The sequence below is a fragment of the Lithobates pipiens genome, unplaced genomic scaffold, assembly GCF_037356315.1.
Source record: "Lithobates pipiens isolate NorthernLeopardFrog02 unplaced genomic scaffold, aLitPip1_a1.2 Scaffold_23, whole genome shotgun sequence".
Taxonomy (NCBI): Eukaryota; Metazoa; Chordata; class Amphibia; order Anura; family Ranidae; genus Lithobates; species Lithobates pipiens.
Window position 1 is genome coordinate 26,118,751 of NW_027507785.1, and position 121,896 is coordinate 26,240,646.

A 121,896-nucleotide genomic window follows, 5' to 3' on the forward strand; every position below is an offset into this window, starting at 1 on the left:
AAGTAGCGTAAGAAACTAGAAAACTAGAAAACTTTTGCCTGAATGTTTTCTTGTATTTTATCAAGCCCCTAAGGGGATTTTGGACTCTCTCCCTATGGGATTTGGTTTGGGAGTGTGTTACTCATTTGCTTATATTTTGTCTCAGCAGCTGAAGTCCTCCATTCGGATCTCACAGAGAATGTTGCTGATCTTTTAAGGTTTTTGACAATCTCATTTATGTGTTTTCTCCCCAATTCGAGATCCTAAAAGTTTGGAAGGATCTAAAACTAAAGCCAGGTGACATGTGGATTGTTAAGAGACATTTATATATTAGACTTGTGCACAACGGAAAATTTCGTTTAGTTTCGGTTCGTTGTCATTCGTAAAATGCATCATTTCGTTCTGTTATTAGTTATGTTACCTTAATACGTTTTCGGATAATTTGTTATTATTCGTAGAGTGTCTAATTCATTCGTTTGTATTCGTTGAAATTCGATATTTATGTATGTATAGACATTCGTGATAATGATTCGTAGTTTGGAAAGTTGTTTGTTTATTGAATATTTTAACACACACAATGACAACGTCTCTTCTCCTCGGCTCAAATACAATACAACACCCTTCTAACTCAGTTCTCAGGAATGCACTTTGCCAGTAATCCATCCTCCGTCACAAAATTAATCAGCTGATTGGACTATAAGATTTACTTTGAGCTGACCTTTTGTTTCATTAGATCTTTAAAGAATTACCGAATCATGTCGAATTCATTCGAATTCATTCGTTATATTTCTTTCGTATTCGTTGTTATTCGTTATTTTTTTATTCGGACATTCGGATGCATCCGAATGTCCGAAAGATGCAAAATTCGCCCAATTTCCATTCGTTACGAAACAAATTTCACAAGCCTATTATATATATGGAAATGTTTGGAGACTCAATACAGCATCTATTTCATGTACAGTTTTGCAAATCTTGAAGGAAAAGTCACCTGGATCCACACCAAACACTGCAAAAATGGCTAAATTAAAGAAATCTCTGTGTTTGATTTTGTTTCCCTCTTGAGATCACAGTCTAGGGTACTTTTTTATTCAATTACTTTAATTGTAAGGGATATATATATATTTGAAAAGTAGTTTAGCCATGTTGAAGTCTTATTTGTCTTTTGTACCTCTTCCATTCTATGTAGAATTGTCTGTATTTACATATGCTGATAAGTCAGCATATCAACAATTAAACTAGAAGGTTATTCTGGCCACAGGAGTGTACAGCCAGTACTCTGTAAATATGTCTTATCAATCATTTGTTTTTCACAATGAGAAGTCATTTTGTAATGAAAAAAGCTGCTCAGCTATTATTTTCTCCAAAATTGAGTTTTTGCCTCTTTGAACAGGACTACCTCCACCTAAGCATGTGGAGGTTCCAGGTTAAAGGTGATAGCAGGTATGGTTAGTGATCAAAATATTGATCAAAATAGAGGAGACTGGAAATTTGTAAGTTCTGTATATAATTGTATTCTATTTCATATGTATTGCACACTACCCTCACTATGCACACGGCACTAATAATGTTTTCAGTACGTTTTGCATTCTTTCGAGTCCTTATTAGAATTAGCCTGCCCATGTAATACCCTTTGTTACCATAAACGTACAATTGTAATATTGATGTGATACCTACGCAATCATGTGTATAAAAACCTTCAACTGCGTCATAATAAAGGAGAACAGTTATTTGGAAAGATGCTGATCGTATCTTTTGTGTCTGTTCCCTACTGCAGTAGTTATTATTAATTTGGAACCACTAATCAATATGAGGATAGGAGTTGCCTATCTACAAAATATCTATTTCAGGTGGCGAGCTTTGCCGAGGAGGGGTTTCCAGGTGACCCTGAGTATCCTAAACGAGGAGCTTGAGATGATCCAGGAATTTCTGATAATCAGCTGGCTGAGGTATACCTTTTGCTTACATTTGGGTTATCAGACTTCCTTGATCGGTAAGGCATTTTCTGGACAAAGGGTACCTATTTTACTCCCCTTAATCAAACTGTATTGATTGGTGGTTATATGTTATGTTGTCTACTGTTCACCGGTGTGTTATAGATAATAAAGGGAAGAATAGTGCTGTTCACAGGTATATGTAGTACATCTGCTAGATAAAGTAGTTTAGAGGCAAGAGGGTATAGGCACATGTAGGGAAGACTGGCCAGTCATTATGGGCATTAAATTAAGTAAGAGAATGAAGGGTAAGATACCCTCAAAAATGCCCAGCGCAAGAGGAGCGCTATATATATTTGGAACCACTAATCAATATGAGGATAGGAGTTGCCTATCTACAAAATATCTATTTCAAGGTATTAGATAGTTGTACTCACACTGTCTCTTGAATCCTGCTGCCTTGGTTAAGACTGCTGTTCAGGCCTCCTGCTGTACAGGTCTTCTCAAGCTAGACAGGGTGTCTCCTGGATGAGACTGAAGGGTGGTGAAGGTCCCTCTATTCTGCTTCCTCTACTTCCTTCCTCAGCTTCAGTCTGGGGGTAGAGCTCCCAAGCCCTGGGGTCCCCTCCCAGGCCCCATGATCCTCAACACTCCATCTTCCACCTGACAACAACAACCCTCCTGCTGGCCAGGCTCTTCAATATGTATGGGCCTGTCTTACCACCCTGCTAGGCCTTCTGCCTGGGGATTGGTCAGATTCCAATAAATATTCAGATCCTTGCCTGTGTACCTCCGCCCACTAGCTTCTAGAAGATTCTATGGACCCCCCAGAGCCACGGGGAGGCCATAGAGGCCTGGTCTGCAGAGCCTTCCAGCCTGACCTTAAGCTGAACCCAAGCAATTTCCCAGGCTCATACAGGCTAAATTTACCTAACTAAACTATGCACTAGAGGGTTCTACACTTAGTTAAAGCATTTGTAAAGGCAAAAAGTAAAAAAACAAAAAACCTTTCACACTAACCTCTCTCCTGAGACACAGAGAGCATGGCTTGGTCCCGCCCCCTGCTCCCGCCTCACTGGCTCTCATTGACAGCAGTGGGAGCCATTGCATCTCAGCTAATGAGCAGCAAGAGACCCGGGAAAGCCTTGGCTCTCATGCACATCGCTGGATTGGGTTGAGGTAAATATTTGGGGGGGGGGGGCCTGATGGGGGAGCTGCACATTAAAGGTTTTTTAAAACCTTCAGCCTTTACAATCACATTAGGTTGGTATCCACTCAATGGTGAAGAGATCTTTTTTGAGAGATTTTAAACCCATTCTTCCACAGTTTAGCACAGTGAGGTCATGGCCAGCACAGTACAGAGGGCAGAGTCTGTTAAATCATACTGGGATTTAAAGCAGAGTTCCACTCAAAAGTGGAACCTCCGCTTAATTGCTTCTTCCCCTCTCCAGTGCCACATTTGGCACCTTTCAGGGGAGAGAGGGGAACGGGGACCTGTTTTTGACAGGTCCTCATCCCCACTTCCGGGAGATAGAATTACGGCGCCATTCCTCGGAAGTTTGGCCCCACTCCTCCCTCCGCTGGGCCAATTAGAAAGCGCAGCTTGCTTCACGCATGCGCAGTAGGGAACGGCTTCGCAGCCGGTTTCTCTTAGTGGAGATGGTGGTGGCAGCACCAGATAGCCCATGGGCTCCCTGGACAGGTAAGTGTCCATATATTAAAAGTCAGCAGCTATGTCATTTGTAGCTGCTGACTTTTCCTTTTTTTTCCCCGGGCTGGAACTCCTCTTTAAGGATGGACTATGATACAATTGTTGATACATAGAATACCTAAAGGTAAGCAGATCATTTATCTGTCCAGCAGTTGCACTGTTATGGTATGTCACTTCCAAATCCCCAGTGGGTACAGACAATAATTTAACAGGACCCTTCAAGCTGCTGACTTTAAAAAAAAAAATCCCTAGAGGGTACCAATTAAATGTTCCTTAACCATCAGAATATGGACTGGTGCCACCCCTAGCACTGGGACTGTTCCCTCTGTGTCTATAAACAGACATGTTGCAACCATGTGGCAAATAGGCAAAAGGTGCCTCAGGGACTCACACACCCAGGCAGCTGGTGCTGATGAGGGTCATATGACTGACCCAAAACCGGAGTTCCACACGGTGCTTTGCAAAGCAGGAGCAGGATGAGGTTTAATTTATGCTGACTGACAGTAAATAGAGCACAGAATGTGCATGCGACACCCCACCCAACAATTGACACAGGTACATTGTTTCTCAGCATTAACTCTTTCCGTGGTAAAACTGGTGGTAGCGGGACATTTTTTAGGCATCCAATAGTGTAAGGTAGCTCTGGGTGTTCAGCCAATTAGGCCACCTCAACAGAATAAATAATCCATGGCAGGGCAAGTGCTGAGGCCATGGCCATAATTGCCATGACTCTGGACCTTGAAAGTTCTCCACAGATAACCTTTATCAGTGCACAGTGGGGTTGGTTTACTAAAACTGGAGAGTGCAAAATCTGGTGCAACTCTGCAGAGAAACCAATCAGCTTCCAGGATTTTTTTTTGCCAAAGCTTTGGCTACTATGCACAGCTGCACCAATTTTGTCCTCTCTGGTTTTAGCAAATCAACCCCAGGGTCTAGATAGCGCTACAAGTGAAACCCGGTGCCTAAAAGTCACATTCCAGGCTAGCCATGAATGTCCAACCCAGTGTGATCTGGTATGACACTCCAAAGTCAGGCTGAGAAGAGGCCAATCCAGATAGCTCCTATGTAGAGATGGAGACCAGCTCAAGCAGTGATGTAGTGAGGAATCTTGATTGAAGTCAATGGAAGAAGAAATCCAAGAACAACATTGAGAAGAAAAGACAAGAAAATAGGTTAGACTTTTCTCAACAGAGATAAAAAAAGGCATTCATATACTTAGGACACTAGCAGAAAATGGAGCAAGCAGGGTAGAAGAGGGGGTTATCCTGGGCCGGGCCTCAGATTTTTTTTGTTGCTGGTTTCCACATCCTCCTGCGGATGGCAGTATAACAATGACTGTGTCTAAATTCCCGTGTCCCTTTACAAACAAACAAGAAAGGATATTTTTATATTATCTAAAAAAAAATCACAAAAAATGTAGGCAAAGCCATATTAGCAGTCAAGTTGCCTTGTTAGTATTGACACTCATTAATAAAAAATGTAATCTGCCTAGGGGCCAGTTGACAATTTATTAGCCTTTATGCTGCCCAAGAACAGAAGTAGAAATGATATCCTTATACATAACAGTTCCCCCATTTCTTTCAGTGGATACAATTATGTTTCTCTCCATCTACCACCCTGCAGTCCCGGATGCACACAGCTCAATATTCCCTGCATCTTCAGTTCCAGTAATTATGTTTCAACAGAATTCATCTCACAGTCTGCTTGGTCTGAACACCGCCAGGCACTGCTAATTACTGCATGTTGGAAGTCTGATTAAAGACTTTAGTCTAGGTGAGTCTCCCCTGGTACAAGCCATCAGCTGATCGCCAACCTTACACTGTAAAAAAGATATTATCTAGGAGCAGGGAGATGTGAGAGAGCCGTGGCTGCATTATCCAAGGATCTCCTGTGTAATTCTACAACTAGGCAGCTGACCTACGCTATGGTAGAATGTACTAAAGGAGAAAAAGGATAATACAAAATGTGAAATCTTCCAACAGCAAAACAAGAATGGCATTGGAACTCTGAATGTAGCTGTACCCTAATGCCGCGTACACACGAGCGGAATGTCCGACGGAAAAAGTCAGAAGGAATCTTTTCATCATATATTCCGATCATGTGTATGCCTCATCAGACTTTTTTTCAAAAATTCTGATGGACCGAGAAATAGAACATGTTTTAAATATTTCTGACGGAACCAATTTCTATCGGGAATACCGCTCGTCTGTATGCTGGTCTGATGGACCAAAAATGACGCATGCTCTGAAGCAAGTACAAGACGGGAGCTATTGGCTACTGACTATTGAACTTCCTTTTTTCTAGTCCCGTTTTACGTGTTGTACGTCTCTGCGTTCTTGACGATCGTACTTTGGTGTGATCGTGTGTACGCAAGACAGTTTCAGCGGAACTCTGTCAGAACTCAGTCGGAAAAACCTTCAGAGTTAATTCCGACGGGAAAACCAGTCGTGTGTACGCGGCATTACTCAGGGACTGTCAACCTTGAAGTGGTAGAGATCTGCCTGAAAACCAGTGAAGAAACCAAAAGGTCCCAAGGGTGCACCTCACTTTTTTTAATGAGATGACCTAGCAAGGCTGCATTAAAATAAAAGCAAGGATTAAAGAGTTCATTGGTTGGTTGTAATGCAGAAAGTAACAGAGGGCAGAGGTCAGTAGTATATAATGCAGAATGCAGAGGTCAGTAGTAACACAGAGTACAGAGGTCGGTAGTGTGTAACAGAGGTCTGTAGTGAGCAAGGGAGAGTACAGGGATCAGTGGTATGTAACACAGAGGTTAGTAGTATGTAACGCAGAGTGAGGGAGTCAGTAGTATGTAATGCAAAGTTCAGAAAATAGCTATAAATCCTAATGCATACCTCCCAACCATCCCAGATTTGCTGAGACTGTCCCAAGATTTGATGTAAATCCCGAAGTCCTGGTGAATCATGCCTGAGTCCTGGAGCGAAGCCCTGTGCCAGAGCAAGTTCTGGCACTTGGCTCCAGGGACTTGCCCAGCGAGGATGCACTAGCACAGGGATCAGAGGGATGTGCCCGTAGCTTGTGCGGGGTGTCTAGGGTCTATTAGCCGCCTCCTTGGCTCTGTTTGACAGCCAGCATGTCTCGCGGCCGGCTGCCTATCACTGTGCAGAGCCGCGGAACTCGCCTCCTCCTCCCCGACTCTGATGTCATTGTCTTCCTGTGTACAGACAGGAGGAGGAGGTGGTGGGAGGAATCTACAGTGAGCTGCACACACTGATCTGAGGTCTGTGAACATTTACATTATTCTTTACAAATTAAAGGGGACACAGTGACTGGGAAAGGGGGGTGTTATTGGTGGGGATTAAGCAACTACACTTGGAATGATTTGTGGAGTGGGAGGATATGTCCTAGGGGGCATTAAAGAAGGGGAGGACTTGTGTTAGAAGGGGGTTGGATATAAAATCCGTACTTACTCCTACCCAACCAGAACATATCACATATCCTCTCCCCCCAATCAATCAATGCAGGTAGAGGGGGTAATAATGGCACCTGGGACCCCAGGCACCCCGCTAGAGATACCGGGCTATTGCCTCAGGTGCCCGTGCCTCCCTGCCAGGGAAGTTAGTAGAGCTAAGTGCCAGTATTTAATCCGGCACTGACCCCAGGAACCAGGGCTGGTTCACACCTGTGTGTTCTTGTGTGATTCACATGTGGTACATGTGCAGTGCAATTTCAGCCCATTCATATGAAACAAGCTCAAATTGCACTAGACTGTACCAAAAGTAGTGCATGCACTACTTTAAAAGATGCACACCAACTGGATCACATGGTATTACTGTAGCATGCGATCCAGAGCAGACAAATGCACTGCGTTTGTGACCTATGTTTGGGTTAAGTTAATAAGTTTTTGAGCTGGAGGGATGTGGAGAGAAGGAATTGGGTAGGAGACGGTTTATACTAGAATGGGGGGGTTGTGCTGGGACACAGGATTTGGGGGATGGAGGAGGATTTATTCTGTCCATTACACTCCCATCCCCTGCATTTGGTACATTGCACTCCCATCCCCTGCATTCTGTGCATTACACCCCTGCCCCTGCATCCTGTACATTACACTCCTGGCCCCTGAATTCTGTGCATTACACCCCTGTCCACAGCATTTTGTGCATTGCAATCATGTCCCCTGCATTCTATGTATTACACTCCCATCCCCTGTATTCTGTGCATTGCACTCCTGTCCACTGCATTTTGTGCATTACACTCCCGTACCCTGCATTATGTACATTACACTCTCGTCCCCTGCATCCTGTGCATTACACCCCAGTCCCTGGCATTCTTTGAATTACACCCCTGTCCCCTGCATTCTGTGTATTGCACTCCTGCCCAATGCATTCTGTGCATTACACTCCTGTCCCCTGCATTCTGTTCATTATACTGCTGTCCCCTGCACTCTGTGTATTGCACTCCTGTCCCCTGCATTCTGTGCATTACACCCCTGCCCCCTGCATTCTATGTATTACACTCCCGTCCCCTGCATCCTGTGCATTGCACTCCTGTCCACTGTATTATGTGCATTGCACTCCTGTACCCTGCACTCTGTGTATTGCACTCCTGCCCCCTGCATTCTGTGCTTTACACCCTTAAATTCTGTGCATTACACCCCTGCCCCCTGCATTCTATGTATTACACTCCCGTCCCCTGCATCTTGTGCATTGCACTCCTGTCCACTGTATTATGTGCATTGCACTCCTGTCCCCTGCATTCTGTGCATTACACTTCTGTCCCCTACATTCTGTGCATTATACTGCTGTCTCTTGCATTCTGTGCATGACACGCTTGTCCCATGCATTTTATGCATTACATCCCTGTTCCCTGCATTCTATGTATTACACTCCCATCCACTGCATTCTGTGTATTGCACTCCTGTCTCCTGCATTCTGTGTATTACACTCCTGCCCCCTGCATTCTGTGTATTGCACTCCTGTCCCCTGCATTCTGTGCATTACACCCCTGAATTCTGTGCATTACACCCATGCCCCCTGCATTCTGTGCATTATACCCCTGCCCCCTGCATTCTATGTATTACATTCCCATCCCCTGCATCCTGTGCATTGCACTCCTGCCCACTGCTGCATTGTGTGAATTACACTCCTGTCACCTGCATTCTGTGCATTATACTCCTGTCTCCTGCATTTTGTGTATTGCATGCCTGCCCCCTGCATTCTATGTATTACACTCCCATCCCCTGCATCCTGTGCAATGCACTCCTTTTCCATTGTATTATGTGAATTACACTCCTGTCCCCTGCACTCTGTGTATTGCACTCATGTCCCCTGCATTCTGTGCATTACACCCTTGAATTCTGTGCATTACACCCCTGCCCCCTGCATTCTATGTATTACACTCCCGTCCCCTGCATCCTGTGCATTGCACTCCTGTCCACTGTATTATGTGCATTGCACACCTGTTCCCTGCACTCTGTGTATTGCACTCCTGTCCCCTGCATTCTGTGCATTATACTGCTGTCTCTTGCATTCTGTGCATGACACACGCTTGTCACATGCATTCTGTGCATTACATCCCTGTTCCCTGCATTCTATGTATTACACTCCCATCCACTGCATTCTGTGTATTGCACTCCTGTCCGCTGCATTCTGTTTATTACACTCCTGCCCCCTGCATTCTGTGTATTGCAGTCATGTCCCCTGCATTCTGTGCATTACACCCCTGAATTCTGTGTATTACACTCCCGTCCCCTGCATCCTGTGCATTGCACTCCTGTCCACTGCATTGTGTGCATTACTGTCCTGTCACCTGCACTCTGTGCATTATACTCTTGTCTCCTGCATTCTGTGCATTGCATGCCTGCCCCCTGCATTCTATGTATTACACTCCCATCCCCTGCATCCTGTGCATTGAACTCCTGTCCACTGCATTCTGTGCATTGCACTCCTGCCCCCTGCATCCTGTGCATTGCACTCCTGCCCCCTGCATCCTGTGCATTGCACTCCTGCCCCCTGCATTCTTTGCATTACACTCCTGTCCACTGCATTATGTGTATTACACTACTGCCTCCAGCATTCTGTGCATTACACTTCTGTCCCCTACATTCTGTGAATTACGCTGCTGTGCCTTGCATTCTGTGCATTACACCCCGTCCCCTGCATTCTATGCATTACACTTAGGGTTGCCACCTTTTCTTCAAGTCAAACCCGAACACTTTAGCGGCGCACAGCAATCTTTTTTTATAGTATGAACTATACATATATTTTGCTACTAAATAACATTTCTAATCATAAGAAGTTAATAACAAGAGTTCTCTTTTACATCAGAGTCCACAGAGTTCCTCTTTACATCTGAATTCGCAGAGTTCCCTTTCACTGAAAGCGGGGGGGGGGGGCTCTGCAGACTCTGATGTAAGGGAGAACTCTGGGGACTCTGACATAAGGGATGCGCTGGGAACCCTGATCTAAGGGGGAACACTGAGAACTCTGATGTACCGAGAGGACTCTGATGTAAGGGGAAAGACTGTGGCCTCTGGTGTAAAGGGGAACTCTGATATAAGTGGTGCTCTGAAAACCCTGATTTGCCTTAGTGTACTTACTCAGAGGCAAGAGAGTAAAGGGGGGAGACTTCGATCACAGATGAATGGTTGGTGAGATGGATGGTGAGCTCACTCACCTCTTGACAGTCAGCACCTCTCATCCAGTTGGATCTGAGGCTGCTGGACTTCAAATTTCTGGCCCAAATTTCCCTTTTCTGAGGCACAGTGCCAGGGATTGGAGTGTGGGCAGACACAGAGGGGTAGGGGTGGGGGGGGGGGGGGAAGAGGTGCAGACCGAGCCCTCTCTCCTCTCCTGTCTGTGTTTGGGGGGGGGGGGGTTGTTAATGTTGGCTTTGGGGAGTGTGAAAGAGAGTAACAGACACTCTCAGCTTAGACAACTGCAGCCAGCAACCCTGCTGGGAAGCCATAGGCCAGTCTAAATAATGTGTCCGGGTTGCAGACAGTCTGAAACCTGGACACATGATTCCAAACCCGAACTGTCCGGGTGAATCCTGGACAGGTGGCAACCCTAATTACACTCCTGTCCCCTGCATTCTGTGCATTACACTCCTGTCCACTGCATTCTGTGCATTACACTCCTGTCCACAGCATTCTGTGCATTAAGTACTCCTAAACCCAGCACTGACTATAGTCCTCTGTGCAGTGGGATATTTAGGCTTTGTGCTGCCCTAGGCCTGACTAAACTTGTGCACCCCCTAAATTAATTATGAACCACCCCTTCCTGTCAAGGCCACACCCTTTCTTGTTTAACACCCACCCTGTCATCTGTAAACCACACCCCTTCCTCTTTAGGCGCCACCTTTTCCTCTCAGAGCTTCACCTCTTCATCTGCATTGTAAACGTTGTAAATGTATTAGTCCAATGGGAGATTTTGTTTCAAACTCATTTTGAAGTATTGCGAAAATTTAAGTTTGTAGCCAATGGGTTTATATTTGGAGCCCTGTATCTTTAAATTTCCACCGTAAAATCATACCTTATTGTCGGATATCATAGAGGGGGTGTGTGTATGACACATCTGCATTGTAAACATTTTGGTCCAATGGGAGATTTTGTTTTTGAGCCATTTAGAAGTATTGGAAAATGTCACTGTGTAACCAATGGGTTCATATTTGGGGCTCAGTATCTTTAACCGCTTGCCGACTCACGCCGATATACGTCAGCAGAAGGGCTCATACAGGCAGATTAACGTACCTGTATGTTGCCCTTTAAGAAGGTTATCAGGCGGTGCGCGCGTGTGCCAGCCGCAACCTCCGTGAGTGTGATCACGGGTCCCGTGGACTCGGTGTCTGCGGGGATACCCACGATCGTCTCACGGGGAGGAAGAAAATGGAGATGCTAATGTAAACAAGCATTTCCCCGTTCTGCCTAGTGACAGAACACTGATCACAGCATCCCCTCCCCCCCACAGTTAGAACATGTGACAACTCTGTGTAATTATTATTTTATATATTACATTATGTTATATTTATTTTTTCTGTGTTGAATATTCAACCAAAAAAACTTAGTCTTAGTCTGATAGCAAGACCACTGATTTGCAACTGTCTGATTGGCTTCTGACTCCAGTTGTCAGCTCCCCTCCCTCCACACATCCGGTGTTCTCCTGTAGCAGAACTCCTCCTCCTCCATGTACATCATGCATCCCTCCTGGGGGTTCAGCAGCTCTGACCCCCACCTCTATAACCACTTTACGACGCGCGCACATCGATGTACGTCCATTTTTTGAAGAGGGATATCTCGGTAACGGCAGGAGCTTTTTTTTATTGCATTTAAGTCCAAATATGAGATCTGAAGACTTTTTCGTCCGATCTCATATTTAAGAGGACCTGTCATGCTTTTTTCTATTACAAGGGATGTTTACATAAAACAACGTAATAGGAATAAAAGTGATCTACTTAAAAAAAAAAAAAAAAAACTGTGTAAAAATAAATAAAATCAAGTAAAATAAATAAGAATTTTTATTTATTTTTTTAAAAACACCCCGTCCTGTCGAGCTCGCGCGCAGAAGCGAATGCATATGTGAGTAGCGCCCACATATGAAAACAGTGATCAAACCACACATGTGAGGTATCGCCGCGATCGTTAGAGCGAGAGCAATAATTATAGCCCTAGACCTCCTCTGTAGGGTCAAAGTTTGATGCCATTCCACGAGCGGGTGCAATTTTGAATCGTGACATGACGGGTATCAATTTACTTGGCGTAACTTCATCTTTCACAATATAAAAAAAATTGGGCTAATTTTACTGTTGTCTTATTTTTTTATTAAAAAACGTGAATTTTTTCCCAAAAAAGTGCGCTTGTAAGACCGCTGCGCAAATACAGTGGGAAAAAAAGTATTGCAATGACCACCATTTTATTCTCTAGGGTGCTAGAAAAAAAATATATATTATGTTTGGGGGTTCTAAGTAATTTTCTAGCAAAAAAAAACTGTTTTAAACATGTAAACACCGAGTCTGAAAAAGAGGCTCGGTCCTTAAGTGGATAATCTGTCTGCAGGCGGCGCTGCCTGGAGGAGACAGAGAGGGTGTTAAAGACTGCAGAGAGTGGCAGATAACACCACAGTACAGTAAGAATATGGAGGGGGAGATATGATCGTTATGGTGGATTTGGTTATGAATCTCCATACACAGAATCAGATCCATCATCCAATAAGAGGAGACTCCATTACATTAACTCCTCCCCCTCCCAGGTGAGACACCTCTCCTCCCTCTACACATGAATGGCCAGCGGGGGAGGGCTGTGTTTAGGGTGGGCGGGGACACGGAAGGGGCGGTGTGAAGACAGTTATCGTCTGTGAGCGGTGTTTAAGGATGGGCGGGCCACAGTGCCCGCCCCCCTCCCCTCACGCTGAGCAGGTCCCATGGCGGAGGATTTCGTAAGAGTGGGGGCGGAGACTGATGGTGGTAAACAGAGCCTGGTTTCCCATCAGGTCCGCTCCATATGGTCACGTGACTTTTTTTCTCATATCTTATACATAGACTGAGAATAACGGTCGCTCTTTTAGAGTCTAAAAATAGCATGCCCATATATGGGAGGTGCCTGGCTGAGTGGCGGAGTGAACAAGCTGTGACGTCACAGTGTAGCTCCCTTCTACTGTATGTAGCACTGACCCCCAAAGGAGCTGCTGGTTTTATTTGGGATTACCGTTACCTCACTTGGTTGCTTCTCTGCGTTCCCTGAGTCTTGAGGTTCCTGTGGTAGATGGCCCAAAGAATGTGGAAACTGACACAAAATCTTCTTTTTTGGGTTATTTATTTAGAATAAAACAGAGTCTCTCAATAAAGGGTAGAGGGTTTAGGAGTGAGTTCAGGTACTTAGATTGCAAAATGGAAGCCTTTCGACCACTTGGGCCTGTCCCTGAAGTTGCGTTGCCTCAGGCCAGCCAGCCCCGAGACTCAGGATGCATGATTCCGCATGGGGGCTGGGTCAGGAGGACCACCCGAACCAAACAGATAGAAAAGACACAATCTTCCCCTTACGTAGCGTCGGTACCTTGAATACCACCACCCAGAATGCACAGCAGGAAAACACTTCCACTAGGCTGGTTCAGAGAGAATATTGGCATTCAATAAACCCAGCTAGACTGCGTTTCTACTCTTTCCAGCAGTGACAGCGACACCTGTGGTCAAGCAGAACCCAATGCAACCCAGCTAGGCTGGTACGGAAACCATAAATTTAGAGAATTAGTACCAAAGCCCAACAGTTGTTTTAGGAAAATTAACAAACCATAGCACCTGCTCATCAGGAGCCAGCCCTACATACTCCCCCCTCCCATTTAGACAATGTCCTCATCATCTGGGAAGGAGAAAAAACAAAAGACTTTCAGTCCTGAGAATTGGGTACCCAAACTCGAAATTGGGAAGAGGGATGGAAAGGAAAAGGAAAAAATGTGAACATACAATACGTTGAATAGTTGACATAGAACAAGTCACATAATACACAAACCCCAATACCTGGCTATCTACACCACCTACTCTCCGGCAGCTTGATAGGCGATCTTGGTGATTCCTGAAAAGAAAATACACAAAAACAACAAAACACATACTATGTGTATAATTATAGGAGGAACCCGGCTTTCTCCTTCGTCGCTGCCGCCGTCCGAGGCTCTTCTTCCGACTTTGGGGGTGTTGTCCCGTTCTTCTTGCCGGGCCTCTGCTTTCTTCCAGCTCTTTTACTAGCGTTGGCCTCGTCTTGTTGCTGTCGCCGCCGCCTTCTGCTTCTTCTGCTGCTTCTTCTTCTGCTTGCTTCTTCTTCTTCTCTTCTTCCGATGTTGACATGACGCTCTCTCTGGCCGTAATGGCAGGGACGCGTGGTGCGGCGACTTATATAGGAACAAGGAGCGGGGTCACCGGGTGATGTCACATGGTGACCCTGCCCCTTATGATGTCACAGTCCCGGAGGATGCTGGGCTATGTATATATATATATATATATATATATATCTCAATTTATTTATTTATTTATTTTTATTGCATCCATTTTTCATATTTATTCTTTACTTTCGTCCATTTTTATTTCTTATTCTTTAATTTCATTTTTTTTAAAAAATTTTATCTTTATTTCCTTTTTCTTTTTTTACCCCTTATTTATTTATTTGTTTAGTTTTATATATATATATATATATATATATATATATATATATATACACACACACACACATATATAGTATTATTAGTATTACTTTTTTTTTTTCATATTTCACATTTATTCTTCACCATCCCTTCACTGCACTTTTTATTTCACTTCAGGCCCGTTACACACTCGGAGTGACTGACTGATGATGCTTAAATACTTTCCACACAATCCGGGGAGGGGGGGGGGGGGTGGAGCGAAAACGCATTGGGGGCGTGGCCTGGCTGACGTTGCCACTCTTATCACTATGCCATGGAGTCCACCAGCTCAGCGAGAGATCTCTCTGGTGATCTCCGCTGAGCTGGTGGATGATGGGTCCCTCTCTGCTCACTGAGCGGGGAGGGGCTTGTCGACCACCGCTGCTTGCAATAGAGAGATCAGACAAAAACGGACAGCATGTCCATTTTCATCAGATATCACCCGATCCGATCTGCCAGGGACGTATATGAATGTCGGGCCATCCATCTGATTTTAGCGGTTCGGATCGGGTCGAATGTCAGCGGACATGTCACCGAATGAATGGTCCGACAGTGTGAAAGGGGCCTTAGACTTCATGGCTGTGCGGCACTAAGGAGTCCTTCCTCTTTTACCCTATAAAATGATACTGCTTAGGTAGTCCCATAGGGCAGTGGTTCTCAACCCTGTCCTTGAGTACCCCCCAACAGGCCATGTTTTGGGAATTTCTCTTGGATAAAATAGCTGTCCAAAATACCAAGCCATTGACTCTGATTTAAAGCACCTGTGGGGCAACAAACAGTGCATCCACAGCCCCCCCCCCCCCGATCGGTTGGTCGGTTGGACGGTTCCCAGCATGGTACTTACCCCAACTATGACGCGGACGGCAGCTTCCCCAAGCTTCTCTTACTCTGCATCAAGGCATTTCCTTCTCCTAGGCCAATCTGAAGCACTTCTCCTTTCAGCCACGATTCGCTTCCTGATTGGCCAGGAGGAGAATCAGTGTGACAATTGTGAATATCCGTTCGCTATTGTCACACAACTGGACGGGCTCGGGGGCGCAGTGCTTTGAATCACGTGCTTCAAAAAAAAAAAAAAACCCCGAATGGAAACCATGCATCTGACTCCCAGCATATAGATTTAGGGGGCCAGATGCATGGATGGGGGGGGCATCCTGCATTACGGGCTGCCACTGCCTAAAAGTATTAAACTCATGACACTGGCTGAACATTTAGAAAGGGTTCCTATATTGTACAACAAAGTCCCAGCCACCTATCAGGCTGACCTCCTCTATGGAGACCTTTTCCTGATAACAATTAGCATTTTTGGGGAAACACATAAATCATAAATGACATAAAGCCCTAAACTGATAAGTATTGTAGAAGTGACGGGCTGTTTGTGATGTACCGTATATACTCGAGTATAGGCCGACCCGAATATAAGCCGAGGCCCCCAATTTACCCCCAAAAAAACTGGCAAACTTATTGACTCGTGTATAAGCCGAGGGTGAGACATGCCTGTCCATCCCTGTGTGTGTGTCCGTCCATCCCTGTGTGTCCGTCCATCCCTGTGTGTCCGTCCATCCCTGTGTGTCCGTCCATCCCTGTGTGTGTGTGTGTCCATCCATCCATCCATCCCTGTGTGTGTGTGTCTCCATCCATCCATCCATCCATCCCTGTGTGTGTGTGTCTCCATCCATCCATCCATCCATCCCTGTGTGTGTGTGTGTCTCCATCCATCCATCCATCCATCCCTGTGTGTGTCTCCATCCATCCATCCATCCGTGTGTGTGTGTCTCCATCCGTGTGTGTGTGTGTGTGTGTGTGTGTGTGTGTGTGTGTGTGTGTGTGTGTGTCCAGCCTACCTGTGTCCCGAGCCTTTGTCCGAGCCTCCGTCCCGTGTCGTGCCTTGCCTTGCCTTCGTCCCGTCCCGTCCCGTGCCGTGCCGTGCCTTGCCTTGCCTCCGTCCCGTGCCCTCTTCGTCGGCGGCCATTGTAAAATTCAAAAGCCGCGCCTCCTCCTTCGCCTGTGATAGGCGGAACACTGAATTTCCCAGCAGCCTGTGTTCCGCCTATCACGGACGTCGTATCATCCTCGTCCGTAGTACGAGGATGAGCGGATGCCCGTGATAGGCGGAACACAGGCTGCTGGGAAATTCAGTGTTCCGCCTATCACAGGCGAAGGCGGAGCCGGAGGCGCGGCTTTTGAATCAGAATGGCCGCTGTCTGTCTGCTCGACACGCTGATCGAGCGGGCAGACAGCGATGACTCGAGTATAAGCCGAGGGGGGCACTTTCAGCCTCAAAAAAGAGGCTGAAAATCTCGGCTTATACTCGAGTATATACGGTAGCTGAATGGTGATCCTCCTGTGTTCTATAGATGAATGAATTCTTTATTTTACTCTTTTCCACAGTATGGTCACCTATGCGGCTGCTTCTTCGCCTGTAGAGATATGCACGAAGACCCCGATGAGGGCGAGGAAGAGGAAGAACAGCTGAATGAGGAAATAGAAGACCAGAGCAGGGAAAAGGAAACAAAGGAAGTAGAGGTGGAAATGGAAGAAGGGAAAGAGGGAAACTGGAAAAAAGAGGTTCTTCATGCCGTGTGCCTTAATGAATATAAATGTAGCGACGCGGTTTCACAAAGATAGGGATGAAGAGGACAAGAAAGCCTGTGGAGGAGAAGAAAGCGAAGAAGTAGAAAACAAAGAGAACGGAGAACAGGCAGAGAAAAAATATAACGCGGGAATACGAGCCGCCTGGGCGCCCGCAAAACACACGGAAAAGACTGAAGAACAAGAGGAAGACGACAACGAAGAGGACGCAGAAATCAGATGTCGATGTTGCTGCTGTCCTCAATGGCGTTGTGCTTCTTTAAACCCAATAACACTTGTGACTGAGCTCTTGGGTGTCCTCCTAAAACCTCTGTGGAAGTGGATGAAAAATGTAAGTACCCTTGAAAATTTTACTGCTTAGGTAGTTCCTTAGATAACTAGCAGTCTCTCACAAGTAAGCAGGTTAGGACTAGAGGAAGAACAAAGCCTTCTGGGTAGCTGGAGACCATTCTTCCTATGGGGGGTCACAAGTACAGTTAATAAGAAATTGTCCAATGTTAAATTACAGATCTTTAACCACTTGCCTACTGGGTGTTTTCACCCCCTTCCTGCCCAGGCCAATTTTCAGCGATCTCACACATTGAATGACAATTGCGCGGTCGTGCAACGCTGTACTCAAATTGGCAATGGCAGAATCTGCTACTATCGCTTATTCTAGGGGATGAATAGTAATTGGGGAATGTTTTATAGCCAACTGAAGATCGGGCTTTTTCTGGCACTTTTTGTTTACAAGTTAAAATCAGTATTTTTTTGCTAGAAAATTACTTATAACCCAAACATTATACATTTTATTTTAGCAGAGACCCTAGGGAATAAAACGGAGATTGTTGCAATTATTTTATGCCACACAGTAAATCAAACTGAACTTTTTTTTGGAACAAATACATTTTAATGAATCCAAAACAAAACACAATCGTTACCCCCATTTTTTTCTAAAAACTAAAAAAAGATGATAGTATGCTGAGTAAATTGATACCCAACATGTCACACTTTAAGATTGCGCCTGCTCGTGGAATGGCGACAAACTACAGTATTTAAAAACCTCCATAGGCGACACTTTAAATGCCTCTACAGGTTACCTGTTTAGCGTTACAGAGGAGGTCTAGCACTAGAAGTATTGCTCTCACTCTAATGTTTGTGGGGATACAACATATGTGTGGTTCAAATACCGTTTACATATGCGAGGGCAACTTACGTATGCATTCACTTCTGTGCACAAACACGGAGGGATGGGGGGGGGGGCTGTAATTGTGGCACTTTAATCTGGTTGCTCAGGTCCTCCAAGGCCATAGAGTCATTTATACTCCTAAAAGTACTAAACTCATGACACTGACTGAACATATACAGAGGGTTCCTATACTGTACACAGAATTCCCCGCCACCTATCAGGATGACCTCCTCTGTAGATATATTTTCCTGATAAAAATTAGCATCTTTGGGGAAGCACATAAATCATAAATGACATAATAAGTATTGCAGAAGTGACAGTCTGTCTGTGATGTAGCTGAAAGGTGATAGTCCTGTATTATATCGGCTAATAAATCCTTTTTATCTTCTGTTCCATAGAACTCTTGCACAATCAACTGCACCGCCAGCTTTGGAGGTAAAGAAGACAAAGATTCAGACGACAGTGAGGAAATGGAGAGAGAGAGAGGCGGCTAAGAGAATATAGGGAGAGAGAAGAGAAGAGAAGCAAGAACGGGAGCAGAGGGAGAGAGAAGAGCGGGAGAGAAAACAGAAGGCTAAAGAAGAGCGGATGAGAGAGAGGGAACAAGAGGAGAGGAAGAGAGAAAAAAAGGGAAGAGAAGAGGAGAAAGCACGGGAAGAGAGAGTGAGAGCAAAGAGGGTGAGAGAAGTGATGGCGAAAGTGAGGGCGAAAGAGGAGCGGGCGATAGAAAGAGAAAAAAGGCAAAGAGAGATAGTAAAAAGGGGAAGGGAAGAGGAAAAAGTCAGGGAGGAGAGAGTAAGAGCAAAGAGGGCGAGAAAGAGAGCAGTGGGGTTTAGAGGGTGTAAGAGAGGGGGGATAAAGGTTTGAGAGAGAGGGGGGTAGACGGTGTGAGAGAGGGAGGAGGGTAAAGGTTCTGAGAGAGGGGGGTAGATGGTGTGATAGAGAGTGGGGGGGTAGAGGGTGTGAGAGAGAGAAGGTGTGAGAGAGGGATAAATGGTCTGAGGGGGGGGGTAGAGGGTGTGATAGAGAGTAGGGGGGGGGGGTAGAGGGTGTGATAGAGAGGGGGGTAGAGGGTGTGTGAGAGAGAGAGGGGGTAGAGGGTGTGTGAGAGAGAGAGGGAGGGTAGAGGGTGTGATAGAGAGAGAGGGGGGGGTCGAGGGTGGGAGATAGAGGGAGGGTAGAGGGTGTGAGAGAGAGGGAGGGTAGAGGGTGTGATAGAGAGAGAGGGGGTAGAGGGTGTGATAGAGAGAGAGGGGGTAGAGGGTGTGAGAGAGAGGGGGTAGAGGGGGTGTGAGAGCAGAGGGTGAGAGAGAGGAGTGAGAGAGAAAGAGGGCTGTGAAATGGATTCATGAAAGACAGAAGTTGTCAAACAAACCTGGTAAGTAAAACCTTGGACAGAGGGGTGGCTGTGGACGTGGTATACTTGGATTTTGCAAAAGCTGTTTAGCGTTACAGAGGAGGTCTAGCACTGGAAGTATTGCTCTCACTCTAATGTTTGTGGTGATACCACATATGTGTGGTTCAAATACCGTTTACATATGCGTGGGCAACTTACGTATGCATTCACTTCTGTGCGCAAACACGGAGGGAAGGAGGGCGCTGTAATTCTGGCACTTTAATCCGTTCCTCCAAGGCCATAGAGTAATTTGTAGTCCGAAAGTTACTAAACTCATGACACTGACTGAACATATAGAGAGGGTTCCTATACTGTACACAGAATTCCCCGTCACCTATCAGGGTGATCTCCTCTATGGATACATTATCCTGATAAAGACTAGCATTTTGGGGGAAGCACATGTGGAATAGTCTCCCTCCAGAGGTGGTTCTGGCCAGCTCAGTAGATTGCTTCAAAAAGGCCTGGATTCTTTCCTAAATGTACATAATATAACTGGGTACTGACATTTATAGGTAAAGTTGATCCAGGGAATATCCGATTGACTCTCAGGGGATCAGGGAGGATTATTTTCACCCACGCTGTAGCAAATTGGCTCATGCTTTGCTGTTTTTTTTTTTCGCCTTCCTCTGGATCAACTGTGGGTGAAGATATGAGATTGCATGATTTATTTATTTATTTTTATTTATAGATTGAACTAGATGGACTTGTGTCCTTTTTCAACCTATGCCCAAAGTGCCCTTCCTGATGCGCTTGCAAATCCTGATTGGTAGACCACAGATTCTGCGGCGCCAGTACTTCCCCCATTCACTGGCAACCCAAAATTCAGGTGGAAACAGTAGATTTAATGCCCCCCCCCCCTGTTTTTTAGCTGTTTGTCACGGAAGATCTGTCCGGATCTATTGTGGACCAATGCAATTTATATGCTAATCAATTCATTGCTGAAAACCCAAATTTGACCCTTGCCAGACAATTTGGCTGGAAACCTATAACGGTTCCCGAATTTAAGACCTTTCTGGGCCTAGCCCGCAACATGGGCGTTACTAAAGAGAATGAGTTGCGGTCATATTGGTCCACACACCCAATTTTACATATGCCTGTGTTCTCCGCTGCGATTGCCAGGGCTAGATGCAAGCGAATATTGCGGTTCATGCACTTCAATGACAGTGAACTCTGTCATCCTTGGGGTGACTCTGGATTTGATCGGCTTCACAAAATTTGGCCCTTCGTAATCCACTTCAACCAAAAATTTGCAGCTTTGTACAGTAGATCCCTGAATGAGATGTCTGCGTTGATGAGTCCCTGATTACGTTTTTTGGCCGCCTTGTTTTCAAACAGTTTCTCCCCAGCAAGCGTGTCAGATATGGGTTCAGGATGTATAAGCTCTGTGATAAAGCAACAGGCTATACGTATAGTTTCCTAGTTTATGAGGGAAAAGATAGCAGTGTGGAACCCCCCAACTGACCAGACTACATAGGGAGCAGCAGCAAGATTGTTTGGGACTTGGTGTCACCCTTGTTCGGAAAGGGGTACCATGTATATGTGGACAATTTTTATACAAACGTGCAACTTTTTAGACACCTTTTTCAATTTGCAATTGCCACATGTGGCACTGTGCGATCTAATCGCTCAGGCCTTCCCCATTGGCTTGTAAATGTCCCACTTAAACAGGGGGCGAGAGCTTGCTGAGGTGCAATGAATTGCTTGCAGTGAGGTGGAAGGACAAACAAAATGTTTTCATTCTGTCTTCCATTCACGTAGATATGGCAGTCCAAATTCCAAAGGTGACTGGTGTTGTTGAGAAGCCCCTCTGTGTCCATAACTACAACCATAAAATGGAAGGGGTGGACTTCAATGACCAGATGATGGGGCCGTACTTAGTTGCCCGTCAGGCCAGACGTTTATACAAAAAAAGCATCTATATACCTTTTCCAATGGGCTCTGTTCAACGCCTATGTACTATACAAAGCGTCAGGAAGAAGTGGATCCTTCCTAAAATTCCAGGAAGAGATCATCACAGCCCTTTTGTATCCAGAAGGTGCTGTGGCCCAATTTCCCAACCAAGATGCAGTGAGCCGCCTGCAAGAGAGGCATTTTCCAGATGTCTTCCCTGGTACCCCTAACCAAATAACACCACAAAAAAGATGCTGTGCCCGTAGCTAGCATGGATACAGGCATGCCACCCACTATTTTTGTCCCTCCTGTCCGGGCGAACTTAGTCTCTGCATCGGGGACCGTTTTCATCACTACCACACACTATTGGAGTATTAGTGTAGGGTACAGCACGGCACAGTCTAGGACACACATTCACACATGGTCTCGTAAGATCTTAGATGGCAATCACATTTTGAGAGACACTAACCTGGAATGTTTATAATTACAAAGTGTAAAAAACACACTAAAAAATAAATAAAAATATTTGTTCTTTTATTGTTCTTACGGTTTACTGTATTTTATGCTATACTGTAATGTTTTATTGGTACTGTGTTTTATTGTTAACCACTGTTTGCTTTGCAGGTATTCCATTCTACTGTTTTACTGTACTGTTACTGTGTTTTATATTTAACCATTGTCTGCTTTGCAGGTACACCTTTCAGCTGCAGCACTGATTTTTTTATTTTGACAGCAACAGGGTTTGCACTCACAATACTTAATCAGTGACTTCAGCGCTGTAGGAGGTGACTTCACCACCACAGTTGAAAAAAAAAAGAGCATATATGGCGAAGCATAGGGGCTGGGGTGGACAGATGGCGGATCAGCCCTATGCTGTGCCATATATTTTTTACACAGATTGCAATGAAACATAACAAAAAAACTAAACTCATGTACTCACGGAGGCTATTCTATGAATTGGGGGGCAAACCTGGCAGACCCTTAGCCCGTGCACTACGTGAGACCATGGCATGCTCTTACATCCCCTCCCTGACGTCCCCTTCTGGTCAAAAAATCTTTAAATCACAGGAGATCTCCAAATGTTTTCGTAACTATTATGAGAAACTTTATAATCTAGTCCCTGGGGTACAGGGTCTACTTTACCGACCTGTACCTCACTAATAGATGATTACCTGATCTCCTCAGGCGTCCCCACGTTGACACTTCAGGAGAGGGAAGAAATGGAAGGCCATATTATGGAACAAGAGGTGTTCAAAGCCATCCAAGGTATGGAGACATGAAAGACGCTGGGGCCCGGTGTTTTCTCATTGCTTTATTACCAAACATACGCTTTGCACTTAGTGCCTCGGTTTATACAGGCTTATAATGCTCTCCTGGACGAGATTCCACTTCCTAGAGACTCCTTATTTGCTCACATAGCTCTGATTACAAAAGAGGGTAGGGATGCGACAGACTGCGCAAACCAAAGCCCTATTTCTTTATTAAACACAGACCTCAAGATATTTACCAAAATACTGGCTAACCACCTGATCTCATTCGTCCCCAAATTAGTCCACTACGACCAAGTCGGCTTCGTCCCGACTAGGGAAGCCAGGAATGATACGATTAGGGCCTTGAATCTTATCCACTTGGCCCGGTCAAGGAAAACTCCAATGTTGCTGATTTCAGCTGATGCAGAGAAAGCCTTTGACCAGGCCAACTGGCTCTTTATGAAACGCACGTTGAAACCTCTTGGTCTAGGTCCCCACATGTGTCAATGGATAGAGGCAATCTACTCCCACCCCTCAGCAGCAGTCCGGGCCAATGAAGCAATTTCCGCCCCCTTTTCACTGAGTAACGGGACGATACAGGGGTGCCTGCTGTCTCCTTTGATTTTCATATTGGTCCTTGAACCCTTGTTAGCTCACATTAGAGATGATCAAAATATAAAGGGCATCTGCACTGGCAACATACAGTAGTAAGAAGAGCCAGCAACACTGTAATCCTTGAAGTGTCGTTTATTGGTACAGTAGAGTGACAATAAAACAAAACACTGGCAACATACAGCATACAGTGGCGGCATACTCCGATGATTTATTCTTTGTGACAAGCCCTGTTACCTCTATCCCCAACTTATTGCAGTCGCTCAAGACGTACTCCACCCTTTCCAATTTATTAAATTTATGTGCACAAATCGGAAACTTTGGACATAAATCTTCCTAAGGAAACTCTTAAAGCCATTCAACAGAATTTTCCCTTCTCCTGGGCTCGCCACAAAATAAAATATCTGTGTGTTTACCTTAACCCCTCATTAACAGCAATCCAAGAAAATTTTGCCCCTTGGCTTACCTCCCTATGCTTAGAGCTCCAACGCTGGCATAAGAATACTTTCTCCTGGTTCAGAAGGAACAGTATTTTAAAGATGGCAGTTATGCCAAAACTTCTTTATATCCTCCTAACCCTGCCAATAACGGTCCCAGGACACTTCCTTCACTCGGTCCGGGGGGAATTTTTGAATTTTCTCTTGGGATACAAAGCAAAAAGACTGTCGCACCGTATCCTGTCCTTACCAAAAGACCAGGGAGGCATCGGGTTCCCAGACCCGTTTAAATACTACCAGGTGGTCCACTTAACTAGAGCCCTAGACTGGGCCAAACATGCCTCAGAGAAGGAATGGGTAGGGGCGGAACAGGCAGTATCCTCTCTTCCGCTCTTAACATTACTGTGGCAGATTTCTACCCTGCCAGCTCCCTTGAAAACCCACCCTTTGATTGGGATAACTTTGACGGTAGTATTGCAGACGGGCTGTGTCACCATGGACACTCACTCTCCTATGTCCCCAGGAATTCCCTTCTAGTCTGTCAGGGAGGAGATTTAGGGAATTTTTATTGATCAATAAATTCAGGTTCCGAGAGTTCCAGCATGAGGGTCGATGGTACACTATTGAGGAAATTCAAGCAATGCTATCGACCCCCCTGGATAGTTGGAGAGCGACACAGATTAGACACTTTCTCACTTCCTCGCATTGTATGACTTCCCCTAGCCAACCCACGTCTGCTTTTGAGAGGCTCTACTTGGACCCTACTCCCCTCCGTCATTTACTGTCCTTAATGTATGGGTTTTTGGTTGAAACTCAAGTAGGCTTTATACCTCCCTATTTACAGAAATGGGAAAATTATCTGAGCCGGGCCTTTTCAAAGGAACAGAGAGAACGAATCTTGTACTTTTCACACTGCTCCTCAGTTGCGAGCAGGTTTCAAGAGGTTGGGTTTAAGATACTGACTCGGTGGTATAGTGTACCGACGCTCCTCCACAAGATCTACCCCGCAGTCCCCTCCACCTGCTGGAGATTTCAGCAGCCTGATGGGTCACTATTACATGTATTTTGGACGTGCGAGCGTGTTCGCCCCTTCTGGGTAGCTATTCGTCGTATGGGTACTAGACTGACAGGCATTTCACTTGCAGACGACCCAGCGCAATGCCTGCTCCACCTTACCCCAATGTCGAGACGTCAATATAAGAATTCCCTTCTGATCCACCTCCTTAATGCCACTAAAATTTGTATCTCCCAAATATGGAAATGCCCATTGGTCAGTGGATGGAGCTATGGTGAACGAAATTAACCTGATGGAACAATTGACAGCCGCACTGCATCGAAAAGAGGAAAAATTCAACAAAACCTGGCTTTACTGGCACGATTTCCGATCCACTCAAGAGTATGACACCTTTGTGACTCCCTCGGTAGAGCTACAGTAACTGGATATGCTCCTCTAATGGCCTTCACACCCCTCCATTTTATATAAATATATATATATTTTCCTCTCCTCCTTCTCCTACCCTCTCCCCTTAAGCCTCTACTTTCCTTCGCTTCTGTTCTCCTTTAAATCTGCCTTGGTCCTCTTCATGTCCCCACTTTCTTCTCAGCTTTCCGATTTCCATTCTGTTCCATCTCCATTAGTATTTGTTTGTGTGCACCTGACTAGAGGCAAGAATATTGTGATAGTTTGCTGTACCTTAGGCTTGATTTAGGCGTTCTGTCTGTTTTTTTGGTTTCCTTTGTTTTTGTCACCATCAGTTTTGTTATATCTATACTGATTGCTGTTGACCTGTTGTTAATGTTTGTATCAACCTATCCTCTATGTACAAAATTGTGGTGTTGGGTTTGTTTTTCCCTCTCCGATGCATTCAATTAAACTTTTAAGTTAAAAAAACATTTTTTAAAAGTTTTATTGAGCTAATTTTTTTTGTTTTATTGATACTTTGTTTTATTGTTAACCGTTGTTTGCTTAGCAGGTACGCCACTCAGCTGCAACACTGTTTTGTTTATTTTGACAGCAACAGGTTTTGCTCTCACTATACATAAATGAATGAATGACTGAATGAATGAATGAATGAAATACTTGTATAGCGCATAATGCGAACTGAATCGCCTCTAGGTGCTGTGGCGAGCTTTGATAATCTGCTAAAAGAGGAAGGTCTTGAGTTTTTTCCTAAAAGCCAGGTGATTTTCTTCCAGGCGGATGTTGATTGGTAGAGCATTCCATAGCCGAGGCCCTTGGACAGCAAATCTCCGATCCCCCTTGGATTTATACCGGGCTTTGGGTACGAGGAGGAGGTTTTTGTTGGCTGATCGAAGACTGCGGTTTGGTGTGTAATGATTTATTTTCTCCATTAGGTATTGCGGAGCTTCTCTATGCACGCATTTGTGGGTGAGGCAAAGGGTCTTGAACGTGATCAGATTTTTTACGGTTAGCCAATGTAGGCTCCTCAGCGAAGGAGAGATGGATTCCCAGGGTTTTTTTCCTGTTATCAGCCTTGCCGCCGTGTTTTGGATCAGTTGTAATCGCGCAAGTTGATATTGTGGTAATCCTATGTAAAGCGAATTTGCGTAGTCCAGTCGTGAATTAATGATTGTTCCAACTACCACTGCTTTGTCATTCTTTGGGATAAAAGGGATGAGTCTGCGAAGCATGTGCAGCAGATGGTGAGATCCACTGACTACAGATCCTATTTGCGCATCCATTGACATTTGTGCGTCTAAAATAACCCCGAGACTCTTCGCTTTGGTCTTTGGGGAGATAGTCTGCCCAAAGACGGTTGGTGGAGACCAGGAGGTTTTGGTTGCGGGCTTATGATTTGGGTGTAAGATAAGAAGCTCTGTCTTTGATTCGTTCAGCTGGAGGGAGTTAGTGCTCATCCAGTCCTCTATTGGTTTGAGGCAGTTTTCAAGTTGTTCTTGGTGATCTTTTTTTCCATTGATCCGGAAATAAAGTTGCGTGTCGTCAGCGTAAGAGTGGAAGCAGAGATCTGAGCATCTGATGATTTGAAGGAGTGGGCGAATGTAAATGTTGAAGAGAACGGGTGATAAAGGAGAGCCTTGAGGGACTCCGCAGGTGACTGCCCGAGTTTCGGAGAGGAATTTTCCTAGTTTCACTGTCTGTGACCGATTTCCTAGGAAGGACGCGAACCATTGGAGATCTATGTCTTGGACTCCGGCTACTTCTGTGAGTCGGACAAGTAGAGTATTGTGATCTACTGTATCAAACGCTGCACTTAGGTCTAGCAGTATGAGGAGACACGCCTCTCCGTCATCTGCTGCTTCGAGGGCGTCATCCCAAATCTTGAGGAGAGCTGTTTCTGTTCCATGATCTGGGCGGAAACCTGATTGCAGCGGGTCCAGGAGTTTGTGAGTATCCAGGTGAAGTTGTAGCTGATGTACTATAGCTTTCTCCATGATCTTAGAAATGGTGTTGAGGCTTGTAATTGGCCTACGGTTGTTTGGATCCTGAGGGTCCAGGTTTGGTTTCTTGAGTAGAGGTTTGACGATGCCTTGTTTGAGGATGCTGGGAACAATCCCTTCGTGGAATGATCGGTTTATGAGGTGGGTTATGGTTGGAGCCATGATGTCGGAGCATTCTTTCAGTAGTTTTGTGGGGATGATGTCAATAGGTTAGGTACTGTCACGCAGTTTATTAATGATGTCTACGGTAATTGGGGATAGTGAAAATTTAGGCGGTTGCGGTATGTTGGTGCAGACATCCTCTTTATGTATTTTCTGGCTGAGGTTGGATGTTTTCTTCTGACAAATTGTTTCCCTGATGGTTTTGACTTTATCGATGAAAAAATCCGATAGTTTGTCACAGTAACCCTGGGATTCGCTTTCTGGGGGTTCTAGGCACACCGGAGTCATTGATTGATTAACCAGTTTAAACAGTTCCCGTGGTTGGTTTGCGGCCGTTGAGATTGTATATAAGAAGTGGTCCTTTTTGGCTTTGAAGATTGCTTTCCGATAATTCTCTGTGAGACTTTTGTAGTTAAAGTGGTTTTCCTCAGTGGGATTTCTTCTCCATGTTCTTTCCGCTCTTCTGCGTTCTTGCTTTAGTACGGCGAGGGAGCTATTAAACCATCCAGAGTTTTTCTTCCTGATGAGAGCCCTGCATTTTGGTGCTACCGAGTCTGCTGATTGCAGCAATGCCCTGTTCAGGGAGTTGAGTGTTTCCTCCGTAGAGTGGTTTAAGGTTATAGTAGTTATCTTGTTGGACAGAGTGGATTTGAAGGATTCGGAGTACAGTTTTTTATGCAATCTGGTCCAGTGCGTTGTTGTTACAGGTTTGCGTTTTTCGTTGGTGATGTTGGTAGCTATTTTGAATTTGATGGCGTGGTGATCCGTCCATGGCAGAGTTATGTTGTCGAGTATGTTGACGTCAATGTTCTGTTTGAAAATGAGGTCCAGGGTGTGTCCTGACCCATGGGTGGGAGTCTTTATCAGTTGCTGGAGACCCAGTTCTTCTAGTTGATTGATGCAGGCAGTCGCGGTGGGGTCTTTAGGCTCGTTTGCCCAAAGGTTGAAATCTCAGAGTGCCAGGAAATTTTTGTATTTTAGGGTGTGCATTGCAAAGGATTCCGAGAGGGGTGAAAGAAGATTGGACTTTGGTCCCGGTGGTCTGTAGCACAGTAGAATATGAGTGGTGTCATGGGGTGTTGGTTGAAGATGTAGCGTCAGGGTTTCCATAAAAGGCACTGGGTTTTGAGATGATGGTTTAGTGAGATCCAGGCGACCTTTAAAGATCACTGCTAGGCCTCCTCCTTTTTTCCCTATCCAGTGTTCGGTTAGGATCCTGTAGTTTTCCGGCACCAATCCAGTGAGGATGGTGTTGCAGTTAGAGGTTAACCAGCTTTCGGTGATGAAGAGGCAGTCTACATTGTTCTTGATGATGAAGTCGTGTACTTCCAGTCTATGTTTGACTGCAGACCTGGGGTTAATCAATGGCACAATCTAATTGTAGTGGTCGAGTAGATGTCTTCCTGTGGTTGGGAGCTGCTTGTCGTCCGGTTTTTAATAGTTGTTCTCTTTGAAGTATTTTTTGTATGGAAGATGGCAATGTGGTGTTGATGTTCCTTAGTCTGTGCAGAACCTCAGCTGAGTATTTGAAGTAGCACATGGTTTGTGGATGCTGTTGATGGTACTATGGGCCTAAGATGATGATCCTGATCAGGGTATTGATCCTGAGGAGGGGCTAGGTATCAGACTTGCCGCCGTGCTTGAGGCTATTAGCGCGCAAGTTGATCAGGGGATGCCTATATGGATGCGGAAGGAGTTGTTGTATTCGGTTGCTGGCTGTTCCAGCTACCTTTACTTAAGGGGAAGGTCTCCGCTCAGAAAAGAAGTCTGGCTGTGATCTGGAATAGTCGTCCTAGGATAGCGTGAAAAATGGAATGGAGGCCGGAGGTAGGGGTATGCTAACCTACGGTTGTTCCTGATTGTTCCAGAGGAAGGCGAAAACCCCCCTGACAGTAACAGCCAAACGCACCAGTGGGGTAAAAATTCCTTCCTGACCCCCGAAGGTGGTCAGACGGAGTCCCTGGAACAATCACTGGGGGAGGGGGGAGTGGAGGTGCGAGCTTACCTGGCTGCGGTGGTCCCCGTTAAACACTCTGGTTCCGGTGAATCTGGCTTGCTGTCAGCCTGACGTTTCCGGAGAGCTGTCTGGTTGCCCCTTGCAGTGGGATCTTTAAAATGGAGGGGAGGATGGAGGTAGGATAGAGGTTAGAGACTCCTGTCTTAACTCCTGTTTTCAACTCCTGGTTATTAACTCTCCACTTTAGTTCACAAAATCCACATGCAAGCCACCATCATGGAGCAAGCTCCTAGAGGAGTTTGTATAACTACCTTTATACACCTGTGAACAATTAACCCCTCCCCTAAATTGGCAGGAAGAAAGAGAAAAAAAAATGCTGTTTAAAAAGTGTCAGAAAAAAGGTCTTTTAAAAACTGCTAGTAAATGTATCAAATAAAGGAGGGGAGAAAAATAAATAAAACACCCCCAAAAACAACACTTGCAAGCAGAAGCAGTCAAGCAGAAGCAGTCAAAGCACATCTCCTGGTTATTAACTCTCCACTTTAGTTCAAAAAATCCACTTGTGTTCACAAAATCCACATGCAAGCCACCATCATGGAGCAAGCTCCTGGAGGAGTTTGTATAACTACATTTTATACACCTGTGAACAATTAACCCCTCCCCTAAATTAGCAGGAAGCAAGAGGGAAAAAAAAAATGCTGTTTAAATCAGTGACTCCAGCACTGTAGGAGGTGATTATACCACCGCCGTTAAAAAAAAAAGCGCATATTTGCCGAAGCATAGGGGCAAGGGTGGACATAGGGACGGATCGCCCCTATGCTTCGGCATATATTTTTATTCACTTTTCTTGGCAGAGATTTCTTCATCCACATCAATCAATGTGAATGGAGGAATCTGTTAGGTTCTCTTTTTTCATTCAGCTTACAGGCTGCATGAAAAAAAAAGAACATTACAATATATGCCCAACAAGGACCATCAACGTATTGGTATGTTGCTGGACTTTGAATGGTTATACCGGAATGATGCCTGCAGGTTTAGGCATCATCTTGGTATCGTTTTTTTTTTCAGCCGGAGGTTGGCTTTCATGTAAAAGCAATCCTAAAGACTAATTAAGCGCTAGATTGCCTTTACAAGCAGTGGGGGGGAGAGCCCCCCACCTTCTTCCATGGTTCTGGCAGTAGACCTCCTCTGTAAATCTAAAGTGGTAACTTGTAAAGGCTTTTAGAGGCTTTTAAAAATGTATGTAGCTTGTTGCCGCTGCACAGGCGTGCACAATTTTAAAGCATGTCATGTTTTGAATGTACTCGGCATAAGATCATCTTTTATATATTAAAATTCAAAAAAGTGTTTCTTTTTTTCCAAACAAATTGCGTTTGGAAAATCTCTGCGCAAATATTGTGTGTGGGAAAAAAATGCAACACCCACCATTTTAATATGTAGGGCCTCTGCTTTAAAACAATATATAATGTTTTGGGGTTCAAAGTAATTTTCAAGCAAAAATAATAATTTTTCATGTGCTGCTGCTCATTGCTGTCAGTGTCACTGTGAGAGTCAATTTCACGTGTGTTTGTGTGCGCCTATTCTAATTTCTTGCCCACTTGAGTCCTGTCGCAATAAGAAGGGAATTTGAGACATATATTGCAGAACGTGGCACCATATTCAGTAATATTTGAGCAAAAACAAAAAGAAATGAAAAAAAGAAGAAAACAGACTTTAAAGGTGGCCACTGTAATCCCAGATAGGAAAGAGGAACGGTCCCTTTCATGACTACCGTAAGCCTATTTTTGGCATTTGGTGTTTACAAGTTAAAATCCATAGTTTTTGCTAGAAAATTACTTGGAACCCCCAAACATTATATATATTTTTTTAGCAGAGATGCTAGAGAATAAAACGGCGATTGTTGCAATATTTTATGTCACACGGTATTTGCGCAGTGGTGTTTTAAACGCAACTTTTTGGGAAAAGGTACACTTTCATAAAAAATAAAAAAAAACAGTAAAATTAGCCCAATTTGTTTGCATAATGTGAAAGATAATGTTACGCCAAGTAAACAGATACCAAACATGTCACACTTTATAATTGCACGCGCTTGTGGAATGACGACAAAGTACGGTACCTAAAAATCTCAATAGGCGATGCTTTAAAAATTTTTTACGGTTACCAGGTTAGCGTTACAGAGGAGGTCTAGTGCTATAATTATTGCTTTTGCTCTGATGATCGTGGCGATACCTCACATTTGCGATTTGAACACTGTTTACATATTCGGGTGTGACTTCCGTATGCGTTTTCTTTGCTTTTCGAGCTCGTGGGGACGGCGGGCGCTTTAAAAAAATTTTTTATTATTTATTTTATTTATTTTAAAATGAATAAATTGTTTTTTAAAAAAATTAAATAAATTTGATCACTTTTATTGCTGTCACAAGGAATGTAAACATCCCTTGTCACAGTAATAGGTGGTGACAGGTACTCTTTATGGAGGGATCGGGGGTCTAAAAGATCCCCGATCCCTCCTTTACACTTCAAAGTATTCAGATCGCCGAAAACTGCGATTCTGAATACTGTATATTTTTTTAAAACCGGCGCCATTGGCGGCCGAGTAAACGGGAAGTGACGTCATGACGTCGCTTCCGTGTTTACTATTAGGAGACTGGAACGAAGCCGATTACGGCTTTGTTCCAGTTCCTCCCCTGCAGCCGGAGGCATCGGATCGTGAATCGGTGCTCCCGATTGAACGGGAGCACCGGTAACAGTGGCGGGAGGCGGCGGGAGGGAGGGACGTCCCCTCCCGCTCCTCCGGCATAACAGCCAAGCGGCTTTTAGCCACTTCGGTTGTTATGGCTGGATAGCCAATCGCCCGCTGTAAAAAACGGTACCGGGATGATGCCTGCAGGTGCGGGCATCATCCCGGTATAACCCCCGGAAGCCGAGTACGCACATCTGTGTACGCTCGGCGGGAAGGGGTTAAGTAAAAATATATAATTTATTTAAATCACATTAAAAAAACGCATATGGGGAAAAAAAGGTAATATATATATATATATATATATATATATATATATATATATATACATGAACATATCTGAAAAAGTACACTGTCTCATACAAGAGAACAGATAAGGAAGCTGAAACAAGGAAGTCGCATGGATGGCCTAAGGGACTGGGAAGCCAGGTAGTCCTAGAAGATTCCTTCTGGCGTCAAGGCCAAGCATACAAAACTTCAAAGTCAGTGCCAGTGGATCGCTACGCGTTTTGCCTTTAGCTTCTTCAGGAGAACCTATTAGTACTAATGCTGCGTACACACGATTGGACAAACCGCCAGACTTTGCAGCAGAGGTCTGCCGGACTTTCCAAATGAGCAGACCTGCCCACACGTGACCGGACTTTTCTGGCGGACTATCTGCCAGACTATGGCGGAAGTCCGCCAGACTTTTGAAATGAATGGACTTGCCCACACATTGTTAGGACCTGGGCTTGAACCTGGGACCTCTGGTGTGTCTGGTAGTGACTCTGCTTGCTGAGCCACCTGGAATGCTGGATTCCTCCTTGGACAGCTCCTTGGACAGCTCCTTGGACAATTCCTTTAGTGATCTTGTCTTGAATCTTGTTTGCCTTGAACCTTGAACCCTTTGCTCCTCCCATGAACTTCCTGATATAAGCCATGTCTCTGCACTTCCTCCTTGCCAGAATATTGTGCCTTTACCAGCCAATATCTTGCTTCTATCTCTCCTGATGCCGACCGTATCCTCGCTACCTTTCGTTACCGACATTTGGCTTGCTCCTGGACTACGCTTCTGCTGAATCCCAGCCTGCAACTATTGGTTACCGACTTTTGGCTTATTTTTCAACTACGATTCTGCTTGATCTCTACCTGCTATATCTGCTACCAGACCCCCGGCTTGCTCACCTCCTGGTGGAGCTATCCTGAGGACCGCGACCTGGCACTAACACGCAGCCAAGCCCATCTCCACCTTTTGGGAGCTCTGGTGAATACCGGTTAGTGCTTAGACCCCGCACCTCAGGTGAACCCGTGCCATCAGCCAGGGTGACCTGTGTGAATATCTGCTCTGCTGCTATAGATACTGGTCTCTGAGCCTGACTCCAGATCGTGACACACATGGAGAAAAGTCCGTTCATTTTGAACACGGCTCCAGGTAGACGGGACTAGGAAAGGCAGTCAATGTTGCCGCCTCCGTGGCGAGCTTTACACCTCGCTAGCCCGTCACCTGGTATGGACTTAAAGGGAAACCCCTACACTGAAAAAACGGAGTGGGGGTCCCCCCCAAAGTACATTGCAGACCCTTATCCGAGCATGCAGCCCAGCCGGTCAGGAAAGGGGGTGGGGACGAGCGAGCGCACCTGAGCCATACCAGGCCTCGTGCCCTCAACATGGGGGGTGCTTTGGGGAAGGGGGGCCGTGCGGCCCCCACCCCAAAGCACCTTGTCCCCATGTTGATGAGGACAAGGGCCTCTTCCCGACAACCAATGGCCAGGGTTGTCGGGAAGAGGCCCTTGTCCTCATCAACATGGGGTCAAGGTGCTTTGGGGTAGGGGCCGCAGGGCCATTGGCTCCCGCTGCTGTCAATCAAATCCAATGACGCGGGCGCTGGGGGGCGGGGGCCGAGTCCTGCATTCTGTGTGAATGGACACAGAAGCAGAACTCAGAAGCATGCCCGCAGGGGTGTCCACCTTCGGAGAGGATTTTCCAACGTGGGCACTCGATCCCGAAAAGGCAGATCTGGGCCAATCTGTGCAAAACAAACTGCTCAGTGGAGGCAAATATGGCATGTTTGTTATTTGTAAGAAAAGAAAAAATGAGGGTTTACAACCCCTTTAAACCTTTTTTCCTCTATATTTTATTATTTTAATTACATCATTGAATTAGATATCTATATACATATATATATGTATGTATGTATATATGAACAGTTGGTAATAGACACTTACTGTCCCTGAGATACTTACTATATCCAAAATAAAAGAATAAATATTTTTGTTGCCTTAGGCCGCGTACACACGGGTGGACTGTCCGCCCAACTAGGTTCGTCAAACAGTTTGACAAACAGTCCGTTCAAAATTAGCATGAACGGACTTGACCACACACGACGAACGAACAGTCCGCTGAAAACTTGCGCGATGACGTGAACGGCACATACGACGGGACTCAAAACGACGTCCTATACACTGCAATGCAACCTTCGGCGTGTAAATCCTTTCTGAGCATGCGCGGAACTTAGTTTGACGAACAAGCCTACACCCGAGTGGACTGTCCGCTCAAACCAAGTTTCAGAGGACAGTCTTACGGAAATTCCGAAAAACTTTGTTCGTCAGACTGTCCGCTGAAACTGTCCGCTGAAGCCCACACACGAGCGGACTGTCCGCTGAAACACTGTTCAGCGGACAAAGTTGGGCGAACAGTCCGCCCGTGTGTACGCAGCCTTAATATCTACCTTAACTCACATTGCTAATTGCATTCTGTACTTGTTTGTAGCCTAAATACTGAAATTTACACTTAAAATGTAATTTTGTAACTTTTGGAAATGCCAATAAAAACTTGGATGTGCCAGTAAAGTAAATCTGGTAGGATGGCAACAATGCAAGGAGCTCATCATGAGGCTACCACACCTGCAGATCTCAAAAGCTGTTTTCAAGCCCCTGAAGAATTGCATTCCCAACAATCAGGTCTTTCTCAGTCGCAGCGGGTATGGAGATCGGGGGGAACCATGTTCTGGCCCCAAAGAACAGAGTGTAAGGAAGCAAAGTTCTCAAGGCCTTGGTTGCTTAATCCCAGGTCTTCAGGTCCTCTTCAGACGAATGAGTATATCTTTTGTTAAAGCGGAACTTTATCCATAACAGATTGATAAAAAATAATGTTCTTTAGCAAGGAATATACATTTGGCAAAATGAGTGTGTGCTGTATATTGCCTCCAGCTTTGCTCTTGCTTCTTCTTGCCAGAGGCTGCCATTTTGCTGAAGCCTAGAGCCCCTGAGCAACAGTAAATCTTTAGGCTGATCGGCCTCTAGTGGCTCTAATTTTTGGCACAAGTTTTTGGCACATATGGACAAGGGGGTCTGGCTGCAGACTGGAGCTCTATTTTTGACAGGAAACGTGTGTCCTCCACGCCAACAATTATTATTTTTTTATTGAACTTTAATGTAACAAACAGCCAAACAGCAGCTCCACTGCTGGCCGGAAACGTGGCATCCACTCCACTTTTTTTTTTAAACCGGTTCCCGACCGTCCCATGTATGTTTACTGTGGTGGGGTGGCTGCTCTGCACAGAATCACGTACCTGTACGTGATCTGCACTCCCAGGCAGGGGGTGCGCCCCCCCGGCGGCCGGCCTGGAGGTGCATTGATTCGAATCAGAACTGATCAATCTTCAGGTCCAGGCCAATGATTTTTGGCCCAGACCTGCTGATCGAATCTGACCAATCACAGACCAGCATGTGTCTGTGTTTACAATAACCAGACACAGGAAATGATGATCCATCTCTCCCGGAGCCCTTTTTCGGTTCTAGCATGAGAGAGGATCAGAGCACACAGTTCCACAAGCACTTAGCGAGGCACATTTAACCCCCTGATCTCCTCCCCATTTAACCCTTTCACTCCCTGTCACAGTGTCATTGGGTACAGTGTGCAGATAGTTTACTGATCACTGTAATAGTGTCACTGGTGATGCCAGATAGTAGTGGCATCAATCCTAGGTAGCATCAGTTTGCCAGCCACATATTCCCTAATAAATTTTAACTCCCTGATCGCTCCCCAGTTAACCCTTTCACTGCCCTGTCACAGTATCATTATTATAGCGTACAGATATTTTTTTTGTTCGCTGTATTAGTGTCACGGGTGACGCCAGATAGCGGTGGTGTCAATTCCAGATAGTGTCAGACTGCAAGCCACATATTCATTATCACGTTTAACACAGACACACTATACACCTTCATTACTAGTATAGTGTCTGAACTGATCAATATCTTTGATCGGATCAGAACTATACTAGCATACCCAATAGTATAGTGTTTCTAAAAGCGCAGTGTTAGCAGGATCCGCCCCGACACCTGCAAGCACCTGTGTTTAGCCCCTCCCCCCCAACAAGTGCAGTGTCAGTAGATCACTGTCACTTCTAATACACAGTTCACAAAACTGCAGCATTAGCAGAGTCACGCCTAATCTCTGCTAGCACTAGCAGTTACATTTTTTTTGTGGCGGTTCAAACAGTCCTTGACAACCAGGTGCTTTTTTACCTGTGAGTCACACTGGGTACCTGTAAATTTAGTGGCCAAAATGTCAAACGAAAAGTCACACCAGTGAAGAGGCCTTCAGGATTCTGAGCATGACAGATGAGAGCGATGGGGAGTCCTCACTGTCAGAATACAAACCTGTAGAGAGCAGCGGCACCCTGACAGATAGCTCTGATGATGAATTAGAGGTCCCTGCTACGGTTAGGCGTACCCGACCCCGTTACCTGTTTGCTGAGGTGGTACAATCACATGATGTCTCCCGTATGTAGCAGAGTGCCAGTACTAGTGCCACTCTACCTTCTGGTGAACTGGCGAGCATCAGCGGCCTAGTACATCCTGGTCTTAGACAAACCAGCACTGCAGTGACACCATGGCGGGTCCCATTAATGCAGTTCAAACTGGTGCAGTGTCCTGCAGCCACCAAGAATTCAAACACAGGCCTGTAGAGCCCATAGTGTCCTTCGTGATGCGCTTACAAATCCTGATTGGCTGCCCACAGATTCTGCAGCACCCATACTTCCCCCATTCATTGGCCTACCCAGAATTCAGATGGAAACAGCAGATTTGGGATGAATTTCGAGCGCAGATTACAAGCCAGGCGTTCTCATCCAACATCAGTACCTGACCTCGCAAATGCGCTTCTGGAAGAATAGTCAAACATTCCCATAGACATCAGGGGTGCCACGTGCATTGTGGGTGCACGGGCTCCATCCGCCCTAATCCCTGCCACCGCCTACCTATCCATGCACCCAGCCCCTTTCAGGTTACGGACGCATGGACTCCTATGGTAGCGTGGGAGGGGGTGTTTTTTTTTGAGCACCTGATTAGAGCCTGAGGCTCTAATAGACTTAAAAAAAGGGTGGGCTTGGGACGCAGAGAGTGCGCCCGGATCCCACCCTGTTGTGTTACCATAGCGAATTAGTTTTCCCTATTTTTACACCACAGTGCCTCCCTGCCAGTCAGTGAGACCTGTTTCCCGATTGGCCAAAGCATTGGCAGAAGAGAAACACAGGGGAGGAAGCTGGAGGATCGGACTCCTCCGCCACGGCAGCTGCCCACACTGAGACACAGGATAAGAGGACCCAACAGCCTGGTAAGTGCCGGAGGGGGGTAGTCCTGCTGGTGTGCGTGCCCCGTGCTCCACGGAATGGAGGAGGAGACGCACGGGAACCATGGAGGATGCAGGGGCCGATGCGAGCCCATCCCACAGCTCGCTGCCATCACCCAGATGGGGTAAGTGTCGGTCTGATGGCAGGCAAGCGGCATATTATGGGCACAAAGCTGCATATGGTGGGCACAGAAGCTGCATATGATGAGCACAAAAGCTGCATATGATGGGCACAGAGGCTGCATATGATGTGCACATAGGCTGCATTTAATGGGCACTGAAGCTGCATATGGTGAGCACAAAAGCTGCATATGGTGGGCACAGAAGCTGCATATGATGGGCACAGAAGCTGCATATGCTGGGAACAGAAGCTGCATATGATGGGCACAGAAGCTGCATATGCTGGGAACAGAAGCTGCATGTGATGGGCACAGAAGCTGCATATGATGGGCACAGAGGCTGCATATGATGGACACAGAGGTTGCATATGATGGACACAGAGGTTGCATATTATGGGCACAATGGCTGCATATGATGGGCACAGAGGCTGCATATGATGGTCACAGTGGCTGCAATTGATGTTTTTTTTCAAATAATTTCAGTTCGTTTGCGCCCCCCCAAAAATGTTGAGCACCAGCCGCCACTGATAGACACACTCCTAAACCTTGTGGACAGCTTTTGCAGAAGAGTTGAAACTGTTATAGCTGCAAAGGGTGGGCCAATGCAATATTGAACCCTACAGACTTAGACTGGGATGCCATTAAAGTTCATGTGCATGTAAAGGCAGGTGTCCCAATATTTTTGACAATACTCTGTATCTCGGTTTCTGAATTTTTACCACTTGTACGTGGATAATTTTTATACAAGTGTGCCACTGTTTAGACACCTTTTTGAATTTGGAATTGGTTTCTGCGGCACCGTGCAACCTAATCCCGGGGCTTCACCCAATGGCTTGTAAATACCCAACTTAGCCCTTGTACACACGGTCGGAGAATCTGTCGGAATGTGTCCTATCGGACCGTGTCGTTGGATAATCCGACTGTGTGTGGTATGCATCGGACTGATTCCGTCGGAATATCCGTCGGACCCAATTTTCCAACATGTTGGAAATATTTCCCGACCAACTGGGCCGATCGGACATACTCCGATCATGTGTAGAGAATTTTGATCGGACCAAGTGCCATGCATGCTCAGATCAAATTCCTACATCAAAGCTATTGGCTACTAGCCTGAATGTAGTCCCATCGTAACGAAATTACGTCAACACGTTCTGAAAGATCGGATTTTTCGCCAACTTTGTCCGACCGTGTGTATGCAACAGTTTCGGACAAGATCCGACGGACAAAATCCGACGGGCAAAATCCGACGGATTTGGTTGTGGAAATCTCCGACCGTGTGTACAGGGGCTTAGACTGGGGGAAGAGAGCCTACTTGGAAAGTAGTAAATTGCTTGTAGTGAAGTGGAAGGACAAATGGGATGTTTTAGTCCTGTCTTCCATTCAGGCAGATATGACAGTCCAAACTGCAATGGCAACTGTGTTGTTGAAAAGCCCCCTCTGTGTCCACGAATACAACCTTAACATGGGAGGGGTGGACTTCAATGACCAGACAATGGCACCATACTTAATTTCCCTTTTAAAAGCCCTTTTGTTTCCAGAAGGTGCTGTGGCCAGTGGCGGCTGGTGTTCTTTTATTTGGGTGGGGCAGCAAACAACCAAACCCCCCCCCCCTCTCCAGTTGTTCTCTGGTCAGTCCTTCGGCACTTACCCCATCTAGGCTGCAGGGATCGGGCATCCTTGGAGCGACGGCGGGGATCGGGCATCCATGGAATGGCGGTGGGGATCGGGTATCCATGGAGCGGCAGTGGGGACTGGGCATCCAGGCATCGGTGGGGACCAGGCGACTCTTCTTCTCCAGTCCTCGCCTCCACTGTGCGTATGGTGATGGGTATCAGTGCCGCTTCCCAATTGGCCGAGAGATGGATCAGTGTTGAAACAGCGAATATTTATTGGTTGTTGCAACACACCTGGGTGGGCTCTGGACAATTCCTCAGCGTCCCGAGCCCACCCTATTTTGAAGGCTATTGGAGCCTATTGATCTAATAAGGTACTTCAAAAGAAAACTTGGCCGCTGTAATTCATGTGCCCGGTGACCCCGAAAGTGGCGGCCATGCATAGATCGATACAATGCATCAACCTATCCATTACTCATATAGGAGGTGGCGAGGAGAGAGGGGGCGGCGCCCAGGCTGTCCTAATAGACCAGTCGCCACTGACTGTGGCCCAAATTCACAATCCAGATGCAGTGAGCCAGCTGCATGAGAGTCATTTTCCAGATGTCCTCCCTGGTATGCCCACCCAAAGAACGCCCCAAAAAAAACGTGTCTGTAGTAGACGCGGATATAGGTGTGGCACCCGCTTTTACTGTCCCTCCTATCCTGGCCAACCTGGTCTTTGCATCCAGGGCTGTTTCTGTTGCTGCCATACTCTAGTGGAGTATTAGTATAGGGTACAGCATGGCACAGTCTAGGGCACACATTCACAGGGGGTCTCGAAAGATATTAGTCAGGAAACTGGCTATATTATTTTAGAGACCCTAGCCTGTAATGTTTAGGTCGGCAGAATGGCACGGACAGGCAAATGGGCATACATGGTACGTCCCTTTAAATTTTCCGCCATGCCATCCCGTACGCGCGCCAGTCGGGACCTCCGTGAGTCCAGTCGCTGGTCCCACGGACTCAATTGCCGTGGGTATACCCGCGATCGTCTCACGGGGAGGAAGAACAGGGAGATGCTAAAGTAAACAAGCATCTCCCCGTTCTGCCTAGCAACAGTGTCACTGATCTCTGCTCCCTGTGATTGGAGCAGAGATCAGTGATGTATAAAACACAGCCATGCCCCCCACAGTTAGCAACACGCCCCAGGACACACTTAACCCCTACACTGCCACCTAGTGGTTAACCCCTTCACTGCCAGTGTCATTTACACAGAAATCAGTGCATTTGTATAACACTGATTGCTGTATAAATGACAATGGTCCCAAAAAATGTGTCAAAAATGTCCGATGTGTCCGCAATAATGTCACAGTCACAATAAAAATTGCTGATCGCCGCCATTACTAGTAAAAAAAAATCATTAAACTTTTGCGCAAACCAATCAATAATCGCTAATTGCGATTTTTTTTTTTTTTTACCAAAAATATGTAGAAGCATACGTATCGGCCTAAAATGAGAAAAAATAAATTTTTTACATATTTTTTGGGGATATTTATTAAAGCAAAAAGTAAAAAATATTGCATTTTTTTCAAAATTGTCACTCTATTTTTGTATATAGCGCAAAAAATAAAAACCGCAGAGGTGATCAAATACCACCAAAAGAAAGCTCTATTTGCGGGAAAAAGAGGACACCAAGTTTGTTTGGGAGCCACGTCGCACGACCACGCAATTGTCAGTTAAAGCGATGCAGTGCCGAATCGCAAAAAGGGACTTGGTCCTTTGGCTGCAAATTGGTTCGGGGCTTAAGTGGTTAAGTGACAACTTGTGTAAAAATAAGAGCCCTTTCACACCGAGCTGCAGGGGGCCTCGGCTGTAAACTTTACCGTTGTTTTAGCAGCACTATTCGGCCGCTAGCGGGCGGAGGTTCTAACCCTCCCGCTAGCGGCCCAAAAAGGTGTAAAATCTGCCCGCAAAACACTGCCGGAGCGGAGTCTTTTTCCAGCGGTATCGCTGTAGAGTTCACAGCTCCAGAGAAGCTTCTGGCAGGACTTTTTATGACAACCTGACCGCGCACCGCTCCAGTGTGAAAGCCCTCGGCCTTTCACACTGGAGTGAAAGGAGACGTTTTTTTCAGGTACTATATAGGCACTAAACAAAAAAATAGAAAAAATTTGCGCTTAGTAAAAAACAATAAAGAAATCAGCAGCTGAACACCATAACCAAGATACTAGGCACAAAAAAATATAAAATAAAAAAGTGCAGCGCTTAACCAATAAATATTACTGTGACCATTAAAATAAAAAAGTGCAAAAAAGAATGCCAAAAAAACAGTGAAAACGAATACACAAAAACTATTAAAGATGAATCAAAAAAATATAAATTCAAGTGTCCATATATAAATTAATAAAAAAAATATGTAAAATGTCCAGTGTATGTGTAGTAATAACTGAAACTTGATTGTTCAATCAAATTGTATTTGACCACGTGGACCCGTCACCTCTAAACACCACTATTAGATGGAGGCTTACCAGATCCCCAGTGACCCCCCTATTAGGGGAGGTCAAACTGCACGAATTCGATCCCAGGTCCCATAGATGTCCAGATACCCAGATGCCGGAGATTATCCCGATTTTTCGGATGTCTCGCAACCTTCGGATTTGCACGACTGCTCTCAGCAGGCCTCCAAACGAAGTATCACCATAAAAAAACAAAAATGCACCAAATCGTGTGATATGGTTTCAACAAAAATTTATTAGAGCCAAATGCTCAAGCGCACATAAAACGACTCCACCGAGTCACAGGAAAAATGTACAAGTGCCATTTAAAAACAAACAGAAATGCTAGCAAAAATAAACAAAAATAAAAAAAACTCCTCAACATGAGTTTGCTACCCGACGATCGTTTCGTCAAAGGTCTGACGTCATCAGGGGTTCTTTTTTGAGGGACACTATACATGTCATTAATGTTTTACAATCCTTGGAATGGAAATTACCTATTGGTTAGGGCAGACGTTGCCTCTTTGTACACGGCCATTCCCCATCAATTGGGTTATGACACAGTACAACATTTTTTAGCTCAGGATAATACCATCTCAGTTACCCAGCGTAATTTTATTTTAGAATTGCTTGACTTTGCTATGACGCATAACCATTTTTGGTGTGAGGGAGCCATTTTCTTGCAAATAAAGGGGGTGGCCATGGGAGCTAAATTTGCTCCCAGTATGGCCAACCTCTTTATGGCAAAATGGGAAGAAGATACTGTTTTGGAGAACAGGCCACCAGAGTTGGTGGGCTGGAAAAGATTCATTGATCATGGGGATCTGGTAAGCCTCCATCTAATAGTGGTGTTTAGAGGTGACGGGTCCACCTGGTCAAATACAATTTGATTGAACAATCAAGTTTCAGTTATTACTACACATACACTGGACATTTTACATATTTTTTGTATTAATTTATATATGGACACTTGAATTTATATTTTTTTGATTCATCTTTAAAGCGGTTCTTCACCCTAAAGGGGAAGTTCCGCTAATCTGATCCCTCCCCCCCTCCGGTGCCACAATCGGCACCTTTCAGGGGGGAGGGGGGGTGCAGTTACCTGGATAATCCAGGTAACTGCACCCACTTCCGGCCAGACCGCCGCAGACCCCCGCAGACGCCCCCCGTTGTGTTCTGGGAAACACACAGTTCCCAGAGACACAGCGGGGGACCATAAGAGACGCGCAGCACGACTCGCGCATGCGCAGTAGGGAACCGGGCAGTGAAGCTGTAATGCTTCACTTCCCGATTCCCTGACAGAGGATGGCGGCGGGGACAGCAGCGAGACGAGCGATCGCTCGTCATCTGCCGCCGACATCGCTGGACCCTGGGACAGGTAAGTGTCAATTTATTAAAAGTCAGCAGCTGCAATATTAGTAGCTGCTGGCTTTTAATATTTTTATTTTAGGTGCAGAACCACTTTAAACCCTTGTACACATGGTCGGAGATTCCGACAACCAAATCCGTCGGAGTTATTCCGACGGATTAATTCCGGAAGAGGTCCGAAAGTGATGTTGCATGCACACGGTCGGACTCAGTTGTCGGAATTTCCGGTTGCCAAGAACGGGGTGACGTAAGCCACGTATGGCGGCACTAGAAAAAGGAAGTTCAGCTCCACGTCCGGCACCCTTTGGGCTCCTTCTGCTGATCTCGTGTCTATCACGTGTTAGTAGAAGTTTGGTGAGAGACGATTCACGCTTTTCAGATTTGTGATTCAGTTCGCTACTGCTCTTGTCTTTGCGTATCTGATTATCAGTGCGTGTAGTCAGTAAGCATTAGTTTCTCATTGTGGACTATATCTTGGTATAGTACGCTTTGATTTGCATTGCTTATTGTCTGCTTGCTTCTGCTATTCAGGTCGTTCTTTCAGGCATTGCTGTTTATCAGTGCTTTCTGTTGTCCGTTCTGACCAGCCGACCGTTTTCAAACCATGTTTTGTCTACGTACTCGTCGTAGAATTTGTGCTGTGCAGGGGCTTTGTGTTGGGGTTGTTACTTTGACACAAGCCCGGTCCATGAACAGGGAGAGGAGGCGTTTGTGGACCAAGAATTGGTTGCGCCAGCGTGACCAGTTCTCGCACATGCCTTTGCTCCGTGAGATCCTGGAGAATAATCCTGATGATTTCAGGAATTATCTCTGGATGACGGACCCCGTTTTTCTCCGTCTGCTGGCTTTGCTGTCCTCTTATATCAGCAGGCAGGATACGTGCATGCGGCAAGCCATCACTCCGGAACAGAGGCTCATTGCCACGTTGCGCTACTTGGCAACTGGGAGAAGCCTTCAAGACCTCAAGTTCTCCACAGGCATCTCCCTCCAGGCTCTGGGGATCATTATTCCAGAGACCTGTTCTGCCATCATTCAGGTCCTGCAGAAGGACTATATGAAGGTAAGTTTTATCCTTCAACATCACATTCTATGTATTTAATGATTGCTAATGTCTTGCATTTCTTTCCTCATTCCCTAGGAAACTCTGACTCTGATAAGGGGACCTTATACTTTAGGCTTTAAATACTCATTTCCCAAAATGTTATACTGATCTTGGCCAAAAATGTTGGTGTCTAATCTGCTTGCAATGTTGATGTGCAAAATTACTAATTTTTTGTCTTGTTTCACTCCACAGTTTCCTTCAATGCCACAGGAATGGCAGACTAAGGCCTCCCACTTTGCCAGTCGTTGGGACTTTCCCAATTGTGGAGGTGCAATTGATGGGAAACACGTCCGCATCATCCCACCCCCCAACTCGGGGTCGTACTATTTTAACTACAAGGGGTTTCATAGTATTGTGATGTTGGCAGTGGTGTCTGCGACCTATGACTTCTTGTATGTGGACGTGGGGCAAAATGGCTGGATGTCGGATGGTGGAGTGTTCGCACGGACAGAATTCTACTGGCGTCTCCAGAGTGGCAGTCTGGGCTTGCCACCCCCAGAGGAGAATCAGGAAGGACTCCCGTTCCTCTTCGTCGCGAATGAGGCGTTTGCCCTGGCAAACCATCTAAAGCGGCCTTTCCCGATGAGGACCCTCACCCCGGACCAGAGGATTTTTAATTTCCGGCTGGCCAGAGCCAGAAGAGTGGTGGAGAACACTTTTGGAATACTGGCCAGCTGGTTCCGCCTTTTTTTAACGCCTATCCACATAGCGGAATATAAAATAAATCACATAGTGCTTGCCTGCTGTGTTCTGCACAATTTCTTAAAAAGACATTCAGCTAACTATGTGGTCTCAGTTGGCCAAGATGCAGACTTGCTTGAAAATGAGAACCTCACGTTCCTTGAAGCTGCTCGTCCTGGCTTGCCCCCTCAAAGCACCCGTGAGGTCCGAACCCAATACATGGAGTACTTTGTGGGTAGGGGGGCCATTGATATGCCAGACAATGTCTGAGAGGCTGTCTGTTAATAAATTTTTCTTTGAAACTACAATAATCTTTGTTTTCATTTACTGCTTGGCTTGGTTTTAGGTGTCTCCTAGGTACATTTTTGATTTTTGTTGTTGTGCCTTTTTCTACAAAAGTGCAAACCCAAGGTGACAGTCTCTTCTTCAGATAATCTTATTATGTTGTGGGGCTGCTACACACACATACCTTGTTTTTGTTAACTAATGTATGTAGTGCATTACTGACCAAAATCTTGCTAATTTTCAGCACCATGGCAGAAATATGTGGGGTCATGAAAATGGTGTGATTGGGGAAATTAACACACCACTGTGGGTGTTATTTACTAAAGGCACATCCACTATGCACTACAAGTGCACTGAAAAAGTGCACCTGAAACTGCACTTGGAGTGCAAAGTGGAGTTGCCTTTAGTAAATAACACCCATTGTCACCGAAAACAACAATTTTACTCCAAATACTGCTTTTGCGCATTGAAAAAGGAAGCCACACATAGTTGATAATTTAACTTTTTAATCAAAGCACATTCACATGTGCGTTTAGAAAAGGGTTTTACAACAAACCAACATATTGGGTGTATCAAAAACATTATTTAAGGTCATTTTTGGGTAACTTGGTGTTTTTGTGTAAACAGGCATGTATCAATGCGTAACATACAGAACACAGGAACTTACAAAGTTCAACTTTAAAAAGTGAAGACAATATCAGACATGAGTATGTACAAACTGGGCTGATATTGCCTTCATCACATGGGGTGTCACCCCTGGAAAAGACAAATTTGTAAGATGCCTAGAGGCGATTCAGTTCGCATTGTGCGCTATACAAATATTTCATTCATTCATTCATTCATTCATGCACACAGTGTGTCAACATGTGCTATCTCCCATCATGGGGGATCAATGTAGATGTTTTGGGGCTGCAACCCCTTCAACTCAGCCACTTTCCACAAAACACGTACATTGATCTCCCATGATGGGAGATAGCGCATGTTGACACACTCTGTGCATCTTCCAAATTAGGAAAATTTGAAAAATACAAAAGTTGTTGTTTCAAAACAAAAAAAGAAAACCCTAGCTAGTTTGGGGTGTTTCACACTCTCCCCAAAACATCAATGATGTTCTTCATTTTATTTTGAACATCATTGATGTTTTGCTGTATATTTTCTAAATCCCGATTGCACCCCATTATCTCCCCAATCAGGATCTGGGCACTTTCACTGGTAAAATGTGATTCTTCTTCCACATCACCTACAAAAAAAAGCAAAAAAACACACCATGTATTATAAATATGCCGACATACATTGATGAGCTTACCGGAAGCTGTGGTCTCCGACACTCACCTGTTGTGGTGACAATTTGTCCAACTTCAACGATCTCTCCTTCCTCCTGCTCCTGTGCTTCTGGTGTTGGAATTTCGCCTTCTTTGGGAGGGGTGGGGTCCCTGGTGTCCTCAGACTTCCCGTGTCTTCTCTCCCCTATGAGAATGTAAAAAAGGAATACTTAGCACACAGAGGGCAGAAATAGGAATATGAAACATTGCTTGGAAGTGTGGTACAATTGTGTTTTTTGGCCGAGTTCAAAGGTGAGAACATTATTGTGGACACTTTGTTAAGCTGGAATTCTTACCTGCAGAACGATGTTTCTTACGAACGAATGAACCCATGAACTTGAAAGTGGCCATTTTAAACTGTACAACATGAAATCAAAGCACATGGAGCAGTATGCAAGCAAGAATAATCATATGAACACACGACAACTACTTACTTTTTTGAAGAATACGCTTGATCCTTCTGTACTGATCGTGCTCCCTCAGTTTCAGGTCTGACCAGCGTTTTCTCAGTTGATCCTTGGATTGTGGTACCCCAAAATTCTTCTGAAGACTCTTCACAACTTTAGTCATGATCTTGGCCTTTCTGATATTTGGGTTTGGGTAAGGTCCATACTTCCCATCATAGTCGGTCCTCTTCAATATGTCCACCATCTCCAACATCTCTCCAAAAAACATATTTGGGGCCTTAAATCTTCTCTTCCAGGATCGGGACGTTTCAGGCTCCGGGCTTTCCTCACCCTCCTCCTCGTTAGTGGAACTCTGATTGCGCACCTGTGTTCTCTTCGCCATGTGCTCTTTCCACTGCGCCGAAAGCAAAGGGGCGGGGAATAGTCTAAAAAGAACGTCAGGGGCGGGTGGAGTTTCACGCATGCGCACTGTATATAAAACGCAACACGCGTGTGTCGTACTTACGATCTGTGAGTAGAGGAAGGAGGAACTGAAACTCTGATCTTTCAAACAAAGGTACAATTTTAACTTGGTACATCACTAGCCTATACTGCTTCTAGATTGAGGCCTATTGGCACAAGATTATAGAGAGTTTAGCCTCATATTATTAGGTTTTGTCTTGTGTTGTGTCTTGCAGACAAGATGGATCCCTTCAAGGAACCTGATTTTCTAGAAATGATCATTGATCTGCTCAGGGAGCTGCCCTGCCTGTGGCAAATGAAAAACCCCCTTTCTAAGGACCCAAGAAAGAGGAAGGCAGCGCTGGAGAAAGTGCTTGGTTTGGTTAAGATCATGCTCCCCACGGCAGACATGACCTATGTGATGGCCAAAATTGGTGCCCTGAGGTGTACTTATCTCAGGGAGCGCAAGAAGTTCCAGGATTCCCTGAGATCAGGAGATCCAGATGCCATTTATATCCCCAGGATGATGTACTACGAGAGGCTGCATTTTCAGGCAGACCAGGGGGAACCCAGGCCACCACTCTCCAGTCTTCCTTCAAGGCTTCCTTCACCCCCAGCTGAGGCTTCCGATGTCCAACCTGGGCCTTCCAGGCAACAACATGTGGAGGGGCCCAGCTTGAGACAGGTATAGTGATGATAACTAGATGTTATTATTGATTAGTAAGTTGTGAATTAACAAAGTGGTTTACATCTCATTAGACAGTAGTGACCAAAAATGATTGGTAAAAGAATGAAAAATGCTGGGCTCAGAATGATAGTCTGTTCTATTTGGTAACATTCAATTTGCAACAGTCATGAGCACAAAATGGTGTGATTGATGAGCAAAAAACTAAAACTATGTCCCATTTTCATACACAGGAAGACCTCAGCCGGGGGGAGGCTGTGGCAAGTGGCAGCCAGGATGTTGACCAACACCCTCCTCCTCCTCCTGCCGCAACTACAGAATCCCAGCCACAGCCTGGAAGGAAGCCTGGTGGGAAGTGCCTAAGGAAGACGAGAGAGTGATGGCCTGGGTTCAGTCTGGTCTGACAGAAGATGCAGCCTCTTGAAGAACCACATCCTGGGGACATATGTGGCATCTGCTTTTCCTGATCTCTAGGACTTCTGGACCAGACTGCTCTCCCTGAGATATGTACTCCTCAGGCCACCAATTTAGCATTTTCTAATTAGTTCATGTCTGCCCTGGGGGCCAAAGGCTTCGCCAAATTGACAAGTTTCTCCAGCGCTGCCTCCCTCTTTTTAGTTGTTTGACACCTAAATAACGTTTTTTTTCGTTTGAAGAAATACTTGCGTATGTGTTTTACTTCAAAAAGGACAGTTTATTTGTGAGTACGCAGGTACATTTAAAAAATACAAAGTGAAATGAATAACAAAGGGGCACCAACACTAAACAACCTACGTAGATTAAAAAAGAAAAAGAAAATACAAAAAAGATAATAATGGTGTTGTGGTAAGTTGACACACAAAACACACCCCAAAAAATGCAAAGATGAGCCAACTGTCAACAAAAAAAAATGTGTAGATGAGACGAGTTAAAATATCGTATTGCTGAAATTAGTAAAAAAGATTGAAGAAATACGTTTGGGAGAAGTGTGTGTGAATATGAGCATCAAAAGAAGTTCATTCTTGCAGCATTGTAAAGAACAAGAGAATGCGCTTCATGAAAGAATTTTTAACATTGCAGCGTGACGAATGTGCTATATCGATTACGAGCAGTAGTTTTACCTGAGCGAGCGCTTCCGTGTCGGAATTTGATTGTGAGCATGCGTGGCACCTTGTCCGTCGGAGTGGGCTACACATGATTGGAGTATGTCCGATCGAACCAATAAATATTACCGTGACCATTAAAATAAAAAAGTGCAAAAAAAGAATACCAAAAAAAACTGTGAAAACGAATACACAAAAACTATTAGCCCTTGTACACACGACGGAATGTTTCCTATCGGACCGTTTTGTCGGATATTCCGACTGTGTGTGGTCTGCATCGGACTGTTTCCGTTGGAATATCCAACGGACCAACTTTTCCAACTTGCCGGTAAAATTTTCCAACAAAATGCACTCTCGGCTTACACAACTGCAGCCAGCAACCCTGCTGGGAAGCCATAGGTCCGGAATAATGTGTCCGGGTTTCAGGCGGTCTGAAACGCGGACGCATGATTCCAAACCCGAAAGGTGGCAACCCTATTGCACCCACTTCCGGGCATAGACTCCCACGGGAGTCTATGCCTCTTCTTGTCCCGCCACGCTGTCTGCTGGGACACACACGGGTCCCAGAGACAGCACGGACCATTGCCATTGGGCTGCGCGACTCACGCATGCGCAGTAGGGAACTGGGAAGTGAAGCCGCAACGCTTCACTTCCTGATTCCCTCACCTAGAATGGCGGCAGCAGCAGCTGAGAGCCGAGCGATCGATCGGCCTTGGGTGCCGACATCGCTGGACCCTGGGACAGTTGAGTGTCCATTTATTAAAAGTCAGCAGCTGTAATATTTATAGCTGCTGGCTTTTAATATTTTCTTTTTCCAGTGGACTCCCTCTTTAAGACACTTTTTCAAATACCCGAACATCTCCCCAGACTGGCATAGAAAACACATGCCATTCCCCACAATCACATAGTGTCCTTCATGTATGCCCTACTATATTTCAACCAAGAGGTGAAAACGCACGCATACCTCCCAACTTTTGAACTTCAGAATGAGGGACACTTGAGGGAGGAAGCGATCAACAGCATGCTACGTGCACAAGTGGGTGTGACCAAACGCTTAACAGTGGGAGGGGCTTAATGGGCGTGGTTAAACAAAACCCAGGTTTCCTTGTACCTATAAAAGTGCAGGGCTCAGGAGAGCACTGGGTACAGATTGCAGGTTTCTGCGTGCCTTTTGCATAGGTAGCAGGGTTCTGGAGTGCGCTATGGACAGAGTGCAGGGTTCAGGAGAGTGCTAGATACACTGTGCAGGGGTTCTGGTGTATGTTATGCACAAGGTGTGAGATTCTGAAGTGCTTAATGTACAGAGTGCAGGGCTCTGGAGTGTGTTATGCACAAGGTGCAGGGTTCTGGAGGGCGTTATGTACAGAGTGCAGGGTTCTTGAGTGTGTTATGCACAAGGTACAGGGTTCTGGAGTTACGTACAGAGGAGTGCACACAGGATGGTTCAGGGGAGTGCTAGATACACTGTGCAGGGTTCTGGAGTATGTTATGCACAAGCTGCAGGGATCTGGAGTGCGTTATGTACAGAGTGCTGGGTTCTTGAGTGTGTTATGCACAAGGTGCAGGATTCTGGAGTTATGTACAGAGTGCAGGGTTCTGGACAGTTGCGGCCCGCCCACATGGGGCGCAGGGGTGCTGCCTCCCTAATCCATGCTCCCGGCCCCTAATCTACATGCAGGGCACAGGACGCATGAATTCCAATTATTTATTTATTTATTTTTAGAAGCACATGATTGTAACCTGAGACTCTAATTGGCTTAAAAAAAGGCATTATATTTTTTTGCATTATAAACAAAAATGAGAGACAATTTAGAAAAAAAAAATTTAATTTCTGCTACAATACGTAATACAATATGTTTTCTTTAAATCGAATTTCTTCATCAGTTTAGGCCGATATGTATTCCTCTACATATTTTTGGTACAAAAATCCCAATAAATCCCAACAAATTGATTGGTTTGCACAAAAGTCATAGTGTCTACAAAATAGGGGATAGATTTAGGGACTTTTTTTATTGTTTTTACTGGTGAATGGCGGCGATCTGCGATTTTTAGCGGGACTGTGACATTGCGTGGACAAATCTGACACTAAGTGACACATTTTGGGGACAAGGGACACCAATACAGTGATCACTGTAGGGAAGGGGTCAACACTAGGGGGCTTTCAAGGGGTTTTAACCTTGTTCCCTAGGTGTGTTCTAACTGTGTGGGGGATGGGCTCACTGGGACAACACAGAGATTGCTATTCCAGAATCACTAGGAACAGCAGATCTCCATGCATACCTCCCAACATTTTTAGATGGGAATGAGGGACACCTACTAACAAATGTATGTAGGCATAGGACACGCCCCCTGCCACACCCCCTTAAGGAGAATTAACCACAAAAATAACGTTAATTAAATCGACAAGGACTTTTTTTTACCACTACTATTCCTTTATATTGGCTTTTAAAATTTACAAATGCAGCAATTTAGAATTTAGATGAAAGGTTTAGCACTGGGAAACACTTTTTGAAAGATAAAAAGTGCATTTTATATACAACTACAGTATATGGATCAGACCAAAATGAGGAGGAATGAGGAGGAATGAGGGACAGAGGGACATTGCTCCAAATCAGGGACAGTTCCTCCAAATTTGGGATAGTTGGGAGCTATGTCCATGTTGTCCCCTGTCAGAACAGGGGGATCCGCCTTGATTACATTGCCTCTCTGTACCCTGAACGCGCGTGCGCTCCAACTATGACATGTACAGACCGCCATACAGGTATGTCGGTTTGTGCAGCCGAGCCGTCTTGCCGCAGTGTATACAGTGGGTATAAAAAGTCTACACACCCCTATTAGAATATCAGGTTTCTGTGATGTAAAAAAAACGAGACAAAGATAAATCATTTCAGAACTTTTTTCATCTTTAATGTGACCTAAAAACTGTACAACTCAGGTGAACAACAAACTGAAAGCTTTTAGGTGGAGGGAAGTAAAAATAAAAAAAATAAAATAATATGGTTGCATAAGTGTGCACACCCTTAGACCCCTTTCACACCGAGGGTGCTATAGCATTAAAAATAGCGCTTGCAATCCGCCCTCAAACAGCTGTTCCATTGTCTCCAGTGTGAAAGCCTGAGGGCTTTCACACTGGATCGGTGCGCTGGCAGGGCATCAGGAAAAGTCCTGCCAGCAGCTTCTTTGGAGCGGTGAAGGAGCGGTGTGTTTACCGCTCCTCCACCGCTCCTGCCCATTGAAATCAATGAGGCAGCGTGGCTATACCACTGACAAAACGCCTTGCGGGAGGTTTTAACCCTTTCTCGGCTGCTAGCAGGGGTTAAAAGTGCCCCGCTAGCAGCCGAACTGCGCTGCAAATCCGACTGCTAAAAATAGCGCAGTTTTACCGCCAACGCTATGTGTGAAACGGGTCTTAAACGAATACTTTGTTGAAGCACCTTTTGATTTTATTACAGCACTCCCTCTTTTTGGGTATGAGTCTATCAGCATGGCACATCTTGACTTGGCAATATTTGCCCACTCTTCTTTGCAAAAACATTCCAAATCTGTCAGACTGCGAGGGCATGTCCTGTGCACAGCCCTCTTCAGATTACCCCACAGATTTTCAATGGGATTCAGGTCTGGGCTCTGGCTGGGCCATTCCAAAACTTGAATCTTCTTCTGGTGAAGCCATTCCTGTGTTGATTTGGATGTATGTTTTGGGTCGTTGTTATGCTGAAAGATGAAGTTCCTCTTCATGTTCAGCTTCTACCCCATGGCCCAGACATATGAAGAGTACGGGAGATTGTTGTCACATGTACCTCACAGCCAGTACTTGCCAGATGTTCCTGCAGCACCTTTACAGCGGTGGTCCACCCATATAAAAGTCAGCAGCTACAAAAAGTGTAGCTGCTGACTTTTATTAATTGGGCACTCACCTGCCCACAGGTCCAGCGACGCGGAAGAACAAAGCCCTGCTCCTCTCCCTTTCCTCTCTACGGTGCCGGCATTGTCACTGTGGGCGCCTGGCTGTGACTTCACAGCCGGGCACGCACTGCGCATGCGCAAACCGCACTGTGACTGGCTGGGCAATCATCTGGGACCTGTGACGTGTCTCAGATGATTGCCGAGAGGGAGGGAGGAGAGGTGAACTTCTTTCCGGCGGGGCGGTGCCCCGGGAGAAAGTGGGAGCTGGGTGCCCCTAAAAAGAGGGTATCTGCTCCCCCCCACCAAAAAAAAATGACATGCCAAATGTGGCGCATTACTACTCTCCTTGGGGCACCCACAAGTGTCTCAGGACGCTAAAATGTTTGGGTTTGACTTGAAGAAAAGGTGGAAAGCCTTTTGTAATGTATATACACATTTGTGTATTTATATAACTGTATATGTTTTTGTCCTTTTTTCATATTTGTTGTGCTGTAATCAGCCCCCACAATATCAGATACTCATAAATGTTAGTTTATTTTTGGCCTATTGGCTTGACTTTGACAAGAGACGTTCACAAAAAATGAAAAGGCTTTGCTCTGAAAGAGACACTGGAAATGTCAATCTCTTACAGCACACCGTCGTCGTCTCAATGACGTCAGTCAGTCGATTTGGCAACCCGTCAATTTTTGTAACGGAAATGACGTTTCGTCGCCGCCATCTTGCTACACCCCGCACTCCTCCACAGTAAGGATACAGAGAGAAGGGGGAAACGGACATGTTGTTACACCCACCGGAGTTTTTCATTTTACACTTTTTTTTAACAGTAAAGTGAGTCCATATCGTGAAATACAGTGCTTAGAACTCAGTCTGGCTGGCTATATGTTGAATTTTAAAAGCAACGGCAAGCTTGATCATTTCATAAGTTTGCTAATCTGACAGAAGTTCGCTGCTTTTAAAATTCAACATCTAACCAGTCATACGGAGCTCTAAGTACTGAATTTCCTATATAAACTAATTTTACTGTTAAAAATAAGTGAGAAATGCAAAACTCCGGTGGGTGTAACAAGATGTCCGCTTTCCTTATTCTCAGAGTTTCCTTACTGCAGAGGAGTGCAGGGAGTAGCAAGATGGCGGTGACAGAATGTCACTTCCGTTAGACATTTTGACGGGTCGCCTAATCTGACGAAACATCTGGCGCGGCTTGGTCGCGTCACTTCCGTTGCTCGTTGCTGTCAGAAAACTTGTAGCGCGCCACCTGCTTGGCGGAGAGTGGTGCTTGTTGTCCGGAGTGTTGCGGACGATGTTGGGGTCGCTGAGAAATTTCCCTCCGCCCGAGGAAGGGGTGAGGCGGCAGCAGGAGATGACCGAGGCCGTGATGAGCGGAGAGAAGCTGGGGAGAGGAACGCTCTACATAGCCGAGAGGTGAGCGGGGTGGGCTGACAGCAAGGTCTGGGGGGCCCTACAGCTCCCACATGAGGGTCCCCCAATACAACATGTTCTTATCCCATACGCCTCCCACATGAGGGCCCCCCAATACACCTCCCATGGGAGGGGCCCCCCAATACGCCTCCCAAGGGAGGGCCCCCCCCCAATACGCCCCCCCCCCAATACGCCCCCCCCCCCAATACCCCAATACGCCTCCCAAGAGAGGGCCCCCCCAATACGCCTCCCAAGGGAGGGCCCCCCCCCAATACACCTCCCATGCGACCTGACTCACGGAGCTTGGCGCACGCACCTGCATTCCGCCTCTTAAAGGGCAACGTACAGGTGCGTTAGTTTACCTGTATGAGCCCTTCTGAGGTTAAAAATAAAAAAATAAAAATTGGGGGTCACTTTTATTCCTATTACAAGGAATGTAAACATCCCTTGTAACAGAAAAAAGCATGACAGGTCCTCTTATATATGAGATCTGGGGGGTCAAAAAGACCTCGGATTTCATATTTACACTAAAATGCAATAAAAAAAATGGCCCTTTTAAGAGCTGTGGGTGGAAGTGATGTTTTGTCATCGCTTCCGCCCTCCAGTGTCATGGAGGCAGGTTGGGGGTCATCTTCCCCTCACTCATCTCCATGCACAGCCACAGGAAGGATCCATTTGCCTCTGCCACTGCTGACAGCTCCGGTAAGTGGTGGAGGGTACCATATTGCGGTGGAAGACGGGGGGGGGGGGTTGGGGGGGGGCCTCTTGTGCCGCCAATAAAAGTGATCTTGCGGCGCAGCGCCCACTTTTTTTTTATCTTGTACCGGACTGCCGGCTGAACACTGGGATACCGGGGTTATGGCAACCAACTGCTTAACGCCGTAACGATATACGCCCTCAAACTAGGGACGTACATTGGCGTGCTGCGGTCCAGAAGTGGTTAAAAGTCCACAGCATTATTATTTAATTTTCTGCAGGAGCCTAGAGCTCTTTAAAGTGTGGGAGGAAACCGGAATACCTGGAGGAAACCCGCACATGAAGAACATGCAAGCTGCAGGTAGTGCAATAGCTGGGATTCGAACTGACGGTGGATTTGCTGACCACTTGGCCAACTGTGTGATAGCCAATCAGAGGCTCAGCAATCACGAACTGGGAAATCTTGGTTCCCGATCTTTAATAGGAGATTCGGAGCTCTCGGTTGAGTTCACATCTGTGTTCCGGGACCCTGATGCAGCAGCACAAAAAAAAACATGCTGCTTTGGTAAATCGCACTGGGGTGCCATTAACTCCCAGTGTCACCCCCCCCACACACTGGAAAAAAGGCAGTGCGGTTTCCTGCACCTGGACAATGCACGGTGCCCGAGCACCCCCCTCCAGGCACAGAATTGGATCAATGCAGAACTCGGTTAAGTAGTTAAAGGATATTTCAGCCACCTCTCAGGCCGATAGACTATATTGTGTACATATTCTGTACATTACAAAAATAAATTACCCTTTTTTTTTTTCACTGTTATTGCTGTCATAGGGAATGTAAACATGCCTTGTGACAGGTACTCTTTATGCACTTCAAAGTATTCAAAACATCAAGATCTGCATTTTTGAATTTTGTTATATATATATATATATATATATATATATATATATTATTTATTTATTTTTTATGACGCCTTAAGACCCCTTTCACACTGCCAGCATTTTTCAGGCGCTACAGCGCTAAAAATAGCACCTGAGACAAGCGGCTCCATTCATTCCTTTTGCACTGGCAGTGCGTCAGAAAAAAGTCCTGCCAGCAGCTTCTTTGGAGCGGTGAACTCGCTGCTCCTCCCCATTGATATCAATGGGGCAGCGCTGTGATACCACTGGCAAAACGCTGCTCCGGCTGCGCTTTGCAGGCAGGTTTAACCCTTAAAACGACGGTAAAGCGGTGCTAAAAATGGCACAGCTTCACCGCCGACGCCTGGGCCAGCTCGGTGTGAAAGTCCTCTTAGGACGCCAGTAATCCAGGAAGTGATGTCATGGCATCGCACTTCTGGGTTACTAGATTCGAGACCCAAATGAAGCATCGGCAGGAAGGCAGTGAGGGGGGGGGGGGGGGGGGGGGGGGATGGATGATTCCGGTAAAACCCCTTGAAGCAATATCCGGGTACGTTTGTGCCCGATGCTTAAACAAAACTGAATTTTGACCGCTGATAATTGTGCCCCACTGATAATCGGTCGATCCCTAACTGGAAGGTTTTTACCCTAATGCATAAAACTTTTTGACTTTAGGACCACTTGCCAACCAGGCTTTTTCTTGCACTTTTTACAAGTTTAAATCAGTATTTTTTGCAAGAAAATTCTTTATAACCCCCAAACCTTATATATATATATATATATTTTTTTTTTTGCAGAGACCCTAGGGAATAAAATGGCTATTGTTGCAATTTCTTATGCCACAAGATATTTGCACAGCAGTTTTGCAAATGCAATATTTTTGGGGGGGGGAGGGGGGAAATACTTTAAGGCTTGGCTCACACAGGGGAGGCACGACTTGCAGCGAGACTCACAGACACGACCTGCACACGATTTCAGTGGCGACTTGCAAAACGACTTCTGTATAGAAGTCAATGCAAGTCACCTGAAGTCGCCCCAAAAATAGTACAGGAACCTTTTTTTTTTAAGTCGGTGCGACTTGAGTCGCTCCTATTAGAACGGTTCCGTAGTACAGAACGGAGCGCGACTTGTCAGGCGGCTAAGTCGCCTGGACAAGTCGCCCCTGTGTGAACCGAGCCTCACAACTTCAGCTCCAGAAGGTTTACCCCCCCCCCCCTTCATGACTAGGCAATTTTTTCAATACAGCACTGCGTTACTTTGACAATTGCACTGTACCCAAATAACATTTGTTTTTTCCCCACACAAATAGAGCTTTCATTTGGTGGTATTTGATCACCTGTGCATGTTTTATTTTTTGTGCTATTGACAAAAAAAAAAAGACTGACAATTTTGAAAAAAAAAAATGGCGAACCTTGGCACCCCAGATATTTTGGAACTACGTTACCCATGATGCTCCACGACACTGCAGAGCGCATGAGCATCATGGGAAATGTAGTTCCAAAACATCTGGTTTACCAAGGTTCTCCATCACAGCCCTAGGGAGTGCTTTCTAACTGTGTGGGGGAGGTGCCTGTAACTGTGAGGAGACAGAATGTGTCTCCCCTACTAGTATAATGGCATTCTGCCTCTCTCTCATAAACAATCGGTGGGTCCCAGCGAACAACTGGTCCGCCGGACACGCTGATTGGCTCCTGTTGTGTTTAATCAGAGCGGGTCACTGGCGGTGCACGTCCCAGACCTTAAAGTGCACAGCGAATACCTGTATGTGATTTTGCACAAGGAAGCTGACATGCCTATATATATATATATATATATATATATATATAGCAGTTGCACGAGTACGCAAATGCTCCCGTTACCTGGGAGAGGCGGTGTTTCATCAGATTAGACAACCCGGCGCAACCGCAAGTTAGCGGACGAAACAACGTAAGTGACGCTCGTGTCAGCGTTTGGACATCCCCACGCCCATCTATGTACACCCTGCAGTCGGCTGCAGTAAGCCAGCAGCATATAGTTCGGGCTGGGTGCAACAAGATGGCCCCTGCTGCTTTTATGCAGCCGAGTGCAGGGTGTACAAAGATGGGTGTTGCAGGCAGCCTTTCCTTTCATGGCATTTCAGTGCCTGCCCATAAATGCCACCTATCAGTGCCAGCCACCTGTCAGTTCCATCAGTGCCAGCAACCTATCAATGCCATCAGTGCCAGCACCATCTATCATTGCTAACCATTTGTCAGTGCCCATCAGTGCCACCTAATCCTATCAGTGCTGCATATCAGTGCCACCTAATCTGTACTGTGCTCTGAAAACTTTCAAACGACATTAAAAAGAAAATTAATCGGTAATGGTGAGTACTTGGGGGGGTATCGGTACTTGTACTCGGTCTTAAAAAAGTGGTATCGGGACAACCCTAATATATTAGGTATCCATTTACTCGGCATATCATCATCTTTATACAGTATGCTAATAAATTGGGGCTTTGTTTTAAACCATTAACCACTTGCCGACATACATATATATATATATATATATATATATATATACATACATATACATACATATACATACATATACATATATATATATATATATATATATATGTATATGTATGTATATGTATGTATATATATATATATATATATATATATATATATATATATATATGTATGTCGGCAAGTGGTTAATGGTTTAAAACAAAGCCCCAATTTATTAGCATACTGTATAAAGATGATGATATGCCGAGTAAATGGATACCTAATATATTAGGGTTGTCCCGATACCACTTTTTTAAGACCGAGTACAAGTACCGATACCCCCCCAAGTACTCACCATTACCGATTAATTTTCTTTTTAATGTCGTTTGAAAGTTTTCAGAGCACAGTACAGATTAGGTGGCACTGATATGCAGCACTGATAGGATTAGGTGGCACTGATGGGCACTGACAAATGGTTAGCAATGATAGATGGTGCTGGCACTGATGGCATTGATAGGTTGCTGGCACTGATGGAACTGACAGGTGGCTGGCACTGATAGGTGGCATTTATGGGCAGGCACTGAAATGCCATGAAAGGAAAGGCTGCCTGCAACACCCATCTTTGTACACCCTGCACTCGGCTGCATAAAAGCAGCAGGGGCCATCTTGTTGCACCCAGCCCGAACTATATGCTGCTGGCTTACTGCAGCCGACTGCAGGGTGTACATAGATGGGCGTGGGGATGTCCAAACGCTGACACGAGCGTCACTTACGTTGTTTCGTCCGCTAACTTGCGGTTGCGCCGGGTTGTCTAATCTGATGAAACACCGCCTCTCCCAGGTAACGGGAGCATTTGCGTACTCGTGCAACTGCTATATATATATATATATATATATATATATATATTATATACATACATACATACGCTTTAAAAATGTATATTTTCTTCCTGCTTGGACCAGAGATGACGTTGCTCCAGTCTTCCTAAAGCCATAGTCCAGGGATATGCAATTAGTGGACCTCCAGCTGTTGCAAAACTACAAGTCCCATCATGTCTCTGCCTCTGGGTGTCATGCTTGTGGCTGTCAGAGTCTTGCTATGCCTCATGGGATTTGTAGTTCTGCAACAGCTGGAGGTCCGCTAATTGCATATCCATGCCATAGTCGATCGATGAGTGTTAACTCTTTGATCATCTAATGGGTGTAGGTGGCTGCATTGCTGGATCATTTTTCTGACCAACTGGTGGAAACGGTAAGCCCAATAGAAGGGGGGGGGGGGGGGGGGGAGTGTGTGCAATGTCCTCTCCTGCCACTTTGGAAACCGTTCCAGTGGCTAATGAACCACTCGGGCCGGTTTCCTGACAATGCCGGCCACCTGCTGCAAAAACAGCCACTGGGGTTATGGCTGAAAGTCATCCATAATCCCGGTAAACCACTTGCAGACCTGCAAGTATAAATAAATATTTGTATTTATTATTATTATTATTATTAATAATAAAATACAATAATATTTGTATTATTATTATTGCAGTCAGCTATTATTAATAAAATATAATAATAATATTTGTATTTATTATTATTATTATTATTATTATTATTATTATTATTGCAGTCAGCAAATGATTAAAAAAAGGTTCAGCTACATCTGTGTCCTGATTTTGCACTGTGGGATATCTGCGGCTGTTTTTTTCTGGCCTCTTGGCTATTCCTGTTTTCTTTCCTATGTGAAGAAGTGTACTGTGTGGTTTTTATTATTTTTTTTTTGTCCAGTTAGTTACATGTGTGATATTCATTTTGTCTTTTAGTCGCCTGTCATGGCTGAATGCTTCAGGCCTGGGCTTTTCTCTGGAATATCCCTCCATCAGTCTGCATGCCATCTCCAGGGACACCGCGGCTTACCCCGAAGAGCACCTCTATGTCATGGTCAATGCCAAACTGGGAGGTAGGTACACGTTTCCTGGGCAAATCTATTATAGCCAGTACTGCTCTGTCTCTAGATTTGTTGCATACTCTACATAAAGTTGTCCCCTCTCTCCCCCAGTTCCTGGAATATGTTGGGAAGGTTGTGTTTTGAAATGCAATGAAGCCCAGTTTGCTGCTCATTTCCCCCACTGTACCTCTTATTTATGTTCTGCAGGGGAATTATGGGAAGTTATTGGAAAAAAGGCTCTTTCAAAGTGCTGTGATGGTAACAAATCTCCCCCTCCACTGATGCAAACTTAGAGATCTAAAGGCCTGCAGCCTTCTGTGTTTTAGGCCTCAAGCACACTGGACATTTTTTACAGCAGCTGTTTTTGGCAGTAATGTTTTTTTCTACAGTCATTAAACTCTCCATCATGTTATCCTATGTGTCCATGCACACATAGGCTGTTATCAGCAGTTTTGGGCAGTAACATTTTTGAGCAATAAAGAAAACCCAAAACTAGTGGGTTCTGAGAGATGTTTTTCAGCTGTATAAATGTCGATAAACACTCAAAAACGGCACTCACCAGCTTTTTTTTTTTTTTTTTTTTTATGTTTTTGATCCATTGTAAAAAATAAAATATTCAAAAAATAAAACGCTAACACGGAAAAACACTAATAAACGCGATTGCAAGAAACATTGAAAAACTCGCTGCAAAGCTACTGACGTTTTTATTAACGTTGTTTTAACGTCCAGTGTGCATGAGATTTTAAAGTGTGACAACTACTTGGCGTTATATCTTTTATATTTTGCCCCAAAAAATTGGGTAGTGTGTGTGCGCACTAAAAATTGCCACAGCTCCTGTTTTATTGTGGGCGTTTGCTTTCAAAAAAATATATTATATTTGTGGGTTCTAAGTTTATTTTTTTTTTTATTTTTTTTGTACATGTACAGTGGAGACGGAAAGTATTCAGACCCCCTTAAATGTTTCACTCTTTGTTATATTTCAGCCATTTGCTAACACTTAAGTTTATTATTTTATTTTTTATTTATTTTTTTGTACCCTGTGCTACACACAAAGCATTTTTATCTTAATGCATACAGTGCATTAAGATAAAAACCCTCTGCCTTTACAACTCCTTTTAAATGCTTTGGAGGGCATGGGAGACATTGGGGTTTAAAAGTGCCCCTGGTGACTCTTAAGAGTACCTGTCGCCTGCTCAATGCTATTACATTGGGGGGCCTTGTTAGCCCCCTTGTAATAGCAATAAAGTTAAATGGGGGGGGGATAAAAATTGCCACTTAAATGCATGTACTTGATGCTACGTGTATATATGTATGTGTGTGTGTGTGTGTGTGTGTGTGTGTATATATATATATATATATATATATATATATATATATATATATATATATATATATATATTAGTGATTACACCAGACTTTTGAGGTATCGCCATGAACAACCGAGTTAGAGCAATATTTCTAGGGCCATCATTGAGGGTTTACTCTAAACTCATGAGCTGTAAAGGCTTTTAAAGCATTGTCTATGGAGAACTTTAGGTACCATATTTTTTATTTTTTGCCATATCATGGTCGCGTGCTATTTTAAGACTTGACATGTTTGGTATCTTTACTCAAAGCGACCCTGTGATGTACAAAGCAAGAGCGGTTGAGTATCAGTGGGTCGGAGAGGGTGGGCACCTTTTATACACACACGTTGTCAATTCTCCTGTGTAAAGGGTGTTCTAGGATCATATGCATTGAAAGAAGAGTTTGGGCGGCTTCACACTGCTGTGGTTTGGCCTCAGCGCGGGTGCAAGCCCAGTGTACCCATGGCTTTTGTGCTGGTTAAATGTGCTTTTTCATAGACTTGTATTAGATATGTCCATCTTTAGTGCATTTTATGAAAGCACACTGAAGATGCAGCATATGCAGGACTCTTGGTGCGCCTTCAGAAAACGCTCCCAGCCTAATAGAAGTCTATGGGAAAGCAAAGGTTACCTGCACGAAAAACCACAGGTACACTGGGCTTACACCTGTGATCCTGTGCTGTTTTTTGGCAAGCTTTATTTTAAACAGATTTATTTTATGTGATTTCCAGGCAAGCTCACTTGTCAGTAAACCATTTTGTGTTCATTCCAGTAGTCTTTTCCATACCATTTTGTTGCCTTTTAATTGTTGAAAAATATATGGGGGTGTGGTGTGTGTTTTTTTTTTTTTTTTTTTTTATATGTATTTGCCAGATTCTGCTTTTGAAGGAGTTCAGTTGCTAAAGCATGGTTTACTTGTCTAGTTGGTTGAGTTTTTTGGTTAATTGTTTACTTTAAAATTGTTTAGACGATAAAGAAACAGAAGCCGAGATGAAGGATGCGGACTCTGAAGAGGATTGCGAGGACAGTGATGATGAGGAGGGGCCAATCACAGAAATACGGTTCATTCCAGAGGATAAAACTGACTGTATGTATAGTTGAAAGGTGGCAGCTCTACTTTTTTTACATATGTCCATTGGGGTGTAATTACTACACATCGGGGGTATATTTACTAAAACAAATTCTGGTGCAGCTGTGCATGGTAGCAAATTGGCTTCTTACTTCAGCATGTTCCATTAAATAGGAAGTAAACCCTGATGAGTTTACTTCCTCTTTCATTCCCTGCAAAGGTAAAGCATAATGGACTACTATGCATCGCATAGTAGTCCATTATGTGTCACTTACCTGACACAGGAGCCAGCGAAGTCACCGCTGTCCCCTGTAGTTCGGCGCATCCATCTTCTCGGTGGGGTTTCGCAGCTCCGCCGCTGTCATTCGGCGAAGCCACGATGACGTCACTCCCGCGCAATTTGCACGGGAGCCAAGACGCGCGGCATCTTTGTCATCGAGGATGCCACGCTCAGTGCGCCTGCGCGCCGCTGTCTACGGCGCATGTGACACAGCCTCGCTAGACTGGTGAGTGACTGTTTTATTAAGTCAGCAGGTACACTTTTTGTAGCTGGTGACTTTTAATAAACTAAAAAAATGACTGGAACTCCACTAAAAGCTGTAAGCCAAATTGGTTTCTGTGCAGGGCTGCAACAGATTTTGCAAGCTCCAGTTTTAGCAAATCAACCCCACAGTGGCATATATGGTTTAAGATGTATTTTGAGGTTAATCCCAGTTTTTCTGTTAAAGTAGAATTCTGGCCTCCCTAAAAATGTTCTGCAGCACTTAATTATAGTGTGCATGCTTGTTTTCTCTCAGTCCCCTTGCAAAGTTCCACAAATACTTGTTGGCCCTTCCAGTAAAATCCACGTAATGCAGCTTGATGTGACAACTGTGCTGCACTGCTCCTGATTTCAGAGCAGGGTTGCCACACTCGTTTTAAGCTGTGCCTGCCTGCTAAAACAGTGGGAGGAGAGAGTGTTTCTGGGGCTCTGGCTGTCATCATTGGCTTTGCCTAGTCACAAGCCAAGGAAGTTTGTCAGACAGCACCTTGCCACACCCAGTAATGCCCACTGCTTTCTGGATTGACAGCACTGCCTAAATGCTGCCACTGTGAGCCACAGTGTCTGAGTGGGGGAGCGTGTGAGATAGACCAAGGAGGATTTGGCTCAGACAGGGGTAAAGGAAGTTTATGCTTTACTTCGAGGATTGTCTATCGCAACTAGGGCTGAAACAACTAAATCGATTATGAAATAAATCGATTACTATTTTCACAATCGATTAATTGGCCAGTAACATAATGGGGTTAAAAAAAAAAAAAAAAAAACGAGCCCTTTATATTAGAAAAATATAATCACTGCTGTAAATATTATTTTCACTGTTCTACAGTATAAAAAAATTAACCCCTTCCAGTAGTGATTATCTGCTTTTTTGTACTATTAGGGCCGGTTCACACAGGGGGCGATGCGAGGCGACACGACTTGCCTCGCCGCGACCTGACAAGTCGCCCCCGTTCTGTACAATGGAACCGTTCTGAGAGGAGCGACTCGAGTTGCTCCGACTCAGAAAAAAGGTTCCTGTACTACTTTTGGGCGACCTCAGGGCGACTTGCATTGACTTCTATACAGAAGTCATTTGCAAGTCGCCGCTGAGGTCTCGGCAGGTCGCGGCGAGGCAAGTCGGTGTCGCCTCGCATCGCCCCCTGTGTGAACCGGCCCTAAAGGGCTAATTTTAGTCTTTTTAACCCCACTATGTTACTACACGTTTTAGGCCTGGTTCACATCTATGTTTGATGCTTTTTGTAGAAACGCACTACAGTTCATTTACATGGTTTCCTATGGGATACGTACATATCTGTGCTTTTTTCAGCCGCTGCGTATTTGGAAAGGGTCAAGGACTTTTAACGCAAAACAGTGCTTTTTTAGTTCAATATACTTCAATGGAGAAGCTGCAGAAAAGAATGTAATGCGTTTTTTGCAGCAATTTGTGTCTTTTAATCTGTCCCAAATTTTTTTTTAAAAAACGCAAATTTCCATAAAATCACATGCGCAAAAATCAAAACGCACTGCAAAAACAGATCAAAAGCAAAAACTGCATAGGTGAGTACCGAGCCTTATGCTGGCCACATGGATCAATTTTCAGGTGAGAATATTCAGATGAAAAATCTTTGTACATTCGCTGAATGAAAAAAAAAAATATATATATATATATATATATATATATATGTATGTGTGTATGTATGTGTGTATGTATGTATGTATATATATGTCTATGTATGTGTGTGTGTATATATATATATATATATATATATATATATATATATATATATATATATATATATATATATATATATATTGTAGACATGTCACTGGAGAAGTGATCGAGGGGGTGTACATCTCACCTAGGTTGCTACACAGTGTGAGATGGTAAATCCAGGATGGTTCAGTTTCTCAGCAGCGATATGCTGCTGAATTGTTATTTAATTTTGCCGGGCCTGGGTTTATATGGAATGGCAGGTAGGTTTGGTAGAGGGACCTGTCATTCCACATCCCCCGATCCAGTTCTGGGTTTGGGATCAGGTGAGCTTTGATCCTAATTAGCCTGGGAAGCTAAAGGCTCTGTAGGGTCTGCAGGTGATCGCTCTCAGCCAGGGAATGAACAATCTGTGTGTTGAAGGAAGCTGCAAGCACAGCCACTGCTGGAGCTAAAACTCACCCTGCGACATCCAGGCGAAAGACGCTGTGTTTGTAAGTGTCAGATAGGTGAGCAGAACCTGTTAGTAAGCGCCCAGCCGGGCTAGGACTTTTATTTTTGTTGTACTTAGAAAGCACGGTGTTGCTGTATATTTTGTTTGCTGGACTGTTTGTACCACGAATAAACGCCAAGATCTGCTTTATAAATTCCAAGTCTGCTGTGAACTGTGTCCAAACACACCCTACCCCGGGAAGATCCCTTACAATTGGTGGAGAATGCGGGCAAAGTCGGTTGCTAGGGGCAACGGTGTGGACAGACTTGGCTACAGCTGCTTATGTCTTGGGTGAAAGCTGCAATGACACTCCAGGAACAGTCCAGCAACATGGAGGAGATGCTGAAGCAGTTTATGCAAGTGAGTTTGCAACAACAGCAACGACATGAACAGTCCATGGCGGCACAACAGCAGATGCATAAGGAAGAGTTGCAAGCTTTGCGCCAAAGCCAACAACAACTTATCGAGCACCTGATAGTAAATCGTGAGGCGCCTGTGGTTACTAATCCACCCATAGTGATGGGAGCCGCTCCAGAGATTTTTTTTGGGAGAAGGACTGTGCAGAAAGCGCTGCAAAAGATGACTGCTGAGGACGATGTTGAGGCCTTTCTAACAGTATTTGAGCGCGTGGCTGAGCGAGAGAAGTTACCAGCCGCTGAGTGGGCAGAGGTAATTGCGCCCTATTTAACAGGTGAACCCCAAAAGGCCTACTATGACCTCAGTGAGCAAGAGGTTAAGGACTATACTCGGCTAAAAGAGGAGATACTTGCCCGACTAGGAGTTACTACTGCAGTCCGTGCCCGGAGGGTACGCAACTGGAGCTACAGTCTGGACAAATCAGCGAGGTCCCAGATGTATGACCTAATCCATTTGGCAAGAAAGTGGTTGGAGCCAGACACTTCTACTCCTGCACAAATCCTAGAGAAGGTCGTGATGGATCGCTACCTCCGAGCGCTTCCTACTGACCTGCAACGCTGGGTGGGACAAGGTGATCCTAAGAACGCAAACGAACTTGTCAACCTTGTGGAGAGGTTCCAGGCGACTGAGGACTACCTCCGTGATGTTCCTGCAGCATCTTCACCTCCCCGGAGCGCCAGATCTGTGCCGTCAGCTGGTAAGAGACTTCCATCTATTGGGGGAGTGTGGAGGGGTGCTGATGGGGGGAAAAGGGCTCAAGTGGTGTCTCAGGGACAAAAGACTGGTGATGGTCCCGGATGGCTAAGGGGCTCTGAAAAGGACTCCTTGCCAAAGAGACCAGGCCCTATCCAGTGTTGGAGATGCCATGAGGCGGGACACGTGTCGGCCCATTGCCCTCTTACCTCTGAACCCATGGAATGTGACGCTAGCCGGCGTCAGTCGCTATTTGCGGAACCATCTTGTGCTGCAGTTCCAGGACTAGAGACTGAACCGCAAATCTGCGATATTACAATCAATGACTTTCCTGTTAAAGCGTTAATGGACTCAGGAAGCCTTGTAACCTTGGTGCATGCTAGCCTGGTGACTGGGGACTTAGAGTCTAAAAAGCATATGAGCGTTGTGTGTATACATGGTGATACAAAAGTGTACCCTATAGTGCTGGCTAAAGTCGGGACTGAACAAGGCACCGTACAATATGAAGTGGGTGTGGTTAAAAACCTCATGCATAATGTAATATTGGGGCGCGATTTTCCTTTATTCTGGGCTCTCTGGGGAAAAAAGAAAAATCCCCAAAAGGAGTGAGGATATCTCTAAGGTGGTTGCCTTGTCCACTGTGAATGATAAAAGTATGCAGGATGAAAATGATTGTTTTCCTTTACAGGTCCTGGCTGGGGAGGAGGAGGCTCCTCCCACTGAGCAAAATATACTAGACTTAGAGGTGTCTAGAGATAATTTTGGGGCTGCACAATTACAGGACCCCACTCTCAAAAATGCGAGAGAGCAGGTTGCTGTAATGAATGGGGTACCTCAGGAACCAGATGCTGAAAAAAGATTTCCACATTTTTCGGTGACTAATGATCTTTTCTATAGGGTTAATAAGGTTAAGGATGAGATTGTGGAACAGCTTCTGGTACCTAAGCCGTACCGGCGTCAGGTGCTTGACATGGCACATAACCATGTTCTTGGGGGTCACTTGGGGACTGACAAAACGCGAGAGAGGGTTCTCCAGAGGTTTTTTTGGCCGGCCATATATGATGACATTAAAAAATACTGCGAGTCGTGCCCCAGTGTCACATTTTCGCAGTCCTTTGGTTTCGCTCCCTATTATAGAGGTGCCTTTTGAGCGTATTGCCATGGATTTAGTGGGTCCCATTGTAAAGTCAGCTAGAGGACACCAGTATATTTTGGTAGTCCTAGATTATGCGACCCGCTATCCTGAGGCTGTACCCTTAAGAAACACTGCATCTAAAACAATTGCACGTGAGTTGTTTTATATGTTCTCTAGGACTGGGATCCCCAAAGAAATCCTAACTGACCAAGGTACGCCATTTATGTCAAAAGTAATGAAGGAGTTATGCAAACTATTTAAAATCTCACACATCCGTACCTCTGTATACCACCCCCAGACGGACGGATTGGTGGAGAGATTTAATAAAACTTTGAAACATATGTTGAAGAAAGTGGTGGCAAAAGATGGTCGTGACTGGGATCATTTATTACCCTACCTCATGTTTGCTATTAGGGAGGTGCCCCAAGCGTCCACAGGGTTCTCACCATTCGAGTTGGTCTATGGTCGTCACCCTAGGGGTCTACTGGACATTGCAAAAGAGACATGGGAGAATGAGTCCACCCCATACAAGAGTGTTATTGAGCATGTAGCACAAATGCAGGACCGTATAGCCACTGTAATGCCCCTGGTAAGGGAACACCTCCAGAGGGCTCAAGAGGCCCAAAGTAGAATTTACAACCGGTCCGCAAGAATCAGGACATTCAACCCAGGCGATAGGGTCCTTATACTAGTCCCCACTGTTGAGAGTAAATTCTTGGCGAAGTGGCAAGGTCCCTATGAAATTGTTGAAAAGATCAGTGAGGTGAACTACAAGGTGCACCAACCAGGTAGAAGGAAGCCTTTCCAAGTTTATCACATAAACTTGATCAAGCCCTGGAAAGACAGGGAATCCTTGGTGGCGACAAATACTGTTAATAATTTGTCATCACCAATCCCTCCAGTCAAGGTAGGTGATACTCTATCAGTGTCACAGAAACAGGAGGCTCAGGAATTTTTACAGAAAAACAAAAACAAGTTCTCTGACCTCCCAGGGCGTACACACCTCATCCATCATCACATTGAAACTGAGCCTAGAAGCAGAGTAAACCTTAAGCCCTATAGGATACCCGAGGCACGTAGGGAAGCCGTATCTGCCGAGGTAAAACGTATGCTTGATCTGGGGGTAATTGAGGTGTCACAGAGTGAATGGTCCAGCCCAATTGTGCTAATCCCAAAGCCCAATGGAACTTGGAGGTTCTGTAACGATTTCAGAAAGTTGAATGAGATCTCCAAGTTCGATGCGTATCCTATGCCCAGGGTAGATGAGTTGATTGAGAAGTTGGGTAACGCCAGGTACATAACCACCCTCGATCTCACAAAGGGCTACTGGCAGATTCCACTTTCTGGTGAGGCTAAAGAGAAAACTGCATTCTCCACCCCTGATGGGCTATTCCAGTATGTAGTGATGCCATTCGGGTTACATGGAGCGCCTGCAACTTTCCAGAGGTTGATGGACTTGATTCTGCGACCACAACGTGATTACTCAGCTGCCTACCTCGATGATGTGGTCATTTTTAGCCCTGATTGGGAAAGTCACCTCTGTAAGGTACAGGCCGTGTTGGATGCCATAAGTGATGCGGGGTTGACCATAAATGCCGAGAAGTGTGCTCTAGCCCTAGAAGAGGCCAAATATCTAGGCTACATTATTGGGAGAGGGTTGATTAAGCCACAGCTAAATAAAATTGAGGCAATACAGAATTGGCCTAGACCCCTGACAAGGAAACAGGTTAGAGCTTTCCTGGGTATTACGGGGTATTACCGTAGATTTGTGCCGAACTTTGCCTCAGTTGCTGCTCCACTAACTGACTTGACAAAGGGCGGAAAGACAGCAATGGTCACGTGGACCCCAGAGGCCGAGAAGGCTTTCCAAAGCCTTAAGTCTGCCTTGTGCCAACCACCTGTCTTAGTTACCCCCAATTTCAAACGAGAATTTCTGGTCCAGACAGATGCCTCTAACACAGGCTTAGGTGCAGTACTCTCACAAGTAGTGAATGGTGAGGAGCATCCGGTGACGTACTTGAGTAGAAAATTAACCCCGGCCGAGAAAAATTATGCCATTGTGGAGCGAGAGTGTTTGGCAGTAAAGTGGGCCCTAGAATCGTTAAAGTATTACTTGCTAGGTAGGAAATTCAAGTTGGTGACAGACCATGCCCCCCTAACATGGATGAAGTTAAACAAGGAGAGAAATGCAAGAGTGACTAGATGGTTTCTCTCCCTACAAAACTTTAATTTCACTGTGGAACACAGGCCAGGGAAATTACAGGCAAATGCTGACGCATTGTCAAGGGTAAGTTGTCTGTGGGGACAAAAGGCTCAGCCCTCCGGTCTGAAAAAGAGGGGGGGGATATGTAGACATGTCACTGGAGAAGTGATCGAGGGGGTGTACATCTCACCTAGGTTGCTACACAGTGTGAGATGGTAAATCCAGGATGGTTCAGTTTCTCAGCAGCGATATGCTGCTGAATTGTTATTTAATTTTGCCGGGCCTGGGTTTATATGGAATGGCAGGTAGGTTTGGTAGAGGGACCTGTCATTCCACATCCCCCGATCCAGTTCTGGGTTTGGGATCAGGTGAGCTTTGATCCTAATTAGCCTGGGAAGCTAAAGGCTCTGTAGGGTCTGCAGGTGATCGCTCTCAGCCAGGGAATGAACAATCTGTGTGTTGAAGGAAGCTGCAAGCACTGCCACTGCTGGAGCTAAAACCCACCCTGCGATATCCAGGCGAAAGACGCTGTGTTTATAAGTGTCAGATAGGTGAGCAGAACCTGTTAGTAAGCGCCCAGCCGGGCTAGGACTTTTATTTTTGTTGTACTTAGAAAGCACGGTGTTGCTGTATATTTTGTTTGCTGGACTGTTTGTACCACGAATAAACGCCAAGATCTGCTTTATAAATTCCAAGTCTGCTGTGAACTGTGTCCAAACACACCCTACCCCGGGAAGATCCCTTACAATATATATATATATATATATATATGTATATGTTAAGGTGATTAATCGTTAGTTGCAGCCCTAATCGCAACGTTTTTTTTTTTAATTTATTTATTTTTCTTCATCTGTCATTAGAGGAGCCTTTAGATGTACTTTAAGTAAAAGGTGACCTCCATGCAAAATGCTCATATGCATTATTTTTTTTTAATTTTTTTTCTGCTACTAGTGGGCTTATTATTCTGTTAAGCCAGTCTTGTGAATCAAAGATCTCCACCATACTGCTTAGATAGGGAGATGACGCTGCTCTTTCCTCACTCAGCATTAAGCCTTGCCTGTGTAAGATGATGAATGTATGAAGTAGCTAGGTAAGCCAGGTTGATGGTAAGTAGCATAGTCAGCCTGGCATATGCACCCCTTCACTTCCAATTGAAGCAAGGCTGTACAGCAGCCTGACAATGCTGATGCTAATTGCTAGACAGTGGCTTAAAGCCCAAGTTTAGCTAAAATCAAAAACCTTAAAATTGGCAGAAGGGACATAACTTATTATAAAGTGACCACTTCAAGACTGCAATACGTATAAATACATTGTGGTTTACCAGGGCTATGACTGCAGATGTCAGCCATAACCCTGCTATTATTTTTTACAGGTGGCAATTCTCTTTCTGATAAGTGATCAGAGCGGCTGCATCACTTTTCGAAGCAGTGGGAAGAGTATAGTTTCTCATTCTTGCTGCTCTCACCTATGGAAACTACAGTTGGTGTGGCTGGCCATAGAATTGAAGAGAGACCCGATCATCTTGTAGAGCCCAGATGTCTCCATATAGAGCAGTGGTCATCAACCCTGTCCTCGGGGCCCACTAACAGGTCAGGTTTGCAAGATAACTGAAATACATCACAGGTGATATCATTTGCTGTTCAGTGATTGCAGTATTTTAGTCTGCATCTCCCCAAGGTAATACATAAAACCTGGCCTGTTAGTGGGCCCTGAGGACAGGGTTGATGGCCACTGCTATAGAGGACCTGCATCCCATATTTCTATGACAAAGGATGTTTGCATTTCTTGTGATGGTGATAAAAGGAACAGTGTAAAAATGTATTAATAAAATGTCTAAAAAGAAAAAATGAAAAGCGCCCCCTGTGCACGTGTGCAGAGGCCAACCGCATACCTAGGTTCCACACGCATATGAAAAACTTTTTGCACCACACATGTGAGGCATCGCCTTGAACGCTCCAGCAGTGAGAGCGATAATTCTAGACCCCCTTTGTAACTCTCTAAACTGATAACCTGAAAATATGTTTAAAACATCGCCTATGAAGTATCGTAGTTTTTTGCCATTATAATAAGTGTGTAGTTTTAACTCTTGACATATTTTACCAAAACACATTGGATTATATATATGGCTTTTTTTTTTTTTTTTGGCATTAAAATTAAAATGCACTATTTCGAAAAAAATTGTGTTTGAAAAATTGCTGCGCAAAAAAATTGCAATGACTGCCATTTTATTCTCTAGGGCAGGAATGTGTAATTAGCGGACCTCCAGTCATTGAAGAACTACATGTCCCATGAGGCAAAGCAAGACTGACAGCCACAAGCATGACACCTAGTGGCAGAGGCGTGATGGGACTTGTAGTTTTTCAACAGCTGGAGGTGCGTTCATTGCATATTCCTGCTTAAGGGCTTCTGCTAAAAAAAAAAAAAAAAAAAAAAAAAAAAAAAAAATGTAAAAGTTTGGGTCTTGGTTCCAAGTAATTTACGAGCAAAAAAAATACAGATTTTTTACTTGTATACAAAAAAAGTGGCTTAAAAGGTCTGGTTTTCATAGAAGCCACGCTACAGGATCTATGTATGGGGCATGGACAGGATGACTGATTGTCCTAACAATCTGTGCTGACAACGCTGCCCCTCTATAGATAAGAGTATGGTGAGTGAGCATGTGTTCCCAGCATAATCACTAGATTAACATAAAATAAGGTGTCCGGGGAGGAGGGAAATGCAACCAATACGTCTAAGGACTGGTAAGCTACAATATATTACACTCTTGTGCTCAGATATGGTCATCCTGCAAGAGGAGCTGCTGTTAATTGCACGACCTCCCGCGGTCCATTTAAAAAAAAAAAAAAAAAAAAAAGGAAAAAAAAAAAGTCCTGTGCGATTTATTTGTTTTAGGTCTGGTTCAGATGTAAAAAAGTAAAAATTTACACTTGAACCGGAAAACAAAACTCTACCGAATGCATTTTTAAAACTGACTGCAAACTGCAGCTGGACATGTGTGAACCTAGCTGTAGGGGGTTTACACACAGGTTGCCGTTATAGCCTTAGGATTAGTCTGTTCATGTCCATGTAAATTTGTCATGGTACATTAACATTTAAGACCACTACGAAAAGCCTTGTGTAATCCCAAGCTCACAAATCCCACTGCCATGTTTAGCGGTTTTGTTGCCCTAAATTCACGCAAAAAAACATTTCCCTATCGCCCGCCGTCGTTATACATTGGTACTTTGACATTAAATACCGAGGTTATGGCAGAAGATGGCTGCTATAACCCTGGTATTTTCTTGGCGGTTTGCTTCAAGGTAAAAGTGGTCGCTTCAGGATTTGCCATGAGATCACTTTCGTTGGTGGCACCCCCCACCTCGTTCTGGTTATCTCCGCCACTTACCGGAGCTGTTGGCAGAGACATTCCAATTCTTCCCCCCTGAGAGGCAGGAAGTTGAGTGAGGGAATGATGGCTCAGTGCCATTGGCTGACTGAAGCGACTTCAAATGATGGCTGGGCGGCGTGTGGCTCTTGTCCCGGATGGACGTCATATGAACGACCACTCTTGTGCACCCGTGGGGGCACGCATCGTGGCTATCGGTGGTGCGGTGTGTCAGTTTGACACTGCTACACCGATCTCTGTAAAGAGCCTCTGATGGATACTCTTTTTACCATGTGATCAGCCGTGTCCAATCATGGCTGATCACGATGTAAACGGGAAGAGCCGTTGATCTCGGCTGCTCTCTTGATGGGGGGGGGGGGGGGGGGAGGGGCTGTGCTGATTATCGGTGCAGCACCCCCTTGGATGCCCATCCAGGACCACAGGGATTGACACCACACTGGACCACCAGGTGTGCCACCCTAGACCACCAGGCAGCTGCCAATCAGTGCCCACTCCCAATGCCTGCCAGTGCCATCAGTGATGCCTATCAGTCCAACCCATAAGTATCCATCAGTGCCGCCTTTCAATGCCCATCAGTGAAGCAGAAAAAGCACTTGTATAGAAGATTTCTTTATTGTACATCACGGGACACAGCGGTTCATAGTAATTACTAAGTGGGTTATAGCTTACCTTCAGGTGCTGGACACTGGTGTAATCAATTAGACAGGAAGTTTCCTCCCCTATATTACCCCTCCCCTACAGGGAGTACATCAGTTTTTTTTCACCAGTGTCTAAGGTGTTGGTCACGGTTAATGAGTGCTCCTAGATGGCCTGAACAAGGGTCAGGGAGCTACACTATCGATCCATTCAAAGAGCCAAAACAAAAGCTAAAGTGGATGGTACCCGATGCCTCGATACCGAAGAACGAGGTTTTGCCTGTAACGCTTCTCTTAGGAGAGCTGGGCCTTGAGATCCAGCACCTTGGTCACATTGCTATACCACAGGTTTGCTCTGGCAGGGCACTATACATGGCCTAAGGCAGTGGACCCTACGTATAGAGGGGACCCCGTCCTTGAAGGTCTGGTATGACCCCAACCTGCCGCGATGGATGAAGATTGGGTTGCTGTGATATTCCAGCAGTACCCTGCAGCGAGGAATGGTTAGTCTGCATTTGTTTGCAGTGTCTCTTAAGAGAGCGATCTGACTTTGTTTCCCAGTGGCCACTGGGAGCAGTGTGCTGTTCTATCACGCTTGTACTCCTGGCTCAGGCAGGCTGCTGTTTTTTTTTTTTTCCCCAGCCACTAGAGGGCACAGATGCTCCTAGCCTTTTGTTGTAGGCAGGAAGAAGGGCAGCGCCCGCCAGGAAGTTGCTGCAGCGCTGCATATTTTCTGCCTATCCATGGGGCATGTACATGCTGTAAGTAGTAGATGCACCCCTGGATGATTAGCAGTTCACTTTAAAAGTGTAATTGTCTGCTTGAGGGCAGGAACAGCATAATATACGTGCTTGCAGTTTTGAAATGCATGTTATAATACATGTTTGAAATGTTAGTGCATATGTGCTTGGTAAACTACAGGTATAAGTATAGGACCAACTGCAGTTGAGCAGGTGCTTGCTTACAGACTTGCTAAAAATCGCACAGTTGCTCAATACACACAGATGCTGATATACTTAGTTGGTAATACACACAGATTCTGATATACTTAGTTGGTAATACGCACAGATTCTGATATACTTAGTTGGTAATACACACAGATGCTGATATACTTAGTTGGTAATACACACAGATTCTGATATACTTAGTTGGTAATACACACAGATGCTGATATACTTAGTTGGTAATACGCACAGATTCTGATATACTTAGTTGGTAATACACACAGATGCTGATATACTTAGTTGGTAATACACACAGATTCTGATATACTTAGTTGGTAATACACACAGATGCTGATATACTTAGTTGGTAATACACACAGATTCTGATATACTTAGTTGGTAATACGCACAGATTCTGATATACTTAGTTGGTAATACGCACAGATTCTGATATACTTAGTTGGTAATACGCACAGATGCCGATATGCACAGTTGCTAAAATTTTGCATGGATGCTGGTACAACGCGCGCATGCTGGTGAAACAAGTTAGATCGCACTTGTGCCCGTAGGGTTGAGTCTAGTTTTGTCGGCTTACAAGGAAAGCACCTTGGGCCGATGCAGCATATTCCTTTGATCCTCCTAACGGGGGAATTGGGGTTTTTACTAGGTAGCCTCTGCATGAGTTTCAGTGTTGGCAGCTTTATTTTGTATAGTGCCATACATAATTATTCTTAGGGATAGGGTGATGTTAAATACTCACCCAGCCTTTTTTTTTCTTTTTTCCTAAAAGGATCTAGCTGTCATTTGAATCAAGACGTTTCTTGCCTTCCTTTTACCAGAACCTTGTTCTGCGGTAGGAAAGTTATTACTTCCTCTCAAAATAGTGAGAGTGATAAAGGTATATCTGAATGTTTCAGATACGGGAAACTGACATTTGTTGTGCTGCCAGAGGGCCCTAAATGGGCTGGCAGCATTCAAATCGGCTACTAAAACGGTTGCACTTTCTCATTGTAATGAGATCAGGCAAGGCCTGTCTGAAGCGACTGCTCAGATAGGGAAAAATAATGTTTGTGTCGCTACCAGGAGGTCTCAGGAAAGGGCAGATGGCATCTAAATGAAATGTTTTTAATGTTGATTCGTCAAGTTATTATTCAGGCTTGCAGTTTGAAGAAAAGGTTTTCTCCTTTAGAGTGCGCTTTACCAGGGCAGTAAGCGCTTCATGGGCGGTGCGTTACTAAGCCTTTATGACTCAGATTTACAAGGTCGTTAGTCATCTATACATACGTTCACTAATTTCCATCAAGTGAATGTAAGACGGAAAGAGGACGTGCCGCTTTTGGCGCAGTGTACTGCAGGCAGCAGTATAGGTCCTCACGTCTGATGGCGATCTGCGTTTATTTGTGTCTCCCTCCCCTCAGTAGGCATTTCTTTAGGGCATCCCACTTAGTAATTACTATGAGCCTCTTGTGTCCTGTGATGTACTCCAAGAAAAGGATTTTACAGGTAAGCTGTTAACAGAAACTAAAACTTCTTCCCTTTTTTTTTTTTTTTTTTTTTTTTTTTTGCAAAAAAGTAGGTGTGATCAAATACCCCCAAAAGAAAGCTTTATTTGTGGGAACAAAATGATAAAAATTCTGTTTGAGTAGAGTGTAGCATGACCGCAATTGTCATTTAAACGGCGACAGTGCTGAAAGCTGAGAATTGGCTTGGGCAGGAAGGGGGTGTAAGTGCCCAGTATTTGAAGTAGTTAGACAATTTATTTTATTCATTTATTTTTTTATTGCATTTTAGTGTAAATGTGATATCGGAGTTCTTTTTTGACCCCAGATATCACATTAAAGAGGTCCTGTCATGCTTTTTTTTTTTTTTACGTTACGTTAATGTTTACGTTCCTTGTAGTAGGAATAAGTGATACCAATTTTTTGTTTTTTTAAAGGCACAGTGTAAAAATAAAAAATAAAATGTAAAATAAGAAGAAAATACGATGTGACAAAGTATTATAATGACCGCTATTTTGTTCTCTAGGATGTCTGGGGAAGAAAAAAACAACCTATACTGTTTGGGGGTTCTAAGTAATTTTCTAGCAAAACAAATTTTTAAGGCCTTGTGCACCACTGCTGCTAAATGGACGTTTAGGAGAAGTTAGGCATTTTGTTTTCCACTTTTTTTCCTGAACCCCTATGTTATCTTATCAGTACATGTACACAGGGTCATTTACAGTCATTTTTAGGCAGTTGAGTTTAGTGTCTTTTTATTTTTATTTTTTTATTTCTTTAAATTAATTCACACTTTGTGAATATGGGTGGCGTGTTTATTTGTTTTGTTTTTTTATCCTGCTTGCATTTTTGTTGCTGTTTTAGCATGTTCATTTTCCATAGGTGTCAGTGCATCTTCTATAGTAGTGAATGTGCTCTAAGCCCGAGTATGATGGTCCTTGGCTACTCTTCATTTACTAAACTGTGTGTCTGATTTCAGTAGGAGAGATGTTCTCTGCCATGTGTGACTGCCAGGCTCTGCATCCCGACCCGGAAGATGTGGACGATTCCGATGATGATTTTGAAGGAGAAGAGTATGATGTGGAGGCTCATGGTGAGTTCAGCCTTTCAGGCAGGTGCAGATAGTGCTAGTCATGTAAATTAATATTGAGCACGTCCGTGTGTTGGTTTTGGGGTTTGTTTGTTTTTTTTAACCCTGGAAGGTTTTATTCCCTTCATGATCAGACCATATTTTGCTATTCAGCATTGTGCTACTTGAACTAGCAATTTGGCGGTCATGCAACACTGTATCCAAATAAAATTTATATAACTTTTTGGTGGTAACTGATCACTTTTTTTTTTTTTTTTTTTTTTTTTTTTTTTTTTTTTTACTACATAAATAAAAAAGACCAAATGTTTTTGGGGAGGGAAAAAAATTCTCGCTCTGTCCTATTGTTATAACGCACTGACACCTCTGGCACACAAATATCAGAAGACGCCATTGCCGCTTGTTGCCCAAAAGTGACAGTGGGTAGTGGAACAGAACAATAGGGATGCATTCGCTTGTGACGGGTTCACTGGGTGCAATAGATAGATGGAAGATATGTGAAAGTGTGAAAGAACCTGGTTATTTGGGTCCTTTGAAAGCAATCATCCAGGGGGTGTCTGCTCGGGTTATAGGGTACCAATAGATGTGATTTTGTCTGGTGATGAGTGTTTTGGATAATTGGGATATTTAATAACCTTGAAAAAAAAAAAAATATCCCAATGACCTGCGCTGATATAAAAAAGAGAGAGCAATAATGTGAAAACAATTGCAGCTGCTGTACACTAAGTGCTAATCACTTGAAAACCATAAAACATATACCGTATATACTCGAGTATAGGCCGACCCGAGTATAAGCCGAGGCCCCCAATTTACCCCCAAAAAACTGGGAAACCTATTGACTCGTGTATAAGCCGAGGGTGAGATATGCCTGTCCATCCCTGTGTGTGTGTCCATCCATCCATCCATCCCTGTGTGTGTGTGTGTGTCCATCCATCCCTGTGTGTGTGTGTGTCCATCCATCCCTGTGTGTGTGTGTGTGTCCATCCATCCCTGTGTGTGTGTGTGTCCATCCATCCCTGTGTGTGTGTGTGTCCATCCATCCATCCATCCATCCCTGTGTGTGTGTGTCCATCCATCCATCCATCCCTGTGTGTGTGTCCATCCATCCATCCATCCCTGTGTGTGTGTCCATCCATCCATCCATCCCTGTGTGTGTGTCCATCCATCCATCCATCCCTGTGTGTGTGTCCATCCATCCATCCATCCCTGTGTGTGTGTCCATCCATCCATCCATCCCTGTGTGTGTGTGTGTGTGTCCATCCATCCATCCATCCCTGTGTGTGTGTGTGTGTCCATCCATCCATCCATCCCTGTGTGTGTGTGTGTGTCCATCCATCCATCCATCCCTGTGTGTGTGTGTGTGTCCATCCATCCATCCATCCCTGTGTGTGTGTGTGTCCATCCATCCATCCATCCCTGTGTGTGTGTGTGTCCATCCATCCATCCATCCCTGTGTGTGTGTCCATCCATCCATCCATCCCTGTGTGTGTCCATCCATCCATCCATCCCTGTGTGTGTGTGTGTGTGTGTGTGTGTGTGGCCTTGTGTGTCCAGCCTACCTGTGTCCCGAGCCTCCGTCCGGTCCCGAGCCTCCGTCCGGTCCCGTCCCGTCCCGAGCCTCCGTCCGGTCCCGTCCCGAGCCTCCGTCCGGTCCCGTCCCGAGCCTCCGTCCGGTGCCGAGCCTCCGTCCGGTCCCGTCCCAGGATCACCGCTCTTCGTCGGCGCCCATTCCCCTGTTCAAATGCCGCGCCTCCCTGTCTGTGATAGGCGGAACACAATTTCCCAGCAGCCTGTGTTCCGCCTATCACGGACATCGTCTCATCCTCGTCCGTAGTACGAGGATGAGACGATGTCCGTGATAGGCGGAACACAGGCTGCTGGGAAATTCAGTGTTCCGCCTATCACAGGCGAAGGCGGAGCCGGAGGCGCGGCTTTTGAATTATAGAATGGCCGCTGTCTGTCTGCTCGACACGCTGATCGAGCGGGCAGACAGCGATGACTCGAGTATAAGCCGAGGGGGGCACTTTCAGCCTCAAAAAAGAGGCTGAAAATCTCGGCTTATACTCGAGTATATACGGTAAATACAGAGCTTGCAAACATAAATATATGTGAGAAAAATTATCTATAAGATGAACTCACATAAAGTCCAAAGCAAATCACTGAATGTGCTCCAATCCAAAGTGAATGAATAAAAACTTCAGGTGCACAACACCCCCTTTAAGAGTCCCCACTCACCAGATCCACATGACCCCCAGCTTTTCAGTCTGGAGGGTCAATTAAGGCTTTATATAGATGTCTTTATGATGGTGTGTGGAAAGCCAGGTCAGCAGATCCAGGGTTCCTCAATGAAGAGTTTGAGCCAAATGGACACGTGCCCAGAAGTAAAAAAAAAAAAGGGAGACCTAATAGTGAAGTACCATCAAATTTTTTTATTTATTTGAACAAGAGATGGGTACTGTGCAAAAGTATATGAATGGGGACCTTGGATTGTGGGCTCCTTGAGGGTAAGGACCAATGTGAGTGCAATGTACAGGGATAGGGACAATTTCAGACACTCGGGTTGAACTGGATGGACTGGTGTCTTTATTCATTACTAACTATGAAACTGCTTACAAAATTACGGGATTAACAAGCATTAAGCATGGAACAGATCATATGAAACCATCGTTAGTAGCGTACTTTCCGAACATCAGTGTTCCCAGAAACAGCGTCAACGTTTTGCCCTCCCACAGGGCATCATCAAGGACGATCTGTTCCATGCTCAATGCTTGTTAATCCCTTTGTTTTGTAAGTACCCATCTTGTTCAAATAAATTTTTTGATGTTACTTCACTATTCCCCTTCTTCCTATTTTTTTTATTTATTTTTCTTCTGGGTACATGTCTATTTGGCTCAAACTCTTCATTGAGGAACCCTGGATCTGTTGACCTGGCTTTCCACACACCATCATAAAGACATCCATACAAAGCCTTAATTGACCCTCCAGAATGAAAAGCTGGGGTCTAAGTGGATCTACCTTCAGTGATTTGTTTTGGATATATATATATATATATATATATATATATATATATATATATATATATATATATATATATATATATATATATATATATATATATATATATATATATATATATATATATATATATATATATATTATTCTATTTTGACCTGACATGTTCGGCTTGACTGAAGATAACTTTTTTCTTTCACAGCATATACCCTCCAGATGTCAGGGGCGCTTTATCTCTTACTGAATTGGCTTACCAGAGCAATTGAAAGCTCTTTCTAATTGATGCTTTCTCATAATTGAGATTTTGTGCTTGCAGTTTATTAGGCTTCGTTGGCCTAGAATTGTTGCTAGCCTTTGGCAACACGCATGTGCAAAAGTCCACCAGGACTATAAGGATGTATTCAGTATCATGCCATCAATTGCAACTGTTTTTTGTCTGTTTTAGAGGAACAATGGGCACATTTTAAAATAAATGTACTGTATTTATCGGGGTATAACACGCACCCCAACTTTAGGAGGGCATTTTAAGGAGGGAAGTTTAAGGGAAAAAAAACTTACATTTAAATGCCCGTCAATGCAGCCTTATCAGTGTGCATCTGCAGGCTTGCCCATCATTGCAGAATGATCAGTGTCATTTGCAGCTTGCCCAGTGCCATTTGCAGCCTTGCCGAGTGTCATTTGCAGCTTGCCCAGCGCCGTTTGCAGCCTTGCCCATGTTTAAATTTCCCGCCGCCGAGACAGACAGACCGAGCGGGACAGACCAGTATAGGCGGGACTGCAAGCGGAGCCGAGTACACAGTACAGTTGGCTCGGTTTTTTTCGGCAGCGCTCGCCCCAGAAACAGCAGGGAGGCGGGACTGCAAGCGGAGCCGAGCAGTCGGCTCTGTCTTGTCCGGCAGTGCTCGGTATTTTTCGGCGGCGCTCACCCCAGAAACAGCAGGGATGCGGGACTGCGAACGGAGCCGAGCAGTCGGCTCTGTCTTGTTCGGTATTTTTCGGCGGCGCTCGGTATTTTCAACTCAGACAGTGGGGATCGGCGTATAACACGCACCCACGACTTTTCCCCGATTTTTAAGGGGGAAAAAGTGCGTGTTATACACCGATAAATACGGTACATATTTACATTTTTATTGACTGGGTGGTGTTTGATTGCGTTAATTGTGCAGGTTTTCTTTTTCTCTCTAGTGGCTCTTCAACAGTCAGGCAGTGTAAGCATTCATGCTTATGATCGTCAGCAAGGATTTGCCCATGTGGAACTTTTTCTTCAGGGGCAAAGGCACACACTTCTGACCTTCCTTTTTTTTTTTTTTTTTAAGTGATCGTCACAGATTTCCAAATTTTTGCTTGAATCCATATACAGTGTGAGGAAAAAGTATTTGATCCCCTGCTGATTTTGTACATTATGCCTGCTGTCAAAGAAATAAGTCTAATTTCAATGGTTGGTGAAATAGATATTTTATAGATAGGCAACTCCTATCCTCATATTGATTAGTGGTTCCAAATTAATAACTATTGCAGTAGGGAACAGACAAAAGATACGCCCAGCATCTTTCCAAATAACCGCTCTCCTTTATTATGACACATTTGAAGGTTTTTATACACATAATTACGTAGGTATCACATTTATTACAATTGTACGTTTATGGTAACAAGGGGCATAACATAGGCAGGCTAATTCTAATCAGGACTCGAAAGAACGTAAAATATGTACTGAAAACATTATTAGTGCCGTGTGCACAGTGAGGGCATTGTGCAATACATATAAAATAGAATACAATTATATACAGAACCTACAAATTTCCATTACAGTCGGTTTTATTTTAACATGGAGAGAATAACAACAAAATTATCCATAAATACGCATTTCAAAAAAGTTATAAATTGAATTGCATTTTAATGAGTGAAATGAGCATTGGACCCCTTGGCAAAAACATGACTTGCTACTTGGTAGCAAAACCCTTATTGACAATCAAAGGTCAGAAGTTTCTAGTAGTTGCCCACATGGTTTGCACACACCTCGGGAGGGATTTTGTCCCACTCCTCTTAGCAGATCCTCTCCAAGTCATTAAGGGTTCGAGGCTGACGTTTTGGTAAGTCGAACCTTCAGCTCCCTCCACATTTTCTATGGGATTAAGGTCTGGAGACTGGCTAGGCCACACCAGGACCTTTTAATGTTCTTCTTGAAAAAATCCTTTGTTGCCTTGGCTGTGTCTTTGGGTCATTGTCATGCTGGAATACCCATCTAGGATCCATTTTCAAAGCCCTGCTGAGGGAAGGAGGTTCTCACCCAAAATTTGACTGTACACGTCTCCGTCCATCGTCCCTTTTGATGCGGTGAAGTGGTCCTGTCCTCTTAGCAGAAAACACCCCCAAAGCTTAGTTTCCACCTCCCATGTTTGATGGTGGGGATGGTGTTCATGGAGGTCATAGTAGTCATTCCTCCTCCTTCCAAACATGGCGAGTTGAGTTGATGCCAAAGAGCTAGATTTTGGTCTCATCTGACCACAACACTTTCACCCAGTTCTCCTCTGAATCATTCAGATGTTCATTAGCAACTTCAGACAGGCCCTGTACATGTGCTTTCTTGAGCAGGGAGACTTTGGGGGGGCTTCTGGATTTCAGTCCTTCATGGTGTAGTGTGACCAATAGTTTTCTTGGTGACTATGGTCCCAGTTGCCTTGATATTGACAAGATTCTCCTGTGTAGTTCTGGGCTGATTCCTCACCATTCTCATGAGCTCTTGCATGGAGCCCCAGACCAAGGGAGATTTTGTGTTTCTTCCATCTGCGAATAATTGCACCAACTGTTGTCACCCTCTCACCAAGCTGCTTGCCGATTGGTCTTGTAGCCCATTCCTGCCTTCTATAGGTCTACAATCTTGTCCCTGGCATCCTTGGACAGCTCTGGTCTTGGTGGAGAGATTGGAATCTGATTTATACAGCTAACAAGCTAAGATTAGGAGCACTCCCTTTAAGAGTGCTCCTAATCTCAGCATGTTACCTTTTATAGAAGACACCTGGGAGCCCGAAAACTTGCTGATTGGGGATCAAATGCTTTTTTCGCTAATTTAAAATGCAAATCAATTTATAACTTTTTTTTTTTTTTTTTTTTTTATGTTTTTTCTGGATATTTTTGTTCTTTCACTGTTAAAATAAACCTACCATTTAAAATTATAGACTGATTATTTCTTTGTCAGTGGGAAAACATACCTAATCAGCAGGGGATCAAATACTTTTTTTTTCCCCCTCACTGTAGCAGGAAACTTTTTTTTTTTTACAGAAGATTGAGAGCCTGGACAGCTGTTGCATACTAAATTGCAGCAATTTAGTGTGCAGTAGCGGTCTTTCCTGGCTGCAGTGAGGAAGCAGGGGAGGGTTGGTTCAGTGCTTGTTTTTACCTCATTCCACAGCTCCCTTTTTATTTTTGTTTTAATACATCATGGGACACAGGCTAATATTCATTACCTACTGGGTTATACTTCATTTCCAGGTGAATGGACACTGGTAGACCAAAGGTCTTTAGACAGGAAGTGATCCCCTATATAACCCCTCCCATAGAGGAAGTACTTCAGTTTTTTACCAGTGTCTGCAAGGTGGATGGCACAGTTTGTTTGAGCTCTCTCTGAACTCTAAGTCTCTAGTCCCACAAGCAGTTCTTAAATGAATCAAGGCGTTGACCAATCAGGTCCATTTGACACATTCTTTATATTCAAAGAAGACTCCAGGTCCTGCAAGGTTTTGCTTGTAATGCGGCCTCCGGGTGCTGGACTCTGCGAAGTGGGATCCTGGGCACCACAGCGCTAAGGCATTCCTGCAGGTTGCTCTACAGGTCCAAGGGAGTGGACCCTAAACATCAAAAGGGTACCCAGTCCTTGAAGGTCCTCAAGTGAAAGGAACCCGCCGTGATGGGTGAAGATTGGGCTCTTAGTTTCTAAGCTGCCCTACACCTGAACGGGTAATTTACTTTATTTACTTATTGTGAGTTGTCCCAGTGATTGTAACAGTCAAGATAGCTAGAGGCTGGACACCTGTGTGCGTTGACTATATGGGTACATTTTGGGCTAGCTGTAGGTGTTTGCAAATTGTACATATTTTTGCTTGTCAGTCTGTTTTTTTTACCTGCATGATGGCACATGACAGTGCGCCATTTCGCCTTGGTTTGCCATGGTGCAGTGCATTCGCAAGAGAGCTGCTGTGCTCTGCAGTTTTAGTGGCCATGGCGCACACGGCTTCACCCAAAGCCACACATGCGCCATAGCCCTTATCTGGGCACAGGAAGATTTGCGTCATAAGCGAATAAAGACTGTTCGGGGCTGCGTGCGCATGCATGCACAGAACGTTCCAGCGCAGAGCCAGCTTATTTAACTGTGTATGCCAAGCAAGTAGTGCTTCTAGAAGGCAGCTGTGGGACACAGAGCAGGCTCTGAACCAGGCAGTACAGCAGTTCATTTCTCCTTGCCCGGATCACGTGAGTCACCGGGTGTTGCTTGGGAGTCTAAAGGTGCTTAGCAGGGTTGTTGCATAGGGTCTTGGTGAGCCCTATTAAAAGGTTCTCCCTTCTGAGGTGTGTTTAATACTACACCCAAGTACTCTTTGTGGCTAGTAAATGTTTTAAAAAAAGAGGAGCGGTGCTAACACTACAGGGAAGGGCACACCTATGTCTTCAGTAGTTCCTGATGAACCCAGTCATATCCCTAGTGTTGTATCTCCTGAAGGACCAGAGACTTCCGGGTGGTCTGAGTCACTGCGCCAATCTGGTATTGTGCATACAGTCAACGCTGCTGCTTCACCCTTTATCACCAAGGATGAACTGTCCTTGGCCCTAGCCTGGTTAGAGCCCAGGACTCCTGGCAGGATTGCCTCCATCCCACAGGGTGGCAAGAAGTGTGACAGATCCCCTCCGAAGCCTCCTAGTTTGGAGCACGAATGGGTTGAGGATGGGGAAGAGCTAAAAGCTCGATTCTGTGGAGGTCCTGGCAGATGATTCTAATTCTGAGCAATCTGGACAAGAAGATATCTAATTGATGTCTGCCTCTCAGTCGCAGAGGCTTTTGATCCATACTCTTACCGAGATGGTTCATTCTGCCTCTTACAGAGGTTACTGAGCCCCTGTGGGCCTCTTCAGGCCACACAGGCTTTCCCCCTACACCCCCATGTTGGAACAGGCAGTGTATGCTGATTGGGAACACCCTGACAGGATTTCTGTTCCTCCTAAGAGGTTTTCCCTTTTTATATCCCATTGATTAAAAGCTCGTCAAGAAGTGGAGCATGCCAGCCATAGATGCAGCAGTCTCTTCCTTAAATATGAACTTAACTTGTCCAATAGATAAGTCACAGGACTTGAAAGACCCTGTTGACAAGAAATTGGAGTCCTTATTAAAGGCTTCCTTTTCTTTGGCCAGTTCAGCTATTCAGTCAACTGTTGCAGCAATTAGTATCTGCCAGTGTGTAAAGGATCAAGTCAGGATGATCTCGCAGAAAAGACAGATATTCCTCAAGCACTGTTTTGCTGTTGACGCCTTAAAGGATTTTATACAGCTGGTTTCTCGTTTTGACTCTTGTCTGTACATGTGCAGGCTTTTGTTGCTTAAGAACTGGTCAGCCGAGCTTCCTTGTAAAAAGTTATTGGCAGGTTTCCCTTTTCATGGGGAACATTTTTATTTGGTGATCATTTGGACAAATATATCCAAAAGATTTCTGGAGGGATGAGTTTTCTCTACTTTCTGTGAAGAAAAGCACCAGGTGTCTCTCGTTTAAAAACTCAGGGACTGCTCACTCAAGTGTCTCAGCGCCAAGGCAGTTCCTCTGTCAACAGGCCACTAGAGCCGGGTGCAAGGCCAGGGCTAGAAAAAGCCTTGGGTCCAAAACTCTTCTAAACCCTGCACCAAGCCCTCCTTTTAAGGGGACGCCCTCACTCCATTGGGTGGGGGCTGCTGCACTTTGTGGACATTTGGAGAACCGTTCATGACAAGTGGGTCACCTCAACTACTGTATTGGCATAAAACATGCACTTTCTCCCCCTGAAAATGGGGATCTCGTACACGCCGACAGTGTAAATCAGAGGGGGGCGCAAGTGCCACCGGATATCAGAGCCGTCATCTCCTCTCCTCTCCTCTCCGCTCGGCTCACACGTCACACACAGTCACGCCACTGACATTGAACCAGTGTTCTGTCTATCACAGGAGCTGGTCCGATGGCGGAGGCGGGACTTTGTATGTGAGAGCCCAGTAAACGGATGACAACTCGGTGATTTCCTGCAAGGAGAGATTGTGAGCTGCATTGATGGGGCTGCAGATGGGCACTAATCATGCTGTATTGATGCTCACTGACCATTTTGCATATATTGCTTCAAAGTGGTTTATTAAAAAAAAATTCTTGAGACTTCTCTCTTAAATTGGGGTGCGTCTTCTATGCCGGTACATGTTATACACGATAAATACAGTATATACCGTGGTTACAAGTAGAGGTCGACCAATATATCGGCTGATATTTGCCGTTTTTTAAATAATCGGCATCGGCCGATTGTGCTGATAAAAAGCCGATTTAGAACTACAGTGGGACTTTGAAATGACTTCTGTATAGAAGTCAGTGTAAGTTGCCTGAGTCGTCATAGAAACGTCTTTCCTCCTCTCTGGGCAGACTGCCAAGAAAAGAACAAAATGATACAATGTTTACACTTCAATGAATGAAGTCATCTCTGTGTGTAGAAGTTCTCAGTTTAACCATTTAAAGACCTAAATCTTTTCTGACACTTGTTGCTTACAAGTAAAAATCCTGTATTTTCTGCCAGAAAATCACTTAGACCCCCCAAAAATTATATATATTTTTTTAGCAGAGATCCTAGGGAATAAAATAGCGGTTGTTGCAATATTTTGTCACACGGCATTTGCACAGAGGTCTTTCAAATGCATTTTTTTGGGAAAAAAAATACACTGTTTAAAAAAAAAACAGTAAAGTTAGCCCATTTTTTTTTTTTTCGTCCAAAAGTTTTGACTACATGTTTTTATTTAATATATAGGTTTTTTTTTTTTAAATCGAAATCATACATACAAGTAAACTGATTGGAGGTTTGTTTTGTTTAATGTTTAAATGTAAGATATTTTCTGTATCACTTATGAAGACTGCTTTCACACTGGAGCGGGCAGGCGTTGATGGTAAAACGCAAGTTTTAGCGGCTCTTTACCATCATTTTAGCGGTGCTATTTGGCTGCTAGTGGGGCACAATTAACCCAGCTAGCAGCCAAGGAAGAGGTTAAATGCGCCCATGAAGCACTGCTGCCAAATCGCATTGCATGCGCTTCGGCAGTGGTGCCCATTCTGCTGCTTGCAGGACTTTTTTTTTTTTTTAAGATCCTGCCAGCGCATCGCCTCAGTGTGAAAGCACTCTGTCTTTCACACAGACTGCAGGGGAGCCATTTTGCAGGCACTTTACAGGCGCTATTTTTAGCCCAAAGCGCCTGAAAAACGCCCCAGTGGGAAAGGTGTGTTAGATCAAGGGGGATTAAAAAAAAATTATAATAAATAAAAAAGGAAAAAAATAAATTAATAAAATTATAATCAGCTTAACATATCGGCCCAAAAAAATTGGCATCGTATATCGGCTATCGGCCGCCATGATTTCTAAATATCGGCATCGGCCAGAGAAAAACCCATATCGGTCGACCTCTAGTTACAAGCTGGAGTTGTGGGGGTTCCCCCCCCTCCAGAGGTTTCTAAGATCCAGCGTTCCCTCAGACTTATTGTTTCAGGCACGACATTTAGTGCATCAAGGAGTGATTGTAGAGGTTCCTGTATCCGAAAGAAGCTTGGGGTTTTTACTCAAGCCTGTTTACGGTTCAAAAACCAAATGGAGACACAATGCCCGTTTTGGATCTAGGATCCCTGAACCAGTATCTACTAATCCAGTCCTTTCGGATGGAGTTTGTCCACTCAGTGGTAGAACCTGCGAAAGGGATAATACTTCCTCCCAGTAACTTGGAGAGTACGGACTACAGATGCCAGTCTCTCAGGCTGGGGAGCGACCCTAGAGGGGCTCACAACTCGGGGGGGGGGGGGTTAATGATCAAGGACAGAACAGATCCTGCCCATCGATGTCCTGAAATTACGGGCAATATGTCTGGACAGTGGAGCTTCAGGAATTGCCCATAAGGGTTCGGTCCGACATGGCCACTGCAGTGGCCTATATAAACCACTAAGGTGGTAACAGTAGTCGTTCAGCTCTGAAGGAGGTGAACCACACACTAGCCTGTGCAGAGAGGACATGTGACAATTCTATCGGCAGTCCATATCCCCGGAGTAGAGAACTGAAAGACAGATTATCTCGGCCACCAGCAGATCTGCCCAGGGGAATGGTCCCCACACCCAGGGCTGTTCCAGGAAATTTGCCAGCATTGCGGATGATCAGAGGTTGACCTACTGCCATCCAGGTTCAACAACAAGCTACAGCAGTTTGTGTCCCAAGCAAGAGATCCTCTGCCCATTGGAGCAGATGCTCTGGTAGTTCCATGGAGCCAGTACTCCCTGGTTTATGCTTTCCCTCCGATCCCTCTCCTTCCACATTTGTTGCGCAGGATTTGGAGAGAGGTGGTTCGTCATTCTGGTGGCACCAGCCTGGCCCAGAATGCCCTGGTTTCCGAAGATTGTGAGACTGACGATAGATGGGCGATGGACGCTTACACGTTGCCCCAATCTACTGTCTCAAGGTCCTATATTCCACCCCAATTTACAGTCTCTAAATCTGATGCATGGCTATTTGAAGCCAGGGTGTTAAAGGACCAGTAGTGTCTGCCCTAGTGAATTCTAGAAAACCGGTCACTAGGAAGATCTATCATATGGTCTGGAAGACTTGTATTGCTTGGTGTGAAGCCAAAAAATGGCATCCTTGGAAATACATGATTGGGAGAATTCTTTTCTACAGTCAGCTGTGGAAATCAGATTGGCTTTGAGTACAATCAGAGGTCAGATTTCGGCACGGTCAGTATTCTTCCAAAGGCCTTAGCCTCCCATTTGCTGATCCGAACCTTTATGCAGGAGGCAACTCATTTTGCTTCCCCCGATTAGGTCACCTATGTGTCCTTAGGACTTAAACTTTGTACTGCCTGTGTTTACAGAAACAACTATTTGAGCCTATCAAGGAAATTCCATTAGACTTGCTGTCACGCAAGCTAGCTGTCCTGATGGCTATCACCTTGAATAGAAGGCTGTCAGTTGGCTGCCCTTTCGTGCAGGGAACCATACTTGACCCTGTCGTGGTAAAGGATCTTGTTACGACCTGTTCCATCCTTTTTGCCAAAAGTGGTGTCAGCCTTTTCATTTTAATCGGGACATTATTTTGCCACCTCCTCCTCTTGGTTATAAAAAAAAAAAGAGGACCCAGGCAGGGACAGGCAGCTTTCATTGCCAATTGGGTCCCTCCAATTGGTCATTCGGGCCTATGGTCTGAAACATTGAGCTCCTCCCTTTAGGATGAGGGCTCACTCTACCAGGGGTGTAGGAACCTCCTGGGCTTTTTCTCATCAGGTATCTGTGGCTCTGATTTGTAAGGCTGCTACCTGGTCTTTAGTGCATACGTTCACAAAATGTTATAAAGTGGATGTTCAAGCAGCCGAGGATTTGGTTTTCGGCCACAGTGTACTCCGGGCTGCAGTATAAGGCCTGATAGCTATTGTTTGCATGGCGTCTCCCTCCCCTCAAAGCTATTGCTCTGGGACATCCCAGCAGGTAACGAATATTAGCCTAACTCCATGTCCCATGATGTATGAAAAAGAATTGGGATTCAGTGCTTGCTACAAAACTGAAGTATTTCCTGTATGAGAGTGGTTGCAGTGGGGCAAAAAAGTCTAGTGTTTAGTCAGCCACCAATTGTGCAAGTTCTCCCACTTAAAAAGATTAGGCCTGCTGTAATTGTCGTCATATCTGTACCTCAACTATGAGACAAAATGTGGAAACAAATCCAGACATTCACATTGTCTAATTTTGGAAAGAATTTATTTGCAAATTATGGTGGGAAAAATAGTATTTGGTCACCTACAAACAAGCAAGATTTCTGGCTCTCACAGACCTGTATCTTCTTTAAGAGGCTCCTCTGTCCACTCATTACCTGTATTAATGTCACCTGTTTGAACTTGTTATCAGTATAAAAGACACCTGTCCACAACCTCAAACAGTCACACTCCAAACTCCACTATGGTGAAGACCAAAGAGCTGTCGAAGGACACCAGAAACAAAATTTGTAGACCTGCACCAGGCTGAGAAAACTGAATCTGCAATAGGCAAGCAGCTTGGTGTGAAGAAATCAACTGTGGGAGCAATAATTAGAAAAGGGAAGACATACAAGACCACTGATAATCTCCCTCAATCTGGGGCTCCATGCAAGATCTCACCTCGTGGGGTCAAAATGATCACAAGAACAGTGAGCAAAAATCCCAGAACCACACGGGGGACCTAGTGAATGACCTGCAGAGAGCTGGGACCAATGTAACAAAGGCTACCATCAGTATCACACTATGCTGTCAGGGACTTGGATCCTGCAGTGTCGGTACTTGTCCGGGCCCCTCTGATGTTTGCTAAGAGAGCATTTGGATGATCCAGAAGAGGCTTGGGAGAATGTCATATGGTCAGATGAAACCAAAGTAGAACTGTTTGGTAGAAACACAACAAAATGCTGAGGTGCAACCAAAACACCATACCTACTGTGAAGCATGGGGTGGCACCATCATGCTTCAGGGCTGTTTCTCTGCAAAGGGAACAGGACCGCTGATCCGTGTACATGAAAGAATAAATGGGGCCATGTATCGTGAGATTTTTAGTTCAAACCACCTCCCATCAGCAAGGGCATTGAAGAAGAAACGTGGCTGGGTCTTTCAGCATGACAATGATCCCAAACACACCGCAGGGGCAACGAAGGAGTGGCTTCGTAAGAAGCATTTCAAGGTCCTGGAGTGGCCTAGCCAGTTTCTAGATCTCAATCCCATAGAAAACCTTTGGAGGGAGTTGAAAGTCCGTATTGCCCAGCGACAGCCCCAAAACATCACTGCTCTAGAGGAGATCTGCATGGAGGAATGGGCCAACATGCCAGCAACAGTGTGTGACAACCTTGTGAAGATTTACAGAAAACGTTTGACCTCTGTCATTGCCAACAAAGGATATATAACAACGTATTGAGATGAACTTTTGATGTTGACCAAATACTTATTTTCCACCATAATTTTCAAATTCTTAAAAAAATAAAAAAAATAAAAAATGGACAATGTGATTGTCTGGATTTGTTTCCACATTTTGCATCTCATAGTTGAAGTATACCTATGATTACAGGTCTCATCTTTTTAAGTGGGAGAACTTGCACGATTGGTGGCTGACTAAATACTTTTTTGCCCCGCTGTATATAGGGGGTCACTTCCTGTCTAAAGACCTTTTTGGTCTACCTGTGTCCATTCATCTGGAGATGAAGTATAATCCAACCACTTGAATGCTGGCGCTTGTTTTTCTGCTCTGGTTGTGCTTAACTTTTTCTTCTTTATTTTTTTATTTTTATTAGAGCGAGGACTAGGTGAAGGCCCTACGTTTTATACCTACGAAGAAGGTTTGTCTCATCTCACTCCTGAAGGACAGGCCAACTTAGAGCGGTTTGAAGGCATGTTGGCTGGCTCCGTAGGTCCACACACAATGGCCGGTGTCCGGACTGACGGTTCTGCTGTAGAATTTGAAGGTGAATTTAAAAGCACGAGTTAAATTGTGCTTTAAATGTGTAATGGAAATTATTATTATTTTTTTTTTTTAATAAACCGTGTTCTGTACTCAAAGGACATCTGTGGTCACAGCATACTTTCATTTTAGAACATCAGCATTGTACAAACAATACAAATGTAAGCTTACTCCTTTTTCATGATGTGGATGTTGTCTGCTGGCTGTTAAGTTCCACAACTTCCTGTTTTTTTTTTGTTTTTTTTTTTTGCATCCTACATGTATTGTAGTTTCTCCCCTACTGTTTACATTGAATTCCTAAAGACTACATATCCCATGGTAACAGCTCCTCTGTAGTTCAGAAGGCAGGCACTGTGAATTCTGTGACACAGCAGTGCCTACTCACAGGGCACAGTGACTTCGTGTCACAGAATTCATGGAAGTAAATGTGTGGGATTCTTCAAAGGAAGTTTACAAGACCGTTCAGATGAATATAGGAGTATGCTAAAGTAAATTGGTTCATAAACATTTTTCATGCAAACTTGGAGACTACTAGTTTGAATAGTGCAGTAAAGTTCATGATTTCTAATGCTCTTGTGCAAGAAAACAGTAATTCAGAATTAAACCTTTTTCGTTCAGCAAGATGTGCAAAACCCTTCTTCCCACAACAATTAAAGTGGTTACATAGTCATTTTTTTTTTACTTTTATCTACAGGTAAGTCTATCGTAAGGCTTACCTGTAGGTAAAAAAAAATCTCCTAAACCTGTACGGTTTAGGAGATATTCCCCTTGCAATGCGCCGCTGACTGCAGCATGTGCACAGGGGATCCTCGGCTGAAAGTCTGGCAGAAGCCCGACCCTGCCGGAAAGAAATCTCCCTCGCGCATGCGCGTGAGTGACGATATCTCGGTTCCGGCCACTCGCAGCGCCGGAGACGCGATCCCTGGAAGACATGCCGAGGCTTGGATCGTTGGGGCCTCGTTCTAAGGTTCTAAGGTAAGTATTTCATAATGAGCTAGTATGCAGTGCATACTAGCTCATGATGCTTTTTCCTTTTGCAGGTCAAAAACACACGCTTCACTTTTTCCACATTTTTGTTAGTCTTGTTCCAAAAGGGATTTAAAATTATTTTCCTCAAAATTCTACAAACAATACTCAATGAAAATGTGAAAGAAGTTTGTTTGAAATCTTTGCAAATTTATAAAAAAAAAAAAAACATAAAAAAAAAAAAAAAAAATCCCATGTACTTAAGTATTCACAGCCTTTGCTCAATACTTTTGTTGAAGCACCTTTGGCACCAATAATTTCTTTATCGTACATCATAGGACAGTCTCAAATAATTACTTGGTGGGTTATAGGCCTACCTTCAGGGGTTGACACTGGTATAACCAATCCAGGAAGTTGACTCCCCTATATAACCCCTCCTCCTCCCAGGAGCACTCAGTTTTTTAGCCAGTGTCTAAGGTGTTGGTCACGAGTGAAGATGTGCGCTAAAGGAGCTCCAGGAGGGATCCATGCTGGATTTAAAGAAACCTCCACAATCGGATCCATCCTCACCACTGAGGCCATAGGATGGTACCTGGACCTTGATGCAAGAACGAGGTTTTGCCTGTAATGCTTCTCTTTGAGAGCTGGACCCTAGGAACCAGGACGCTTTTTGGTCTTGCTACATTTCCTAAAGTTGTCCTGAGGGGTGCTATACAAGGCCCAAAGGAGCGGAACCCCTTTTAAAAGGGCTCCAGTCTTTGAGCGTGTTTAACCACTTGCCGACCGCCGCACGACGATGTACGTCCTATTTTTGAAGAGGGATATCTCGGTAACGGCAGCAGCTGCTGCCACAACCGAGAGATCCATCTCTTCAGGCAGCGGTCGGCTGTACGATAACAGTGGTCTCCGACTGATTCGCCGCGAGATCACCGCTATCGGCGGCGGGAGAGGTGCCACCCCCCCTCCCGCGGCCTTCCCGCACCTTCCGCCGCTTACCTGAGCCGTCGGTAGCGGCGGAGGCGATCGGGTCCTTTCGTTAGTTGGGCATAGAGACAAGTGAGGCTAAGATGGCCCCCACTCGTCTCTATACCATAGGGGGGGAAGCGACGTCAAAACGTCACTTCCGCCCATACCTCTTAAAGGTATATTTTTTTTAAATGTCAGATTTTTATTTTATTTTTTTTTGCATTTTAGCCCAAATATGAGATCTGAGGACTCTTTGACCCCAGATCTCATATTTAAGAGGACCTGTCATGCTTTTTTCTATTACAAGGGATGTTTACATTCCTTGTAATAGGAATAAAAGTGATCCATTTTTTATTTTTTTTTTAAAACAGTGTAAAAATAAATAAAATTAATTAAAATAAATAAGAAATATTTTTTTTAAAAACACCCCGTCACGACGAGCTTGCGCACAGAAGCGAGCGCATATGTGAGTAGCGCCCGCATATGAAAACGGTGGTTAAACCACACATGTGAGGTATCGCCGCGATCGGTAGAGCGAGAGCAATAATTCTAGCCCTAGACCTCCTCTGTAACGCAAAAAATGCAACCTGTAGAATTTTTTAAATGTCTGAAAAAGAGGCCTGGTCCTTAAGTGGTTAAACGCAGCCCGCCGTGATGGATGAAAGTTGGATCTGTCTGTCAAATCAGCAGTATCCTGCAGAGAGGACAAGGTAAGGGAAGAAGCTTTGCTTTTTCCTTCAATATACCTTCTCTGTCTCAGAACATGTGTGGTCCCAGTGGCAGAGGGGGTTCTTACTATAGATCTTGTGGGATTTGGTAAAAAATACAGCAGTTGCTAATACAGAGATGTGTATAAACTTCTATATGGGCGGTGGCTGATTGATTGACGCAGCTGCTTTAGCTGCATGGTTTAATTACAAAAAAGCAAAAGGGGTAAAGGTGCGCTATGGACCCTAATTTATTAATAAAACTACACCTATAGGTGAACAACCCAATCTACAAAAAATGGAGAAAAAATAAAAGATAACAAGAAGCAAAAACCCTAGTGGTGAAAGGAAGGGGCTGCCACTACCTTTTAAATTCACCCAAAGGTGAATAATGTGAGTATATATCAAAGGTGGTAACGGCGCACACCTGCTATTAATTGTACTTATTGCGAGTATTTGCTAATCAATATGCTATATATATGCCCGATTTTTGTGTGAATATGTGGGAGAATAAAAATGTGACATAAAGATGTCTGCGTGATAAAGTCTTGCGTGAAATTGTGAAAATATTCTACTGACCAATAAAAGCCAATAGATATCAAGTAACCTATGCTATGTGAAACAAAATGCTCTGCAAGTATAAGTCGCTATCAATATGCGCAAGGGTATTGAAATTTTAATGTGCTTGGTGCAAAGCATTCATGGTAAAGTGCACAATGCTCCTGAAAAAATGCTGGGATGAAGGGGTGTTTAGTGCAAAACATTCATTATAAAGTGCACGGTGCTCCTGAAAAAATGCTGAAATGACAAAAAGTGCTGCTTGCTATTTGACGTGCCAAGATATAATTACAGTCTTTATGCATTTATGAGATCGCTAGGTAGAGACATGCAGTAAAAAAGTTGATGTAAAATTGATATAAAAAGTCCAACGCCAGAAAACCATAAATAATAAAGCTCCAATGAAACTCCAATAAAACTCAAATAAAAAGTTCTTCTTAACCACTTGCAGACCAGACCACTTTTTGCGATTCGGCACTGCGTCGCTTTAACTGACAATTGCGCGGTCGTGCGACGTGGCTCCCAAACAAAATTGACGTCCTTTTTTTTCCCCACAAATAGACCTTTCTTTTGGTGGTATTTGATCACCCCTGCGGTTTTTCTTTTTTGCGCTATAAACAAAAATAGAGCGACAATTTTGAAAAAAACACATTATTTTTTACTTTTTGTTATAATAAATATCCCCCAAAAATATATTTAAAAAAAACATTTTTTTCCCTCCGTTTAGGCTGATACGTATTCTTCTACATATTTTTGGTAAAAAAAATCGCAATAAGCGATTATTGATTGGTTTGCGCAAAAGTTATAGCGTTTACAAAATAGGGATAGTTTTATAGCATTTTTATTAATAATTTTTTATTTATTTTTTTACTAGTAATGGCGGCGATCAGCGATTTTTATTGTGACTGCGACATTGTGGGGGACACATCGGACATTTTTGACACATTTTTGGGACCATTGTCATTTATACAGTAATCACTGCTATATAAATGCACTGATTCCTGTGTAAATGACACTGGCAGTGAAGGGGTTAACCAGTGGGTGGCAGTTTAGGGGTTAAGTGTTCCTAGGGGTGTGTTACTAACTGTGGGGGGGTTGGGCTTTCATTTAGTGAACACTGATCTCTGCTCCAATCACATGGAGCAGAGATCAGCGTCACTAGTTGCTAGGCAGAATGGAGAAATGCTGTTTACTCTGCATTTCCTCCATTCGGACGCTCCATGAGACGATCGCGGGGATGCCCGCGGCGATCGAGTCTGCGGGTCCCGCGACTGGACTCACGGGGGTCCCGACCAGCGCGGGAGCGCGCCGCCGGCCCGTGCCATTCTGTCGACGTACATCGTCGTGCACTGGTCGGGAAGTGGTTAAACAAAGGTGACAAAGTGCTTCAGGATTCCTGGATAGCAACCGGTGCGATTTTGGTGTAAAAAAGACAATAATCCGCACTCACCAGCTCCCCATCCCCTTAAGGGGTTAATGCACCTTCACAGTGTGAGCCCCTGTGTCGCTATGCTGAGCTGGTCCGGTTAGATATCCAGTGATAATCCAGGGATTTTTACTTGTCCATTGATCCAGCACAGTCCTTTACTAGTCATCATCTAGGTGATCTTAGAGGAAGTGGGAACGGGTACCCAGGTTTAACGGGATACTCTCGTATCTGGAATTACTGTCTTATGACACCCTCAACCCTGCAGGAGCTGGAAGATTCCCTTCAATACACCTCCCTAACCTGGTTACCCGTTCCCACTTCCTCTAAGATCACCTAGACGATGACTAGTAAAGGACTGTGCTGGATCAATGGACAAGTAGAAATCCCTGCATTATCACTGGATATCTAACCGGATCAATTTTACATCAACTTTTTTTACTGCATGTCTCTACCTAGCGATCTCATAAATGCATAAAGACTGTAATTATATCTTGGCACTTAAAATAGCAAGCAGCACTTTTTGTCATTTCAGCATTTTTTCAGGAGCACCGTGCACTTTATAATGTTTTGCACTAAACACTCCTTCATCCCAGCATTTTTCAGGAGCATTGTGCACTTTACCATGACTGCTTTGCTCCAAGCACATTAAAATTTCAATACCCTTGCGCATATTGATAGCGACTTATACTTGCAGAGCATTTTGTTTCACATAGCATAGGTTACTTGTTATCTATTGGCTTTTATTGGTCATTAGAATATTTTCACAATTTCACGCAAGACTTTATCACGCAGACATCTTTATGTCACATTTTTATTCTCACACAAAATCGGGCATATATATATAGCATATTGATTAGCAAATACTCGCAATAAGTACAATTTAATAGCAGGTGTGCGCCGTTACTACCACCTTTTGATATATACTCACATGGTTTAATTACAACCCAGCACTTCCACCTAGTAAGATTGGGAAACGCACTATGCTTCTGTGGTTTAAAAACAAAACTATAAATCTGCTCACTTCCCTTCCCCTCCCCCCTTGTAGAGGTGTGTAGTAAGTTCACCTTACTTTGTGTTGGCCATCCGGGTCCCTAGCAGGGCCTGAGAACGCAGAGGGGCATGTCCACAAGGTCACATGGCGCTCTGTATGGATGTAACGCACACACGCGCGCGCACGCACGCACACACACACACAGCACTCGCCGCATAGCTGAGGGGAAGCGCTGAGGATGCCAATCGAGTTCCACCTGAAGCTTTATATCACAGTCACTCTCATTTCAGAAAGACTTTAACTGAAGAGAGGCAGTCTGTCACACTAAGAGACACCAGAGCGCTGGGCACGTAAGGGTGTAAAACGGGCATTTCCAGACAGATTGTTAGTAGCAAAAGAACTATTTTTGTGTGTACCTCTGCTTGTGCTTTGCACTATGTCTTCCAGACCTACTGTAAAGGTACCTAAGGTGTCACCCCCCCCCCCCAGGCGCTGGGAATCCCAGTTATGCCTCCATACTGTCTTCCTCTTCTGAGAGATCAGACATTGGCAAGCCAGGGTGAGTTATTGGAAGCTAGCGGTGGTGCAACTGCTTCACACTTCAGCCCCTGTAGAGGTGACTGAAGATGCATTGTCCTCTGCCTTGCAAGGCTTAGAAGGAAGATTAGCAGCTTTAATTGCATCCTCCATCCAGTGTATAGGAAGCGTCCTAGATCCCCCCTCCCCCAGCTTAGACTCTTTACAGTCAGTGGAGGGTCCAAGAGAATTGGGGGACAGGATGGGTTATTGCCCTCAGATGATCGGGAGGAAAGACATGCGATTATTTCTCTGCGCAGGAAACAATACTTGAAGTTCCCAAGGATCCCTATTTCACCATCTGAAGTACAGAGGCTTGCAAAGATGGTTCGCTCTACTTGCATGCTACCCCTAACAGAGTTCGCTAAAGGGCCGGTCTCTTCCTTGGGTTCTTTGAAGCCTTTACAGCCTTTGCATGCGTTTTCCGTCCACGCATTACTAAAAAAGCTTATTTTTACCGAATGGGATCATCCGGATAAGCATTTTTTTTCCTTCCAAAGAGATTCGCAAAGCTCTATCCTATGGAAGAAAAATTCACTAAAAGATGGAAAGTTCCAGCAGTTGACGCTGCAATTTCCAATGTGGGGAAATTTCCAGTGGACAATGTGCTTATGCTTAAAGATCCAACAGATAAGAAGTTGGAAGGTCTTTTAAAATCCTTTTTTTTTCTTAGCAGGTACTGCTCAGCCTGCAATTGCAGCTATAGGCATCTGTCAGTCCTTAAAGGACCAGTTCACAGATGCTCTCAGATGAGCTCCCTGCACAACAAGCACAGGAACTGGCCGAGCTACCTAAAGCATTATGCTTTGCTGTAGATGCTATGAAGGATTCTATTCACCAGGCATCACGCCTTGCGTTTGTACTTGTACATATGCGAAGGACCCTTTGGTTAAAGGGTTGGTCAGCTGAGTCGCCTTGTAAGAACCTTCTAACTAGTTTCCCCTTTAAGGGAGAACGATTATTTGACGATAGTTTGGATAAATACATTCAGTTTCCAGCAGAAATGGTACTCTTTTGCCAGTCAAAAGAAAATATAAGCGTCTTTCATTTAAACTGTTCGGCCTCTGCCATCAGACCAGACATAAAGGAAGACCTGGGGCTATAAGTCTGCAAAGCAGAATACAAGACCTCCTTATGAAGAGGCATCTCCCCTCACCAAGGTGGGGAGGGTGAAGACTTCTGATGTACTCAGAAGTCTGGCAAAGGGAGATACAGGACAAATGGAATCTCTCCACAGTGTCTCTAGGATACAAGCTAGAGCTTTGAGAGTTTCCACCATCTTGTTTTCTGAGGTCAAACGTTCCCAAGGATCCAGGCAAAAGCCAATCCCTGTTGCAAGCATTAGACCGATTATTAGCTCAAGGGGTGATCAGACAGATTCCCAAACAAGCGCAAGGTTGGAGGTTTTGCTCAAACCTAATTACGGTGCCAAAGCCAAATGGGGATATCGGACCAAGTCTAGATCTACGTAATCTAAATTGGTTCCTGAAAATCCGCTCCATTTGCATGGAGTCAATCAAGTCAGTCGTTTCCATCCTGCAAGGAGAAAAACTTCTGGTGTCCATCGACATCAGAGATGCATAGCTGCTTGTCCATATATTTCCTCTTCACCAGAGGTTTCTGCGGTTCAAAGTAGAACAGAAGCATTTTCAGTTAATAGCCTTGCCCTTCGGGCTTGCTACAGCACCTCGGGTATTCACTAAGGTATTAGCCCCACCTCTAGTCAGGTTAAGGGCACAGGGCATAACTGTCTTGGCTTACTTAGACGATCTATTGCTAATAGATCAGTCAGTGGCTTGCGTGAAGCAAGGTGTTGCCATCACAAGCAGTTACCTGGAAGGTTTGGGTTGGATTCTCAACCTAAAGAAATCCTCCTTAAAGCCACTAAGAAGACTGGAGTATCTGGGCCTGATCATAGACATAGCCCAGAAAAGGGGTGTTCTTGCCTCCCGCAAGGATCAGCTCCATATAGGAGCTGGTGAGGATCAGGTTGAAGAGAAATCCTTCAATTCTCCTTTACATGAGGTTGTTAGGGAAGATGGTAGCTTCATTCGAAGCAGTTCCCTATGCTCAATTCCATTCGAAACGGAAAGCAGTATTCTGTCTGCTTGGAACAAAATGATTCAAGCTTTGGACTTGCCAATGTGGCTGTCCCCATGAGTGTCCCAAAGCCTCAGTTGGTGTTTACGATCTTGGAACCTGCTGAAGGGAAAGTCCTTCAGATAAATTATCTGGAAGGTAGTAACGACAGATGCCAGCCTTTTCAGGCTGGGGAGTAGGAGCCTTGCCCATCGACATCCTAGAGATTCCGGCAGTGTATCTGGCTCTAGAAATCTGGACCTCCAGGTTAAAGAATTGTCCTGCCGGGATCCAGTCCGACAATGCCACGGCTGTGGCATATATCAATCACAAGGGGTCACCAAGAGTCTCTCAGCTCAGAGAGAGGTGAACCAGATTTTAACTTGGACAGAAGAGAATGTCCCATGCCTATCGGCAGTTTTCATTTAAGTCGCCGGCAGTTATTCCCAGGAGAATGGTCTCTTCACCCCAAGGTGTTTCATGTTGTTTGCCAAAGATGGGGGACTCCGGACGTAGACCTTCTAGCGTCCAGATTCAACACTAAGCTAGTCAACTTTGCATCCAGGACAGGGCACCCACTCGCATACGGAACAGATGCGTTGGCGACCCCCGTGGGATCAGTTTTTACTGATCTATGCTCTTTCCCCGATTCAGTTGCTACCTAAAGTTCTTGGCAGGATCAAGCTGGAAATAAAATCGGTAATACTGGTAGCACCAACATGGCCCAGAAAGACATTGTACGCAGAGATCGTAAGGATGGCAGTGCAGGGTCCAGGGCTCTTCCCACCAAGGCCAGACCTGTTATCTCAGGGGCCGATATTCCATCCTACTTTACGAATGCTAAATTTAACAGCTTGGCTATTGAGACCCACATTCTGAATAAACGTGGGCTTTCCAGGTCAGTTATCTCTACTTTGATTAACCACTTGGCGCCCACACTACGTCTATTGATGTCATTGGGCTTTCAGTGGTTATATCTGAATGATGCCTGAGGCCACAGACATCATTCAGATATTGCCGTTTTCAGCCGGCGATTCCCTGCACCATAAGAATGATCATAGCGGCTGTTCCGCCGCTTGATCGTTCTTACGGGCGGCGGGAGGGGATGCCCCCTCCCGCCGCCCTCCGGTGCCTCTACCGACTCACCGTTTCCATCGGTGAGTCGGTCACAGGATCCGCCGGCCCCAGCAAGTTATCAGAGATTTCCGGTGGACTAGATCGCCCCCGGAGTCTCTGATTGTTCAGAGGCCGGGCGCGATGTTATGACGTCACGCCCGGCCTCTGTATTCAAATTAACGGCGCCGATCTGGCTAGGAAGCCAGGATCTTTTTTTTTTTTTTTTTTTTTTTTTTGGTATTCTTCCCAGCCTAGAGGTGAGATATGGGGTCTTATTGACCCCATATCTCACTGTAAATATGTCCGATCATGCCATATTCCTATTACAAGGGATGTTTACATTCCTTGTAATAGGAATAAAAGTCATCAATTTTTTATTTTTTAAGTGTAAAACTAAAAATAAAATTTAACAATAAAAAAAAAAAAAAAAATTTTTTAAAGCGCCCCTGTCCCCGTGAGCTCGCACACAGAAGCGAACGCATACGTAAGTCCCGCCCACATATGAAAACGGTGTTCAAACCACGCATGTGAGGTATCGCCGCGAACGTTGGAGCAAGAGCAATAATTCTAGCACTAGACCTCCTCTGTAACCCAAAATATGTAACCAGTAAAAAAATTTAAATTGTCGCCTATGGGAATTTTTAAATACCAAAGTTTGGCGCCATTCCACGAGCGCGTGCAATTTTGAAGCGTGACATGTTGGGTATCTATTTACTCGGTGTATCCTCCTCTTTCACATTATGCAAAAAAATTGGGCTAACTTTACTGTTTTTTTTTGTTTTTGTTTTTTTAAGCATGAAACAGTTTTTTTTTCTGAAAAAAAACGTGTTCGAAAAATTGCTGCGCAAATACCGTGCCAGATAAAAAGTTGCAACGAGCGCCATTGTATTCTCTAGGGTCTTTGCTAAAAAAAAAAAAACATAAATAATGTTTGGGGGTTCTATGTAATTTTCTAGCAAAAAAATTAGGAATTTTTTACATGTAGGAGAGAAATGTCAGAATTGGCCTGGATGCGAAGTGGTTAATGCTAGGAAGCCAGCTTCTAGAGCTATATATTATAGAGCCTGGAAAGCTTATGTTTCCTGGTGTGAGTCCAAGGGTTGGTACTCTCGGAGATATATCATAGGCAGAATTCTTACCTTTCTACAATTAAGCGTAGAGATGAAGTTGGTCATGAGTACTATTAAGGGGCAAGTCTCAGCCGTATCAATTTTTATTTCAAAGACTGCTTGCAATGCTTTCTTTTGTCCAGGGTTTCATGCAAGGAGAGCTGCGTATTAACCACTACAGATCCGCGCTATTGCCAAATGACGGCATTAGCGCGGACCTACATTTCCGGGACTACGTCTATTGACGTCGTCCCGGATAAGAGCGGCCTGCGCGCCCCCTGAGGGGCGCGCTCTGTGATCGGCGAGTCCGTGAGACTCGCCTGATCACCGATCCGTGCAAGGGGTCGATCCCGACCCCTTATCACGTGATCAGCTGTCAGCCAATGACAGCTGATCATGTGATAGAACGGAGCCGGTAATCGGCTATTATTCCTCCTCGCGCTGACAGCGCGAGGAGAGGAAAAAAAAAGCCTATCACCGGCGGCCGTGATCGGGACATTAGTCCCGATCACGGCCAGCAATACAGCTGACCACCTGCCCCCTGCCAGTGCCCACCTGCCCACCGCCGTGCCATCCTGAATAAAAGTAAGTGCCCCCCATCAGTGCCCCCCATCAGTGCCCACAGTGCCACCCACAATGCCACCCACAGTGCCATCCAGCAGTGCCACCCACAGTGCCCACAATCTGCCTCAAAGGTGCTGGGACCCAGTGCCGCCCATCAGTGCCCAGCAGTGCCGCCCATCAGTGCCCAGCAGTGCCGCCCATCAGTGCCCAGCAGTGCCACCTATCAGAGCCACCTATCAGTGCCACCTATCAGTGCCCATCAGTCCCATCTATCAGTGGTGCCCATCCGTGCCACCCATCTGTGCCACTTATCCGTGCCACCCATCCATGCCATCTTATCTGTGCCCATCTTTGCCCATCAGTGCCGCCTTATCTGTGCCTATCGGTGCCGCCTTATCTGTGCCTATTAGTGCTGCCTTATCTGTGCCTATCAGTGCCCACCAATGCAGCCCATCAGTGCCCACCAATGCAGCCATCAGTGCCGCCTAATCAGCGCACTTCAATGAAGGAGAAAAATGACCCGTTTGCAAAATTTTATAACAAACTATTAAAACATGATTTATTTATTTTTTATTTTTTTGCATCTTTTTTTGTTTGTTTAGCAAAAAATAAAACTCCGAGCTGTAACTAAATACCACCAAAAGAAAGCTCTATTTGTGGGAAAAAAATGATAAAAATTTCATTTGGGTACAGTGTTGTATGCCCGCGCAATTGTCACTCAAAGTGCATCAGCGCTGAAAGCTGAAAATTGGTCTGGGACTGAGGGGGGTTTAAGTGCCCAGTAAGCAAGTGGTTAATCCGCCAGTTAAATCACTCTTAAGCCCTTGGGACTTTAATTTAGTTTTCAGTGTTACAAAAACAGCCATTCGGACCGTTGCAGCATGTTCCCTTTAGTCCTTCTGACTAGGAAGCTGATATTTTCGTTTGCTATATCCTCAGCAAGGAGGATTTCAGAATTGGCTGCTCTTTCTTGTAAGGAGTCATATGTTATTATTCATGAGGACAGTGGTGTTACGCCCTCGTCCAGGATTTTTGCCAAAAGTGGTTTCAGGCTTTCATCTGAATGAAGATATTGTCCTGCCAGGGTTTTTTCCCAAGACCTTGTTCCAGGGAAGAAAGGTCACTACATTGTCTTGATGTACTGAGAGCAGTGAAAATGTATTTAAGTAAACTGCTCCGATTCGTAAGACTGATGTCTTCTTTCTTCTGCCAGAGGGTCCTAAGAAGGGACAGGCAGCGTCAAAATCCACTGTTGCTAAGTGCATTTGGCAAGTTATAATTCAAACTTATTATTTAAAGGGAAAGATTCCCCCTTTTCAAGTTAAGGCGCACTCTACCAGAGTGGTTGGTGCTTCTTGGGCAGTGTGTCACCAGGCCTCCAGGTCTCAAATCTGCAAGGCCGCGACTTGGCCTTCAATACATACATTCGCAAAATGTTATCAAGTGCATGTAAGATGGAATGAGGATATTGCCTTCAGGCGCAGTGTGCTGCAGGCAGCAGTATAAGCCCTCAGGTCTGGGGGTTACCCTACGGGTTGTGTGTCCCTCCCCTCAAGTTTCATTGCTATGGGACATCCCACCAAGTAATTACTTGAGACTCTGTGTCCTATGATGTACGATAAAGAAAATAGGATTTTTAAAACCAGCTTACCTGTAAAATCCTTTTCTTGGAGTACATCATAGAACACAGAGCTCTCGCCCCTCTGTTTTATGGGGTGAGTATATTACTTATATTGCTTGGCTACAAAAACTAAGTGCTCCTGGAAGGAGGAGGGGTTATATAGGGGAGTCAACTTCCTGTATTGATTATACCAGTGTCAACACCTGAAGGTAGGCCTATAACCCACCAAGTAATTACTTGAGACTCTGTGTCCTATGATGTACTCCAAGAAGAGTATTTTACAGGTAAGCTGTTTTAAAAATCCTATTTTTGGCACCTCGAGTCTTTTTGCGTATGATTCTACAAGCTTGGCATACCCTCCTTTTTTTTTTATTTATTTATTTATTTATTTTTTTGGGGGGGGGGGGGGGGCAGTTTCTTCCATTCTTTGCGGGACCTCTCAAGATCCATCAGGTTGGATGGGGAGCGTCGGTGCACAGCCATTTTCAGATCTCTCCAGAGATGTACAATGGCGTTCAAGTCTGGACTCTGGGCCACTCAAGGACATTAACAGAGTTGTCCTTTGTTATCTTGTCTTCACCCTAGTCTGAGGTGTTTTTTATTTTTATTTTTTTTGTTTTTTTTTTTAACTTTTTTTTTCCCTCCAGGTGAATGTACCCCATATTCATTCACATAGATCGGCGGGGCTGGGATCTGGGGCCCCCTTATTCCGATAAGCCCACCACCCGATGACCCCAACAGAAGAGGCCCTTTTCCTCATCAACATGGGGACAAGTTGCTCTGGGTTGGGGGGCCACAGTGCACCCGCCCCGCGGCCTCGGCGCTGCATGGCTTAGAAGATATTTACAATATACGCATGTACCAACGTCATCAGCGCATGCACACTTTAGAAAGGGCAGATCGTTCCGTTTCTGCAGAGATCATGCCGTGACTGGCAGCTCCTGCGCAAATCTGGCCAGTCACAGACCTGGTGTCTGTGGCCTCGGAAAGAGAGGGGGGGGGGGGGGGGGGATGGACGCTTCCAGCCAGCGGCGACATTGCATGCTTTGTTTTCAGGTAAGTGACACATAATGGGCTACTATGCGATGTATAGTAGCCCATTATTCTTTACCTTTGCAGGAAAATTGAGAGGAAGTAAAACCCATTGGGGTTTACTTCCTCTTTAAGAATTGGCATCCAGAGTAGGTACTTCCAAATATGTCATAGGGGGAATCCAGCCATACATTCTATTTTTATGAAAAGTTTTGGGACATGCTGTGACATAAAATACACTGATCAGCTATAGGGTGATCACCACTGACAGGTAAAGTGAATAAACATGGATTATCTTTATACTATAGCACCTGACAATAGGTGGGACTTTGGACAAGGGCAAAATTGTAATATCTAGATGACTGGATCACAGCAACTCCAAAACTGCAGCTCTTGTGGGATGTTCCTGGTCTGCAGTGGTCAGGACCAACCAATAGTAGTCCAAGGAAGGAAAATCGGTGACAGGGTCATGGATGGCCAAGGCTCATTGATGCATGTGGGGAGTTGAGGCTGGTTTGTGTAGCCTGATCCAATAGAGATACTGTAGCTCTAATTGCTTATCAATGTTAAGTTAATGTTGATTCTAATAGATGTCGGAACAGACAGTGCATCGCAGTTTATGTATAGAAGGCTGCATAGCTGCAGCCTGGTCATGATGCCCATACTGACCCGTGTCCACAGCCAAAAGCACATGCAATGGGCACATGAGCATCAGAACCGGACCATGGGAGAAGGTGTCTTCAAAATGTTGACTTGGCCTCCCAAATTCTCCAGAATTCAATACAATCATCTGTGGGATCTGCTGGGGAAAAAAAGTCCACTCCCATGGAGGCCTCCCCTCACAGGGCTTAAAGTATCTGCTACTGACAGCTTGGTGCCAGATACCAAAGCATACCTTCAGAGTTCTAGTGGCATCCAAGCCTTGACTGGTTATGGTGGGTGGTCATATGGCTGTTTGGTGTTTGAGCTTATATTTGTCCACATTTAATCAGATGAAACACTTGTATTAAGGTGTGTTTTAGTAATAAATCAGAGTGAAAGTGAGTGTTTTTTTTTTATACTTCCAAAACTGAAAAGAAAAATGATATATTTAGGAGACCGAAAAGAAACAAGTAAGAAGTTTAATATCAAGGTTACACAAACCTAAAACAAGTTGTACTGTTGACTTCTGCCCCCTGCTGGTCATTCAAGTTTTTTTTTTTTTGCATTTAAACTTTGTAAACTTTGTAATCAGCTTCTGACTTCAGCCCCGTCAATTTACGTTTCGACAAAATAACCTGGAAGCTGATTGGTTTCTATGCAGAGCTACACCAGGTTTTACACTCTCCAGTTGTCCTAAATCCTAGTTTTACTGGCACCTGCAGGAGGATTGGACTCTTCCTTAAAGGAGTTGTAAGCCCTCGTTTTTCATCTGAATGCATTCAGGTGAAAAACCTTCCGTAGTGCAGCAGCCCCCCAGAGCCTCTTTACTTACCTGAATCCGATCGTTCCATCGACGCTGATGAGCACAGCAGCTCCAGCCGCTGTCTCGGGTCCTCACTGCTTGTAGTTCTCTTCGAACTACCACGGCACTGGTTAGCGTTCTCGTAGTCCATTGATCTTCCTGCTTTCAGGTAACTGCTTGCCCATACAAGGTATAGACAGCTTTCCAGATAGTCTACAGGAGCCTGGCATTTCTTTTTGAAAATGTGCATTTATTTTATTTACTTATTCTTTTAAAAGTGCCTATTTTGAAGATGTTGTGGAGGAGACGTTCTGCTCGGTTTACGTTGTGGTAGCAGGAAAGCCCCTTCTGTGTGTCCCAGCACTCTAGTGATATGGAACAGGGAGATTAGGCTGCTATCTTCACCTGTTTTGCAAATGCACCCTGACTTCAACATTTTTTAACATTGATAATAGCCCTGCAGTTCAGATTTAAAAAAAAAACATTTTTTGTCCTACTTTTCTCCAGATGGTATGGATGTTGTGCCGGCGGTCCCTGGACAGTTTGAAGACGCTGACGTTGATCACTGAGTGATTTTATACTGGTAAGTAAAGTCTTCTTGTAATGCCAGCAGATCATTGCATGCCCACCTTACCTTTGCTCCTCTGCCATTCCATTGCTGTGAGGAGGAATGGAGTAAACTGTGTCCCTCAAGTTCTTACCTATTAACTTTCCCTGTGTAACAGTGCTGGGATTGGGAATTGGTCCACTACTTTCATGTGGTTTTAAGTCTTATGCTTCGCCTTACCTAGAAGTACCAAGTATTGTCTTCACTCCCAGTGGCAGAACAGTATGCAAGTGAGTGTTGCTGTGTTAAATGGAAAAACAAACAAGCCCTGCCTTCAAAGGAAAAGCTTAAAACTGCTCTTTGACTGAAATAAAACGGTGTCTTAAAAAGGGTTTCTTGTGGAGAAGAGAAATACTGGCCTTTCCTGCTGCCCGCACCATAGATCTTTGCAATGGTTGTACCACTCGCTGAAGATCCCTTTGGAATCTGACAATTCAGGGTGCGCCTGTCCCACCATCCTCTACGTTGCTACAGGACATAGTGATCGCATATCAAACATCGGAGCGCAGCAGGGGAGTTGGGATGCAAGCAAGTTTAATATTAAACTTTATGAAGTATGCACTTTCCCGCAAGGCAACTAGAATTTAACAGAAGGCCTGTAATGGCAGCATTTATATTCCTTACAGAACAGGTTTTCTCTAAAGTGTCTGTAAAGCCCAAACTCCATTTCATCACAGGCCGCATTAGCAGTATGGTTGCCTACAAAGGGCTGGTTATATCTGGGGTGCTCTATGTGCAGGGTTCTGGGGTGCGATGTGTGCAGGGGACGCCATGGGGAGCCCCTGAGATCTGGAGGTGGCGGAATGCAGTTCTGTAATGTTTCTGGGTGCAAGGGCCACGTGACAAGGCTTGGTAGGCCAGATTCTACCACAGGCCTTGTATTTGCCATGTGTGGAGTAGAGGTTGTTCAAACCCATATTATTGGCATTTCCTGTCCCAGAGCAGCAGTAGGAAGTATAGAGTTCTGTCCAAAGCAAGGGAATATCTCCTCGTCACCAGAACAGATTTCTTGTTTCATACATCAAGGGACACAGAGTTAGGCTAATTTTCATTACCTACTGGGTTATACTTCATCTCCAGGTGAATGGACGCTGGTAGACCAAAAGTTTTTAGACAGGAAGTGATCCCCTATATAATCCCCCCCTCCCATACAGGAAGTACTTCAGTTGTTTTTCCCGTGTCTGCGAGGTGGATGGCACGGTTGTTTGAGCTCTCTGAGATCCAGGTCTCTAGTCCCACAAACGGTTCTTAAAATCAAGGGATTGACCGATCAGGTCCATTTGACACAGGCTTTATATGCTTAGCTTATAAAGTCACAAAGACGACTCGAGATCCTGTGAGGTCTTGCTTGCAATGTTGCCTCCGAACGCTGGACCCTGCAAAGTGCAATCCTGGAAACTGCAGCGCTAAGGCATTCCTGCAAGGTGTTGTACAGATCCAAGGGAGTAGACCCTAAACATGAAACCCAGTCCTTGAATGTCCTCAAGTGACAGGAACCTGCTGTGAAGGATGAAGATTGGGCCCTTAGTTTCTAATTTACCCTGCGCCTGGATGGGTAGGTGAAACCCCTTTTATTATTATTGTGGGGTGTCCCAATGATTGGAACAATCGGTCAAGCTAGCTAGAGGCTAGACACCAGGGATGAGCTCCGGCGTGTTCGCATACTCCACGTACATACTTCCGCCAGGAAGTTGGCGCTGTGATAATCACAGGCAGTGAAACATTGCCCGATCTCTGCAGCCGCGCATGGGGCAGTGTCTCCCTGCCTTTGATTAGCGTGAGTTCTGCCGACTTCCTGGCGGGCTCTGCAAGTGGAGTATGTAAACACACCAGAGCTCATCCTTACTTGGACACCTGTGTGTGGTGACCATACGGTAGAGCTTTTGGGCTATCTGTGGGTGTTTGCAAAGTGTACTTTTTTTATTATATATTTTTACAGAAGGCAGCTGTGGGACACAGGGCAGGCTCTGGACCAGGCATTTGCAGCGGTTTATTTCTCCTTACCCGTGTCGCATGAGTCACCAGGTGTTTGGGAGGCTAAAGGTGCTTAGCAGGATTTTTGCATAGGGGCTTGGTGATCCCTATTAAAGGGTCTCCTTTCTGAGGTGTGTTTAATACTACACCCAAGTACTCTTTGTGGCTAGTAAATGTTTAAAAAAAAAAAAAAAAAAAAAGAGGAGCGGGACTAACATTACAGGGAAGGGCACACCTATTTTATCAGTAGTTCCTGATGAACCTAGTCGTATCCCTAGTGTTGTATGTCCTGAAGGACCAGAGGCTTCCGGGCAATCTAAGCCGCTTTGCCTATCTGGTATTATGCTTACAACCAACGCTGCTGCTTCATCCTTTTATCACTAAAGTGAACTGTCCTCAGCCCTAGCCAGGTTAGAGCACAGGATTGCTGGCATAGTTGCTTCAATCCCGCAGGGTGGCAAGAAGCATGACAGATCCCCCTCCCTGGAGTCTCCTAGTCTGGAACATGAATGAGTTGAGGATGGGGAAGATCTTAAAGCTCAGGATTCTGTGGATGGTCTGGCATACGAGTCTGCTTCCGAGCTATATATGAATAAGAAGATATCTAGTTGGGGCCTGCCTCTCAGTCACAGAGGCTTTTGATCCTGACTGACCAAAATGGTTATTTTTGCCTTTAAGTTGCCTCTTGCAGAGGGGACTGAGCCCCCCTGGTCCTCTTTGGGTTCCCTGAGGCCTTTTCAGGCCACACAGGCTTTGCCAAACGTTTGAAAAGTTTAAGAAGTGGAGCATGCCAGCTGTAGATGCAGCAGTCTCTTCCTTAAACAAGAACTTGTCCGGTAGATAACGCACAGGGCTTGAAAGACCCTGTTGACAAGAAATTGGAGTCATTATTAAAGGTTTCCTTTTCTTTGGCCAGTTCTGCTATTCAGCCAGCTGTTGCAGCAATTGATACCTGCCAGTCCGTAAAGGATCAGATCAGACGGCCTAACAGGCCTAACCAGGAGGATGATGTGCCTGAAAATAAGGCAGATGTTCCTCAATCGCTGTGTTTTGCTGTTGACGCCTTTTAAAGTATTCAATACAGCAGGTTTCTCGTTTTGGCCCTCTTGTCTGTACATATGCACAGACTTTTGTGGCTTAGGAACCGGTCAGCCGAGCTTCCTTGTAAGAAGTTTATTTGGTGACCATTTGGACAAATATATCCGAAAGTTTTCTGGAGGGAAGTGTTCTCTATTTCATGTGAAGAAAAGCACCAGGCGTCCCTTGTTTACAACCTCAGGGACTGCTTCCTCAAATGTCTCAGTGCCAAGGCAGTTCCGCCGCTAACAGGGCACTAAGGCAAGGGGTAAGGCACAAGGCCAGGGCCAGAAAAATCCCTGGGTCTAAAATTCATCTGAACCCAGCATCAAGCCCCCCCTTCTGAGGGGATGCCCCCACTCATTGGATGGGGGGAAAGCTGCTGCACTTTGCGGACATTTGGAGAACAATAGTTCAGCGCAAGTGGGTTACCTCAACTATATCCTGCGGTTACAAACTAGAGTTACGTGGTGCTCACCCTCAGAGGTTTTTAAGATCCAACGTTCCCTCGGATCCTACAAAAAACGTATTGCTTCAGGCACTACATCATTTAGGGCATCAAGGAGTGATTGTAGAGCTTCCTGTACCTGAAAGGGGCGCCGGGTTTTATTCAAACCTATTTATTGTTCAAAAACCAAATGGGGACACAAGGCCCATTTTGGACCCAAGAACCAGTATCTACCGATCCAGTCCTTTTTAGAATGGAGTCTGTCTGCTCAGAAGTAGCCTCACTCCAGATAGACTTTCTAGCCTCCATCGATATAAAGCATCTGTGCCCTGAAGGATCAGGTGCGTTTGATATTGGGCACCAGACGACCCTCCATTCGGCTCTGTATGAGTTTTAGTTGTTAAGGTTGAATAAAGACACCAGTCCATCCGGTTCAACCTGAGTGAGTGTCTACAATTGTCCCTATCCCTGTACGTCGCACACTCACATTGGTCTCTACCCACAAGGAGCCCACAATCCAAGGTCCCCATTCATATACTAGGGCCAATTTTGGACAGAAGCCAATTAACCTACCTGCATGTCTTTGGATTGTGGGAGCAAACCGGAGTACCCGGAGGAAACCCACGCAGGGGAGAACATGCAAACTACAGGCAGGTAGTGTTGTGGTTGGGATTCGAACTAGCAACCCTTCTTGCTACTAGGTGAGAGTGCTAACCACTACACCACTGTGCCACCCTAAGTCTTCTAGGGAAGATGGTATTCTCTTTCGAGGCAGTGCCCTATGTCCAGTTCCATTCCAGGCCTCTACAACAAGACATCCTGTTGGCTTGCAACAGAAGAGGACAGGCCCTGGATTTATCCAACGTTCTTATCTCCTTGGGCATGCTTAAGCCTAAACTGCCGGTTGCAGGATCAGAACCTGCAAAAGGGAAGATCCTTCCTCCCGGTAACTTGGAGAGTACTGACTACAGATGCCAGTCTCAGGCTGGGGAGTGACCCTAGAAGGGCTCACAGGTCAGGGGAAATGGTCAACGGAACAAATCCTGCCTATCAACGTCCTGGAATTAAGGGAAGTGCGTCTAGCCCTACGGTCCTGGACAGCGGAGCTTCAGGGCTGCCTTATCAGGGTTCAGTCTGACAATGCCACTGCAGTGGCCTATATTAAACCACAGGGTGGTACCAGGAGTCGTTCAGCTCTGAAGGTGAGCCACATACTAACCTAAGCAGAGGGACATGTGCAGATTCTATCTCCAGTCCATATCCGGGGAGTAGAGAACTTGAAGTCCGATTATCTCGGCCACCAGCAGATCTGCCCGGGGCAATGGTTCCTACACCCAGGGCTGTTCCAGGAAATTTGCCAATGTTGGGGATGGCTAGAGGTCAACCTACTGGCATCCAGATTCAACAAAAAGCTACAGCAGTTTGTGTCCTGAACAAGAGATCCTCTGGCAATTGGAGCAGATGCTCTGGTGCTTCCATGGAGCCAGTACTCCCTGGTTTATGCTTTCCCTCCGATCCCTCTCCTTCCACATTTGTTGCACAGGATTCGGAGAGTGGGAGTTCTAGTCATTCTGGTGACACCAGCCTGGCCCAGAAGGCCCTGGTTCCCAGAGATTGTGAGACTGGCAATAGACAGGCCATGGACGCTTTGACGTCGCCCCGATCTACTGTCTCGGGGTCCTATATTCCACCCCAATTTACAGTCTCTAAATTTGATGGCATGGCTATTGAAGCCAAGGTGTTAAAGACCATGGTATCTTGGGACCAGTGGTGTCTACCCTAGTGAATGCTAGGTAAAGTGTCACTTGGAAGAGTTATCATAAGTTCTGGAATAATTATATTGCTTGTTGTGAAGCCAAAAATGATGATTGGGGGAGAGTTCTCTTTTCTACAGTCAGCTGTGGAAATCAAATTGCCTTTGAGTACAATCGGAGGTCAAGTTTCAGCCTTATTGGTATTGTTCCAAAGGCCTTTAGCCTCCCATTCACTGATCCGAACCTTTATGCGAGGGGCAGCTCGCTTGCTTCCCCCCATATTAGGTCACCCATGTGTCTTTGGGACTTGAACTTGGGGCTGTCTGTGTTACAGAAACAACCATTTGAGCTTATCAAGGAAATTCCATTAGACTTGCTGTAACGCAAGCTAGCCTTTCTGATGGCCACTATCTCAGCTAGAAGGGTGTCAGAGTTGGCCCCTTCGTGCAAGGAACCATATTTGATCCTTCACCACGTCAGGGTCGTGTTACGATCTGTTCCATCCTTTTTTGCCAAAAGTGGTGTCGGCCTTTCATTTAAATCGGGACATAATTTTTGCCTTTTTTTCCCCCCTCAGCCTCGTTCGGCAGAAGAGAAACAGTCGACTGCATTCATTGGATGTTGTCCGGGCAATCAAGGTTTGTCTAGATCTGCAGAGACCTCTCTTTAGGGTGAGAGCTCATTCTATGAGGGGTGTAGGAACCTCCTGGGCTTTTTGCTGTAAGCTATCTGTGGCCCAGATTTGTCACATAGTTGCATAGTTATTTGTAAGGCTGTTACCTGGACTTTAGTGCATACGTTCACAAAATTTTATCAAGTGGATGTTCGAGCACCCGAGGCTTCGGCTTTTGGCCGCAGTGTACGCTTACTACAAACTGAAGTACTTCCTGTATGGGAGGGGTTATATAGGGGATCTCTTCCTGTCTAAAGACCTTTGGTCTACCAGTGTCCATTCACCTGGAGATGAAGTATAACCCAGTAGGTAATGAATATGAGCCTAACTGTGTCCCCTGATGTAATCAAAGATAAGTATTTTACAGGCAAGTATGATGAAAAAAAATCTTATTTTTACTCAATTTGTAAATTCTCCCTCATCTCCTGTTCCTGTGAAAACTCAAAATGTTTCCAGTTACTTTCTGTACCAGAGGCAGTGGTTACCACGACAGATACAAAAGGTGTGGGGGGGGGGGGTAGTGCCTTTCCAGTAGGGATACATACGACAGATAAAATCCTGATAGAGGTTCCACTTCCAACCCAAAACCAAAGAAATATGTTTTTGTTTTACAAACTCCCTTTTAAGGCTGTGTTCACATACACGATATTGTCAAAAGTATTGGGACACCTGCCTTTGTACGCACATGAACTTTAATGGCATCCCAGTCTTAGTCCGTAGGGTTCAATATTGAGGTGGCCCACCCTTTGCAGCTATAACAGCTTCAACTCTTCAGGGAAGGCCGTCCACAAGGTTTAGGAGTGCGTCTATGGGAATGTTTGACCATTCTTCCAGAAGCGCATTTGTGAGGTCAGGCACTAATTTGGACGATAAGGCCTGGCTTGTAGTTTTCCACACTAATTCATCCCACAGGTGTTCTATCGGGTTGAGGTTAGGACTCTGTGCAGACCAGTCAAGTTCCTCCACCCCAAACTCACTCATCCATGTCTCTATGGAGCTTGCTTTGCGCACTGGTCCAAATCATTTGGCGTGGGGGATTATGGTTTGGGCTTGGCCCCTTAGTTCCAGTGAAGGTAACTCTTAAGGCTTCAGCATACCAAGACATTTTGGAGTAGTTGGGGATGGCCCCTTCCTGTTCCAACATGATTGTGCACAAAGCAAGGTCCATAAAGACATGGATGAGCACGTTTGGGAGGGAGCAACTTAACTGGCCTGCGCAGAGTCCCGACCTCAACCTGATATAACACCTGCAGAGACTATGAGCCAGGCCTTCTCATCCAACATCAGTGCCTGACCTCACAAATGCTCTTCTGAAAGAATGGTCAAACATTCCCATAGACACACTCCTAAACCTTGTGGACAACCTTCCCAGAAGAGTTGAAGCTGTTATAGCTGCAAAGGGTGGGCCAACTCAATATTGAACCCTACGGATTAAGACTGGGATGCCATTAAAGTGTGTGTAAAAAAATAAATTAATCTGGTGTCCCAATACTTTTGGCAATATAGTGTATATGCAAATTATATGCAGTTTTCTCTGCAATAAATTCATTTGACAGGCGAGTGATGTCCAGGGTGGCCACGAAGGGGTCCTGTGCATTTTTGGGTCTGGTTTGGGTGCAAATTCAGGCAAAAATCCGGACTTGAATCGCACCGGACCCCATGCTGTGAACCGCGCTGCACTTATGAAGTGTGCAGGTTTATCGGGGGAACATAGAAAGTGAATGGATGGTTAACTTTGCTGATTTTGACAGATCAAAAATGAATATGTAACAATGTTTGGGGTTATCATATGTCAGCATTGCCAACCCACGTCCGGAGTTGCACTCGGCATTTTAGCTCCTCGTCGTGAAGGAATCCGATGCCAATTTTCCTCTGGGACTAAATTGTATCTACTTCTCCCCCACAGGTGCCGGAGTGACACGTTCCAGATTCAACCACTGTGACACCTGACACGTTTACAATAGTTCTGCTTTTTACATAACTCTCTTCCTACTCATTCCGTGGAGCCTTTTAGAGGATTTGTCGGACGCCAACCATTTCAATGATCTTCGTAGCGCCCTCCTCCTCCCCTCCAGAGAACTGCTCTAACAAGCGCTCTAATTTGCGTGACAAACTTGCTGAAGACAATTGACTGCCACTTATGAATTTTGGCGCAGCTTTCCTTGACTATCTTCATGTTTTGGACAATCTGTTGGCTTTCTAGGCCTTTTAGAAATACAAGTCCCAACACCTTCAGCCTGAAAGTGACGGCTCTGCGGGTGTCTGAGAGCCACACATTGTTCAAGTCTGTTACAGGAAAGCATCTAGATTCTAGATTTTACTAGAGTATTGACAGTGATGCTTCTTGCGTGTTGGCAAAAAAAAAGAAAGCAGCCTTTTAGTTGTGCCGTGGTGAGGCTGTAGTTCTGTTTTTTTTTTTTTATAGGTTAATATGAACTTAATCTGTAGGTTAATATGAATTCAGTATGTTCGGAGGGAATAACCTCAAGCACTTCACGTTAAAACTGGACAGTATTTGTAAAGGTTCTTAATATTGTCTAATAAAAGTTAGCGTTTTGTACCAAACAGTTGAATTAGTGTTTTTTTTTTTTTTTTTTTATTTGTTTTGTGTTTGTTTTTTGTAACCCTTTTGCTAAAGTGCATTACTACATAATAATAAAATATCCCATTATTACAACCAGAGTGATGGCTGAAATACAGAAATTGGAGAACATATTGAGTATATCTCGTTATAACCTGCACATTTCCACATGTTTCGTTTTTTTTTTTTTTTTATCTTTTATTTCAAGAAACACAAACACACATCTTCTAACAACAATTCAGATATGGCAAATTAACATAATTAGTCTCGATCATAGCCTTTCGCGATATAATATATATTACTTAACCGCTTAAGGACTGCCTCCTGCACATATACGTCGGCAGAATGGCACGGCTGGGCACAATCGCGTACCTGTACGTGGCTCTTTAAGTGCCCAGCCGTGGGTCGGGGTGTGCCCCGCCGCCGGCGCACTCCCGACCCGATCCTGAGCGCCGCAGCTGTGGGACTAGCGGACCCGATCGCTGCTGGTGTCCCGCGATCAGTTCACAGAGCTGAAGAACGAGGAGAGGTCTGTGTAAACAAACCTCTCCCCCGTGCTTCCTAGTGTGGCTGCCACTGATCGTCTGTTCCCTTTTTTATAGGGAAAGACGATCAGTGACATCACATGCCAGGCCACGGCCCCCCCTACAATAAAAAAACACATAACCCCCTCATCGCCCCCTAGTGGTTAACTCCTTCACTGCCAGTGTCATTTACACATGAATCAGTGCATTTTAAATAGCACTGATTGCTGTATAAATGACAGTGGTCCCAAAAATGTCCTATGTGTCCGCCATAATGTCGCAGTCACAATAAAAAATCGCTGATCGCCACCATTACTAGTTAAAAAAATAAATTAAAAAAAATATAAAACTATCCCCTATTTTGTAAACGCTATAATTTTTGTGCAAACCAATCAATCGCTAATTGCGATTTTTACCAAAAATATGTAGAAGAATACGTATCGGCCTAAACTGAGGAAAAAAAAAAGTTTTTTTTAAATATATTTTTTGGGGATAGTTTGTTATAGCAAAAAGTAAAAAATATAGAATTTTCAAAATGGTCGCTCTATTTTTGTTTATAGCGCAAAAAATAACCGTAGAGGTTATCAAATGCCACCAAAAGGAAGCTCTGTGGGGAAAAAGGATGCCAATTTTGTTTGGGAGCCACATCGCACGACTGCGCAATTGTCGGTTAAAGCGACGCAGTGCCGAATCGCAAAAAGGGGGCTTGGTCCTTTGGCTGCAAATTGGCCCGGGGCTTAAGTGGAGAATAACCATTTCTACCCCTCTTAACAGACAACAAAGCTTCCCACATTGTTTCTCTATACCTCAGTATCTGTTCTGTCGTATTATAACCCGTTGCTGACCAGTGTTTGTGTCTCAAATTTTCTCAAACTCAATAAAGTAAAACAAAATAACACACAAAACAAAAAAAAAATCACCCCGTAATAATTAAAAAAAGGAGAAATAAAAATATAAAGGAGATGGTGGTAGTGAACGTGCTCCCCTCTAGTTGTTGCTCAATCTAAAAGGATTCTTTTATATCGCTGGCTTTCTTCCAATAGGCGCCTTAATTTTTCATTCATTTAGTCTACCGTATCGCTTTCAAATAGGGCCCTTTATTTGGCAAGTTTAAAGACCCCCCTGCTATATTCTAAACCAGGAGCGAGCAGCATAACTAATCGCAGGGCAGCACTGCTCCTCGGATACAGTATCCTGAAATTGCTTAAGTGTGGAGTAAGGTAAGTATTTTCTTCTTAACCACTTCAGCCCCGGAAGAATTTACCCCCTTCCTGACCAAAGCATTTTTTGCGATTCGACACTGCGTCGCTTTAACTGCCAATTGCGCGGTCGTGCGACGTGGCTCCCAAACAAAATTAAAGTCGTTTTTATTTTATTTTTTTTTTTCCCCCACATAGAGCTTTCTTTTGGTGGTATTTGATCACCCCTGTGTTTTTTTTTTTTTTTTTTTTTTTTTTTTTTTTTGCGCTATAAACAAAAAAGGGCATCCATTTTGAAAAACATTATTTTTTTTACATTTTGCTATGATAAATATTCCCCAAAAATATATAAAAAAAATAAATAAAAATAAAGTTTTCCTTTTTTAGGCCGATACGTATTCTTCTACATATTTTTGGTAAAAAGAAAATCGCAATAAGTGTTTGGTTTGCACAAATGTTGTAGCTTTTACAAAATAGGGGATTGTTTTATGGCATTTTTATTCATTTTATTAATCCTTTTTTTTTTTTAATCGTGACTGCAACATTATGGTAGACACACCGGACATTTTTGGGACCATTGTCATTTGTACAGCAATCAGTGCTATACAAATGCAGTGATTCCTGTGTAAATGACACTGGCAGTGAAGGGGTTAAGTGTTTCTAACTGTTGGGGGGGGGGGGGGCGTGGCTACGTGTGACGCGTCACTAATCTCTGCTCCCGATCTCAGGGAGCAGAGATCAGTGACACTGTCACTAGCCAGAACAGGGAGATGCTTGTTTACATTAGCATCTCCTCGTTCTTCCTCTGTGAGTTGATTGTGGGTATCCCCTTGGAGATGGAGTCCGCGGGACCCACGACCTGACTCATGGAGCTTGCTGCATCCGCTGGCCGCCTCTTAAAGGGCCACATACTCGTACGTTAGTTTGTCTGTACAAGCCCTTCTACCGACGTATATCGGCGTGAGGCGGTCGGCAAGCGGTTAATCCTCTACCCTTAAACTAGCCATACATTAGATTTTAAAAAAATAGATAAAAAAATCTGCCAGCAGGATGAAAGAAAAATCAAAAAATTCCCTCATCCACAAAAGCGAGGTGCATTAAGGATTGACTGTCGGACAGGCATGGACACGCACAGATTGAAATTCGGCCAGTCCCCGCTGAACTGAACCGTTTTTGATCCATGGCCAATTTAAGACCATGAGCGTGTAATTTTCCCTGAAGTTAAAGCTTCATGGACACTAGCGGCTCCTAAAATTGAGTTTAGGAGCTTTTGGGGTGTCCCCCCCCCCCCCCCAAGCTTCTAAACACCACTCTATAAAAGGCTGCGTCAGAGTTTAGGAACTGCTGCAGTTAGGTGAGGTTCAGCCATCCTCTCTTGGATGCAAAAGAATCTCACTCAGGATAGGACCGTTTTGACCACCTGCCGTGAGAAACTGCAAAATGTGGCAAAATTGTGGCACGATTTTGCCATGTTTTCCTGTATTAAGTGATGGCCATGTATATATGAAGCCTAAGGTGAGACTCCTAAAAAAAAATGATGAGAACGTTCACCTTTTGTGGGTTCGAAGCTCAGAGTTGGTTCCAGACACTTGAAAGTGCAAGTAAACCACAACAATCAATTTGTTCCATGTGGGTGGGTTGCATATACAATTGAAAGCATTTTCTTTTTATTTTGACAAGTGCACAATTATTTTTATTTTATTTTTTTGATGAAGTGTGCAGAGGACACAGGACGGCTCTAAATTTCTAAATTCAGAGTCTCTTTAGCCCTCTTAGTTTGTTACCATGCATTACTACAGTACTTAAAGCGGACCTTCAGTAACTATTTCAACTTTCCAACTATTAAATCTTCTGCCCTTGTTTTAACTTTGGATAGTAAAACATATTTTTTTTCTGCCAGTAAATACCTTATACAGCCCACTTCCTGTTTCTTGTCTGGTCGTTAGCCTAGGCTTATGACATCATACACAGCTCTCTCTCTCTCTCTCTCTCTCTCTCTCTCTCTCTCTCTCGAGAGAGAGAGAGAGAGAGAGAGAGAGAGAGAGAGAGAGAGAGAGAGACCGAGAGAGAGACCGACCCAAAACCCCTCCTGCAGCCTTCCGAGGATCGCTCGGGCTCTCCTGTCCCACTGGTAGGCCTGAGTGATCAGCCGGCACCCGGAACAATAGACTAGATTGGGTCTTGGATCTGGTAACCCGAAAGCGATGTCGTGACATCACTTCCGGTTTACTGAAGCCTTTTAAAGGCACCAGATTTCAAAAGACCGTATTCAAAACCGCCAAACTTAGCATTGTAAAACGTGATCAATATTTTTTATTTTATTTTTTATAAGGTACACTCTAAGAAAAATGTAAAGCATCTCCTCCCGCCCCCAGTCAATCCCTCCGCTCACATGCAGAAGCGAATGCTTATGTAAGTCGCGCCTGCAAATGTAAACTGTGTGTTAAAACTAAACATTGTTGAGGTATCACCACAATCGTTAGACCGAGCGCAGTATTCTAGCCTCAGACCTCCTCTAACTCTAAACTGGTAACCGTTAAAATTCTCCATATGCGATGCTTTAAAAATGTTTAACCACTTCAGCCTTGGAAGATTTGGCTGCTTAATGACCGGGCCATTTTTTTGCGATACAGCACTGCGTCGCTTTAACTGACAATTGCACGGTCATGTGACTCTGCACATAAACAAGATTGGGTTTTTTTTTGTTTTTTTTTTCCCACAAATAGAGATTTCTTTTGGTATTTGATCACCTCTGCGATTTTATTTTTTGCGCTATAAACAAAAAAAGCAACAATTTGAGAAAAAAAAAAATGCGCACGTGCTATATTTTGTTTTTACTGCGACATTATGGCTGACATATTGGACACTTGACACATTTTTTAAACTGTTAACAATTTTATACAGTGATCAGTGCTATAAAAATGCACTGATTACTGTGTAAATGTCACTGGCAGGGAAGGGGTTAACTGTGTTCCCGTGTGTGTGTGTGTGTGTGTGTGTTTGTTATAACTGTGGGGGGGGGGGGGGGGGGGGGGGGATGGGACTGACTAGGAGGAGACCGATATCGGTGTTCATATGTAGTATGAACACACGATCTGTCTCCTCTCCCCTGAAAGAACTGGGATGTGTGTGTTCTCGCTCTGTCACAAGCAATTGCAGGAGCCGACGGTCATCACGC

At 44.8% G+C, this 121,896-nt stretch overlaps 1 protein-coding gene across 1 annotated transcript; it reads left to right on the forward strand.

Annotated features, from left to right (window-relative positions):
• Window positions 1-54,661: 54,661 nt before the first annotated feature.
• On the forward strand, window positions 54,662-116,979 carry CLNS1A (chloride nucleotide-sensitive channel 1A). Its single transcript, XM_077451370.1, has 7 exons — window positions 54,662-54,885; window positions 60,751-60,887; window positions 63,189-63,308; window positions 77,902-78,015; window positions 92,557-92,727; window positions 108,389-108,464; window positions 116,321-116,979. The coding sequence occupies exons 1-6, from the start codon at window positions 54,764-54,766 to the stop codon at window positions 108,448-108,450; spliced, it is 726 nt and encodes a 241-aa protein (XP_077307496.1). The 5' UTR covers window positions 54,662-54,763; the 3' UTR covers window positions 108,451-108,464; window positions 116,321-116,979.
• Window positions 116,980-121,896: the final 4,917 nt, after the last annotated feature.

What these genes read in the sequence shown, in the direction of transcription:
- CLNS1A (XM_077451370.1), top strand. Translation starts at nt 54,764, where the DNA reads ATGTTGGGGTCGCTGAGAAATTTCCCTCCGCCCGAGGAAGGGGTGAGG. An exon ending in GGTCAATGCCAAACTGGGAG is followed by an intron (nt 60,888 to 63,188) that starts GTAGGTACACGT and finishes AAAATTGTTTAG; the next exon opens with ACGATAAAGAAACAGAAGCC. An exon ending in GTATGATGTGGAGGCTCATG is followed by an intron (nt 78,016 to 92,556) that starts GTGAGTTCAGCC and finishes TATTTTTATTAG; the next exon opens with AGCGAGGACTAGGTGAAGGC.